General features: G+C 42.3%; 3 protein-coding genes across 3 annotated transcripts in view; 2 read left to right on the top strand and 1 right to left on the bottom strand.

The window, feature by feature from the left end:
- Positions 1 to 10,877: 10,877 nt before the first annotated feature.
- On the top strand, positions 10,878 to 51,574 carry LOC127572554 (atrial natriuretic peptide receptor 1-like). Its single transcript, XM_052019944.1, is given in 31 exon segments — positions 10,878 to 10,995; positions 11,412 to 11,517; positions 17,006 to 17,138; positions 17,755 to 17,878; positions 21,646 to 21,750; positions 23,001 to 23,103; positions 24,062 to 24,201; positions 24,665 to 24,737; positions 26,325 to 26,438; positions 27,108 to 27,138; positions 28,705 to 28,791; positions 30,229 to 30,372; positions 31,841 to 31,962; positions 32,697 to 32,838; positions 33,561 to 33,613; positions 35,055 to 35,066; positions 35,098 to 35,115; positions 36,287 to 36,315; positions 36,317 to 36,361; positions 37,080 to 37,199; positions 39,514 to 39,597; positions 39,599 to 39,608; positions 40,398 to 40,437; positions 40,439 to 40,483; positions 44,520 to 44,659; positions 46,581 to 46,601; positions 46,604 to 46,651; positions 46,654 to 46,731; positions 48,219 to 48,317; positions 49,141 to 49,232; positions 50,673 to 51,574. Coding segments are annotated over 31 exon segments (2,640 nt in total). The 5' UTR covers positions 10,878 to 10,911; the 3' UTR covers positions 50,871 to 51,574.
- Positions 51,575 to 61,698: 10,124 nt separating this feature from the next.
- LOC127572553 (transmembrane protein 215-like) lies at positions 61,699 to 62,322 on the bottom strand. Its single transcript, XM_052019943.1, has one exon. The coding sequence runs from the start codon at positions 62,320 to 62,322 to the stop codon at positions 61,699 to 61,701; it is 624 nt and encodes a 207-aa protein (XP_051875903.1).
- Positions 62,323 to 107,613: 45,291 nt separating this feature from the next.
- The window catches only part of ndufb6 (NADH:ubiquinone oxidoreductase subunit B), a 10,239-nt gene continuing 4,054 nt past the window's right edge, over positions 107,614 to 113,798 (top strand). Inside the window, exons 1-2 of the mRNA XM_052020003.1 lie at positions 107,614 to 107,898; positions 111,618 to 111,710. Coding sequence (XP_051875963.1) covers positions 107,716 to 107,898; positions 111,618 to 111,710 — 276 coding nt within the window. The 5' untranslated portion in view covers positions 107,614 to 107,715. The remainder of the gene's footprint in view (positions 107,899 to 111,617; positions 111,711 to 113,798) is intronic.

The raw sequence follows: 113,798 nt of genomic DNA, 5'->3' as shown, positions 1-113,798 counted from the left end.
TCTGACCAAACGGATGTGTGGCATTCAGCAACAGTGAAGTTACTGGGCATGCTGCTTACCTCATCAGATTAAAGAATTCCCACAGACCAAACAAAGTAGAAAGTAAGTATGTAATTCATTGCTTGATCATTTTACAGGAAGTAAAATAAGGATTTTGGATAAACCTTGTACTGTGGTAAAAGCAAATATTAGACATTTTAATGATTGGAGAACTATGGAATTTTCACCTGTACTGGAAAAAGACATTGCTTATAAAATTTAGTTCTTTTGGGTCAAAGTACTTAACAGCTGATTTTTGTGAGGCAGCATTGTTAATGGTGCACATGGTCCATAGTCATCACTAGGCACCAACCCTTGGACCATGCTATGGTTGCCATGAGATCTGAAGTCCCAGCATTTCAGTGTGGCTAAGTGCAGTATGGGGGCTGTGTCAGTATAAAGAGCCTGCTGCACTCAGAGAGTGGCTTTGATCCATGTGGCAGCTGCTGTTTTTATGCAGTGCAAGCCAGATTTCAAGCTGTCTCCATAGAGTCGGTGGGGTAGCTCAAGCCAACATCAGGATAGGACTTGATATAGATATCCCTTCATAAACAGTTGGATTATATGTCCCTTTTTAACGATGGGAATAGTGCTTCAGAGGTTGAACTTGTATCACCAATTTTGCATGAATTGGATCTCAAGACTTACACAAAGTAGCAGGAGTAGGTTACTCATGATAACAACTTCTGCACTTAACTGCATGCATGTGTAGACACCAGAGGTTGCTGGTTTTGCGTGAACATAATGCCAAGAACTGTTGGGTTTCTTGTTACGGTTGAAAATTTGAGTTGTGTTCTTTGTTAAAAGTGGTGTCCAGTCAACTTGTGGATAAATTGGAAGAGTCCCAGCAAAATTAAATTAGAAAGATGGCTGCTGGAATCATTACTAGAGATCTGCTGCCAAACAAAATTAAAACCCAACCCAGCCACAGCCACTCTGCGCCTCACCCACACCTGAGTGCTTAGCTTCTTTTGTTTGAGGCTTGAACTGACATACTTTTGGGCCTGGTACATCAGTGAAGGTGCACATTGATACTTAGGAATCTAAAAGCAAAATTGCATATTTTTCCTCCTGCCTCACGAGGCAACCTGATCTAGTGAATAACTTCTGTCACATAAGTGACAGACAATGACCACTTCAATCCAAAGTCTACCCAATGATATTCATTATTACCACCCTCACGTTCTCAATTGTGAGCATCCTTGGGGGTCACATATTGACGACAAAATATAGGACCAGTCACAAAAACGCTGTGGTTATAAGTAGGTCAGAAGCTGTGAATGACTCTCCTCCTGAAGCTACCCATCCACAGGCATTTCAAGTACATTTTACAAAGTGCAGTAGAGTTGAACACTTTAGTTTTTCCAACAATTCCTCCCAAACCCAGTGACGAGTGCAACAGTGGCATGAAGAATAGCACCATCAACAGGTATGATTTTTGTCACTATATTTGTCACTTTCCATCTTGCTCTCACCTGTTCACATGGACCATCTCTGACCCTTGCCTTCCTTACCTTCTCTGTCCACCCCAGGCAATGAGTTAACCTATATCTACAACAGGGCCACAGGCTCCCACTGCTATTTCAGCTTCACCTCTACTCGCCGTGTTTCCTGTAAGGATTCCATTCTTCCAGTTTCTGCTTTAAAAGTATCCTTTTCCTTCACCATAGTTGACAGGGCCCTTGACTGCATTTGTTGCATTTCATACATTACTCCCAAATAGAGCAAGGACAGGATCCTCCTTGTCCTCTCCCACCAATCTCCACATTTAACAGATAATCTCTCTAATCATCTCTACTTTTAATGTGTTACCAGTGACTGCTCTGGTTCATTGCCATCTGCAGCAACACCCGCTCCCCATCCCTCAACACCTTTCTTTGCAATATCAGAAGATGCAACACCTGCCCTTTTACCTCTTCCCACCATACAGGGGTCCAAACACTCCAGAACAAATAGCTATTCACTGCTTCCAATTTAGTGTACTGCATTTGGTGCTCACCTTGCAGTCTCCTCTACGTTGGGGAAACCAAGGGCAAACCTCTATTCAGTCTGCAGAGTTGACTGAGTTTTCAGCTCCTGTCACCTCAATTCTCCATCCTATTCTAACTGCTATGTCTTTGGCCTCTAACACCAATGAGCATAGTGGGGCTAATGGGCTGAAGTGTATTTCAAATGCAAGGAGTATTTCGAGTAATGCAGATGAACTCTGAGCCTGGATTAGTACATGGACCTACAAGGTTGTAGCCATTACAGAGATTTGCTTGAGAGAAGGGCAGGCCTGGCAGCTCAAAGATTTTGATGTTTCAGAAGGGTAGCGGTTAGCGTGACGCTATTACAGCGCCAGCGATTGGGGTTCGATTCCCGTCGCTGTCTGTAAGGAGTTTGTACGTTCTCCCGTGTCTGCGTGGGTTTCCTCCCACATTACAAAGACGTACGGGTAGGTTAATTTGGGTTTAAAATGGGTGGCGTGGACTCATTGGTCCGGAAGGGCCTGTTACCACGCTGTAAATAAAATCTTGGTATAAAAAAAATCTTAAACAATAGGCATGTAACACAGGTGGGGGAGTTACATGAATGATCAGGGGCAATGTCGGCAGTATTTGGAGAGGACATCCTGGAAGGTGTATCTAGTGAGGCAATATGGGTAGAGCTCAGGAATAAGAAGGTGCAATCAGTCTGATGTGGTTCTACTAAAGGCCTCCCTTTAGCCAGTGGGAGATAGAAGAACAGATATGTAGGCAGGTTATGGAAAGATGTAAAAGCAACAGGGTAGTCGTAGTGGGAGATTTTAACTTCCCCAATATTAACTGGGACAGCCTTGGTGCTAGAGGCGTAGATGGGGCAGAATTTATTAGGTGCATCCAGGAGGGTTTCTTGATACAGTGTGTAGATTGTCCAATCAGGGAAGGAGTCATAATGGACCTTGGATTGGGAATGAGCCGAATGGCTTGTTCTTCCTGATGTTTAACTGGTCCTGCCCTGTAAGTATTCTGACAACGTGTAGAGGAAAGAGTGAGAGGGGTAAAGCCAAAGATCCACAGTGTAGATGAGGAAGCGTGAGCCAAAGGAGCACCGGTAAAAAGGTGGTTTTAGTGTTAATTCTTCCGTGATTCTGGAAAGCAAGAAGCAAGCTCTATAGATTTGAACGGTGGCTATATGTACAATTAAGTGTATACTGACCCACCAAACACAAATCCAACTAGAATCAAGCACCATATTCACTAAAACTGGGCATCATTGACTTGGGTTTGGGCCATTTCAATGCGAAAGAGGTCAGACTGGAACAATTTCAAGGAGTTGCGAGCAAATTTGGCAGATGAAAACATCCTGACTTCTGTATTTCAATGGTTTTCAAGTAGCTGTACGGATTTATAGGATGGCTGGAAAGGTGCTACATAAATGCACATAATCAGGTACATGCGAATCAATAACATGAGTTGACTACAAGTTGTTGCTATATTATTGCGTTTTAACGGATGTGATCTACATTGAAATGATTAACACTCCAATCTGTATTTTAATCAACATGAATGTGCTCTTTACGTGATACTTCATTGCGTGCTATTTTGTTTAGAAATTGACATCAAGACATATATAACAAAAGCTCAACAAGCAACAGACTTTCCAATTTTTCCAGGTTTTGTTGGTTGCCTGATTGGATACTGAATCTTTAAAGATTAGCTCATTGTGATTAAAAGTAATGAATTTTGTGAAGTCAGCCCTGCCAACTTCCGTCGCATCCCCGGAGGTTGGATCACTAGACTCCAGCTTCGACCCACCCACACCCTCCTACTCTCCGACAATGAGCCTACTGTTTCCCTGATAGCGACACGTCAATCAGATATGCCCATTTCACCCACTTCTGCATTCAAATTGCTTTTAAATCTAATAAACGCGTTCGAAGATTTTTAAAACTTTGTTTTATAAAACTCCCCGTGCTTCGTTGCTCTTCTTAAGTTTGTCCTCGACGGTGACCTGGACGTTCACCTTCGATTCATGAGGACGGAGAACCCTGAGGGTGGGACTCGCTGGGAGTAACATCCCCAGTAATAGTCACAAATAGTGCAAAGCAAGATGATTATATTGTCTGCCTTGTGTTTGGATTTCGCAGCTCGCTGTCTTTTCTCTCACCTGTATCTACCTATCACCACCTTGTGCCCACCTTACCTCCCCTCTTTTGTCCACCTATCACTGCTCTGATTTTCCCTCCTGTAGACTGTTCTGAAGGGTCCTGACCCTAAACGTTGACGGCCTGCTTTTCTCCACGGATGCTGCCTGACCTGCTGAGTTCCTCCAGCATCATAATGTTTTTCGTCCTTCCTTTTAATCTGTTTCTTCAGTTTAATTGCACTTCACACCGCAATGAAGGCAGGTCATGTTGCACTGAGCATTTCCCGTTTTAATCAAATGATCAGCTACCAAGGCACATTCTGCTCCAGCCAGCTGAAGGAACCGCGGAGCAATGTACGTGGCTGCCATCTAAAAGTCAGGATCTGCAACTGCCTGTAAAACAACGCCCAGTGCTTTTAAAGCATTATAGATTCAAAAACACTTGCATCATTGGAGAAATCACCTCTAAAATCTGAACAACCACTAAATGATCGTTTCATCGAAAGTCCCATAAGTACTATTGATGCATGACTTTTGAATGAACCGTTGGTGCATCGTATTATTTTAATATGGGCAATTAGAGGAACAGGGAAAGGGGTCATTTGGGGTCAAGGAAACACGTTATCAATGACCCGTGAGGTCATGTTGGCCAAGAGACGAAGATGGGGGAAGATGGAAAAAAAACAAGGAATGTACAAAAAACAATCAAACCTCAAAAACACATGAGGTTAAAAGAAGTTTTTAAAACGCAGTAACAATCTGTTCTTCTCCTGCCTTCCGTTCAATTTAATATCTTACTTATTTCGCGAATGGCCTTGCACCTTATTGTCCACCAGCGCTGCATTTTCTCTAACTGTAACACTTTATTCTGCATTCTGTTATTGTCTTCCCTACCTCAACGCACTGTTCTGATCAAATGATCTGTATGGATAGCATGCAAAACAAAGTTTTTCACTGTACAATGAAACGTTGTTAACTGGTTTCTGGCAAAGTATCTCTGCGATAATTGTCAGCGGTGTGTGAGGTGTGGGCAGAGCACCTGTAAATTTACAAAGTCCACAGAAGTCTCCAAATATTGCTTGCCTGTATCGTCTGCAATAACGCTTGCAGTCTTTTGTGCTTATCTCAAAATGACATTTGACCATGAAATTAATCGGTAAAGTAAATAGAACATCCAGGTTCCCTGTTTTCATCCACGAAAACTACTGAGTCTCGTCATTGCGATGACATCACTCAGGGGGCACTTGGAGTTTATGTGTGGTAAGGAGGACATTGAAGGATACGAGAGTGTGAGAGTGGCAGACAATATGACAGGATTGGAATATTAATTCAGTGGGGCATTTCACGCTGCGCACCGGTTACTTTCAACATCTGAATGTGACTCTGTTAGACTGCAGCGAGAGCCACGGGGATCTTAGTGAACAAAGTTACCTCTTTGACCGATGAGATTTAAAGACTGAGAAAGGAATGGGAATAGAACTGCGGTAGGTTAGTGTCAAACCAAGAACAGAAAGAATGGTAAAAGCGAAACAAATGTTGAACAAATGAGTGGAAAAGTGAAAGAAGGAACAGAACAGAAAATAGTTTTAAAGATCTACCAAGAGCGTGATACATAGAGAATTGAGACTGCAGGTCACTGAAATTAAATCTGATCATTAAAAGGATTCATACAGCGTTACGTGTCAATACCAACTTCCTGCCAGGTGTTAATGGATAACTAACGCTGAAATTCATCAAATTTCGAAAATGGCTGCGATTAACATCAAATCATGAATGGGCAACTCGTGAAGTTCGTATTTCAAGCCGTATCACTCACGCTGCAAGTTCGGCACGAGTGACGCATGAGCGATTAAACACACTGTTATTTTTGAAGAGAAAAAAATAAATACTTCCTGAAGTAAATCAGTTTTTACAGTAAACTTTGAGATTGAACAGCGTACCCGAGTCTAATTCATTGATACAACCTCTAAGAATGCATAGTCTTAAACATACATTAGGGGAAAATGTGTAGAAAGTAAAAGACTTGTACCCTTTCAATTTTCTGAACTGACACTCCAAGTATCGCAAATTAAAAATATCAGCAGTGCATTCAGTGCCGACTGCAGAAAATACAGCGGCTGCTTTGCGCACAGCAAGCTCCCACAAACACATGATTAGAAATGGTGGTTAAAGGATAACTGTTGGCCCCGACATATGGCAGATCTCCCCTGCTCATCTTTAAAACTGCTACTGGATCTTTCGCATTCACCCAGGGGAAAGAAAAGACCTCGATTTAATGTGTCATCTAAAAAGACAAATCCGACAATGCGGTACTTGCCCGCGACTGCACTAAAATGTCAGGCGAGATATCTGGAAACTTGACCCCATGCCACGATCAGAGGCAAGACGTCTACTGATTAATCCAAATTAATTACTGATAACAAACCACTTATAATTTTGATTAAGAACCTTAAATTTTTCCTTAAGCTGCACTCCTCAACCTCAAAATTGTTAACACCTCCCTCAAATTACAGTTCTATCATTCAAAAGCACTTGGCATAATGATCTCCTCTCCAGCAGATGGCAGTACAGAGCTGCGATCCCAATCACAGAGCAAGTGAAGGACTAACTATGTGTGTGGGTCCTGGATGTGTTTGGTTTCAGAGCTTCGTTAGTTTAGCTGGCTTATCTGTAGACCAACCAGAATGTTTAAACTGTGTAAGTGAGTAAGGGACAGCAATAGAGGTATTGCAATGAATTTTCCATTGTGTTTGCAGATAAGTTGACATTTGCTCCATTATCTGACCTTAAAGTTCGTGCTTGTTGGAGGTTAATAACCCCAGTGCTGAAACAACATTACAGGAGTTCCGCAGGGCTAACCATTTTCAGCTGCTTCATCAATGACCTTCCTTCCATCACAAGGTCTAAAGTGGGAGATATTTGCTGATGATTGCCCAATGTTCAATTCTATTTGCAACTCTTCAGAAAAATGAAGCAGCCCATGCCTGCATACAACAAGACCTAGACATCATTCAGGCATGGGCTGATAAGTTGCAAGGAAATATTCACCCGCTCTAACTCCGTTAATAAGTTTGTAGATGACACCACTGTAGCGGGCCGTATCTCAAACAATGCTAAGATGGAGTACAGGAAGGAGACTGGGAGTCTAATAACATGGTGTCAAGACAACAACTTTTCCCTCAATGTCAGCAAAAGGAACTGGTCATTGACTTCAGGAAGTGGGGTGGGGAATATGCCCCCATCTGTATCAATGGTAATGAGGTGGAGATGGTTGAGATCTTCAAGTTCCTATGTGTAAATATCACCAGCAATTTGTCCTAGTCCAGCCACATGGAAGATATGGCCAAAAAAAGCACACCAGCTCCTCTACATCGTCAGAAGGTTAAGGAAATTTGGCAGCTCCCTGATGACTCTTACCAATTTTTATAGATGCACCCCAGAGAGCATCCTATCCGATGCACCATAGCTTGGTACGGTAACTGCTCTGCCCATGACTGCAAAACATGGCGGGGAGTTGTGAATGCAGCTCAGTCCATCACGCAAACCAACCTCCCCTCCATTGACCCCCGTCTACACTTCCTGCTGCCTCAGGAGAGCAGCCAACATAATCAAGGACCCCTCCCACCCCAGACATTCTGTTCTCTCCCCTCTCCCATCAGGCAGAAGATACAAAAGCCTGAAAGCACATACCACCAGGCTCAAGGACGGCTTCTATCGCACTGTTATCAGTCTCCTGAACGGACTTCACATACACTAAAAGGTGAACTCTAACTCTTGATCTCCCAGTCTACCTTGTCGTAACTCTTGCACATTATTTGTCTACTTGCACTGTACTTTCTCTATAACTGCAACACTATATTCTGCATTGTTTTCTTTTTACTACCTCAATGTAATTATGTGTGGTATGATCTGTCTGCATGGCATACAAAACAAAAGCTTTTCACTGTATCTCAGTACAGGTGACAATAATGTGACTAATATACCAATACCACCCCACACACATGCCAGGCAATGATCATCCAAACCATCCTTACCCTTGGGATTCAGTTACATTACTATTGCCAAGTGTCCCACCCTCCATATCTTGCAGGTTAATGTCGAGCAGGAACTTAATTAAACCAGCTACATAAATTGTACCTACAAAATTAGGTCAGAGGCTAGGTCTCCTGTGGTGAATGACTCACTTCCTGATTCCACAAAGCTTTAATGAGGGGGGGAAGATGAAAATCGAAGTGTGGAAGGATGGGATAGAAGATGGAACCAAAGATGTGCAGCAGAAAGTAAACCTAGAGTCGGGGAGGGGGAAGTCTTTGTAACAAGATAGAAAACAGCACAAATAGTAACATTTCAGTATAAACTGGGAACTCAATATTCCAGGTTATTCAAGATTCCAACTGAATAGGCAAAAATGGAAAGGAGGTGGGACAGCTTTGTTCGTTAAGGAAGGTGTCAGAGCCACGTTTAGTTGTAACATTGGAATCAATAGTGACGTGGAATTGGTTTCTGTGGAAATAATGACTGGGAGGGAAAGAAGATGTAGGTGGGAGTAGTCTGTCAGCCCCTAAGGTGCTGTTTCCTTTGTTGTATCAGGAAGCAGCACCCTTGGGGCCTACAGACTATTGAGGAAATATCAAAGGCATGTAAGAAGGGAGCTACAATTATCATGGAGGATTTTAATCTGTACAGTGATGGGACCAATCAGGCTTGCAGGGCTATCATGGAAGAGTAGTTTGTGGAGTGTGTCAGGGATTGTTACAGAACCTACTTTAGGTTTGGTCATGTGTAATGCGATGGGATTAATAAAAGATGTCATGGTTAAGAATCCTCGAGGGATTAGTGATCACAACATGGTAAAATTCCAGATAGAGTTGAGGGTGAACACTTGGGTCTATAACCAATGTCCTCAATATAAATAAGGGCACCAACAATGATAATGAAGGTAGAGTGGACTGGGTAAATAGGCTTAAGGATAGGTCAGTGGATGAGCAATAGCAGATATTTATATGCTCAACAGAAATTTATCCCAACTAGAACGAGGGATCCCAGAAGGAAAATGAACTATCCATGGATAACAAAGGAGGCCAAGGAAAACAGAAAGTGGCAAGGGTTAGTGGTAGACCAGAGGACTGGGAATTTTACAAGAGACTAAAATGTTAATAATGAGGGAGAAAATTGGTTATGAGAGAAAACTGGCAAATAACATCAACACAAATATCAAAGTTTTCTGTGGATTTAGAAAAAGGGAGCTAGAAAGTGTGGGAACCCTAGATAGTGACACTGGGGAATTAATAATGGGAAACAAGAAAATGGCAGATAAATCAATGCTCTGCAATCAATGGTCCCGATTTACTCTTCGCAGTGGGAGAACACTACAAATATCTCTAAGTTATCTGATGGACTGGTTTCAAACAATAGGGAAGAACTTGTAACAATCACTACCATGAGGGACAAGGAAAAACTAATGGGATTAAAGGCAGACAAGTGGCCAGGTCCTGATCTCAAGGTTTTAAAGGAAGTGGCTGCAGAGATGGTGGAGCCTTTGGTTGAAATTTTTCAAGAGTTCCAGGAAGTCACCAGTGAACTGGAAAACTGTAAGTGTGACTCCATAGTTCAAGAAGGGAGGAAGACAAGGAGTGGGCAACTAATAAGTCTGTTAAACATTTGTTGTTGGCAAATCTATAATCAAAGAAGAAATAGAATCATCTGGAGAAGTTTAATGTAATGAAACCAAGTAACATGGTTTTATGAAAGGTAATTCAAGAAATACAGGGTACTGCCCAGGGCGAGGCAGCCCATTTGTTTGGCTCCTTATCCAACACGTGAGTCATTTATTCCCTCAACCACAGCCACTGCAGTGTGTACTATTTACAAATGCACTGCAGTTACTTGCCCAAGCTACTTCAACAGCACCTCTCAAACCCACAACTTCACCACCATGAAGGTCAAAGGCAGCAGGTACATGGGAACAGTACAACCGACAAGTTCACTCCACACTACAGAGCTTCCCAACTTGGAAATATCTCCTTGTTTCTTCATTATCGCTGGGTCTAAATTCTAGAACTCCCTACCCAACAGCAATGTGGGAGTACTTCCCCTTGAAGTACTCCCACATTGCAGTGATTTGAGAAGGCAGTTCTCTGCCATCTTCTCCAGGGTAATTAAGGCTGGACAACAAACACTGGCCTTGCCATTAATGCCTAGATCCTAAAACAAAAATTAGGCTCGAGGCAGGTCATACTCCCCTGTTCTTAAGAGGAGCTGTGATTTGGGATATTATTACCCAGCCCACAGTGAACTATGGAGTCACACTTACATGTCCAACAAGACTATTCCTTTTTTTTCTCTCCACATCCTCCTGGTTTTGGTGGGAAACGTGTAATTGCCCAGTGAAGTCCGTGTCCGCCAAATGAACTGTGGTTATTGGATACTCCCCAAGGCAGAATTTCAATCAAACTCGACATCTGATGGCCCACCCACATCAAGACTTCCCACTCTAAAGGGCGTCTGGGTGAAATGGTTGGATCTTGTGTTCCAAGGGTCGAGATGCAGAGGGTTATCCTGGGGAACTGAACGGGGTGAGGTAATTTCATCCGTTGCTGATCTCCCTCTTCCTCTCGCCCCCATCCCCACCGGTTCCAAGAGGTTCCAGACTTTGACGCATGCTCATCCGAACAGTCTGCGCTGCAGCCCACGGTCAGAGAAATAGCAGCTTTATTTGTTGTTTTTTTAAATGTAAATTGTCCATCACTATCGATTGGAATCATGTGGCTTTGCACAGCGCCGTGGAGGGTTATGTCAACTTTGAAGTCGGATAGATTGTCTTATTTCGTTATTTCCTATTTGCTGGTAGGTTTTATTTAATTAAAGCAATATTCAACGTTACATGTCCTCGAGAACATGATCTATACAATCCCCAGACTCTGCATCTAAAGATGTTTTTTAAAAATATATAAATCAGTCCAGAATGGGTGTGAAATAGATTTATTTATAAATAAAACAGGTGTTAAAAAGTTAGGAAGTTGTAAAATGCACGGATTTCGTTTGTGGAGCCTAATTTGCAAAGATATCGAAATAGCCTGCCATAATAAAACTTTCAACTAAGCAAAAATCAGAACAGATTTCGGCCACTGGTTAGCAAGGAGAGTTCAGTGTGACAGTCCTACTCGCTGGGGAGCTGGCCAGTGGAAGAAGACACGTTAATAACTAAACTGTTTCTGTGCATTTTGTTTACCGTTCTCTCTTTCACTCTCTCTCCTCTCGAGGCCATCCTAACGAAAAGTACCCGGGAGTGGCATGACCTGGACAACACCGAGTATGACTGCTGGCCTTTGGAAAACCCACATGAGTACAACATGATAGACTGCCAGGGTGAGTCCCCATTTTTGTTCTACTAATGCAGGCAATTCAACGGAATGGTGCAGCATTGAAAGAGGCCATTTGGCCCATTGTTCTTGTGCTGATTCCTTTGTTAGAGCCAGTTCATTAATCCCACTGCCCTCTCCCCAAAGCCCTTCAAAAATTCCCCCATTGAACTCTGTTACTGAACCAGCTCTTTACAGGCAATGATTCTGGAACCTGCCACCCAGTGAAATTTCTCTCAATCCCCCTCTCATTATTTTGACAAAACAATGGTGTTTTTTTAAAAATACAAACACAAAACAAGGAACATGCTATGAAACATTAAAACTCGATATTACTCTCTGAAGTATGCACAGAGGGAGACCAATCAGCCCATCGATTCCGTGCTGGCTCCTGGTAGTGCAATACCAGCAGTTCCATCTGCCTGCTCTTTCTCCACAGCCCTATGCATTAATCTATCCCGGGTTTCCATTGCTCCCTTATGGAGGCACTGATTGTTTCTGCTTCCACCTCCTGTCCAGGTAGAGAGTTACATGTCAGAACTAACCTCATAAAAAGTGTTCCCTCCCACCCCCTCTGTATCATTGATCCGTCATTTTAAACTGTGCCCCCAGTAAAGGAATATGCGCAAATATTCTTCCATCTATTTACCCTATCTGAATACATCACACTCTTGTACACCCCCTTCAAACCTTGTTCTTCTCTCTGATGAAAACAGGGATGTACAAGATGATAAGAGGTATGGATCGAGTGGACAGTCAGAGACTTTTTCCCAGGGCCACAATGGCTAACATGAGGGGGCATAATTTTAAGGCGATTGGAGGAAGTTATAAGGGGGATGTCAGGGGTAAGTTTTTTACACAGAGAGTGGTGGGTGTGTGGAATGCACTGCCGGCAGAGGTTGTGGGGGCTGATACATATTAGGGACATTTAAAAGACCCTTGGATAGACACATGAATGATAGAGAAATGGGGGCCTATGAGGGAGGGGAGGGTTAGATAGATCTTAGAGCAGGATAAAATGTTGGCACAACATTGTGGGCCAAAGGGCCTGTACTGTGCTGTTATGTTCTATGTAACCCCAGCTCCCCCAGTCCAAACTTGCAGCTGAAACCCCTCCTCCTTCTGATGAATCTTTCCTGCGCCCTTTCCACATCCTTCCTGAAGCCCCCTAACTGGGTTTGGTCAGAATACCCCAGTGGTAGCCTAACCAGTGTTTTATAATCTCCCTGCTTTTATACTCTATTGCCTCCGTCTGTGAGCTCCAGGATCACATTTGTTTATCCAACCACTCTCTTAACATGCCCTACCACTTCTAAGGCTCCTAAGCTGAACGCTATTGCCTTTTCTTTTATATTGCAACTTGTTGACTTGTCATTTTTTGTTAATCTATAAATGGAAAAATTAGGGATAGTTTGGATCAGGATTGTTGCTGTCTGATAATTTGTCGAGTACCAGGATCTTTTGTTTGACTTCTGTATTGTCAGTATTTTTAAGATAAGTACAATTTTTTTTAACATTCTTTACATTGAATCAATTTCAATGCAAAATTGAGTTTTCAAAGTCAAGGTAAATAAAATATTTTTCCAAATGTAAAAATAATTCTCAGATATCAATAATAATTATGCAGTAAAACTGCTTATAAATAAAACCACCCATGGCCTGAAACCTAAATTAAACCCTAGATGTTGTTTCCTGTGGTTAAGTTTATGAGTTATCCTTGGCACTGTTAATGCACATGAATGAAATAATGGTCTGAGGGTAGTGTAGCGCATTCAGAGACAGTGAGCCAGAGACAAGGAGATGAAAGCTGATTCATGCCTGTTGGTCTTGCCTTCCAGACTGGAGGCTGCTTGTCTGTTTGCTTTCTGTGACAGTCTTTGGATTAAGGTTGGTGTCAAAATGGGGAGGGCTGGGGAGAGAGTGTATAAATTCCACTTCTCTTTCTTGGTAATATTAGAATTTTATTTTTTGCAGTGTAAAATTTCCCCTCCCCATTGATAGACAATTTTACCCCCAGTGACTCTTGTCTCTCTGCTTCTCGCATTTGCTTTCAGAGTAATGCCTATCTTTGTTGATAATGTAAAAGGCAGTTCCTGTGATGGGTAATAATCAATGTATTACAACTCACAGGGTCAAACCCACAGGGTAACATTCAACAGGCTACAGTCCTTTGGATAAAACCCAGGAGTAACAACCCAAGGATTGAACCCTTCATTTAGCAGGGTTACAGTTAGCAGGTAGCAATCTATAGGTTATAAACCACAGGAATTAAGAATGCTGTTGTTGATCAGCTACTAGGAAAATGCAAAGGACAAATTAGGTTGGGATGCGATGCTAGAAATATTGGAGATGGCAATGAGGAACCAATTAATCTGGTGGAAGAAATAAATTGTGAGTGAGGGGAGAGGAAGAGTGTGTTAGAATTAACACCAGGGGTATAAACCCTCTCCTTCGCATGTGGCCATATCAGATTGCACCGTGTGCACTAAATCCCCTCCAGATAATGTGTTTTCTTTGAGACCAGTCAGTCAGGCTGTGATCAGGTTGAGTTTGACACCAATTTAGAAAAATTCCGAGAACAAATGTGGGATTGTCAAAACTGAAAATGACCTGGTGAAATTCAGCTCAACTTTCGCATGATCTGCAGTTTCTTCTCCCAACCCCACCCCTCCCTGTTTGCAAGTGATTGGTTAAACTGTGTTTGAAAATAAGCCAGGGGTTTTGATTAGTAGATTCCTTAACAGCGAGAGGATATTCACCAGGGAAACTGTTAGATGGGTGGAAATGAATGCGTTCAGGATGGTTGTAACACCCAGTGTGAGTCCAAGCCACTGTTCATTCCTCACTGAACGTGGCTAAAATAGAATAACTGGTCATGATCATGCTGCTATTTGTGGGAGCTTGCTATGCACACATTGGCTGCTGCTTACATTACAACGGTGGTACACAACTACACAACTTCATTGGCTATAAAGGGCTTTGCAAAATCCTGAGGTTGTGAAAGGTGCTTTGGAAATGCAATGTGCATAACAGAGTGGAAAAGAGCAGAGGCTACCATCAGGATGCCTAGCACCATCCAAGTCTGCCCCATAGTCAAAGTACAATTGGTCAGAGAGTTTACAGGATAGCATCCATTGTTGAGTTGTCTAAGGAGATAAATGAGTTTGGCAGAACATATCTGAATAAACCTGTTAATTACAAATAATTCCTGGCCCATACCCAACAGTGGGATATAGAATGAGCTACAAGGGTGCTAATCCTTTGGAACTGTCTACCCCTGAAGGGCTGTGGAAGCTCAGTCATTGTCTTTATTCAGAACAGAGTTCGATAGGTGCCCAGGCATTAATGGAATCAAAGGACATGGGGTTAGTGCTGGAAAGTGGCTCTGAGGTAGAAGATCAACCACAATCTTGATGAATGATGGAAGAGGCTAGAAGAGGAGGTGACCAATCCTGCTCCCATTTTCTTCACTTTTATGTTCTCCGGCTCTTAATGTGATCTCTTCCAGCTTTTTGATTGTAGGAATAAAAGGCACAGCAGGAGTCCATCTAAACCTTTAAGAGCGCTTCCCACCCCCCCCTCCCCCCCAATTCAGTTAGACCAAGCCTCCATGTACCTTGGCTTCATGTAACCACCTTGGTTCCACATTTGAAAATTCAGGAAGGTATCTTGGCCAGCATGGACAAGTTGGGCAAGGGGCCCATTTGCATGCTGTATAGTTCCATGATTCTATTACCAGTTTACCCGATCTACAAAAAAATTTATTCAGTAGATTTAACATTTCAAATTCACCCTTCACTCTCAACAGCTGTGAGGGAGGGAGTTCCAGATTTTTGCTGGCCTTTGTGTGAAGAACTGTGCCCCAACATCACCCCTGGATGTCCTGGTTCTGATTATAACATCGTTGGTCCTTTTGATGGACTCCCATTCACCGGGGAAATGGCTTCCCTCTGTACACCCTATCACTCCTTAATATTCTGAACTGCAGGAAATACAATCATGGCTGTGCAATCTTGTAATATATCCCCTTTCAGCCAAATATCATTTGCCTTTTCATACAGGGCAGGGAGTTCCAGGTCTGCATAGGAGAAGACCATTCAACCTTTTCCAGCTCTATGAACGAGATGTCTAATTGGTCCTACTCCTTTGCTTTTTGTCCATTGCACTGCAAATTTATTCCTTTTCAAGTTTTTACCCTTGTATTTGAAAATAAGCTAATAATAAACAATTGCAAGAATTATACTTATCTGTGGAGTGTGTTATCAATCGGTATTTTGATGTTTAATCATGCCTTTCGCTTTGCAATGAACCAGTGTTGCTGCCTAGAAAAAGGTGCCTTAATGAAATGTCCGATCCCATCTCTAAGTATTCATCAGAGGGTGGAAGGACTCCTGAAGTGAAGGCACCAATATGTGGGTAATAGCAATGGTCAAGCCGCAAGCCTGAAGCAGGGGTGGAGACTGAAATGAAGATTGATTCCAGGAGGATCTTTATTCCCTTGCACTGAAGTTCCTCCAGCATCTGTGTCTCGCTCCAGATTCCAGCATCTGCAGTCTCTTGTGTCTCCTGAGCATATTTGTTAGGCTCTTGCAGCTTTTGACTCCTATTCATGATTAAGAGAGAGGGGAAAGAAAATCAGAACACCACAGGTGCTGAAAGGCTGAAAGACAACTGCAAAGTACTGGGGATCCTCAGCAGGTTAAAGGGCAGGGAGGTTAGTCTTGATGTTTGTGTAAGCTTGCTGTGCACAAATTGGCTGCACTGCAACAGTGACCACACTTAAAACCAATACCATTGGTTGTAACACACTTGGCCCGCAGTCATGAAAGAAGGCACAGAAATTTAAATCAAGGTTTTTGTGAGAATTGAGTTGGTCTGTTTCCTGCAGCCAGTTTCTACATGATAAGAAAAGTCATAAGAAATGGGGGTAGACCAACCTGGCCTTCGCACCTGTTCTACCATTCAGCAAGACCACGTCAATCGCCCAGCTCAGCACAGTTTTCCTGCACTAAACTCATAACCCCTGGCTCCCTTCATTATCAAGAATGAACTCCAGGTTCGAGAATTCCAAAGGTTCACTAACCACTACTTCAGGAAATGTCTCCTCAGCTCCATCCTAAGTGGCCTGCCCTTAGTTCTGATAGCCTGCTCTTCTCCTGTGCTGTTTCATTCTTAATGAGAACGGTCCCTGCCCTATACAAGTCTGATCAGGAGAATGATACCTGGCTGAAAGGGATTAAATTATAATCCCCTCAAGCAGCAGGAACATCCTCCCCACATCCAACCTGACGAGACTTTAAGAACCTTATAAACTTCTCCTCTAATTCTCCTAAACTTCAAAACTACTTTATTAGCTGTGAATTGATTTGGAACTTCATGAGATTGTGAAAGGCATTTTATAAATGCAAGATATCCTATAATTAATTTTGAAATTGTTTTTCAAACATGTATCAAGCCCTTAGAAATGATAGCTACCTCTTTTCTTTCATCTGTAGGTTTGGAGATGGCTTGGGTACAGAGACCTTCGGAGAGGGTTCTGAGTGGTGAAGAATTCAATGTGACCTACGCAGTGACAGTGAACAATCATTTTTACCACTGGGCGGTGGAGAGCGGTATTCTCTCACATGGGTGAGTGTTGCATTCTTGCCACTTGTTTGTGCTGACGTTGATGAACGTGTTCACAGGATCCAACAGCTCCAGTTGCGAGCCAGACAGGAAAGGGAATGTAGATCGGCGAGACTTTTAAGCCGACTGGCTTTCATCTGCTACCCCCTGGGATTGCGGGATGAACAAACTGATCCTTTCTGTCAAGTTGTTTGCGACATGCTAATGAAATGTTCAAGAGTGAAGGCTTACAGTAATTCAGGTATTGAATACGTAGGCTCTGTGTTTGAAAGCTGGGAGCTGGAGATAGAACATTACAGCAAGAGAGCTTTGTTGAGGTTGCTGAGCAGTACTGGGAGAGTGTGAGGGGAGCTGACTGTATGCTTTACTGTGGGATACCACGTTCACAAGTGCTGAGTCTTTGAAACAAAGACTTCCATGACCAAGCACTAACACCCCTCACCAGAAAGGATTTAAAAACTTGGCTGTAGAGGCTAACAGAATTCAAAGTCCACGGATAACTTTTCCATATTGTAAGCTTAATTAAGATTTTAAGTTTCCTTTGTGAAAATGAAGTCTGTTGGAAAAAGTCTTCCCGTCTTCTGCAGTTAACTCAAGCAATTTATTTTGCTTTACACAGTGATGCTAAAGAAGCAAAAGCATTCTGTGAAGAGAAAGAGTGTCCCTTGAACTGGAAGGATGCCAATGAAGACAACTGCTGTGTTCATCATGCCAACATACATTCCTGCCCTTTGGCATTCATGGTTAGTGCCTGGTTTCCCACCAAGGGCGAGATACTTTGGGTAGAGATGTACTGAATGCACGTTATTAGTCCTCGCCTTGCACTGAAGAGGGAAGCATACCATCAGTAGAAACATTATAGGTGCTGGAGGAACTCAGCGGGTCAAGCAGCATCCGTGGAGGGAAATGGACAGTCGACATTTTGGGTCGAAACCCTTCGTCTGGACTGGAAAGAAAGGGAGAGAGAGCCAGTATAAAAAAAGGGGGGGGGGAGGGGTGGAGCAAGAGCTGGCGGGTGATGGGCAGATCCAGGTGAGGGGGGGGGGGGGTGATAGGCAGATGAGTGCTGGAATGATATCAAAAGCTGGCAGGTGATAGGTGGAAGTGACAAAGGGCTCAAGCATGACATCATGCAATCGCTGCAGTGGAGAAATGCACCAACCAACCTGTGCATAGCAAGATCTCACAGCTCGTCACTTCCACCTATCAGTTTCCACTTGTTTCCTCTACTATCTTCTGGTCACGTAACTTCCTATTGACTCCTCCTCCAGAAGAGGTACCTTTCTCATTCAGTAGCCTTCACCACCTCCACTTGTGTCACTATCTCTCCTCGTCCACCTTTCACAGACTTTCCCATCTCTTCACTCTGTCTCTCAAACCTTCCCCCAAAACTTATTTGCTTTCTAACTTTTCCCACTTCCAATGAAAGATTAACTCCATTTCTCCATTCCCAGATGCTGTTTGACCTACTGGGTATTTCCTGTATTTTCTGCTTTTATTTCAGATTTCATCTGCAGTTTTTATATATCTGTCCCACAAATTAGGTTGTATGGTTATTAACATATCACTGTTTATGGAATTCTACTTTAGACAAGTTGGCTGATGAATTTCCTATGTGATGGTACTGGCTCTGGATATTACTTCATTGGCTGTCGGATGCATTGAGATGTCTGAAAGTGATGTGAAGCATATTGCAGAAATCCACAACTTTCTCTTTAAATTTTGCTAGTACGAGTTTGGCTATGATCTCTGTGCTCCTCCATTTTCTGTAACCCCAGTGTCATCACTCCACCAGCTGTAGCCATGCCTTCAAGAACTTGTGGCCCAGGGTCTGAAATTCCTTCCTCATTGCAACCTACCTCTTTGACCTCTGGCCATTGAGCACAGATCCTGACATTGAATATTAGTGGCACCTACACCACTTCCAAAACATGGTCCCATTAGGTAACAACATTTGAAAATTAAAAGGCTTTTTTAAAGAGATTACTAATTCTTAACAAGCCCTTGGCAGAATGAGCTTTTATAGAATCGTAGAGCTCTACAGCACAGAAACAGGCCCTTCGGCCCATCTAGTCCATGCCACCTGATTTTCTGCCTAGTCCCATCTACCTGCACCCAGACCATTTCCCTCCAAACCTCTCCCATCCATGTACCCATCCAAACTTCTCTTAAATGTTACAATTGAACCTGCATCTACCACTTCCGCTGGCAGCTCTTTCCACACTCGCACCACCCTCTGAGTGAAGAAGTTTCCCCTCAGATTCCCCTTAAATATGTCACCTTTCACTCTAAACCTGTGTCGTCTAGTTCTAGTCTCACCCAACGAGGGGAAAAAGCCTGCATACGTTCACCCTATCCATAACACTCATAATTTTGTATACCTCTGTAAGATCTCTCCTCATTCTCCTGTACTCCAGGGAATAAAGTCCTAACGTATTCAATCTTTCCCTATAACTCAGGTCCTCAAGTCCTGGCAACATCCCTGTAAATTTTTTCTGCACTCTTTCAAGCTTATTGATAGCTTTCCTGTAGGTAGGTGACCAGACCTGCACACAATACTCTAAATTCGGCCTCACCAACGTCTTGTACAACTTCAACTTAACATCCCAACTCCTGTACTTGTTGCCCTGACTTGCGAAGGCCAAAGCTCTCTTTATGACTTTATCTACCTTGATACCACTTTCAAGGAACTGTGAATCTGTATTCCCAGGTCCCTTTGTTCTACCACACACCTTAGAGCCCTACCATTCACTGTGTAAGTATTAGCCCAGTTTGTCCTCCCAAAGTGCAGCACCTCACACTTGTCTGCATTAAATTCCATCTGCCAGTTTTCAGCTGGTCAAGATCACGCTGCAAGCATTCTTAACCTTCCTCACTGTCTACTACGCCCCCAGTCTTGGTGTCATCTGCAAATTTGCCAATCCAGGTTACCACGTTATCATCCAAATCATTAATATATATGATAAACAGCAATGGACCCAGCACCGATCCCTGTGGCACACCACTAGTCACAGGCCTCCGGTCAGAGAGACAACCACCTACTACCGCCCTCTGGCTTCTCCCACTAAGCCAATGTTGAATCCAATTGGCTACTTCATCCTGAATGCCAAGCGACTTAACCTTCTGGACCAGCTTCCCATATGGAACTTTGTAAAAGGCCTTGCTAAAGTCCATGTAGACAACATCCACTGCCTTTCCTTTATCAACCTTCTTGGTAACCTCCTCAAAGAAAAACTCTAAGATTAGTTAGACATGACCTACCATGCACAAAGCCATGTTGACTATCCCTAATCAGGCCCTGTCTGTCCAAATACTTGTATATCCTGTCCCCTAGAATGCTTTCTATTAATTTACCCACTACTGGTGTCAGGGTCACCAGCTTATAATTTCTCGGCTTATTCTTAGAGCCTTTCTTGAACAATGGAACAACATTAGCTATCCTCCAGTCCTCCAACACCTCACCCATGGCTAAGGACATAATAAATATCTCTGCCAGGGTCCCTGCAATTTCTGCACTAGCCTCCCACAAGGTCCGAGGGAACGCCATGTCAGGCCCTGGGGATTTATCCGCCTTAATTCACCTCAAGACAGCCAGCACCTCCGCTTCCATAATCCAGATACGGTCCATGACATCACTACTCTTTTGCCTCAGTTCTATAGCCTACTTGCCTCAGTTCTATAGCCTACTTGCCTCAGTTCTATAGTCTCAGAGTGAATACGGATACAAAAAATTAATTTAAGATCCCCCTCACCTCTCTCGGCTCCATGCATGGATGACTGCGCCGATCTTCAAGAGGACCAATTTTGTCTCTTGCTACCCTTTTGGTCTTAATATACCTATAGAAACCTTTGGGATTCTCTTTCACCTTGTCTGCCAGAGCAACCTCATGTCCTCTTTTTGCCCTCTTGATTTCTCTCTTGTGTTCACTTGCATTTCTTATACTCCTCAAGCACCTCATTTGATCCTAACTGCCTATAATATATGCACCTCCTTTTTCTTTACCAGGGCCTCAACATCCCTCGATAACCAAGGTTCCCTAAACCTGTTAGCCTTGCCTTTTATTCTAACAGGAAAATACAGATTCTGTACTCTCAAAATTTCACCTTTGAAAGCTTCCCACTTACCAAGCATCTCTTTGCTGGAAAACAGCCTATTGCAATCCACGCCTGTCAGATTTCTTCTGATGCCATCAAAATTGGCCTTACTCCAATTTAGAATCTCAACCAAAGGACCAGTCCTTCTCCATAATTATCTTGAAACTAATGGCATTATGATCACTAGATCCAAAGTGATCCCCTACACACAGTTCTGTCACCTGCCCTGTCTCATTTCCTAAGAGGAGATCCAGTATCACGCCCTCTCTAGTTGGGACCTCTACATATTGATTAAGGAAATTTTCCTGAACTCTATCCCATCCAATCTCTTTACAGTCCCTTTTATTGTTGAGATATTTCAAGAAGTATCCCAAGTTACTGAAACAAATTATTCATTCTCTTTTCATCTCTGAAGGTGAAAGAGGGGATTTGTGGTCCTTGGATCCCAGATGATGGTCAGATAGTAACTCACACTGTGTCAAAAGCAGGAAAAATGAGTCAAATGAATTGGACTGCCAAGGTAAGTTATGAATGTTTAATTAAATGAGTGGGAAAGGAAAGGATCCCTCTGATCATTAGACTGTTTGCATGGATTTATCAGAATGATACCAAGGCTGTGGGCCTTCAGTCACATAGAGAGACTAAGTTTAAACTCCTTTCAATAGATGTGGGTAAGGGTATTGGGACTGATACACTTACAGAAGTGCCACCTTTCAAATGAGATGTATAACTGATTGCAGCATGGTCTGGTACGGCAATTTGAATGCAGAAGAAGATAAGAAGCTGCAGAGAGCTGTGGACTTGGCCCAATACATCACAAGCACATCCCTCCCCACCATCAGTAGTATCTACAGGAGGCACTGCCTCAAGAAGGCAACATCCATCATCAAAGATCCCCTCCATCCAGGCCATGCAGTGTTCTCACAGCTACCACCGGGCAGGAGGTACAGAAGCCTGAAGTCCCACACCACCAGGTTCAAGAACACCTACTTCCCTTAAGCCATTTGGCTCTTGAACCAACCTGCACAACCCTAATCACTACCTCAGTATAGCAACACTATGACCACTTTGCAGTAAAATGGACTTTTTTTGTTCTAAATGTGTTCTTTCTTGTATAACTTTGTATAATTTATGTTTAATTTGTGGATTTTCTTGTGAATGTTATGTCTCTGATGCTGCAGCAAGTAAGTTTTTCATTGCGCCTGTGCATACATGTGCATATGACAATAAACTCAACTTTGACTAATGACGTGTCAGCTCTTATAGGTGAGGGTAAAATATCCCTGGGTATCTAATTATTCTTCTAATAACCAAGGATTATTCCCAGTGTCCTAGGCCCAATATTTATTCCTTGATCAACATTACTAAAACTGATTACCTGGTCATTATCATGTGGCTGTTTATTGGTGCACAGATTAGCTACTGCATTTCTTACATGAGAAGAGTGACAAGACCATATAAAGCAGATTTGCAGCTGTGAAATGTCTGGGAAAAATCTGAGTTTGTCTGGGGTAGGAGATAGAAATGTAGTCAGTCAAAATGTCCACCACTATGGGGATTGCAGTGTACACTGCAAGCCAGTAATAATTTATCAGTTTCTATTATGAGTTTTAACGCACTGTGTTTTTAAAAGGAAAGTTTCGTTCATTATTGCCTTGCTAACTCTGGAGAAATCTAGTTACTTTGTAAGAAATTCAGTTGTCGCGGTGCTGAAGGACGTGTGGGTGTAAGAATGTGCTGATTTTAGTTTCTTGTGTCTCCTGTACGTAGGTGGTCCTTGTCCATCTTGGTGTAACCTCCCTGATAGCTCACATAAAGGTAGGACGAATGCAAGCTGCATTGGAGGCAAAAACCTTGGTGCTACCTGCAAAAGGTAAATCAGAAGAAAACGGACTGTGCATTACCATTAGAGGTTTTAATTAAAAAAAAGCAGGGCCCAAGAAAACCGGAATAATTTTACAGGGACAGTATCATCTCAGAAAAATCCCTCTTGCAAACACGATGTGGCTGGATTTTAACTGTAGGTGTAAGTCAACCCTAATTTGCTTTACACTGCTCTAAGAAACCACCAGCACTGCACAGTCAAAGGTGTGATCTTTCCACTGATGCTTCAAACCCAAGGGCCCACCTACCTTCTCAGTTGCCACACCATTGCTTTAAAGGATAGCGTTCTGATTAATATTTAACCCTCAGCCAATATCACCAAAGCAAATAATCTGGTCATTAGCACATTGCTGTTTATGAGAGCTTGCTGTCCATATATTGGCCATCACCTGGCATACTTTGCAACTTCAAAAGCACCATGGGGCTTCCTGAGAAGGTGAAAGAAGTTGTATCCTTATGAATATGACTCTTTGATATATCTCATGAACCTAGGAGCTCACAATATAAACAATGCACTCTCCACTAACAAAATGCTTTTCCCTAACAAATCTATGGGCAATTTTCATTCTCAGTGACTTTGGTAGATATTTGAAGAGCATTGGTTATTTCATTAGGAATTATAAGAGCCATTGATAAATCCAGTGGGAATTCAGAACCACCAAAAGGTAGAGAGTGGTGGGAATACAGATCTCATTCCAGAAGGATTGGTTGAAGCAGAAAGCAGAGTTGGTTTTAAAGGAGAATTTGGAGAAACATTTGGAAGAAAGGAAAGGAAGGATCTACTGATAGGATGAGATGAAGATGGTGGGAGGAGACTCCTGTGGAGAATGGACTGGATAGTCTGAATGGTCTGTTACTGTGCTGTAACTTCTGTGCAACACCTGATGCTGTTGTTCAGGAATGAGCCATGTTACCATGTATGAATAAGTGTCCCTTTCTGTGTTGAGTCTGTGGAGATGACAATTGCGATGAAGATGAAACATGCTCCACGTGTCCAGCAGACTGTGGTGATTGTACTGCGACCATCAAAATTGCCATAAGTTTCCCCATCTCGCTGGTCTGCACTGGTTTGATCCTCACCATCGCGGTAAGTTTTTCTCTGATGGTCCTCTCAACCTTCTACCCACTTTCGTAATGCAAAATCTAACAATAGTGAATAGTAACCTGGTGTTTGTAGATCGTTAGTCTTGGCTGGGTAATCATTGAGAGGCTGCTTCCTCAGGGCTGGGAGTCTAGAATTGGGGGAGTTGGGGTGGGGGGCTTCATGTCAAGGTGAGGGGTCAGCCATTGAGGAGAACTTTCTTTCACCGGCATGTTGCGATCCTTCAGAATTCCCTCCCTTGTAGGCTGTGGATACTCGGTCACTGATTGTATTCGAGGCTGAGATCAAAAAGTTTTTGGGTACTAAGGAAATCAAGGGATGTGTGGACTGGTCAGGAAGGTGGACTTGAGAAAGTGGATCAGCCATGATCCTATTGAATGGGAAAGCAGGCTCGATGGGCCAAATGGCCTACTCCAGCTCTTATTTCTGTTCTTTTTCTCGATCACAGTGGTTCCAGTACCAAAAGCAAAAGATGTTGTGGGATGAAAGCTGGATAATCGACTTCAATCAAATTAAGCAAGGTAGGTACCACGTTACAAAGCTGACGAGTTATTACTTGAGTCTTTGCTGACAATGATAGTATGTGTTTGAAATTGTCCATGCAAGTTGCACAGAATGCATCGTTGTCTGAATACAAAAGGCGCAGAGATCCACAGACTGCGTGCAGCCTTGATGTGACCATTGATAAGTCGCAATTCAGCTCTTGCAAAGATGTTCTAGGACAAAGACTGGTCTTTGGTCACGGGCACTATATGTAGAAGACTGTTGGCCGCCAGTTGTACTCTCATGCCAACGCTTCATCCCACTGAAGACTGTTGAATGTGCAGAGATGAGCATGACTGCTGGTCATTGGCACTAATGATAAAGGCAAAGTTGTCCCCTTGTATCTGTGAATTACTTTACAAGTCCGCTTCACCAGAATGTTTCGTGCACTCATGTGAAGTCATCAATCAAACAGGCACTGTGTACATTCCCACAGGAGTCTGCATTTTTTTCTTAACTAAAGCTCTGCCCACTGCAGTTATTGTTAACTTATTAAAAAAATGATTTTTAGAACGTGAGTATCCCTGGGAAAGCTGGCATTTGATGTCTCCTTAATTACAGGACAAGGAGAGGGTGAGCCACCTTCTTGTAGTATGTGGCTCTATTATGGTTTTCCATAGCAGTTTGCTATGATAGTGGTTTGACATTTCAGAGGGCAGTAAAGACTCGATCACATCACTGGCGTGACGTATAGACCAGACAGATTACCCTCCCTATCATACTCTTGAAAATGTCCGGGGTTCTTGGAACAGGACTGATCTAACACAAGTCAGTCCTCCATTATATCTTTAACTGTAGTAACTTTTTGAACTTCGGTTAACTTGGTCTCAGTCAAGTTCACCTGCAGGTACTTGCTGTGTAATTCCCAGATACTCCTGGTTCACAGAATCTGCCATGTCATTGTAAGTGCCTTGGAGCAATTTGTTCCCCACTCCACATAATAAATTGTCACAAGTGAAATCTAAGAGTGAAGGTAATTTCAAACCAACAACATCTATATGAAACAGGATTTAAATGGAAGTAGATTTGAGTGTGCCACACTATATATCCACAGTGAAAACTGCACATAGTGGAGTGAATGACCCAGTGAGGAGATAAAGAATTGGTAACAAAGGTGAACACCAACCATAAGTTTAAGGAAGGCTCCCGACTGCCATCTCACTATTCCTTCAATTTCTCCAAGTCTCCCAAGGAAAGAAAGGATTCTTGTGGAAATTAACCTCACCAAATCTCCATGCTTTTTCCCCATTTGGTCAGTGTAGCAGCAGATATAAAATGGAGATTATTTGGATGTAAGAAACATGAGAGAAGGTGCATGTTACTGAGCTCAGACTGAGTGAGAACCTGCTGGGACTGGGTTCATAAACAAAAGTAGACCCCACATAGCACCAGGTCTTCCTTCTGGTCTTGCTCACTCTCTCTTGCTCTCTTCTTTCTTTCAAATGCTGTCCAAGGTTTATGCAACTGAACGATATTTTGCACAGCAGGATAAAACAAGCATTTCAATGGTTCTGTGTCCAGTCCAAGCCATCCTTCCTGATGCCATGTTTCTGACACTTTTGCAGACCATACCATGCTGGGCAGTGCCATCAGCATCCCCAATGGAGCAGTGATTCCAATGCCAGCTGCATCACTACCATCAGCTCTTGTACAGGAGCTCTCAATGCATCAAGGAAGCAGCACTTTACCCAGATAGGGAATATTGTAAGTGAAGCACAATTATGAATGTATCCTTGACTAAAAGGGTAGCCATGAAAGTCTTTGGTTTCCAGTGTGACTCTTAGTTTTACTGACCACTTGTTTTGCTCCATTGTGTAATGAAGCGTCGCCGGTATTAGGAGCGCTGAAATTCAGAAGTACCATCTTTAAGGTCATATGCTAAACCAAGTCCCTTCCTGCCCTTTCAGACAGGTGTTAAAGATCCCTTGTTCACAGTTCCCCTGCCAAAACCTGTTAATGCAGATAATCTGGTTATTGTAATGCCACTGTTTCTGGGAGCCTGCTGCGTGTGGATTGGCTGCTGCATGCCGATTGGCTACTGCAATTCCCACATTATAACTGTGACCACACCTCAAAAAGTACTTCAGTGACTTTAAGGTATTCCAGGAATCCTGGGATCATCAAAGGGGGGGGGAAAAAAAAGAATCATAAGTTGATTTTTAAAAATATTTCAAATAGTTCTACAGCATCAACACTGTCCGTTGACTCATTGCCACCCCTTTGGCTGATCCTGTTTCAATTATCTAGAAAGGAAACCACAGAAACAGGCTATTCAACCCAATTTGGTTTGTGCTGATGTTTATGACACAAGCATCTTTCCACCCTGCTTCATTTTGTTCTCTCAGCAGATCCTTTCCTTGTTTGCACATTGGCTCCAAGGTAACTGGTTTAATCACAGCCACATAACTGACTCCATCTCCTCAGTTAATGCCTAACAGCAGTGAGCCATGTTTCCCAGGTCTGCAGCTGAACAGCTGTAGACCATCATCTCTGGGCTACTGAGGAGAAATCACCTCTTGTGTTTGTGGGGAAAAGTTACTGAATGACCAACATCAAAAGGAATGTCACGTAAAATGAAGACCACACATGCCAGAAATTCTCAGGAGACTGGGCAGCAACTGTGGAAGGAGAGAGAGAGAAAATTACACACGAACACACATTCACATGCACAAGCACACACATGCACAGAAAGAGACACACAAACACGCGCACACACACTCTTATTGTTTCAGACCAATGATCAGAAACAATACCCCAAGTTATGAACTCCCGATTTAGGGACACCCTACATGTGAACAAGCTCCCATGATTTTATTACATTCAAAACTCCGACATACTTACATACGGACAGCAGAACTAGTTTCCTATCTCTCTCCGCTTTTAGTAACTGTTCTTTCTTATTAGTCTTGTGTGCTTTTGATACCATTTGTCACAATACTGTGGGTAACCATATCGAGTGAGTTTTGTGCATTTTCCAACGTGGACAAAATTGACTGATGGATGTCTGTAAAAACAGAACCCATTCACTTTCTGGGGATGGTGTGTATTGGGTTTGAACAGATAAAGGAGGAGAGAAAAAGGAACAGTGAGGAAAGAAGTTCTTTGCTAAGATGGAGCGATTCGATGACAGAAGCAATTGATTAAGCCATGGGTGCAAGGTAAAGTAAGTGGTAGTGGACAAATAAAGCAACAAGGAATGGATCTGTGGAGATGGAAGTGGCAGAAGCAGAATCACCACCGGAAAGGACTGTCTGAAGGGGGGAAAAAAACCTGGGAGCATGGCTTGATGTGAATTTATTGAACATCTAGTCCAGAGGGCTGCAAAGATTTCAATCCATCACCTGTGTAGTCACTGGCATGTCAGGGAGAAGTGAGGGAGGACAATTTGTGTGGAGCCACATATTCCACAAGGAGACTCGACCTCTACATCTTCCTACAGTGTTCAGTTGGAGAGGGTGAGGGCACCCAGAGGAGCGGTTGTTCACTGAGACAAGTTCGGGCAGGTGGAGGGCAGTGGTGCTAGATGTGGACCTCTCGATTTGGGGAAGGTGAGGCAGACCCTCGGGTCAAGTTGTATCATTTGGTTAGCTTCCCAGACTGGATTAATTTTAACTTCTTGGTTGATTCAGAATTCATTCCCTATTTGTGATGCATGGATCAGTCCTTTTATTCCAGTTAGTAACCGTAAATGTTCATCTAAACTGGGACATGATCAATAAATATTAACCCTGCCAATGACACCCACATAGAGTGAATGAGTTAAACATAATTATCTCCCACCCTTTCTTATTATGGATTTGCAAATGTATTGCCTTTAATATATCATCTCAACTTTGTGACAGGCCTCAATGTGAACCTATTTGTCTGAATTGATGACCTCAGAAACTTAACAGTAATTGTACATGAAATGGCAATGCATCACCGTTACTCTTTCTGTCATTACAGTGATGGTCGAACAGTTGCCATCAAGAAGATAAAGAAGAGAACTTTCACCCTTTCAAAATCCATTCGCAAAGAGGTGAAGCATATCCGGTGAGTTGCAAACAGTAAGGTTTCTGCTTTCAGTTGTATTTCATTTGACAGGGTTCAATCACCTGGCCAAAGGCACATAAACGGGTGTTTTTTGTGTAGTGTGCAAGTTCTTTCCGTTCTGCTCACTAACTTGCATTGGATCCCATTTAATCCCCAAATTCAATTGCTCCACCATTAGATGCTGTGTTCTCAGCTGCCTCAACCTGAGGCTCTGGAATTCCTAATCAATGTCTCCATCCGTCTCTTAACTCCTTTTTAGGTTCTTTAGCTCCTGCCTGCTTGACCAAGCCTTGGCCAGCAGCCCAAATATCTCCTCAATTGGTTTGGTGCCAGTTTTGATTACACTCTTGTCCTCTGCTTTGGGATTCTTCTTCCAAGTGAAAAGGGCTTTATAACTGGAAGCAGCAAGAGTGGTTGTGGAGGCTGCACCATTGGGCTGTGCTTCTGGTGCTAACAGAAGACCATGTGACTCTTCTATGCTGAGGTGTTTGGAAGCACCCAGGGCAGGGGCAGAAAGAGTCCTGGGTTGCTCTGAAGGAGAGCTTAAAAGAAAAACTAATGGGTGTCATTGCACTGGGGTTTAAAGGGCAGGTTTTTACTATTTCAGGGCACTCTAGGACAAGCTCCAACCTGCAGCAAAAGGAGGCAGGAGATTGGGGAATTCTTCTTCCAACATCATTAAAACTATAATGGAGGTTCTCCATCCACTGCAATGGTAGAGAATCCCACTAACTAAGAAACTGATGAAGACAGAGCAGTAGACATGGTTTACATGGTCTTTAGTAAGGGTTTTGACAAGGTCCCACATGATAAGCTGGTCTAAAAAGTTAAGGCACAAAGTATCAGAGGTGTGTTGGCAAAATGGATCCAAAATTAGCTTGGTGCTGGGAGGCAAGAGGGCAGTGGCGGATGGATGCTTTTCTGACTGGAAGTCTGTAACAAGTTGTGCACCACAGGGATCGGTGCTGGGACCTTTGTTGTTTGTAATATATATAAGTGACTTGGATGAGAATGTAAGGGGTATGATTAGTAAGTTTGCAGATTACACAAAAATTGGTGGAAGTGTAGATGGGAAAGAAGATTTTATAAAGATACAGTGGGATGTAGATCATCTGGGATGTTGGGCGGAGCAGTGGCAGATGGAACTTAACCAGACAAGTCCAGATGTCCTGGTCAATACTTACCTTTCAACCAACCATTTGAAACAAATGATCTGGTCATTATCACTTGCTGAGTGCATATCAGCTGCCATGCTTCCTACTTTTATAGCAGTGATCACACTTCAAAAGGTATTATATGTATAGCATATTGCAAAGTCCTGAAGTTGTGAAAGGTGCTATTGAAATGCACTTTGCCTTTCACACATACAGTATATGTCTTTGGTAAGCAGAAGCTTAAAGAAAATTTACATTCTGTGCATGTGTTTAAATTTGACAGGGAACTTGATCACCCAAACCTCTGCAAGTTTATCGGTGGCTGCATTGAACTTCCAAACGTGGCAATAATAACAGAATACTGCCCAAAAGGCAGCTTGAACGACGTGTTGCTCAATGAAGACATCCCATTAAACTGGGGCTTCAGGTATGGATTGAACTCGGAACATTACACCACCTTCTGATCATTCTCCCCACTCCAGTTGTCCTCAGGTCCTTGAATTAATGTTGTGCTTGAATAAGCTTTCCAGTGACAAAGATTGACCTCCAGTGTCTTACTCAAGTGGCATGTGTGGACCTTGGCAGTCAATGCGGCTTGACTGTTTGACTTCTGCATTTATCACAACTAAGCCCATTTCTATCTTCATTCAGTGTCCAGTCACCCTCATACCCTCCTCGCACTCCAGAGGCTTGAGCCTAACTTCAGTGCAGTAATGAGGGAGGGCAGGACTATTGAAAGTGCTTCCCCAGAAAACTCCTGGATAGTGGTGGTAATTTCAGTGCGTTATACCCTGCCTCTGAGATTCAATTCTATTGCTATCAATGGAATAAAATTTAGTAGCAGGACAGAACACAGTGACGTGACTATGCAATGTACTTAGGGCTGCCAAATGGGAATGAATTTCAAGGCAAAGAATACTTCAGGTGAGATGTTAAACTGAGTCTTTGTCTGCTCCATCAGAGGAAAATTAAAATTCCACAATTATTTCAAAGAAGAACAGGGTTATTACTGAGGTCCTAGCCATTATTTATCCTTCAAGAAACATAATGTACAATAAGTTATCTGGTATTTAACACAATGCTGTTGTTGGAAGCTTGCTGGCATAAAGTTGCTGCTGTCTCCTTCCTTACAAATGTGACAACACTTCAAGAAGTACCTTATCAATGTGGTTCATTGTAAGGTTAAAAGTGTGAGTGTTCGTTGGTCTTTGGGACAGTGTAGACCTTCATTTGCTCCTTGCTTAGTGCAACAATATTTGTGCAAAATTAGCCTCTCACAACAAAAGTTGTCCTGATATGTACTTTGTAAGCAAACACAGTGACAGTTTCATGAAGGCATTGGATTGAATTGGACGGGTTTTCTCATTTCTTCAGGCAATGTGGTGCCACTGGCAAGGCTACCATTTATTGCCGATTCCTAATTGCCCCTGCACTACTATCTTCCTAGGTCATTGCGGAGGAGTTGTCTCTCCATCACTTACAGGATGGGAGATGACTTAATTAAATGATTTGTGACTGAAGCACAGAGGATACAAATTACATAGAAAGAGTGACCACGATACTGTGAGCATGGAGTCACATACGAACCAGATGGGAAATGCATCGTCCCTTCCCTAAAGGACACTGAATTAGATGAGTTTAACAGCAGCCCAGGAGTTTTATGATCACCTTTACTGCCACTAACTAATTATTATTTGATTAACTGGGTTTCCATTCCTCAACTGCGATGATGAGGCTTCAACTTGTCTCCGGATCATTAGTCCAGGACTCTGGATAATTAGCCCAGTAACTTACTCCACTGTATGCCAGAGCTGAGGGACTATTAATTGATAGAATTGCATTGGAGCCTCTAGTTTCAGCACAATGTTGGGTAACCCTGTGTGCTTTCACTCCAGATTCTCTTTTGCGACTGACATCGCCAGAGGGATGGCCTACCTTCACCAACGTAGGATTTACCACGGCAGGCTAAAGTCCACCAATGCAGTGATTGACGATCGGTGGGTTTGCAAACTTGCAGGTGAGCATTGGTAATTCATTAAGTCAGAAAACAGATGGACAATGGGCTTCCAATGACATGTCAGCTCTGAATATGCTATCATAGAGTTACATGGCACTAATTGTGGCAATGCTTGCACTTTGAAAGAACCATTCAATCAGTCCTGTTCCACTGCTCTTTTCCCATGGCCTGTAAATGTTAATTTTTCAAACATCCTTCAGGAAATTCAATTATCTTCTATATCATAATCTTATAAACTTCTATCAGGAGACGTGATAGAAGTTTATAAGATTATAAGAGGCATAGATAGAGTAGACATGTGGCATCCTTTTCCCAGGGTCGAAATGTCTAATACGAGAGGGCATGCATTTAAGGTGAGAGGGGGAAAGTTCAAAGGAGATGTGCAGGGCAGATGTTTTTTTACACAGTGGTGGGTGCCCAGAATGTGCTGCCAGGGATGGTGGTGGAGGCAGGTACGATAGAGGTGTTAAGAGGCTCTTAAATATGCAGAGAATGGAGGAATATAGACTATGTGCAGGCAGAAGAGATTAGGTGTCATTAGCTTAATTAGTTCGGCACAACATTGTGGGCTGAAGGGCCTGTTCCTGTGCTATACTGTTCTATGTTCTAATGTGCTCTACTGCTTTTTGAGGCATGTTCCAGATCACCACAGTTCCTACTTAAAGAAAACTCTTCATGCTTTGTACCTTAGATCTTTATCATGTGTTCACGAAGTTTCCTGTCTTTTCCACCAGATTTCTGCTTGCCAATTTACAGGAAAGAGGATTTTGCTGATCCCCCTAGTACCTACCGACAGAGGTTGATTCAAGTATACTTACCTCCTGAGGCCCAAATGGCATCAAACTTTGAACCCACCCCTGCTGCAGATGTATACAGGTAACCAGCAGAATAAGTTCCATGGACATTAAGCCATGTCTCAGTGGGTTGCGCTCTTTTGAGTTAGAAGGCTGCAGGTTCAGGTGTAAGTATCCCCAGCAATTTGTCCTGGTCCAGCCATGTGGATGCTATGACCAAGAGGGCACACCAATGCCTCTACTTCCTCAGAAGCTAAGGAAATTCAGCATGTTCCCAATGACCCTCACCAGTTTTCACAGATGCACCATAGAAAGCACCCTGTCCAGATGCATCATAGCTTGGAAAGGCAACTGCTCTACCCGAGACGGCAAGAAATTGCAGAGAGTTGTGGACACAGCTCAGTCCATCACGCAAACCAGTCATGGAGAGGCCAGTCAGTGCGAGGCAATTCCCTCCCCAATTTTCTTCACTTCTAACATCACGTTTGGAAGTTCCACCTGCTCCCAAAGCTCGAGGTGAGATGATGTATGTACTTTCTGCATGGAGACCATGGTCCCAACATAATTGGATCTCCTGTGCCGACTTTGTGCACTGGGAGAAGGGATGTTTGGACCCCATCTTAGCTGGGATGGACCCTATAGCACGTGGAGGTGCCTCCAAACTAAACAAGCTGCACTGAAGAATTGTGTGGTTGCAATGGAGTGGAAACAGGTGAGACTTTGTGTCCCAGATCCATAGCTTTCCACGGTATTTAAGCTTCCTGGACATTATAGTTAAATGAATGTATTTTTTTATTTCTACAGCTATGCCATCATTCTATTGCAAATTGCGACCAGAAGTGACCCTGTGCCGGTAAGTTTAATTTAAAAAGTCAGGCAGACTCCAATGCTACTCTTTGATCAGAACCCTGCAGTGACCTGTTTCATACTTACAGTTGTATAAGAAACATAGGAACAGGGGAAGCCATTAGGCCATACCTGATGTATGTCTTAACTCCCATCTTCCCACCTTGGTTCCATAGCCCTTAACACGCTAACTCAACTGAAATCTCAGTTTTGATGCTTTCAGTTGACTCCCAGCTTCAGCTGCTTGTTGGGTAGGAAAAGTTCCATGTCCTCCTACCCCTTACGTGACCCTTCTCTTATGACTGTGACCCCTTAATTCTGGATATCCCACCAGAGGAAACAGATTCTTCTACCTATCTCGTCAAATCCTCTAACCACCTCATTTAGATTATCTCTTACTCTTCTATAACCTGATGGATACAACCCTTGTCCGTCCAACCTCTCCTCATTACTTAAACTCTTCAACTCCAATATCATTTGGACGTTAATGGTCATTGTTAAGTTTAACAAGCTTTGATTGTCTCAAATATGTTCTTTAAATTCCTTTGGAAAAAGGTAAGTGCAGATAAACTTCACCATAGTTTTACTTTTGATCAAGTTTAATCCATTAGCAAATAGTTCCATTCAGCAATGAGTAAAGTTGAACATGTAACTCGTGAATGTAACCATGGTTACCCGAAGGATGGTGAGTGGAGCAACTGTTGTTAGGAAACACAAGGGAAGATTTTCCTCTGTGGCCAAGAGAGATAGAGGTCATAGAGTTATACAGCATGGAAAACAGGCCCCTTGGCCCAACTCATCCATGCTGACCAAGTTGCCTTCCTGAGCTAGTCCCATTTGCCTGCATTTGGCCATATACCTCTAAACCTGTCCTATCCATGTACCTGTCCAAATGTCTTTTAAAACATGGTGGTGTACTTACCCTCTTTGGAGATGCTTCAATTAATGGGCAAGAAATCCATCCAAAATAGGAGCAGGAGTAGGCCATTTGGCCCTTTGAGCCTGCGCCACCATTCAGTAAGACCGTTGGCTGATCATCTAACTCAACTCCAACTTCTTGCCTGATCCCATATCCATTAATTCCCTCTGCATCCTAAGTCCATCAGCTTCAACCCTGACATATATCCAGTGACTGAGCATCTACAACCCTCCAAGAAAGTGAACTCTCGCCCTTCTGAGTCAGGAAATTACTCTGTATATCCAATTTAAATAGCCCACCCCAATCCTGTGGTCTGGAGTAATGAACACTCCAAGCATGGCTAACTACACCTCTAATCTTGGATCCACATCATTTCCCAGCATTTGTATTATTACCTTCCAGCAAACTTTAATCTCTCAGGATTCTCCTTGGGATCTTTTCTGTAGTTTACGATAATTAAGGCCATCTAGGTCACACTTGTGTGCTTGCTAAACTTTGGCTCTTTTTTGGTTGAAGCCATGCCTCCAGGACAGCAGAATCTCTCAGTAGCATTGATGTATCTCTATGTAGCAACAGTGAGCTGTGGGTGGTGCAGTGCAGCAGCAGACTGACCTCTCCATTGCCCATAGTTCATCAGAATAGCCATTGGATGGGGATTGGATGTTGGGCTTAGCTCAGCATTTCCCTGCAGATTTAGTATTCCTTTCCTGCCTAATTGGTTGTCGCTGGATCCATCTGTCCTTTGGGTCTTTATATCCCTGTTCTTCCTTTCTTCATTTTTTTCAGGAGCTGGGTTTCAATGGAAAGACATTTGTTTAATGCCAGCCTTTAATTGCCCTTACATTTGAGTGGTTTGCTGCCATTTAAGAGGGCATTGGTGAGTCTGAGTTACATACATGCAAGATGAAGTGAGGAGGACAGATTTCCTCCCCTTCAGGGGCACTTATGGACCAAATGAATTTTTAACAACAAATCTGGTAGTTTTGCCACTATTATTGATATCTACTCTTTTAAAAATCGCAGATGAAGGGGTGGTACAGTGGGTGCAGCAGGTAGTGCTGCTGCCTCATAGTGCCAGAGACCTGGGTTCAATCCTGACCTCGGGTGCTGCTGTTATGGAATTGCACATTCTTCCTCTCTGACTGGGGGGGATTTCCTCTGGATGCTCCAGTTTCTTCCCACATCCCAAAGAAGTGCAGCTTGGTAGGTTAACTGGCCACAGTAAACTGCCTGCCGCGTAGGCGAGCGATAGAATCTGGGAGAGTTGATGAGAATGTGGGGGGGGAATGAAATGGGATTAATGTAAGATTAGTAGTGAATGGGTGGTTGGTGGTCAGCCCAGACCCAGTGGACCAAAGTGCCTGTTTCTGTGCTGTATATCTCTATGACTGTTATTAACTGAATTTAAATGCATGGTATCTGGTATGTTGTTCTAGGCCTCTATTAATCCAGCAGTGTAACCACTTTTCCATGCCATACCTTGTGGTGGAACTGGCAATCCCGAATGTCTCCGTTCCCAGGCCACTTGGTCCCTGTTGCTTTGGTGCCCCTACATTTGACATTGTGAAGGGAAGTTCATGCAGCTTTGAAGGAAGACTAGTTGCTCCGCATCCATGGTTGAGGGAAAGGGTCCATGGCCTATTCCAAACTAGGCATCGAGAAAACTGACTTCTAAACAAAAATGATTGTGCTTAAATTAATGTTTAATTTGTGTTCTTGGATTATACTTCAGAGGGGAAGATGGAAATTTGAACGAATGTGGGAGGTGCCCCACCTTTACCAGAATTAATAAGTGGAAAAATCAGAAAATGCTTGTCCTTGTCCCTCCGAATATGTCATGGTAAGCAAGCTAGTACAGGAAAATCCATGGTTAGAGCAAATCCAGGAATTAGAACCCACCCCCCCCCCCCCCCCCAGTTCCCCATCACTGACTTTCATCCCCCTCCTGGTTCCATCCACCCTCTACACACACAGTTTACCCACAGACTTCCCCCCCCCCCCCCCCCCCACCCCCCCCCTCTCCCTTACCTGGTTCTGGTTCCATCTGCCATTCATCTCTCCCCTAATGGTTCCCATTATCAGCTTCTTACTTATCAGAGTCAGCACTGGTAAACCTCCTTCTTCCTGCCTATCTTCCTCCAGCAGCTATCTCCAACCTTCACACACCCTCCTCCCACCTCGTTCCACTCTGCCTCCCAATTTTTCGCCCTCTCTGCCGCTCTGCCCTCCATCTATCATTCACCTGCTGCTGTCTCCCAACTCCACCCCTGTTCCCCCTCCCCTACCTGCCAGTCATCTTGCGCCAATACTCAGTCCACCAATCACCTCGGACTCCTGCCGCACCAATCCCCTCTCCCTCTTTATACTGACCATCTCGCCTCTCCACTCTCAGTCCTGATGCAGGGTTTTGACCTGAAAACGTCGACAATTCCCTTCCTCCACGTGCTGCTCGACCCGCTGAGTTCCCCCAGCAGATTGTTGCTCCAGAATTAGTAAATGGCTTTGCAGGTAAAATGAAGACTTGTTACAAACTTGTTTTCTTCCTTTTCGCTCCTCAGCTGATTAGGAAATGCCGAGCACAGAATCCAACTTACCGCCCCTCGTTTGAACAAGTCAAGAAGTACCTGCACAAGATCAATCCCAATAAAGTCAGCCCTGTGGACATGATGATGACTCTGGTACAGAAGGAAAACTGGAATTAATTGCAAACATCATCATCCTTCATAATTGGAGCTGCAAATACCAAAGTTATATTTCACTTGTCTTGTATTTCTATTATACAGACAGACCATTCAACCCAACTGCTCTGTTCTGGTCTTTATGCTCCACGTGGGCTAATTCCCACTCCTCTTCATCTTGTCCTCTCAACTTATCCTTCTATTTCGTTTCTCCATTCTGTATCTCATGGAGCCCCCGTCCATGCCTCTTTTACTCATTAACTCAGCTGTTCAAACACCCTCCTTATTCTACTCTCAATAAACTTGAAGTCATTCAAAACTCTACTTCCTGTATCACACCAGTCCCCATTTATTCAAAATCCTATACTCACTACTGTACATTGGATCCCAACTAAACCCCACCTGGATTCTAAAATTCTCATCCTTGTTTTCAAATCTCTGTAACCTCCTCCAGCCCATAACCTCTGGGATTGCTGTGCTCCCCCAGGTTTCAGGTTTCATGCTCATCCACATGGAATTATTCATCATTGGCAGCTGTGCCTTCAGCTACCAGGGCCCCAAGCTCAAGAATTATCCTCCCTAAACCTCTCCACCCCTCTCCTGCATTGAGATGCTGCACAAAATCTATTTTTTTACCAGAGGTCATATGATAAATAACTCAACATTTGGTTCAATGTCAATTTTTGTTTGATAATCTTCATAAGAAGTGGTTTGGGGTAATTTTGTTTGTTAAAGCTGCTGTATAAATGAAAATTATGGTTTTTTTACCATCCTCTTAAATGCACTCTTGGCATTTTGCCTCAACTGCACCATTTACTAGTGAGTTCCACATCTGAGGCATTCTCCTGAATAAAGTTTCTAATTTCTTATTGAGGCCTCTTATGGCCTCAGGACATAACAAACATTTACAGCTAATGAGATACTACTGAATGAGCTACCATTGTAATTTAATTGATGAGTTAGGTTGCTCTCCCAGCCTTATATATAGCATTCCTTCAGATCTGTTGGAAATCATTCCCCTAATCGGGAGGTATGCAGTTCAGGCAGGGAAGGTAGGTTGGTTAGCCAAGAAATTGTATCTAATCAACACCTGAGAGACTAGAGAAGTTTTTATTCTTGAGAAACAAAGGACTGCAGATGTTGGGAATCTAAATGAAAAAACATGACGATGCTGGAGGAATTCACGCAAGCCAGGCAGCATCTGTGGAGAAAAGCAGGCTGAGTTCCTCCAGCATAAGGTTTTATTCTTCTTAGACCAGGTAAGGAAAAGATATTTATCAGAGCGGAGCAACTTGGGTAATGTTTTGATGCATTAAATAAGGAAAACTGTCACCTCTTGTGTTAGGTCCTGAATATTTTGATGGACCGGGCACATAGAGCATTCATCTCTCAGAAGGGAGTGAATCTCTGGAATTCTCTGCCCCTGAGGGTGGTCGAGGCCAGATCATTAGACATATGGAGACAGATAAATATTTGAAAGATTGAGGTATTGAGGGTTGTGGGGATCTGGCACAGAAGAGGAGTTGAGGCCAGCATAAGATCAGCCATGATCATTTTGAATGGCGGGCAGGTTTGAGGGCCTGGTGGTCTACTCCTGCTCCTGTTTTCTTATGTTCTTAATTGGGAATGTTAAAATCAGACTCGTCAGTAATCAAATGGCGATTTGAAACGGTGGACAAAATGAGGACACTTCAATTTATCGTGGAAGCAAGAACTGGAGTCCCAAGTTAAAGATTAGTCCCTAATAAATCCAATAAGGAATTCAGGGCAAACCTGCTGATGGAAGATCCCATTAATTGGTGCTGTATTGGCTGCTTCCTTACCTCAAGGGCAAAATGTTGAAGCACTATTGTGAGATGCTATCACTTTGAGCATGTCCTTCTATTCCTTTCTGTCTTCTGTGTTTTACTAATCACCTCAACCACTCCCCATGAGAGAAAGTTCAGCATTCACACCACAATGTGGGTTAACCAATCTGGTTGTGAAAGAGTTGCATAAGTAAATTGGCCTAACCATTTGTAAGCGCTAACTAGGGTAATTGGTTGCACCCTCTGGTAGGAAGTGGCTGATTCTTCATGCACCAGGGAGTGGGGTGATAGGGGGCAGTAGTGAGGCAGAGAGTAGTCCTGACCCATGTTTATAACATGGACATTAATATGGGCCCAACCCTGGACAGCAGAGGTCATCGCTCTGAGCCCATGGTTCAGGCCAGAAATTAGTCCAGGATTCACTTCCAACTGTAATGAAGTTATAAGGTTAGGACTTATCTACTCTACAGGATGGCTTTTAACTGATTTATACATTTGTCCTTAAGATGGAGAAGTACAGCAAACACCTGGAAATATTAGTGGCCGAGAGGACACAGGACTTGGTCCATGAGAAACAGAAAACCGACCGCTTTGCTTTACAGTAAGTCCTTGAGAAAGCCCATTCACATTCTAACACTAATGGAGTTGTCATTATTAAATGTGATTTTAAAAGTTCTTCACAATGTACGATATTCTGAATAAAACAGAATATAGACCAGATTAAAGCTAGAAATTATCAGCAGCAGTTCTGAGCTCAAGTGATGTCCAATGATATCAATGTGTCCTCTCTTTTACCAAGAAGGATTAACTTATAATGCCAATGGACATTAGCATGTTTAGAATGTTAGCCTCTGTCTTGTATGAAAGTCATATACTTCCATGCTTTTCATTTCACTAAACATTTCATGCTTAGAACATAATAGTTATCTTAGGTACTCTATATTTTCGCTACAATATATGAAAATCATGGGTACTTAAGTTGAAAACAGGGTGCAATAATTCACCGAACTCTGCTTAATTATGGAGATACAAGAGACTGCAGATGCTGGAATCTGGAGCAACAACAATCTGCTGGAGGAACTCAGTGGGGTGGGGTGGGGGAAGGAATTGTCGATGTTTCAGGCTGAAACCCTGCCTCAGGACAGTGAGGCAGGGTTTTGACCCGAAACGTTGACAGGTCCTTTCCACCCAGAGATGCTGCTTGACCTGCTGATTTCTTCCAGCAGATTGTTTGTTGCTCGATTAAGATTTGAAGTAACAATTCCAAATGGTGCAGAATGAAGCCTGTGTTAATGGGTCACAGCTTCTAACCTTAGCGGCATCAGAAGAAGAGGACGTGGCTTTGTGTTTATATATTGTTAATGAATGTGTCTAAAATTGTCCATTCCAGGTATGTTGCCAAAGCAGGTAGCTGATGATCTAAGGCAAGGAATCATGCTCAAGCCAGAACTATGCCAGTGCCACAATATTCTTCAGGTAAATATTTGTGTGGTAAGTGTGGCAAATGCAGAAATTGGGGGAGATGGTCAGAAATGAACTTGGTCTTCTTGATGGCCCCAGATTGTAAACAACTGTGCAGGGATATTTACCATTCATTGACGTAGCACAAGAGGGCAAAACTATTGTAAAGTGAGAAGGATTCTATAAAAAGAACCAATGTATCCCATGTGAACTTGAATAGCAAAGAGTCAGCAAGCTGTTAGAGGTACCATCTTCAGTCGGAGGTGGGAAGCATCGTTGTACATTTATATACTTACTGCCATCGTCAGCATCTCTTCCTGCTTGGCAAGCAAGCAATACGGACAATGTCACTGATGTATTAAAGAGTTGTGCGGATGAGATTGATTAGAATGGTTATGTCTCGTGGTTAGGTAGGAGGGATTTGAATTGCTCTTTGTTGGAGATTCAGCAGAGGGGTTGAAGATCATGAGGGATCTGGATTAGGAGGAGAGAAAATTATCCAATTGTTAAAAGATGGGTGATTGGTGAAGGGAAACAAGGCAATAAGAGGAAAATCATTGCAGATGCTGGAAATCTAAAATAAATCTGACAAAGAGTCTTCAACCTGAAACTTTAACTCTGTTTCTCTTCCTACAGGTGCAGCCTGGCCTGCTGAGTATTCCCAACATGTTCTGTTTTTATTATAGAGGAAAAATATTGCTGTGTAATGAGTGATTAGGATTTGGCCAGAGCTGTCTGATAGTGGTTATCACAGGATATTGATGTGAAAGGCCAGTATTTATTAAGCAAAGCCTAATTGCCACATATTTGCAACTAAGTAGCTTGCAAGGTCATTGAAGAGTTGATCTTCTAGTGTAGGTCCAAAGACACAGACCTATCTCAGAGATGCCCTTCTATGAAGGAAGATTAGCCCACCAGATTGGGTTTTTTACTGTCCCTGGTAATTTTATGGGTTTTCTTTACAATATTTCAGACATTTAATTAGTTGAAGTTAAATTCCCCAGCTGCCAGGATAGGGTTTGACTTCCCATAAACCATTCAATTGTACCAAAAGCCATAATGAAACATTAACTCATCCACATATTTCTCACCAGCATGTGATGCTTCCTAATGAATCAACACCTCTGTATTCCACACCAGTGATGGTTAATGCCCAGCAGAGCAGAGAGAAAAATCTGTCCTTGTGATCATTTAAGATACTAAAGTGATATCACAGAGTGAGGATTATAAAATAGAGGACTTGAGCCTTTAGTTAAGACTTTTTATTGTGCATATCGATTGTAAACATGCTTGCCTGGAAATTCATCTCACAATAGTAGTGTTAAATGTACTATATAGCAGCATCAATGCATAGTACTCTGTCAATGGAATAAATATTCAGAACAGAGTATAGTGAAATTCAGTAGAGATTGGGAATTTGGACAGGATAGGTAACTTTGGTGGTGCTGGACTAGCAGATTTTCCAGACTATTGGATTTTACTCCAAGTAATACCTCCAACATACATCAAATACAATTTTTTTAAGATGTTATACAGTGAATAATAAATTTTCCAGTAAACCTGGTAAGTTTCATGTGAGTTTGGGAAACAGAAACAAGAGTTTCAAGTGAAACATGGACTGGGTCCTGGTGAGTTCAAAGTGAGTATGGGAACCAGTGCCCACTGAGTGAAAGGAGTGCTGTAATTGAGGCCCCTGTGTGTCAGAGGGGAGTGGCGGGACCTGGGCCCTGTGTGTCAGAGGGAGTGCAAGGACCTGGGCCCTGTGTGTCAGAGGGAGTGGCGGGACCTAGGCCCTGTGTGTCAGAGGGAGTGCAGGAATCAGCACCTAGTGAGCAAGATGCTGAACTATCTGGATTTCTCAATAGTTGGAGAATGGATTATTGGAGTTTTACTGTACAATGTGCTGTTGCTACTGTACTGAATGTTTAACCAGGGATGAATTACTGGACTTGACACAGATCACTCCTTGGAAAAGTGCTGGACCCAACCACACAAATAAGAAACATATACACTGCTCCTGATCCAGTTTGGCTGTTTCCAACTTTCTACCCTTTCCTCCTTTCTCCTGGAACACTTACTATTATCCAAAGTTCCACTTCTGTGTGTTCATTTAGTGAATGGCCACAGGTTTCTGTCTCTAGGTGTATCACAGATCTGCATGATCCTTTTGCCCCTTTATGCCCTACATTCACTGTGGGAATGGTGAGGAAAAAGTAGTGTGTTCTGCATCTCTTCCACCTTTCCTTACCATTCAAGTCATAGGGCAGATTCCTGTGCATTTGCAATTCATGGGAATTACCCTAGTTAATGAAACAATTCCATAATGTGAAAGATCAATGAGTGCACAGCTTTTTCCTTTCTAGAGTCTGGTATATTCAAGCTTTCTTGACGGATATAACCTCTCAGATCTGGTATTTCCTCTGTAAATCTTTTTCTAAAGTTACAGTTCTTCAATGCTTCTTTTATATAGTAGAGTTCAGAACTGTTCACAGTGTGGTCTAACCAAAGTTCTGTGCACGTTTCATAAAATTGCTCTGCTTTTTATTTCCATCCTACCAAAAATGTGTTCCATGCTTTGAACTGAAACATTAACTCTGCTTCTTCTCCAACAGATGCTGACTGACTTGCTGAGTTTTTTTATTTTATTTCAAATTTCCAGCATCTGTGTTTTTTTTAAACTTTTCAACTTAACTGCTCTGCTGCTTCTGTAATGGCCTTTTTCAGCTTTTTTGCAATTTTTAGTGATTGTTTACTTGTGACTCCGGTTCCCTCTGTTCAAGATCATCTGTGTCTATCTTGAAAGTCTTTTGCCAAATTGGAGCACATTCTGCCAGTTTACTAACATTCTGCCACAGCTTATCACAATCCTCCCCTATACCACTGTCCCCTAATTTGGAGTGGTTTGCAAATTCTTAAAGTGTACTTTTGATTCTTGAGTTCACATCATTCAGACTTTGTGGCAGGGAATTCTGGACCATTAACTATTGATCTTACTTAAACAGCAAATGAAGCATTTGGGAGGATAATTGATTCAATATGCATTTAACAGCACATTTTACCTTGTTGCATTTTCATCTTCCATTATCAGAAGTGATATACTTATATCATTGTGATCTGCTGACACTTAGTGTTTATAGATTTGCAATAAATAAATAGTGTTGACATAAAAGCAGTTTTACTTAATATAGTCATGTGAAAAGGCATTAGAGTGGTATGGATGGTTCTGGTAGCAATTAAAAATAAAAAAAACTATGGAAGTACTGTCATCTCCATAGTACCATTCACAACTTGATGTCCAGAAGCACTTTGTGATGTATAAAATTGCACAAGTCATTTTGCACATAGAAAGGAAACAGCAATGTAATAGTGGACATGCAAGCTGCTCCATTGGTGTTAGCCATGGAATAAATATTGGCCCAGCACTGTGGCTGAACTCCCCTGATCATCTCCAAATGGTGACACTTGTGTCTTCCCAGAAGGCAGATGTGTCCGTCTATTTGGAGGTTTGAAAATCTCCAGGCATTAGAAGAATTATAACTAAGGGTAGTCCTGTGTTCTGTCTTAATGTATGAGATGACAAGTAATCCGTGTGACAAGTGTGGGCATGTGATGTAATACAAGACTAATGTAATTGTTTGCAATGTGATGTACATATGATCTACCAGACATTACTACATGAAAGATTAATACATTTGCATTGAATTTCTTCCTACAGTATTTAAACTGGTGACACTAATTTTGTTTAAAATAAATGGGTTAACACAATACCCGCTGGCCAGCTTTAACACTGTGGAATATCCTATAGGAATATCATTAGATAGAATTTGAAACTGAGCCAAATCAGACATCTTAGAGCAAGTGATCAGAAGCTAAGAGGTAGATTTTAAGGAGTGGCTTGAGGGAAGAGAAGTAGAATCCAGACCTCTGAACATTATCTGCTGAATAATGCCAATCATCTCAATGACTCCATTTTGTACTGACTCCCACATTCTTTCCATCGCTGTATAAAGAAGTTTGTGTCATATTTATATATTCTCCCATTTTCTCATAGTGATATAGAAGGCTTCACACAGCTGTCAAGCATGAGTACGCCATATCAAGTTGTAGAATTGTTAAACAAATTATACACAACCTTTGATGAAATCATAGACAATTATGATGTCTACAAAGTAGAAACTATAGGAGATGCATGTAAGTATAACACGAAGCTTTCTTAATCTAAGTAGTTGACTGCTTACTCTAAAACAGCAGTTGAGATGAAATCTGTCCTCCGTGGCATGCATGTATTGTGGAATTTGGTTGTATGTGCACCTTGTACAGAAATGTCCAAAATCAAGTTCCACTGTGTCAATGAATGTGAGTTTTGGAAGTGGATTACAACTTGCAGCTGCACTTAGTTTTGGTGACCTGTGAACCCCACATGGCTTTCAGCAGGACCTTCAATGGAGTAAGTGTATCATGATGTTCCACGGGAGTGTTCTGAAGTTCAGTGTGACAGTTAACCACATAATTAGATAATGGGTCAGATGGTACCATCGACCAGCCAGTAGTTCCATAGAGAGACATTAGCAAGTTACAGTGCACTGGTCAGTGTGCTGTGGCCTTCCACATCTGCATACTGCAACATGGAATCATGGTGTGCTTAACCTCCCATCTGCGCCGAATCTAAAGTCCGTTTCTGATGGTTCTGAGCTAAGGGACTAGATTTTGAAACTTGAAGTTCTGATGAGGTTTAACAGACTGGATGCATAGATGATGTTTCCCCTGTCTGAGGACCCTAGAATCAGGGGTCACAGTTTCAGAATAAGATGTGGGCCATTTACAATTGAAATGAGGAGGAATTTCTTTACTCAAAGGGTGGTGAATCTTTGGAATTCCCTACCCTAGAGGGTTGTGGAGGCTTGGTCACTGAGTCATTCAAAGTGGAGATTGACAGACATTAAGGAAATCAAAAGATATGGGGAACAGCACAATAAAATGGAACTGAGAAGATAATGACCATGATCTTGGTGAATGGCGAAACACTTGGCACACAGGGTGGTTAAACCTAGATGCTGCAACCATTGAGAGAATGCATAGTGTTGCTGTCCTCAGTACAAGGTCGGGTTGGTAAAATAAGTATGCCATTATTGAAGGATTGTCTTGGAGTCTCTCCAGGAATTAAAGGTTTACCTTCAGTGAGCTGCCAGGGAGAAGGGACTATTGGAAACGAGCTGTATTTTCTTTGAGCGTTTCTAATTATAACTTACAAATATAATGGAATTTTTTTTAAAAAAAGACTATTCTATAATTGTGTGTACTGTTGAAGGCAGGAAGTTGCATACGGACTCCTCCTCCAGCAAGACAGACAAAGCTGGCAGCTCTCTGGTGAAAATTTGGTCGTTTCAGTTTTCAGAAGTGGATTAATGCAGCCCAGTAAATCTGTCCACAATTGATGGTGAATCTGAAACTTGATTTCTTACTAAGAAACTTTCGTAGTTTGTAGTGAGACCTATAAAGCACAGGCTCCAACTTACACCCATGCCAAACCATAATGTTGAATGCATGTGTGACATTTGAGGTAGGGGATAAAGGGGTTGGGGAACGTTTTGGTCTGCATTGACTATGACTTCTCTCCCAAAACTCAAAGCCCTGGTAATTTTCCTAAATTGCTGTAGACTCCAAATAAAATCCTGAGGATTCCTAGGCATGCTTGGTGCTTGTTGTCTTCCCACTGGAGCTCAGTTGTGGCTGGAATGGAACCTAGACTTGTGTTAGGTCTCACAGCAGAGCATCAAGCAGCATTTCTGGGGTTCTTTCCCTCACCTACCTCACCAACTTCCCTCAAATGGCCGAATGTAGGGGGAAGGGTGAGTGGTGTAGTGGGGCCAGCTGAAGAAATGGGATAAAACTCTGATAGGAAATACCCCAGCCCATTCCTGCCAATGTTCCTGTGGCGAAACTTGAGTAGAGATTCCAGTGCAGAATTTTCCCTCAGTTGCTCATGTGAAGCATATAATATCATAGCAGCTGCACATGTATTCACTTCTGAAATTCGCCTCCATTGGATGAGTTTGGAAAACTCCTCTGGTATTACCTCTATATAATTTCACCTTTATTTTTATTGTGGTAGATATGGTGGTTTCAGGAGTGCCAAGGAAAATGGCATTGCCCACGCAAGTCAGATCGCAAGTATGGCCCTGGATTGGTAGCTGTGTGTAACACTTTCAAAATTCCACACAAACCACAGACTAAACTCAAGATTCGGGCCGGAATCCATTCAGGTAATGCATCCCAGGTACCATTGAGCTAGGAAGACACAAGAGTTTGCAGAGGGACATTAAGACAGTGGGCAAAAAAAATGGGCAAGTGATGCTTAATGTGGAAAATTGTGAGGTCATTTACTTTGGTAGGAAGACTAGAAAAGTAAGAAATAAGTAGATAGTGGTGTATAGCATATCAAGATCTTGCCAGTTTATGAAACAAAATAAATTAACATGCAGATACATAAGCATTTGGAAGGTGAATGGTATGTTGGCCTTCATTGCAAAGAGGTTGGAATACAAGAGTAAGGAAGTCTGCTGATCACAACTGGTACCAGGTGTAGTTTTAGTCTCCATAACTAGGAAACCTGGGAAACAGCGCTGCTGTTTCGTGATTGCTTCCTGGGATGAGAGGGATGTGAGCATTGAGTATAGTGTGCTTGCTACCTTTGGAATTTAGATTAATGAAGTGATCTCGCTGACATGCAAGATTTTGCAAAGAATTGGAGGGGGATGCTAAGAGAGCTATCACCCTAGCAGCAGAGTACAGAACCAAGGGTATAATCACAGGATAAGGAGCTGACCAGTTAGAACTAAGGTGATTTCTTTAGAATCCTAGAAATTTAGGGCACAATTAAGCCCAGGCATGGATTTTAAGTTAATTCCATTTCCCAGCTCTTGGTCGATAGCTCTTCAAGTGATTGTCTGGGTGCTTCCTCCCTCCATCACCCTTTTCAACTGTGAGTTCCAAACCCCACGAAATGAAAATAATCTTCATTAACTCTCCTCTAATTTTTCCACCAATGAACAAGTCGATGATCCCTGGTTTCCTCAGGATGTTGTAATTCTCTATCCCAGGGGCAATAGATCCTCAGTCATTGAGTAAATTTAAGGCTGAGATGGAAATTTCTTTGAAAGCTAAGGGACTTGAGAAATCAAACAGATCAAATGGGCGCACGGTAGCATAGCGGTTAGCACGACGCTATTACAGCGCCAGCGATTGGGGTTCGATTCCCGTCACTGTCTGTAAGGAGTTTGTACGTTCTCCTGTGTCTGCGTGGGTTTACTCGGGTGCTCCGGTTTCCTCCCACATTGCAAAGACGTACGGGTAGGTAATTTGGGTTTAAAATGGGCGGCGCGGACTTGTTGGGCCGGAAGGGCCTGTTACCACGCTGTAAATAAAATTTAAAAAAAAATTTAATCATTAAAACAATGTCAAAATGATTCATAATGATTTTCTTTCACATCCAGCCTGATAGGATGGAAAATGAACTTCAAAGTCGGATGTAATTGACCAGCAAAGCCAGCTCAAGGAGCTGTGATTGCTGCTCCTCTTCAGTTAGTCCTGGGTTCAGTAGTTGCAGTGTTTCAAAGACCATTATAAATCCCTTTGACACTGTTTTCAACAATCCATTGTCTTATTTGATTGCACTGTTGTGCCCGTGCCTATCAAGATGTTGGAATGTCACTGAAAGTGGTTCTTGTTCTGGCAATGTTGGTAATTACAGGACCTGTGGTTGCTGGTGTGGTTGGGACAAAGATGCCTCGTTATTGCCTGTTTGGCGACACGGTAAACACTGCTTCAAGGATGGAATCAACAAGTGAAGGTAGACTGCATTCTGTGGCTATTCATTCCCACTTTGCTTGTCAGTTAATCTTTCTGTTATTGATTGTCTCCCCTGTGACATTGGCTACAGCTTCATGGAGATTAGTCAACTGTACATAGTGTTATTAAAAGCTGGCAGTTACCATCACCACAGACTCAACACAGAAAGAGAAAGTTGTTCATACATTGTAACATGTCTCAATTCTGGGCAATAGAATTTGTAGTGTCGTAACTGGGTATTTAACCCATTTAGTCTATGTGAGCCTCTCCTCCATCCTCCTTTGTCCTGTTCAATCACTGTATCCTTCTGTTCCTTCATGTATTTACCAGCTTTCCCTTAACTCCATTTGCCCTTAACTTGTCCTTAACTCTATTTGCCTCAAGCATGCCATGAGTGAGTGAGTTCCACATTCTGCGCTCTCTGGGCAAAGACATTTGTCCCGAATTCCATGCTGGACTGCTGTATCTTGATTGACCCCAGTTTCAGATTCCCCTCCATCCCCTTCCACTCTAAGTATAGTGTCCCTGGATGTGCTTCAGCATAATATGTGTGGACACAGTGATCGTATTTCCAGGTGCTCACTGCAGAAGAATAACGTCATTCAAGTACCACCACGCAGGTGCAAAAAAGTGGACTAAGGGATGGTGGAATGACAGTGGGCATGCATGACTTTGAGGGAAAGGGCTTGGTGAGATGTTGGTGGGGTTGGGTGTTGGGACTAAGTGGATAATTCTTTCAAGATTTAACTCGGGCAATGGTTTGAATGGCCTCCTTCTGTCCCATATTAAACTGGTCTTGAACCGCTTGGTTGCTTATATTTCAGCACTGAAGATACAGTGCAGTTCCAGCACATATAGTCTACTAGAGCAGTTTGGAGGATACATCTTAATATGTCGTGGCACATTTCAAATAAAGGTATGTTAACCTTGTGTTATCTGATGAATTTTAGTGGAACAAATTAACTATGTATTTGTTTATTATTGTTGTATGTATTGAGATGGAGTGAAAAGCTTTTGTTTTGCATGCCATCTGGGCAATTCATGCCATACATAATTGCATCAAAGTAGTAAAGAGAAAACAGAATGCAGAATAAATTGTTGCAGTTACAGAGAATGTGCAGTGCAGGTAGAATAATAAAGTGTAAGGGACACAGTGAGATAGATTGGGAGATCAAGTGTTCATCTTTTAGTGTATGAGAGGTCTATTCAAGAGGCTGGTATCGGTCGCTACTGGGTGGTCAGAAGATCACCAGACCTCTAAGTAGATTTAAGAGAACATTGTTAGTAATTCTTACCATCTTAGAATAGAGATTCAAGAGAGAAGAATGATTATAATGTAATAAATGGATCCGCTGAAACCACTTTGCAAAGAGTCACCATGCTCCGTTGCTATCTTGGGTCTGTATCATAATGAGTTTAGAAAAATCTTATTTTTAATGAATAATGAACATTTGATATGATGGCAAATCATACCTGTGGTCTATGAGTTGATACAAACCAAGAGTTCTGTGCTTGTGTTATTTTTAACCTAGTTGACTGAACATATCTCAGAAACAGTGAATGTTGGGAGGAAGATTAATGACATTATCTTAGAATGGCATTTATCATTTATTGAAAATTCCAATAATATGGCATGCTGGGGACTTTGGTGCTGAATGAGTAGATTTTCTGGACTATTAGATGTTATTCCTATTAATGCTCCAACACTTTAATTCATTTTTTTGTATGTTACACAGTTTTATAATAAATTTCCCAGTGAACCTCTGCGGGGAATGGGACCCTTGTCAGTTTAAAAAGAGCATGGGAAAGATATCCCCAGTGAGTTAGATGGGAGCACAGGAACCAGTGCCCTGGCATTTGAAGGGAGAATGGGAAACACAGCCACGGCAATTCAGAAGGGAATGCAGGATCCAGAGCCCCAGTGAGTGGAAGGAAGCAGGGTAAAAGTTATGTGCTGAACCATCAGAACTTCCAAATCATCGGATAGCAGATTATCAGAGTTCTACTGTATTTCAATAAGAAGGACTGCATAGCTACTGAAGGGAGTCCAACAATACAGGATGGTCACTGATAAGTCCAATCGGTATTCGAAAGTAAGTTCTCTATTTAGAGGGTGATTAGAATGTGGAATTCACTCCCAATGAGAGTGATTGAGGTAAACAGCAAAGATGCATTTAAGAGAAATCTGGAAAAAACACGAGGGGGAGAAAGAATGGAAGGATATGGTGATGGAATAAGACAAAGAGGATATGGAGTAGGCTCATGTGGAGCAAAACACTAGTATGGACTACTTGGGCCGAATGGCCTGTTCTGTGCTGCTCATTTGATGTACTTCTATGCAATCTACCTTTTGCAGGGGAAGGGCAACATGGTGACCTACTGGCTTGAAGGGAAGCAAAGTTCATCGTCGAACACATCAGCAAGTACACCAACGAAGACACCACTGAACAAAGTACAACCAGAAAACATCACTGCCATCCCAGAGTCAGAGAAAGAGATGTACAGTGCCATTCCTGGGTTATTGGACACTGATCTTCAATCCACCTCCTGGTAGCCCACATCCAGTGAGTTTGAGACCACCAAGTAGATGTCATTTAATGTTTTCAGCAATTCAAACCCTCCATAGACTCTTCTTGAGGGGCAGTCCTCACGGGTTCAAATCTCACACCCACACCTCTGGGCCATGAGCAATTACTAACTAGTTAATGAAAGAACAATACAATGGAAGACACTTGTAATATTAGGGACTACATTACAAAACAAAGATTTGTATTTTTATTGTTGTTTTTGTGGCTTCAGATCATCCAAAGTGCTTTACAGATAATGAAGTACTTTTACAGTATGTTTATTGTTGTACTGTAGGAAATATGACAATCAATTTGTGAACAGCAAGCTCCCAATCACAGCAGTATGCTATTACCAGATAATCACTTTTAGTGGTGTTGAGTGGGGGATAAATATTAGCCAAGGTACCAGGGAAAGAACCACTCTGCTCTTCTTTGGGATCACTTAGGAGAGCAGATTGGGTCACCATGTTACACTTCTGCTTTGGCTGAGATGTTTAACATCTCACCCAAAAGATGATCCCTCTGACAGTGTGGCACTCCCTCAGTACTGCATCTGATTTTTGTCCTCCGGTCTCTGGAATGGGATGTGAACTCCACAACCCTCTGACAAAGCAAAAGCTCAGCTCATAACTCTCCCATGCAACTGCTTTGGTGAGGTACATTTCCCGATATCACAATCCCAATGGAAGGCTTGCCCAGGTTATTTACTTAGTGTACACACAGAATGACTGATTTAAAAATTGAATGTAATTTAAGGGCAAGCATCTGGAGTTTCAGAAATAGACCATGAACACTTCTGGTCAATGGCATCATTGAACCATGTAATTGTCCTGCTCGTGTATATGTGTCAGTCATAGACTGAAGAGCCATTTAGTAGTTGAAGATGGAGGTAACATGTTCTGTGTACTTAAGAACATGAGGACATACATAGTAGGAGTAGGTCATTCAGCCATTTTGAGCTTGCTCCATGCCTATAACACCAATAATATTATGGCTGATCTTCAACCTCAACTCTACTTTCAACCCAGTCTACAAACATCTTGATTCCCACAGTGTGCACGAATATATTGCTCCCTCTTGAATGTGCATCAGAACTGTGCTTCCACAGTCCATTGGGGTTGAGAATTTTCATGATTTACAATAACAAGAGCAAAGAAAATGCTGCTTCTCTCAATTTCGAATGGTTAATATCTCACACTGAGACCATTAACCCTAGTCCCTTGATCTGCAGCCAGATGAAAGTGCTCATTGTCCTCTAAACCTGTAGGAATTTAATGCCTTTCGATGTGATTGCCTTTCACTCTTCAAAACTCTGGTCACCCTGTCTCTCATTTTGGATTTTGCCTCAGCTCCGAACCACATCTAGTCAGTCTATTGAAAGAGAGTTCATGTGAGGAAGGAATCCATTTAGGTGCTGGCTAAGTTTAGGTGCTGTGCCATCCTCTGGGGGAAAATGTAGGGAAACTGACATTTAGAAACTGACTTGTATCATCAATACAATTCCTAATTTTGCTCTTCTCTCTGCAAGTTGTTAGGTTCTGAAAAAATCTTTTTTGTGTTTGTTGGGTTGTGACTATTAAGAGTTTGACGAAGCTGCCATTGTTTGGAGCCATGGTTGGTAACACAGAGAGGGATTTTAAAAATTGCATACATTAGAAAGCCAGGTTTCCATTTATTTAGTCTTTTTCACAACTTCAGGACAACACTTCATAGTCCATGAGTGTCAATATAAAGAAATGCAGTTACCAATTTGATTACCAGCAAGATCTCTCAAAGAGCAATTAGATAACCTTAACCAACTTCTGGTGAAATAATGCTTCCGTGATGCTGATTGTGGAATAAATATTGGTTAGGCCATTATTTGTCATTCAAAACATTGCAATAAAGCTTCTTCATTGAATTATTGTCAGTATTTTTTTCATACCTTGACCTCTCCTGTAAACCAGAGCCTGAAATTAATGTCCCTGTCATGTGGAGCAACTCTATAAAGCAAAATATAGATCCAGCACCTTGTATTACAGTCGGTAGCTAGTCTTAGTAAAACCTTCCCAAGTACTAAAAGAAGCAAGAGAGGTATAGCAGGAGTAGGCCATTTGCCCACTTGAGTCTGCTCCACCATTCAGTCAGATCATGGCTGATCTTCTCATCTGCCCAAGTCTCCTAGTCTTGGATTCCCCTTTTATCCAAACGTCTGAAGTAGATAACGTTTGAATCTTTCACTTTTTATTCATGGTTTGGTTGGGGGTATTTCTTTGGTTTTTATGAGTGTTTGGCAAAACTGGTTTTGGTTATTAAAAATCTTCATTCAATGAGCTGCATGAACTTTTGGTCTCTTTCATTCTCTACAAGAGCAACCAAGTCATGGGTTGATGTGACATTGTCTGTAAACTGATTCTGCAAACAACGGTGAAGCTATTTTGTGATTTGAGATCTACTTACTCTGATTTCAGGAGACAACGCTCAATTGTTAGATATCATGATAAAGGCTGGCCTGAAATCTGCTTCTGTTAAGGAGGCAATGGATTTTGTCATTTTTTTGTTACTGGTGCTTTATTCAATCAGATGAAGCAAGTCCACTTTTTCAGTATGCCTGGCAATGGGTTTAGCACAGAAAGTGATCCTGTCTCATTTTGTCTTTTTTTGTTTCTGTCTACTGAGGCAGTTATCTGTGGATATACGAGACTGCAGATGCTGGAATCTGGACCAAAAAACAAACTGCTGGAAGAACTCAGCGGGTCAAGCAGCATCTGTGGAGGCAAAGGGATGGTCGACGTTTCAGGTCAGGTCAGGACAGGTGCAGGGGGAAGATAGCTCGTATAAAAGGCTGCAAAGAGCAGTAGAAACAGTAGTGAGAGAGAGACTTGCACTGCTATCTGTGTGTTTGAATACTGGATGTTGTTTGCAAAACTCTGCTCAGACCCACTGTTCTGGAGCAAAATCTCTCTGATCCAACAGATTTGGTAAACTCTATTTTACATAACTACACACCTTTAGTTTACACCCCATTCCCACTTGCACTTTGATCTTCTGGTTTTTATTTTCATCTCAGACTAGAGACAAATGGAATTGGTCTATATTGTGATGAGTATTTTGGTAACTTATTTTGTAACTTATAGTAATTTTTTGTTTTTGTCTTTGCACTGTACTGCTGTTGCAAAACAACAAATTTCACGTCATATGTCAGTGACAATAAACCTGATTCTGGAAATTATTTACAATGTTCTGAAAGTAAAGCATAGATTCCATGTGGTTACCATTGATTGTCCACACAGACTTTCATTGGTGGAAATAAATTAAAAATACTTTTCCGAGTAGGACTTCAGGGCCGTTTCTTCAGTTTTTAACAATTAAAAACATAAGTAATCCCTGCCCCATATATACGTAGTGACTTAGCATCCATAGTTCTCAAGGGAATGAATTCCAAAGATTCACAACCATGAAAAAGAAACAATTCTGTCTCATCTGTAACTTAAATGATCAACTTCTTCTCCTAAGTCTATGCCTCCTATACTAGACTTCCCCAGTAAGGAAACGTTATCTCAGACTCTACCCTGTCAAGCCCTCTCAGAATCTTGCATGATTCAATAAGTTTACCTCTCATTCTTTTAAAGTCCAGAGAGCATAGACCCACTCTTTTCAATATTTCCTCATCTCAGAAGCTCTGTGGAAACAACCAATAAACAAAGTGCTGAATCTCTGTCCATTTGAGAAAGATTTGCATTCTTTTAACCTTTCACATCCTTGGGATGTCATAAAGAACTTCCAGCCAATGACATACAGTTAAGTGTTGGCGTAGTTGTAACATGGGAAACACAACAGCTAATTTAAACACAACGTGGGAACAACCAGAAATCCCTTTTGGGGATTCTGACTGAGAGATAAATGTTGGCCAAGACACTTCCTAGTTCTACTTTAAAATAATGCTACTATATTTTACAATCACTGAGAGAGCAGATAGCGCTAGAGGGCAGATAGCCCTTATTCTAATATCTCATCTGGATGGAGGTATCCTCTGACAGTGCAGTATTCCCTCAGCATTGCACTGGAGAATCAGGACTTGAACCCAAAACCTTCTGATACAGAGAGAGGAGTGTGACCCCACTGAGCAGTTTTTGAGGTGTCTGTTGTAGTTAATCCATGTCTGACAAACGTACAGGAGGGCTGGGATTTCTGCTGTCTGGGAGGCTATGAGTTTTGTGCCAGGTTTGGGGTTTAGACTTCAAGCTCTCTTTTCCTCAAACAGCCAAAGGCTGTGCTGATGCACCAAAGGTGGTGGTGAATTTCATTGTTCCAGTAAAGCCAAGGAAGTAGAAGAGAAAATATCTTCCAGAAATAGCAAATGTATTTTCTGAAGAAGTTGTGCTCCTGGCTGTGGAAAGGCAAAAATGTTTTTGTTTTTTGAAATATCATGTACTACGTCACAGGACAAGCTACTCACTTGCTGCATTTCCACCTTCCCATCTTTTCATGATTGCTTGTGACGGTCCTGACTTGTTCCCATTACAATAGCTCCCCCTGGTGTGTATGATCAAGTGCCCAATCAGAACCTGGTGGTTTGAATATTAATACTGAAAAACTCTTCCATTTCCTGCAAGTGTGACACACCTCACTTCAATTGGTGGAAACTGGTACCTCCCTCTCCAAAATATGAATGTGTACAGAACTAGCTAAATGGAATTTTACAGTAACTTGGATACTGAACTAATGCCATATTGATATAGTACTCCTAAAAGAAAATGGCCCACTACGTAAACATAATGAAGGTAATGTTTCTAACCATCTTGTATTGAACCAAATATCTAACATCTCCATTGTTTGTTCATACACAGGATGCAAACGTCAATGGGAAGATAAGCATTTATTAGTTATCCCTAATTACCCTTGCAAAGGTGGTGACGAGCAGCCTTCCTCCTGTCCAACACCACCGTGGGGGTACCTTCATTAATGGGCTGTCATCCATTGGTTGAAGGTATAGGCCATCCCAGGTTATGAACACCCTACTTATGGACATCCCTACATATGAGTGAGCTCCCATAATAATATTAAAGTCGAGAGTCCAATGTACATACATAAGTTCGTTCCTACGAATTGCAGAAATAGTTTCTTCTCTCCACTTTTAGTAATTGTTTCTTATCAGTCTTCTGTGCCTTCAATGCTATTCATGATATACTGTGGAGGTACGGTTACCGCATCGAGTGATTTTTGTGTACGTTCTGACTTACGAACGAAATTGATTTATGGGTGTCTGTAAAAACAGAACCCGTTCATTGCCCAGGATTGGCCTGTACACCCACAATGTTGTTGAACAAGAAGTTCTGGGATATTGTCCCAATGATAATGAGGAAGGGCAATATTTTTCCAAGTCACTATAATCTGTAACTTGGAAGGAGATTTTTCGGTATTGGTGTGCCCATACAGCTGCTGCTGCCCTTGTTCCTCCAGATGATGGAGGTCATGAGTTGTGGGGAATGGGGTCTGCTGCTTACACAGATTCCTGCAGTGTATCTAGAGATTGAACCATAAGGCCCAGAGTTGACTTGGCTTGGGTGTACAATCAAAGCTGATGATAAACCTTAGTTGTAACCTGAACTACAGGGAATATTTTCTGCTACGTATTAGTTTAACGAAATTGTCCTGCTTGGGTGTGGGGGGAGAAGTGAATGAGGTGAGAGCTCCAAAGACATGTCCAACCAGAGTTGGCCAACCATTACCGCAAATGGACTATTTTGATCTCGAGTTGTTATTGTCAGAGGTCTGCATTCCAAATGTAATCCTGGTCATTAAGGGAGATATCTAGGGGCAATCAACGTTGTGTGTGCTTACCACTGTCCCACTTCCTATCCAAAATAGGCAATGAGTAACCTGTCACTTTTCCATTTGTTTTGTTGGAGCAATGTATTTTTATATCATTGGCAGATGTTCATCTCAGAACAACAATCCCAGTCCCTTTTCATTGTAACAGGGTTGGTACCTCAGCCTGTTATCCTTACCACATGTGCATTTATTCATGGCGAGAGAGTTTCAGGTATGTTCCCTTTAATTGTAGGAAGAGATCTATCATCCATTAGCAAAGGGTCATTTTGGAAGGGAAAACGTTGAGGAATGAGACGAATTGCATTAATCTCTTAAAGAGCCATCACAGGCACAATGGGCCAGATGGCCTCCAGTGTTCTTTGATTGCATAAGGTGGAATAATCCCTTCTTGATAGGATTCTGCAACTTTTGCTAAAATCCCCTTCTTCTCAGTTTGATTTTGTCTCTTTCTGGGGCACATCATTTATTGCATCACCTGACTCAAAATGGAAATGTCACTGAGGGAGGGGAGAGGGGAGAAGGGAGAGGGAATTGGTGCTAATGTCTACATCATCAATTACTTCACCCTGAACGTTCATTTTAAATTGATTTTTATATTCTGGTGTTTTCCAGCTATCAAATCATTCCACCAACAGAAAAAAGGATGGAAGGGTGTCTAAACCTGTTCTTATAGTATAAATAAATTACCCAGATGGTCCACAGTGGAAAACAGGGAGATGTCCACTGGCCTTTATTTAGTACTGACCTGGGCCCATTTTTGCTGACAAAATGCAGGCTACTGTTTATCCAACCATTTACGATTACAGGACCGCTTTACTAAGTGTCCCAAGGTGCTTAATGTGTACTTAATTGGACAAATTTGATACAGAGATACAACGTCTGATAACATATGTACATGAAAACTTAGGAGCAGGAGTCGGCCATGTAGCACCTTGAGTCTGGAGAGAATGCAGAGAAAATTCCACTAGGATGTTGGCTGGATTGGAGGACTTTACTTATAGGGAGAGATTGGGTAGGCTGCGTTTGTTTTCCCTGGAGCGAAGGAGGCTGAGGCATGACCTGATAGAAGTATATAAAATTAAATGAGGCATAGACGAGATAGGTAATCAGAATCTTTTCCAGTTGTAGAGGTATCAAAAATAAGAGGGCATGGGTTTAAGGTGAGAGGAAGGCTTTTTAAGGGGACAAGGGGAAAGGTTCTTTTATACAAAGACTGCTTGATATCTGGAGCTCGCTGCCAGAGGAGGTGGTGAAGTCAAATACAATCCCTACATTTAAGAGGCGTTTAAACAGACAGGTAAGTAGGCAAGGCATGGAAGGATATGGACCTATTGCAGGTAAATGTAATTAGTGTAGGTAGGTCAGTGTGGACGTGGCGGGCTGAAGGGCCTGTTTCTGTGCTGTACAACTTCATGACTCTATGTGCCTGCACCACCATTTAATAAGGTCATGGCTGGTTTGGTTGTAAGCTCACTTCTGCCTATCTATGGTAAGCTTTCACCCTTTGCTAATCAGCAATCTATCCACCTCTGCCTTAAAAATATTCAGGGACTCTACTTCACTGCCCCTTCAGGAAGAGAATTCCAAAGACACCCCGCCCAAAAATGTAGATTTTAACAAGGAACGAGATCGAGAGAGGTGAAGAGTTAAATGAAGGGAATTTTAGTAGCTCTGCAACTGAAGGCAGGGTCTCCACTGGTGGAGTGACAAAAATTGAAAATGTGCAGAATGAGAGAGGAATAAACAGCTGAGAAGGTTGCAAAAAGAGGGAGCTCAAGCTCGGATTTGAAAACAGGGATGGGAATTTTAAATTGGAGGCATTGCTCAATCAAAAGCCATTGTGGGTCAGCAAACATAAGGTGATAGGTGAAAGGGACTTGGTACAAGACCATTGAAGTTTTGGATAAGTTTAAGTTTCTGGAGACTGGAAAGCAAGAGTAGATCAGGAGAGCATTGGAATAGTTGAGTCTAGAGGTGACAAAGGTATGGAAGAAGGCTTTTACTGTGAATGCTCTGGGGCAGAAGCAGACTCAGCAATATTAGGGAATTAGAAAAAGGCAGTCTTAGTGATGGCATTGATACAACGTCTGAAGATCACGGGATTAAGTTTGGCACCAGGTTGTGAACATTGTCCGGTAGTTCGGTTTCAGACAGTTGCCATAGCAGGGAATAGACTTGGTGATCAGGGAACGGTGTTGATGATGTTAAGCAAAGATGATGACTTCAATATTTCTTCTTCTTTGTACTGGATGCTAGTTAATCAGATTATCAATTTAAAGCCTATGAAGGGGTCAAGAGAGTTTGTAGTGAGATGAAGCTGAGTGTTGTCAGTAGAAAGAGATGCTATGTTTTCAGATGATATAACTTAGGGGACATATTGTGGATGAGAAATAGGAGGAGGAAGGGCAAGGACAGATCCATGAAGGATCCCAAAGGTAACAGTGCAGAAGCAGGATGACAGCTCATTGCAGGCTAAACACTGACAGATACAAATGGAACCAAGTGAGAGTGGTCACAGCCAGCTTTGTGACAGGGGACAGGTGGTGTGATCACCCTGTGCAAAGCTGAAGAAGGGTGAGGCGGGATGGAGTGTTACTGCCACTGTCACATGGTACGTCAGTAGCGACTACAAATAGAAGTGTTTCAGGAATATGGAAGGGGGCAGAAACCTGACTGGAGGGATTCAAACACAGAGTTCCATGAAAGATAAACACAGATGTAGAAGGGGACAGTGTGCTCCAGGACCTTGGAAGGAAAGGGGAAGTTGGAGATGGGGTGGGACGTCAAAGTTTGATGTTTCCTAAAGAGGGACGATGATGAGGGATTCAAAGGAAAGGGGCAGAACAGAACCACTAATGGCATCAGGTAACTCGAGGTCAGGATGGGAAGTTGGGTGGCCAGCAGTTTATTAGGAATAGGCTCAAGGGAGCAGGCGGTAGTCAGATGAGTGGGAGAAGACCTAATGGGAGATCGGAGAGAAACAGGAGAAAGATGTAGATTTGGGGCTGGGTCTAGGGGGAGTGGTGGCGTGGGGAAGCAGTGGCTTGGGGAAGCAACAGAGGCAAAGAGGTTCATGATCTGCTCCCACTTGTAGAAAATGAGAGTGGAGGAAACAGGGGGTTAAAAGGATAGTTTGCAGGGAAGGGAATGAGCTAGGATCACCTTTGCATTACAAAATGTTCCTGGAATAGTAAGTGGCTTTGGCAGAGCAGAGCAGGTCCTGATAGTGTTTATCTGGTCCAGCCAGGTTGATGGTGAATGGATAAACCAGCCATCTGCTATATATGGGAGCGGAGATGAAGGCTATTACAGGGGGAACAAAGCAGATGAGAGGAAGTGATAGTTCTAGTGCAAAATAGGGATGGACCTGGAGGCCTGGTTAAAGCAGATCAATGCGGAAATGTGGTGACTGGAAGGTCAAAGGTCAGATGGTCAAGATTTTGAAAGTTCAGGCACAAACATATGGGAAGAGGAAGGGGGATATGAGTGAAGAACAACCCGAGAAAATTATTAAAACATTCTCCTCCCTTCTCCATTCCATAATGAAATAAACCCATTGAGGTAGATAGTTGTCTTTTGTCACTGGCACTGTACAGATTCCATACTATCAGTCAGCCCCTGTACTCCCTTCCCAATAGTCAGTCCATTGACTAGTACACATATAGCACTGGCAACTAAATGGGAGTTTCTGCTCCTTAAAGGGTTTTTTTTCATAATAATAATAATAAAACTTGCTGAGGACAATTCAAGTGAGAGAGACAAGAGATATTCAAGTGATGCTGGAAGAGCAATTTGTTGAACATAATACTGTTTAACCCCAAACACTAGCCTTCTCTGAATGGTACGCTTCAGCATTTAAAATGGAAACACAGAATGCTCAACATGTTCATAAGTCAGGCAGCATGTGTGGAATGAGATACAGGGTTAATGTTTCAAGTCAATGACTTTTCATTGTTTTGGTTTAGCTGTTTACCAGCACTCCCTGATCTCCCTTAAATGATAGATCAAAACTAGTAAGGTCTCCCTTCCCATCACAAGTTGGAAACTATCTATATCCCTTAGTGAGAGTAAAAAATAATGAAACAATTAGATAAATAAAAAAACTGATTTTTTTATGACAGAGTTCTTCATTACAATGATGACTACAGTTCAATAGGATTTCAGTGGCTTTAAAGTGCTTTTGGATCTCTCCGGAGGGATATGAAAGGTTCTACAGAAATATATGTCTTTGTTGATGGTTTGGGTGGTCATAAATTTCAGCCTCAATGCGCATTGTAAGGCAGAATATCTATTGACCACAGCATGTTAGCCAATGAGTGGGAGGTGGAGTGAGTGACCTAACACCACTCATTGGCAAACAGCTAACAGAGAACTCAGAAAGTAGGGTCCTTTTAAAGAGCAGAGGAAGCAGAACTTATGACAGAACATCACTAACAAAAGCAGGGCAATTTCTCCAGACAAATGCAGTGAATGGAGGACATTTAGATACAAATACTGTACATGAAATCAATCTCAGCCAGCTGCACCAGAGTGGTCATCCTGCTTGTTTGACAATGAGTTACCCAGTCATCTCTCCTTTACAAATTCTCTCTCCTAATATACCTCAGGCAAAGGTCCCAACGTACATGCAGAATTTGTCTTAAAACTTGAGCATTAGAGAGGAATAAAAGGAGACAGTTAATTGTCAATAAAGAGCATCAGAAAGCAAAGGTTAAGAGTCTGCTGATGCAATCAGGGAGCTTGCCAACACACATTGTGCACATCAAGATTTGACAACATTTACAACTGGATTGCCCTAGTGCCCACTAGGGTAATGTAATTATATTCACAATAGTTATGATTCACAGTACATGCCTTTTTAATCTAATTGACTCAAAATCCTGCTGTCAGCGCGTCGATAAGACCACTCATAGACCCAAGGCTAAGCAGTGGAATATATTTGGGAGGAGTTGCTATTCGACTGGCGGGGCTGCACTTCGGATTTGTTCGGCGCCTGGTGCCTCACACTACGGTCTCGTAGTCCCAGCAAAGTCTAACGTGACGGGCTTCCCCGGGGCTGGGATAGCAGCAATAGTACCTCCCATAGGGTATACTGTCCCGGGGAGAGTAGATCACACTGTCCCGGGTCGAGTACACACTCGTGTAGAAGGAGCTGTCCCGGTTCGAGCAGGGGCGGTCCAACACGCAGTAGTTGAAGACATCGGACGGGTAGTAGGTCTCCAGGTACTTTCTGGCCGCTTCTTGGTCGCTCTTCCTGATCAAGCTCTTGGAGTCCGCGCCGAAGCCCCCCTCCTCCACGTCCGGGGTGTGGGACCTGGTGGAGTTCTTGGACGCATCCTGCCAACTGCCCCCGGCGCTCGGCCCGTCCAACAGCTGCTCCTCTGCGCCTCTTTTGCGGATGAGATCTCTGCATCTGGGCCACTTGGTGCAGCCGTCCGTTTTCTTGGCCAGAAGGATGGCAGCCAGTCCTGGCAGGAAGATGGCAGGGCCGATGGCAATGAGAGGGATGTCCCCCAGAGTCTCTCCCCTGACTCCGGACACGGTGAACATGAAACCAAAGACCAGAAAGACGCTGACCAAAGCCACCACCAGCCCAGTCCTGGGGTTGATGTTATCAGCTCTCATGGTGTGGTGTCAACTTTGGTCCTTAATCCAGGAATCTTTAAACCTGGGAGACTATACTGTCGGGTAGACACTTCTTTTATCGTCCCTCTGATAAAAGATGCACCCTCTGGGCTTCGGTTCCAACCTGTCCCGTCTGTGACACTGAGCTCTCCAAGCCTCGCCTCTCTTCGGAGTACCAGGGGTGGAAAGAAAATATCACTGGCCAGAAACTCGAGAAGGGTAATTAGAAACCCTCCCCATCCTTATCGGTGCATCAGAGAGCTCGGGCGGGCATGCAAACAGTTGGACAAACCGTACTATCTTTTCATCCGCCTCCTTTTGTATTGCATTTTGTCTAAATGCCCATATCTATTTGCTGTACTCTGTATAACTATGGAGTGTGATTGCATTATATAACCACAGAAAGATTTTTTATATTTATTTATAGTATATGTATCAAATATCTTTTATATTTATTCACTTTAAATATATCAGAAAACTCCCCAGACACTGGACAGATAGAGAGATGGGTACCCTGTTTTGCTTAACTTTGGTTAAACGCTTGTCCATTTGTACATCTTTACGTCTATGTGTTATTCATGAAACACATTCTGTATTTACCTGGGCTTTGGTAACTTTCTTAGTGAATCTGAGGATGTTACAAATCTGCTGTATTTTGTGTCGCGGTTAATATATGTTATTTGCAGTGACGGTCATTAATTTATACGATTGTTCCCACCTGCTGGTAGCCATGCTGGTGTCTGCAGTGTTAGTTATGCACAATGTTACCGCTGTGCTGTTGCAGAAGTAGTTACTGAGTTACCAGTAATGACGATGCTTGACAGAGTCTCCTCCTGGGATGTCATTATGCAATCTCTCAATGCAGAAAACAAACCGACAACTTGCCAAAGTATTCAATGTCTCGGTTCCCCTTTTAAGCGCTTCCTCAACTCGGATCTGGCTTCTCCCGGGTTGAGGAATGCGAGTAAGCGTCTAGGCAAAGGAACTTTTCTAATATCTGAAGCACTTCCGTATGAAACCATAGCCGGGGAACGAGAGGCACTGGCACCTCCTATATATAGCGTTTGGACGATGGCTTCTGGTATTTCGCTGCCAGTCATCCCGAGCTACCGCAGGCTGCTGAACAGCGCGGGGACTTGTCCTGCTGAAGTGGTCAGAGGTGACAGGATTTCTTGCATTTCTATTTAACCCGGCACAGCATCTCAAATCCCCACCCTTCCTTAACCACCTCCCGCCCACAGAGAGGGTTCAAAAGTCTTGCAGTTCTAAGGCACCTGTTGGTCCTTCAGGAGTTGCTAAATAGAGCCAATTAATTATATGTCTGTAATAACAACAGAAAATGCTAGGGAAAAACTCAGGTAGACAGGGTTGTAAAGAAGGCTTTTGACATCCTGGCATTCATAAATCTAAGTATTGAGTATATGAGTTGGGATGTTATGGTGAGGTTGTATAAGACATTGGTGAGGCCAAATTTGGAGTATTGTGTGCAGTTCTGGCCACCTAACTATAGGAAGGATATCAGTAAGATTGAAAGTGTGCAGAGACGATTTACTAGAATGTTGCCGGGTCTTCAGGAGTTGAGTTACAGGGAAAGATTGAACAGGTTAGGACTTTATTCCTTGGAGCGTAGAAAAACGAGGGGAGATTTGATAGAGGTTTACAAAATTATGAGGGGTATAGACAAAGTAAATGCAAGTAGGCTCTTTCCACCTAGATTAGGAGAGATAAGTACAAGAGGACATGGTTTTAGGGTGAAAGGGGAAAGATTTAGGGGGAACATTAGGGGGAATTTCTTCACTCAGAGAGTGGTGGGAGTGTGCAACGAGCTGCCATCTGACGTGGTAAATGCGGGCTCACTTAAGTTTTAAGAATAAATTGGATAGATACACGGATGGGAGAGGTCTGGAGGGTTATGGACTGGGTGCAGGTCAATGGGACTAACGGAATAAAGTTTTGGCCCAGACTAGAAGGGCCGAATGGCCTGTTTTCTGTGCTGTAGTCTTCTATGGTTCTAGGTCCGGCAACATCTGTGGAAAGATAGACAGTTAACATATGGGGTCTGGTCAAACTGAGAAAGGGAGAAATAAGATAGTGCAGGGAGCAGAAAAGGTGGGGGAGGGCAGTAGGTGGGACAAAGGAATTTAGAGTCACAGAGTCATACAGCAGGGAATCAGGCCCTTCGGCCCAACCCGTCCAACTATCTGTGTTGCCCAGCCAACAAGTCCCATTTGCCTGTGTTTGGCCCATAGCCCTCTAAACCTTTCCTATCCATGTACTTATCTAGATGATTTTTAAATGTTGCTAATGTGCCCGCCTCAACCACTATTTCTGGCAGCTCTTTCCAAATACGCACCACCCTTTGCGTGAAGAAGCTGCCCCTGATGTCCCTTTTAAATCCGTCACCTCTGATCTTAAACCTATGCCTTTTGTTTTTAGCACCCCCCTCCCTGGGAAAAAGACTACATGCTTTCACCTTGTCTATGCCCCTCATGATCTTATATACCTTTATCAGGTCACGCCTCAATCTCTTACATTCCAGGGAATAAAGTCCTAGTCTACGCAACCTCTCCTTGTAACTCAGGCCCCCAGGTCCAGGCAACATCCTGGTAAATCTTTTCTGCACCCTTTCTAGTTTAATAACATCTTTCCTAGAACAGGGTGACCAAAACTGTACACAGTACCCCAAGTGTGGCCTCCCCAATGTCTTATATAATGGCAACATAACTTCCCAACTCATATACTCAATGCCAGCAACTTCTCTGATAGGATAAAATAATATGGCTGTTAGTTAAGTTCCTTTGACTGTGTAATGTGTTGCTGATATTGTAACTGCACCTGGAACATTGTGTGCAGTTCTGATCACCATACTATAGGAAGGGTGTGATTAAACTGGAAAGGATGCAGGAAAGAATCTCAAGGATATTGCCGGGACTGGTGGCCTTGAATTATAAGGAGAGGCTGGATAGGCTGGGACTGTTTTCCCCATAGTGTAGGAGGCTGACTTTATAGAGGTATATAAAATCATGAGGGGCGTAGATAAGGTGAACGGTCACAGACTTTTTCCCAGGGTAGAGGAGTCTAAAACAGGCAGGCATAGGTTTAAGGTGAGAGGGGAAAGATTTAAAGGGGACCTGAGGGACACGTTTTTCATACAGAGAGTGTATGGAATGAGCTGCCAGAGGAAGTGGTAGAGGCATGTACAATCACAAAGTTTAAAAGACATTTAGACAGGTACATGGATAGGAAAGGTTCAGAGGGATATGGGCCAAATGCAGGCAAATGGGAATGGCTCAGGATGCACCTTGGTCAGCATGGACGAGTTGGACATGCCCAGAGAGCCAGACTGTACAAATGAAAGAAAAATGGGATGGCAGGCAAAAGTGGCCAGATCGGATACAAACTGAAAGAATGAGTTATCTAAAGTTGGGAAAGAAAGATGGAAAAAAATCCCTTTGTCCCCCCATTGCCCCCAGCTCCCCACCCCCACCCCCCACCCCACCCCTTCTCTGCTACCTAGGTTAACATGCTTCTCTCTTTCTCAATTCTGATGAAGGGTCCTAGATCTGAAACATTAACTGTTTCTCTCTTCACAGGTGCTGCCTGACCTGCTGAGTTTTTCCAACATTTTCTGTTTTCAGGTTTGTTTTTGATTTTCACTTCATTTCCAGCATTGTGATATATGAAATGCAGCAGCTCCCATAATGACAGGGTGAAAGCGAGCAGATAAACTGTTTCAGAGTTGTGGAGTGAGAGGGGACACCGGGAAGAACATCCCTGCTGTTCAGAACATGGCCATGGGATCTCTTACACCCACTTGGTAAGGTTGATGAGGCTTCAATTTAATATTTCATTCAAAAGATGATATCTCTGATGGTCTCGCAGTTATTTTTGTCATGCGCTGGTAATTTACCAGCACAGTGGAGAATTCCAAAACTTTTTACTGGACAAGTACATAATTTGGGATTGAAATAAGCCAGGGAAATGAGATCTTGGATAAAGTAAAAAACAAACTGTTGGAAGAACTCAGGAGGTCAGGCAGCATCTGTGGAAACAAAGGGATAGTCAATGTTTCGGGTCAAGACTGCGTTAGGAATCTCGACCTGAAACAGGCAGAGTCCTGATGCAGGGTCTCGACCTAAAACATCGACTCTCCGTCTGCCTCCACAGATGCTGCCTGACCTGCTGGGTTCCTCCAGCAGTTTGTGTCTTGCTCTAGATTCTAGCATCTGCAGTCTCTTGTGTCTCTTGGATAAAGCAGCCCAGTTGTTGGGCATGCTATCCATCACCTTCCACTAGCATAGTTGCCATAAGTAGTTTCTACAAAATTCCCTGTAGCAATTGGCCAAGGCACCTCTTAAACCCTCAACCTCAACTGCCTAGAGGGTCAAGGACTGCAGATGCATGGGAATACCATCACCTCCAAGCTGCCCACCATCCTGACAGATGATGGGGGTACACTCAACCCTTATCGTAGATGCAAAGTGCCTGATATGAGTTTCAATTATGGGCATTGGATGCTTGTTATAGATCTTTACCACAATGGCAGGAAGGGCAGTTCCTTCGCAAATGACATTTGCCTCATTCAGTTTCTGGGTGCCTATTTTATACTTGTGCATTGTGCTTGGTTCCAGCACAGTTCTGCACCACTTCACCTTTCTGAGATTTTGATTGCTATTGCTACTAATTACTGACAACTGCAGAGATACAAAAAGGGCCTGCCTGCTGCTCCAATTATCGTGGTCCATATTTGGGGACACTTTCTGTCACTAACCCGGCTTCTTCAGAGAGTCAGCTGATATTGAGGCTAATGGATCATTATTGAATTCAGCCTCCTTGTTTAGCCTGCAGCAGGTCGCAGAAACAATGCAGACATATCCTGAACAGGTCAGTGATAACTGGATTGCTAACAAGGATGTTATAGGTCTGCCATGGAATACAACAGCTTCCTTTGACAGGTTGTTTCATGCACTTGTTACAGACTCTGCAATCTCAGCAGTTCTCAAATTCAGGCCTCCTCAGCATGCTCAATTTTCATTGTTTCACCACTGGCAGCCTTCACCTGCCTGATCCCTAAGCACTGAAATTCCCTCCCTTACACTCTCCACCTCTCTAGCTTTCTTTCTTCCTTTTACGAGGTTGCTAATACTTTCATCTTTGACCAAGTCTTTAGCCATCTGTCCTAATACCTCCTTATGTGGCTGAGGGTCATACTGTATTTGATAATTTGTGAAAGACCTTGGGGTGTGTTACTATTTTAAAGGCGCTATATAAATACAAGGTGGTGTTGTTACCGATGTTTGGATAATGCATAAACTAAAGCTAGGTCAAAATGAATCAAACAATATATGTTTAAAACCTTGGTGAAGGTGGAAATTTGTTCCATTACTGAGCACTAAAACAGATTATCCAGTCACTTGTTGTTTGTGGGAACTTCTAATGTGCAAGTTGACTGTTGCACTACCTGCATTACAACAGGGTAGTACTTCAGAAAGTGGTGCATTGGTTATAAAGTGCTTTGGGATACCGAGAGGTTATGAAAGGCATTTTGGAAATGCAACAACAACCTTGCACTCAACATCAGCAAGACCAAGGAATTGATTGTGGACTTCAGGAAGGGGAAGTCAGGAGACCACACACCAGTCCTCATTGAGGGGTCAGCGGTGGAAAGGGTGAGTGGCTTTAAGTTCCTGATGTTAACATCTCAGAGGATCTATCTTGGGCCCAACACATTGATGCAATCACAAAGAAGGCACGCCAGTGGCTCTACTTCGTTAGGAGTTTGAGGAGATTTGGTATGTCACCAAAGACTCTTGCAAATTTCTACAGATGTACGGTGGAGAGCATTCTGACTGGTTCCATCACTGCCTCTAGAAGGCGGCATCCATCATTAAGGACCCTCAGCACCCGGGACATGTCCTCTTCACGTTACTACCATCAGGGAGGAGGTACAGGAGCCTGAAGACCCACACTCAGCATTTCAGGAACAGCCTCTTCCCTACTGCCATCAGATTTCTGAACAGTCCATGAACCCATGAACACTACCTCGTTCTTCCTCTTTTGCACTAGTTATTTATTTTTGTAACATAGTACTTTTATATCTTTATGTCTTGCACTGTATTGCTGCCAAAAAACAACAAATTTCATGACATTTGTCAGTGATAATAAACCTGATTCTGATTCTGAAATCCATCTTCTTATCTCCCTTCTTGTCAGTACAGTAATTAAAGTTAGGGGACCCCCTCCTCCAGTGACCTGCACTCCTTTCCAAATTCTATGGATTCCACAACTACATCCGCAATGGAATTTTGTTTTGCAAGACCTTCAAGCTGATATCCCCAATAGCGTCATAGAGAGATACAGCACAGAAACACGCCTTTCAGCCCATCTGGTTCGTACTGACCATCAACCACCCATTTACACTAATATTACACTAATCCCACTTTGTTCTCCCTGTCAGGCCTACTCCCACGGACACCTCCCAACCTGCACATGCAGGCATCTCCCAGTCTCCACCCAGCTAACAGGATTCACCTGCCACTCGTTCCAGGCTCGTCACCTGCAGCCTATTTAACCCCAGTTCTCACCCACAGCCTGTGTTCACTCACTGAATTGGCTGGTCCCAACCAGTTGCTCCTAGTTTTACTCGCCTTGTTGCCTGTGGTGTTTAGTTTCTATTCTTTCCTGTTTGGGGGACCCTTGTGGCTTGTTATTTTGTGGTCTATTATTACAGTCATCATTCACCGTTAAATTGTTTCTCCTGCTCTGCCTTTGGGTCAAGTCTCATCTACAGCTGTGACACTCTCCAATTCCCAACAACTCTCCCCAGATTCTACCACTCATCTACAAACTAAGGGCAATTATAGTAGTCAATTAACCTCCCAATGAGCACATGCTACTGTGCCATCCCAATATAGGAAGGCATGAGGAAGGCCAATTAACAGGCAAAGAACTCAATGAGGCTGGGTGATAGCATTCTGTTCTATGATTCAGAAGGTTGTGCATTCAAATCCCACTCCAGAGACTTAAACACCAAAATTTTGGCTGATGCTCCAACATTCCATGGTGTGCATGGTGCTGGTCGGTTTGCTATCTTTTGGATGAGACATTAAACTGAGGCTCCATTTTTCTCTCTCAAGTGAATGTAAGTGCCCCACAGAAGTATTTGAAGAAGAAAAGTTATTTATTTAATTGTCCAATCAACGTCACAAAATGCATTGTAGAAATCAGGAATGACAAAAATGGGTTTCATAGCTGACCATTCAGCCCACTTGGCTTTAACCTGTGGAAAAAGAGCTACACAGCCTAACCCCACACTCCAGGAGTGGGGTTGTAACACTAAAGGTCACAGCATGAAACATGAAGATTTCTGCTTCTTTCCTGCAAAATGTTGACCAGAGCTGGACACAGTACTCAAGCTGTGATCAAACAACAGTTATGTGTACGGTTTTAGCATAAACTCCTTGCCCTTGTATTTTAAGAAAGGAAAGAATTCTGTCTGCCTTTTCAACCAATTTATTGACCTGTCTTGGACCTGTAGATGTAAAGTCTATTTCCTTCTATTCATTGTCTCCCCTTGCCCTCTCCAAATGCATTACGTCACACTTCCCTGGTTTGAATTCTATTTGCACCCAATTGACCATGCTATATCTATCTGCAATCCAAAGCTTTTCTCCTCGTGTTCAACCACATAGCTGATCTTTGCATTATTTGCAAATTTATTTATAATGTCCTCTACATTTAGGTCAAAAGAATTAATTTTATTACATAATGTAATGGACCAAGTAATGAACAGAATCCTGAAGTCCCACACCACCAGGTTCAGGAACAGCTACTTTCTTACAACCATCAGGTTCTTGAACTGGTCTGCACAACCCTAACCCTACCTCAGCAATGGAACACTACGACCACCCCTTGCACTACCATGGACTTGTCTCTGATTGTCTCCTTGTGTTTTTTTTGCACTATGGTCTTGATTTTGCACAATCTTTTTTTAAACATGGTATAATATAATTTTATGTACAATTTATATTGTTTTTTTTACAGTCTTGTTTTTTTCTCTCTTCACTGTTTTGTATAATTTATATATTGTGTGTTGTTTGTGCCTGTGATGCTGCTGCAAGTATGTTTTTCATTGTACCTGTACCTCACTGTACTTGTGCACATGACGACAAACTCAACTTGACTTGAGACCAATGGAACTACACTGATAATATCCCTGCGGTTACCAAAAAAGCCCATCAACCATTATCCTTTGCTTTCAGGCACTAACCCAACATTAGATCTAATTTACCATATTCCCTTAGATCCCATGAACTTTTAGCTTTTTTGACCAACCTATCACATGGGACTTTGTCAAACTCTTTGCTAAAATCCTCAGACTCCATCAAACACACTGCCCTCATTGACCCTCTTTGGCATCTCTTCAAAAAATCTAATCACATTAGTCAATCTTGACCTTCTCTTAACAAATCAGTCCTTGATTAATTTGTGCCTTTATAAATGAAGGTTGATAATGTTATTGGTTTATTATTGTCACATGTACTGAAATACATCAAGGTAATACAAAAGGAAAACAATGCAGAATGAAGTGTTACAGTTACAGAGAAAGTGCAGGTAGACAAATAAAATGCAAGGGTCACAACAAGGTAGATTGGGAAATCAAGAGTTCTCCTTTTGGTGTGTGAGAGGTCCATTCAAGAGTCTGATTACAACAGGATAGAAGCTGTCCTTGAGCCTGGTGGTATGTGCTCAAGCTTGTATATCTTCTGCCCAACAGGAGAGGGAAGAGGAGAGAATGACTGGGGTGGGAGGAGTCCTTGATTATGTTGGCTGCTTTCCTGAGTCAATGTGAAGTATAGACAGAGTCAATGGAGGGCAGCTAGTGTGAAGGTTTACTGTTACAAACCAGCAACAGAAGAAACACACTGAGTCATGATTCAGTGTTTAAAAACTACTTTATTAATAGCTACTTATGATAATAAGAAAAATAAAAGTAAAAATGTTAGAAGTAAAAATGTTAAACCTTAAACATTAACCCCAAGACTAAACTCGTAGTGTGTGTGTGTGGCAAATCCCCAAACTCCAAGTCCAGGAATGGCTCTTAAAGTTCCAGTCAGTAGGCCATAAAGTGAAACATGAGCAAAGGCTTCTCCAACAACCACTGTTGTCTGAAGATAAGACGTAGATGTAGAGAAAAAATAGAGTAATTACGAAATCCAAATGTTCCACGATGGAACCCAAACAACACCTCAGTGTTTACTCGGTAGTGATTTCCTCACCCCGCAAGGGATCCAAATCGTGGCCGTCCACACAAATACCTGTTTCCCTCCACAGGTTAATGACAAAGTGGACTCCACCGGATTACTTCAAATAATTTGTACGTGGATCATAATGACAGACACAGTTATTGTTTCTCATCCATCGATAGAGAAACTAGCAGGCTGGTGTCTCTGTCTCTCCTAATTGACTCTGACTGACTTCTTCAACAACGTCCTCTATCTTCTGTTGACGTAAGCAACACACACACACACACACACACACACACACACACACACACACACACACACACACACACACACACACACACACACACACACACACACACACACACCTTAAAGGGACATTCATCAATAGTAACCTAGTCCGTAACATTACCTTGTCCCTCAGAATACATTCCAATAACTTGCCAGCCACTGAAGTTGAACTGCAACTACTCTGTTTATTTCTTCCTCCATGTTTAGACACTGGTACAACAATAGCCATCCCCCATCTCTCCAGCTTCATTCCTTTGGAGAGAGGCAGAGCCTTTACAATGTCCACCCTCTTTCTTTAACAACCTGGGATATATTTTCAGGCCTGGTGATTTATTTATATTCAGAGATGCTAAATCTATTAACATTTCCTCCAGTTATCACCCAATATTTCAGTCTTCCTCCTTAAACGTCATCCCTCTCCGTTGTGAAGACAGCCACGAAATATTCTTGTTGTGCAGAAATCGACTGCTGCACTTCCTACATTATTCATATTGGTTTATTATTGTCACTTGTACTAAGGTACAGTAAAAAAAAACTTGTCTTGCAAACCATTTGTACAGACCAATTCATTACACAGTGCATTGAGGTAGTACAGGGTAAAAACAATAACACAATACAGAGTAAAGTGTCACAGCTACAGAGGAAGTGCAGTGCAGGTATCAAGGTCATAACAAGGTAGATTGTGAAGTCAAGAGTCCATCTCATTGTATAAGGGAACCGTTCAATAGTCTTATCAGAGTGGGATAGAAGGTGTCCTTGAGCCTGGTGGTACGTGCCCTCAGGCTCCTGTATCTTCTGCCTGATGGGAGAGGGGAGAAGAGAGAATGACCTGAGTGGGTGGGGTCTTTGACTATGCTGGCCGCTTCACCAAGGCAGCAAGATGTATAGACAGAGTCCAAGGAGGGGAGGCTGGTTTCCGTGATGTGTTGGGCTGTGTCCACAACTCTCTGCAGTTTCTTGCAGTCCTGGGCAGAACAGTTGCCGTACCAAGCCGTGATGCATCCAGATAGGATGCTTTCTATGGTGCATCAATAAATGTTGGTGAGTGTCAAAGGGGACATGCCAAATTTCTTTAGCTTCCTGAAGAAGTAGAGGCACTGGTGAGCTTTCTTGGCCCTACCTTAACAACAGTGAACACACCTCACAGGCTGCCAAGTGCTTTGGCTTGAGGGAAAGCAAGTCTTTCTTTTTTAATGGCATGGCTTAATCACCATTTCCTTGTCCCATTTCCTGCCTTGCAGTTGGACAAATTAACTGTGTGGTCCATGGGCAAGAGGGGAGACTTAGCAATGGTCTCCCACATTCAGGGATATGAGATAACTTGCATTGCCACAACATGGGGAGACCAAAGGCTTCCTTTGGAGTAATAGTGGGTAAGTGGTGGGGTTGGGGTGGTGAACAGCATCCTGCCCTCTACTCATAATGCCAATTGAAGGCTTTACTGGGTGCAGAACTATCCTGCACTTCTTCAGAATAGTTCTGTAGGACCTCTTACATTCAGTTGAGAGAGTAGATGGTGCCACAAGTTAACATCTTATCCAAGGGAAGATATTCCCAATGTTTTATGCACTCGGGTCTTTGGAGCAGGACTTAAACTTGCAATGTTCTAACTCTGAAACACGATTACTACCCATTAGACCCAGCCGATACATGAGTCCCATGTTATTCCTTATCACCACCTTAACCTCCAGCTAGCACTGCCCCTTAGATGTTAAAATCAGGTATAATTTATCTCCCTTATTAGATATTGGGCTTAAACTAGAAACACATTCACATTTGAAAATTCAAACACGTTATCATGGCAAGGCAGAATAAACCATGAGTTAATTGCCAAAGATCATGAAAAAATTGAGAACAGGTGATGGAACAGAGAACAGACTTTTATTTATGAATCATAGCCTTAAACAAAATATAACAGGGTGTTCAGAAATGAGAAAAATTATTTTTGTTATTTTGAACAAATAGCCCTTCATTCGTGGGGAACCAGAAAGTGGACACTCATCGATGTTGATATTCCTCTGGGATAGTTCCCTACTGCCAAAGCTCTACTTCACTTCCTTTGATCGGGATCTCCTGCAAACCCCACAGGCATGTGTTAAGATCAGTTAAGTCCGACAGGTTGAGAGATGAAAAGACTGGATTGGATTTCTGTGTTGAGTTAGCCAGCTGTGCCATCTGAGCGATAAAATGTGTTCTCGCTCAGTTGCAGTTACTTTAATGACACATGGGCTGCCAAGAGAAATGAATCAAGAGTTTGCAGGAGCCCTTTCCAGTTCCTGAAATCAGAAGAGTTAGTGGGCATTTCTTGAATCAATCTTCTTTTCACAGCTTTTCCAGAAAGCACCACATGGCAGATGGAAGGCAGAGCAAAAACTAGCCAAGGAATTCCATTCACGGAATATTTTCAAGTTTTTATTGAGTTTTGCAGAGTTGTTAATTTATTACTTGCCTCTGTTCATCCATGTTTTCAGAAAGGCACTGGTTAGAGTTCATACTGAAGATGCAGGAGGACATGCAGAAGTGTTCTGACTCATCCAGTTGCAAAAATCATTTCTGCTCTCATTCCCAACAACAACAAATTGCATTTCTAGAGCACCCATACTAGTAAAAATCCTAAGGGTTCTTCAGAACAACATCAAACAAAATACTAAGGGAGATAGTACAGCAGATGAGCAAATCCTTGCTGAATTAAACAGCCCATTCTTGGAGCCCCACCCCCCATACCCCATTTAGTTTAAAGCGCTGTCTATGACCCTATTTATGTGATTTGCCAGGTCACTGATCTAGCACGGTTCAGGTGAAGCCCATCCCAATGGAACAGCTCTTTCCTTCCTCAACACTGATACCAGTGTTCCATGAATTGGAACGCATTTTTACTACTCGACGCCTTGAGCCATGCATTTATCTCTCTGATCCTATTTACCCTTTGCCAAGTTGCAAGTGGCTCAGGTAATAACTGAAGATAATCACCCCTGTGGCTCTGTTCTTCAATTTTGCCTCAGACTCTTCATAATCCCTCAGCAGAACCTCCTTCCTAGTCCTACCTCTGTCGTTAGTGCCTATGTAGACCACCACTATCCTCCCCCTCCCACTCCAAGTTTTTCTCCAGCCAAGGAGAGATGTCCTTAACTCCAGCAACAGGCAGCCAACACAACCTTCAGCAGAGAACAGTGTCCTCAAAATATACTATCTCCTATAACTATTATGTTCCTTTTTCCTTCCTCCACTTGAATGGCTCCCTGTGCTATGGACAGTCTGTATATCCTCCCTGCAGTCTGAACCCTTATCCACATAGAGAGCAAGAACCTCATACCTGTAGGACAAGGGTAAGAGCTGAGTCTTCTCCGAAACTATTCTCTGGATTGTTCTACCTGCCGTTTCTGCAGTCACACCATTCTGTCACTGACCATTTGCCAATTTAGAAATAATAAGCCCAAAGGGTGTGACTGCCTCTTGGAATACCGTGTCTAGGTAATTCTCCCTCTCCCCGATGCATTACAGTGTTGGAGCTTGGAATCCAGCTCATCAACCCTGAGCCAAATTTCCTCGAGCAGCCACACTTGCTACCATTATGGCTCCCACGTGTTGCAACTACAACACATGACCTACCCAGCCACCTATTCTAATTAATTAGTTGTATTTATTAGTTTAATTAGTTTGTATTAGATTTCACCACTTTAAACATGCTACCTTCCCACACTATTGTGCCCTGATTTAAATTTCTTGACCAATCAGAACAAAAAGAGAAAAATAAAAGAAAAAGTACCCACCAATCATCTACCTGTTGTCCTGTGACGTCCCACTGACAATCTGGAAGGGACTGTGAGCAGTTTGCTGGGGCCAGGGCACTCTGAGCAGGTCAGTGTGTCCAGTGTTTTTTTTAATTTCCTTTCTGCCTCTACGTCTTGGGCTTTGATCTCCTCTTTGCCTGTTCCTGTCTGCTTTGAAGGTAAAGTAAATGCATTCATCAATACATATAGGCAGTAAGAATTCAATTTTCTTTGCGGATTGGAAAATCTGGATGGTAGTTGTGCTCGGATGTTTGTGCAGTTGGAATGAAGTTATCTTTCTCCAAGAGTGGGCAAACAAGTGGTTCTCAAGCTCTGTCGGGTCTGCTGTGAAACAAGTCACAAGGAAATGCCTGGGATAACAAAAAAGAGATTGCATTTATATTATACCTTTCATCTCTTCAAGACACAGTAAAGTGCTTCACGATCTTTGAATACTTTAAATTTGCAAATTGGTTTATTATTGCCACATGTACTGCGGCACAGTGGAAAACTTTGTTTTGCATACCATCCATACAGATCATTTCAACACATCAGTGCATTGAGATAGTACAAGGGAAAACAATAACCGAATGCAGAATAAAGTATTACAGCTGCAGGGAAAGTGCAGTGCAGACAGACAATAAAATGCAAGGCCATGACGAGGTAGACTGTGAGGTCAAGCTTCCATTTTATTATACTGGAGGACCGATTAATAGTCTTTTAACAGTGGGATAGAAGCTGTTCTTGAGTCTGGTGGTATGTGCTTTCAGGCCTTTTCATCTTCTGCCTCTCTTGCATGCATGCAGCACCACCGAACAAGCATCAATACAATGAATGCCCACAAAGACACACAGGAGGGAACAGCTATGTCGGCACAACATTGTGGGCTGAAGGGCCTGTTCTGTGCTGTACTGTTCTATGTTCTATAATCATATCCTACAGCACTGGAGGAAGCCATTTGGGCCATCGCCCTGTGCTGGGTTTTTGAAAGAACCATGCATCAGACATCCCAATCCCAATACCCTCCTTTTTTTTTCATGCATTTGTCCAATTGCCCATTGAATCTGCTTCTATTACTGTTTCAGACAATGCTATCCTAACCACGTGTGTGTGTGTAAAGATATATATAAAATATGATTTGCCACTTTAATTTTGGCAATTATTTTAAATTTTAGTTAATTGGTTACTGACCTTGCTGCCAATGCAACTGTTTCTTCCAAGGTACTCTACCAATGACCCACTCAATGAAGCATGAGTGGATTTGTATGCGACTCTGTGCAGAAGTACTTTAGCTATTGTTCACCATCACCTTTGATGTTTGTAAGTGTGGGTTCCAGTCACAAGCTAGGGAAAGATGCTTCCAAAATGAATCCAGTACAAGTGAAGCACCCTTGGAGGTGCCACCAGGGACATAAGTGCTCCCTGGCTGAAAGCCACAACTGAAACACCATCTTGAGATATTCTGGCATCTCAACAATTAAATGGCTGACGTGTGACAAACAGAATCGAATCCACTCAGCTTAGATCAAAAGTTTGCGTTGAATGTCATGGCTGTATCCATTGCCTCTTTAAGGTGAACTGTATTTAATTTCAAATTAATGTGCATGGTCTTAATCTATTAACCAGCAACTTCAGTCTGTTCATAAGCCTTTCTGACACTGTGCACCTGTTTTCATTTGGAAGTATTCTTGTTAATACAACTTTCAATATTTAAGTGTTTAATTATTTGTTTCTGATGCATACTATACACCCAGTAGTATATAACACACTGATTATAAACTCCTTGCTCCACTCTCCCCACCTCCAATCTTTTTTCCCCATACTTCCTTGTTAATCTCCTGAAGGTGTTGATCCTTCCTAACCAACAAGAGCAAAATACTGCAGAAGCTCGGCAGGTCGGGCAGCAGCTGTGGAGAGAGGAACATTGGCTCCATGTTTCAAGCTGGTCACCTTGCGTTAGAACCAACTATAAAGTCCACATCTTCAGTGGTTATCCCTCAGGTGTGCACCAGAACAGCAGATATTTTACACAATTACTACTAAACTTAACCAAGGTTCAGATCCAGAGACAGGTACTTTCTGGAAGTAGTCACTGGATGGTGATCAGAAACGTTTGTGTCTTCCACTGCCTATGCCCTCCTGTTAGTTGGGCCAATGATAGAGCCCAGATCAACAACAATGCATGTTTCTGTGGCACCTTTCACAACTTCAAGTCATCTGAAAGCAATGAAAAATGTTGTCAAGTACGCCTATTATTATAATGTAGCCCAATGTGTGCACAGCAAGCTTCCACAAACAACAATGTGATGATAACCAGATTTTTTTTAGTGTCAGGATAGAGGGATAGGCATTAGGCCAAGACACTGGGGGCAACTCCTTTGCTCTTCTTTGAAATAGTACAATCGGATCATTTTATCCAACAAATAGAGCCTCAGTTTAACATCTCATTTAAAAGAGGGAGCTTTTGACAATGCAGCAGTCCCACAGTATTACCCTGGGGTACCAGGCAGAGAACAGTGGTTAACCTGACCTAGAAGCATTTGATGCCAGGGTGTAAATGGAAGGATATTCCATTGCCCAACACTGGTAGCCTTCATTCACATTGCACTTGCAGTCCCTTTTCCTTACTTAAAAAATGGAGAGCACACTTCACCCTCACAGAAATTCATTCAAACCTTTCAAATTCCATGCATAATAGAAGATTTTTTATAATCCAATAGAAGTTATTTGCAAATTGAGTGGCTATAGGTATGTTCTGTGAGTATACATGGATTACAAATTATGACCAACTGTTTACAGAACAGAAATGGGCTATTTGGCTCACCTAGTCCATGCCAATGTTTATGGTCCAACACCAAACTCCTTCCACCCCTCTTCATTTCTATCCCTCTCTTCCTCGTGTTTATCCAGCTTCTCCTTAAATCCATCTCTGTTTGCCTCAATCAGTCTGAGCGGGGCAAGTTTCACATTCTTACCACTCTTTGGGGAGGGAAACTTTTCTCCCGATGTTTCTATTCATGGAATCATAAAAACATACAGCACAGAAACAGGCCATTTCAGCCCATCTTGTCCATGCCAACTGTAATGCCTATCTAACACTAATCCCATTTACCTGCATTAACTCTGTATCTCCTTTACATCTCTCCTATCCAGGTACCTGTCCAATCTTTACTGATAGAATATCTCTTTCTTTTAAATGTTGTAATTGTATCTGCTGCCATTAACTCCTCTAGCAACTCATTCCAGATGTTCACCATCCAGTATGCAAGACGTTTTTCAATGTACCTCAGTACAAGTGACAATAATATACCAATACCAAATACCATCTGCTGTGTGAAAAATATACCTCTCAGATCTCCTTTAAATTTCTCTTCTCTCACTTTAAACCTATGCCCTCTAATTCTAGACTCCTCTGACCTGTGAAAAAGAGTCTGACTATAGGTCCTCCCCAGGTTATGAATCCCTGACTTTTGTACAGCATGTGCACATGAATGAACATTTGGGAGACTGGTGGGTTGGATTTACCAGCTGCTGTGGAGCTTCAGGCATCTTCTGTCATGTAAGAACTGGGTTCCAGGGCACATTTCTGACTTGCAAACTGTTTGGGTTTTGAACACAGGAACAGAATCCTGGAATAACTTGGAAGTGACCTGCACCTATCCTATCTATGCCCGTCATAATTTTATAAACCTCTATAAGGTCACCCCTCAGCCTCCTACTTTCCAGTGAGAATAAAACTAGTCAATTCAATCTCTTCTGATAACTACGGTTCCTCATTCCAAGCAACATCCAGCTGAATCTCTTCTGCACTCTCTATGGCTACCATATCCATTATAAAAGGAATTCAGAAGCAAAGTACTTAAAGCTGTATTAAAATGATGCTAGAAATTAGATATTCTATCTATCAGCGAAGATCAAACAGGCTGGGGGAGAAAAAACAGAAAATGCTGGAAATACTCAACAGGTCAGGCAGCATCTATGGAGAAAGAGCAACAATTTGCATGTTTCAGATCCATGACTTTTCATCTGAACTAGGTAAAGTTAGAAGATGAGCATGTTGTAAATCTGCTTATTTGGACACTGAGTTCTCTAGAAATGAGAAAACAAAGGGATAACCTCGTTGAGATCTTTAAAATCAAGAAATCCTATTGGATTTAATCATGACTACTTTATAGTTCTGGCCTTGTTTGTCAATGCAAACATCGTCTTTTCACTATTCCTGTAGAAATGATCTTTAGTACTTTTCTCACTGTTTCATGTGGCTGTATGAATCTGCTGTACTACTTCTAGTGATTTTGTATTCAATTTATAGTATAACTTAAAAAAAAGAAGCATAACACAAAATGAAGCCATTTGGCCCACCATGTCTGTGTCAGTCAAAAAGGAACCAACCAACCAACCCAATCCCACCATCCAGCACTGGTAATGTAACATGGGAGGCCACAGCTCTTTAAGTTCACATTCAAGTATGTTTTGAATGTGAAGGTTTCTTCCACTACAGTCTTTCCAGGCAGTGAATATCACACCCCTACCTCCCTATGCATAATTCTTTCCCCCCTCATCACTCTTCTAATCCTATTTATTACTTTAAATCTATGCCCCTGGATGTTTGACCCTTTAGGCAAGGGAAATGTATCTTTCCAATTTATTCTATCCAGGATACACACCTTAATTCAGTCTCCCCTTGGCCTCCTCTTTTCCAAAAAAAACAATCCCAATCTTTCCAATCTTTCTTCACAGCTAAAGCTTTCCAGTCCTGGCAGAATCCTTATAGATTTCTTCTACACTCTCTCCAGTGCAATGGTGTGTTTTTTTTGTAATGTGGTGACCACAACTGTAAGCAGTACTCAAGCTGTGGCCTAACTAACATTGTATACACTTCAAGCACAACCATCCAGCTCTTGTATTCTGTGCCCTGACCAAATAAAGGAAGGCACCCTATATGCCTTTTTCAACCATTTTATTGACCTGCCCTGATATCTTTAAGGATCTCTGGACATGTACTCTTTAAGTCTGTGTTCCTCCTTTGCTGAATCTCCTCAAATGCATCATCTCAAACTTCTCTTGATTAAATGCCATTTGCACCTTTTCTGCTCAAACAACAGGACCACGTATATATCTCCACAGTCTAAAGTTCTCCCTCATTTGTTGAATGCACAGCCAATTTTCGTATAATTTGCAAACTTCTTCATCGTGCCCCTTGCATTGAAGTTTAAATCATCAAAGGCAAGTGCTAAGTCCAGTGGACCTCCACTGATAACAGCCTTCCAACCAGCAAACGCCCTTTGTATCCAGCTAATGAACCAATTTTGGAGCAAATTTGCCACACTGATAGAGTCATAGAGAGAGACAACATGGAAAAGCAGGCCCTTTGGCCCACTGAATTTGTGCTGTCCATCAACTACCCATTTACACTACTCCCACATTAATTCCCATATTTTTGCAAATTTTCCCCACAGTCCTATCAATGCCTCCCAAATTCTGCCACTAGTGGTAATTTACAATAGCCAATTAACCTTCCAGCCTGCACATCTTTCGGATGTGGGAGGAAACCAGAGCATCCAGAGGAAATCCACACAGTCGCAGAAAGAATGTTCAAAATCCACACAGTCAGCACCTGAGGTTGGGATTGAACCTGGATGTTGAACCGTGAGGCAGCAGCTCTACTGTGCTGCCCTTGAATCCCATGAGCATTTGTTTCTGACCAGCCTGTCATGTGAGCTCCTGTCAAAAGCATCACTGAAATCCAAGTAGGCTACATCAAACACACTGTCCTCGTCGAGTGTCCTTGTTACTGGCTCCATATATTCCATCCAACTACTCAGACGTGATCTTGTTTTAACAAATCCATTCTGACTGTCATTAATTAATATGGGTCTTTTTAATTATAAGTTAAGCTGCCCTCAAAATTGATCCTAATACTGAAGTTAAAATAACTGGTCTGTAATTATTGATTTTCCTCCTCCCTCTCTTTAAACAACAGTACAACACTGGCAATGCTCCTTTTTCTCTGGCACCGCTCCTGTAACCAGGGAGCATTTAAAAATGATGGCCACACCGTCTGCAGTTGCCTCCTTTTCTTCTGTGATGTATTTCCTCTGGGCCTGGTGACTTATCCACACTCAATTTGCCAACCCCCAATACCTACCTTTATCCAATATTTTACTTTCGTCTTCCTCTAATACAATATCAACATCATCCCCCTCCTCTGTTGCCCCCAATCCTCCTGTTCTACCACAAAATTTATACACCTATTTACCTCATTTCTGTCCCTATTGGAATATTCCACCTCACACATAAGAAAATCACAATAATAGAAACAAAAGCAGGTTTCTTGAACCTGCTTCCGCACTTTCACCCCAATTCCTACCTGCCCTTAGTGTCTAAGTATCAATTAATCTCAACACATGGGTGTCTACAGCTACTTGGGATGCTCAGTCCCAAAGAGTTATAATCCAGCTGCCTAAAGGGATTTCTACTCGTCTCTGACCTAAATAGCTGATTGCTTATCCTGAGAACATGCCTGAGGAAACAGCCTCCAAGCATCTACCCTGTCAATGTCTCTCAGAATCCTCATAAAGATCATCCCTTATTACTTGAGCCTTTCCTCACCGGGCAAACCCTCATCCCAAAAGCCAACTTGGTGAATCTTTTGAGTCACTGACCCCAATGCAAGTACAACATTGTATAGTGGGCCAGATCTCATAGGAGTTGCCCTATGACTTGTGATGACTTCCTCCCCCATCCCTATCAGCTACTGTGCTGCACTAGCCCCATGGCTACACTAATCGTTTGTGCCCACACATTTCCAATGTCCTGTTGGCAATACTGCTATGGACCTTCTGTGAAGCAACTAGGCCATTAGCAGGGGAAACCATGACATCACTCCCAGACCATCTAATAGTTTGTGCTGAGCAAGGGTTTTTCACTGTTTCCAAATATCTCTGATCAGAAATTAAAAACTCAAAAATTATTAATTGGTATTAAAAATAATACCTACTTGGAAGCACAACTAACTGGTGTAACTTAATTTAAAACTTTAATTTGAAATGAATTAAATTTGAGAAAAAACCTACTTATCTTTTCATTGAAGGCCAGCAACTCGTTTAAAGTGAATGGGACTGCCTGAAATGCGCCAATCATGGCTGACATAAAGTTGAGGGGCCAGATGCAAGGTGCATCCCAGCGAATAGCTCAGCAAGTTACAGGATGCCCTGATAAGTGCAGGGGTGGAGTCAGAGGTCAGATCCTTCCCCACAACTGACTTCCAGTGCATTCTGTACATCCACATGCATTGTGCAGGAGCAGAAGGGGCTCATGAATGCACAGCATTTCATTGTTTTGACACCACTGGTTCACCATCAGCACAATCCATTTCCCCATTACAGTGAAGTTCATCTGCTATTTACACACTCGTCTATCATCAATGCCTTCCCAGCATTTTGTCCCAGAACTCTTCTGCATTAACTACACAAATCCATCCACCTCTAGTGAAGATCACATGTAGGATATCTTATTCATGAAATCCTACTAATTTTTTTGAACCATAGAATCATTAAAACAGGAAGAAGCATTTCACCCTTTGAGCCTGTTCCAGGATGACTGAGTTGGTCGTGGAGTCGTACAGTATGGAAAAAGGCCATTTGGCCCACCAAATCCATGTTGACCCACCAAATCCATATTGACCAGTGGGCACATATCTGTATTAATCCCATCTTCAGCACTTAGCCAATAGTCTTCTATGCCTAGGAGACACAAGAGACTGCAGACACTCGAATTTGGAGCAATATACAATTGGCTGGAGGAACTCAGCGGGTTGAGCAGCATCTGTTGGGGGGGGGGGAATGAATTGTCAACATTTCAGGTCGAAACCTTGCATCAGGACTTTGTTACCTTCTAGGCCTAGTGATTTGTGCTAACTTAGACATTTATTAAATGCTGTCAGCGACTCTGCTTACACCATTCTCTCCAGTAGTGTATTCGAAGTACTCGCCACTCTGTGGGTGAAAAGGTCCCCTCTAAATCTCTTACCCTTTACCCTTAAGCTATGTCCTCTAGTTTTATTCACATCTGATAAAGGGAAAGTTTCCTGTAGTCTACATCTATACCCCTCATAATTTTATATACTTCAATCATGTGCCCTCTTAACCTTTTCTGCTGAAGGGATAGAACTAGCCCCTCCAGTTGTACAATCATATTGTCAAATAATGCTAAAAATGGCCAAATGTCCCTTTAAGGAAAACATTTATTGTTTAGTTAATATTTATACATACTTCAAGCTGGACTATTTCAAAAGGAAATAACTTGTGGTGTCTCCAGCTGTCTGGCTTAGCTAGTTAGCATGTGTGGAGTCCAAGTGTTGTGCTGTGATACTTCCTGAAAGGATCAGGTTATACAGCATGCCAACTATAAGTCTTTAAATGCATGCACAAGTCCCAGCATTCAGTGTGAACCTTTCCCACTGCACAGAACAGAGGGTTGCTGTGGTTACATTTCAGTTTATTTTTTACTCTGTATAGTGACTACAAGGCCAAATTTCTGGCGTAAGGGGAGAGGGATCTTGCACAGGGGAGGGAAGCAAAAGGGTGTAATCATATTTATATCATGGATCATCAGTGAGCAATGCTGTCAGCCCATATCAAAGATGTGGAAATCATTAAAGTGCTTTTCCTGTGCTTGTCAATTTTAATTGGTTCTGTAACAGCTCCTGTTTGAAGTGTCAGTGAAATAGCTGAAAAGGAATCAGGCTTACTTCTCACTTCTGTTTCACTGGTGGCTGTGGCAACAGTTTCCTCAACAGGCTTTGCTGAACATCTCTCTCCACTCCTTAAAATTTGCCTCTTTTAATGAGCTATTGGTCACTTTCCTGAAGTGAGGCCTCTGAGAGGTCTCTTTAAAGAACCAGCAGAAGTTCGATGGGACCAGTGACCTTCTTTGCTCTCTCATTCTACAAGAGCTGATACCAAGGCTGTGCAAATTAACGTCACAGGAATCACAGAGCTGTCAGCTGCTTATCCATTGGAAAGGTCACTAAACCAAAACACTAAGAACGTAAGAAACAGAAGCAGGAGTAGGCCATTTGGCCCTTTGTGCCTGTTCTGCCATTCAATAAGATCATGAGCACCACTGTCTTGTACTCGCCTCATATGCCTTAAGCCCCTTAATAACCAAAAATCCATTGAACTCCATCTTGAGTATGATCAGTGTTTGAGCCCTCGTAGCACTCTTGAGCAGAGAATCCCAAAGATTCACCATTTGCTGGGTGAAGAAATTTCTTTTTTATCTCTGTCCTGAATGGCTGACTCCTTAAGTTGAGGCTCTAGACTCTAGACACCTCAACTCCACCCCTAGCTCCTTGAGTTTTATATGTTTGAAAATTATTTCTGTTTCTCTCTCCATGCACCACCTGAGCATGTTCAACCTATTTTAGTTTTGTTTTATTCCCCTTTGTTTGGTGGGGGTTGGGGGGTGGGTGGAAGAGAAGGGATATGGAAGTTGATATGGAAAAATAACACTCTGTAGGAGAAGGGGATCAGACTGAAGGGGATCTAATGGGAGAGGCAAGCCATCCTGCCCTTTGGCAAAATGAAGAGCAGAGATTGGGGTTTCATCTGTATCCTTAACCCCAGCTGGCCTAAGTGACTATAGACCCATGGCCAGTGTGGTTGTCACTCACCTGGCCTCTGTCATCCTAGATGTGATGTGCAATAACTGTCAACCTTTGCCAGTGACGGCCACGTTTCAAGAATGTATTATTAAAATACCTAGAGATGGTTATTGAAGTCATATCAATTTCATTGCATTTATATTGCAAGTTTTACATCATTAAAATGAAGTACTATTGCTATAATGTAAGCAACATGGTAGCCAATTTACACATAGCAAGATCCCATAAAGAGGAACGTGGTAAAGACCAGGTCAATCATTTAAGTGCTGGTTAAGGACTAAATATTGGCCAAGCCACTAGGGATCTTCTTTAGAAGAGCATTGTGAGATATTTTACACGTATCAGAAAAAACAGACAGAGCCATGGTTTAAACATCTCAGCTGCAGTGGCAGTCTAGATTATGGTGGTTAGGCTTCTGGTGTGGAATTAGAACCCACTATTTTCTGACTCCGAGACAGACTACCTATCCACTGAGCCACGCTGGTACAAAGCCTCAATTGCGAGTGACAATGCATTTCCAATAAAGGTTACATATTCAATTTATCTGCACACTGCCTTGGATCAAATTGCCTGACTGCTGTTCAGTAAAAGATGATGAACACACAGGAATGATTGCAAGACAGTCATCCTATTGAGAGACTCTGATGACATCGTAAGTCATGAGAGCAACCTCTGTGATCTTACCCCTGGCATTATTACAATGTGATCAATTATTACCATCATTCCTGGAATCGTATTATTTATGATTTGTACCCTTGCATTTCCATGGTCAAGGAATAGTATGGAGCTTCCAATTTTACAATGCTGCCCTCATTGAGTGTGTCGTGGTGAGGTGTGTACGGGGAATGGCATAGTTTTCTCTGCACAGAAACAGAATTATCTTAAGTCAAAAGAAGACTTGCATTTCCATGATGCCTTTCTTGTAACCTCAATGTCCCAGGTGATTATATGAATGGCATCATCTATTTAATTTTAGCATTAAGTGGCTTGTGGCCAAACATTATAAAATTCCATCTATAATGAAAGTTAACCTAACACTTACAATCATCTCTGCATTAACAGCATACAAACTTACAGGATCACATGCTAATCAAGTACGTGTATTTATCATCCTATTGCCATGTTTTTTGTAAATCAGAAAAGCACTTAAATTAGCTTAGACCAAAGAAACAAGTGCAATTCTATAGTGCCATTTTTGTCACCTCAAGTTGTCTCAGGCATTTAATTAGTTTTCAAGTAGAGGAAATGTGACAACCATTGCTATAATGATCAGACAATCTGTTTTAGTGATTGTTGGTAGAAGGATGAATATTGGTCAAGACACCAGAGAGGATTCCCTTTTCTTCAAGACAGCACAATGAGCTTTTTTATATCTAACAGAGAGAACAGACGAGGACTACGGTTTAATATCTTATTCAAAAGGCAGCACATTTGATAGTACTTTCTTTGTACTGCACTGAAGTCTGAACTTTTACACTGAATTTTTAGGATTGAGGTTTGAATCCACAACCTCTGAATTAGACAGTTAACCACTGAGCTAAAGTTGGGACCAGCAACAATTACCTGTCAGAAGCAAGCAGATCTGTCAAGGCTGGATAACCAGACAGCCTGCTCCCACTTTATTTCCCTGCATGGGTAGCACTGAATAAACAATACAGTATGCTCCCAGTTGAACCAAATTTAAGAAGAATACTGAGTGTAGATATTACTATATAGTGCATGTGGATTGCTGAGTAAAGTATTTCCTCTCTTGGTATCTGAATTGCCAATTCAACAACTGTTGACTGCTTTGTACATTGAACTTCTCATGCTTTGCGACTTCAGCATTATTAGTCAGTGGTAAGAACACAAATTGCTCAGTGTGGAAATCTGAGTTAGAGTGATCCAAATTCATAAGCCTCTGGAGTACCAGTTTTGAGAAGCCCATTGTAGCCTTGAAGCAAAATGTGATGATGTTGTGGATAGGTGTAATTGGAAATGTCTTTGACTTTTTAAACAAAGCTATTTTTGCACCCTTCTCACATTCAAAACAACTGAATCCATTATTCTTTTTATTACAGGATACTTGTGAAGCAGGCACAATAAATATGCTTATAAAATACAGAAACAACAAATGTCATTTAAAGCAGCCCAGTTTCCCTGTCATCATATGGGACAAAGCTCTCCAAGACTAAGTTTCTCCAAGAGGTCTCCCTAGTGTTTCAAAAAATGTAATCAAGTCCACATCAAATTGTGGTCTTATAGAAATTGTATTATTAGACATTCAATGCTCTTACTGATAAATTTATCAGCTCTCGGATTCTGCGTTTGATCCTAATCTTTTGAGTGCTGTATGTATGGTGTTTGCATGTTCTCTCTGTGATTACAAGGGTTTCCTCCTACGTCCCAAACAGGTGCCATTAGGTTAAGTGGCTACTATAAATGATCCCTTAATGTGGATTAACAGCAAAAAGAATAAAAAGGGAGGTTGATGAGCATTGTGAAAGAGAATGGGTAACAGGGATACAGGGAAGTAAGGGAGAAAGGGAATGGGACTCTGGAAGCTGGTAAAGACCTGATTGGGCTCTATCTCAGTTTATGCTTGTGCATTATTATAAGTATAAGATGAGATGAATAATACTGTTCAAAGGCTTCTACTGGAAACAAGAGTGAAATTATTATTATCGTCAACAGTTACACAAATATAATGATGCCTAGGATTTTAATAATTATATACACACTTAAGGTTATATTTAAGATACCCTGAAGGCAATTGGATGACCAAACCTTTTACAGTCCTGTAGAATCTGTCTTAACATCTCCCTTAATATTTTTTTTTCTCTAGTGCAGTCAAGCCTTATAAAACAGTCACCTCATCTCGTTGTTCAGTGCATGAATTTCAGTGTAAACAAGAGGACTGTCCTGCATATTATTAAAACTTTATCTTGACTGAGATGTCAAATCAATTGTTCAGTTGGAATTCAGTAACATAAACTTTCGTTTATAAAGTGTGTTTAATATACTCAGGTATCTCAAGGGGCTTCACAGGAGAGTTATCAAGTAAAATTTGACATTGAGCCACACATTGGCAACTGCAGGACAGCTGACCAAAAGCTTGGAGAGATGCCGGTTTTAAAGAGCAGCTTAAGAGAAGGAGAAATGGGAAGGTTCAGGGAGTGAATTTCAAAGCCTAGGGCTTTGGCAATTGAAGGTATGGCTGTAAGCGGTGGAACGATTACATTCAGGGATGTTCAGAAGGCCATAACTAGAGATCACAGATCTCAGAAGTCTGTGTTACAGGGGCAACATCTTACTCATTACTTGCCCATGTCCCTTAACAATGACCCCAAGGGTGCTGGCTATAGATCCGTGGCTTTGAGAATGGATAGAACATTAACCACTGAGTCCCTGACTAACAGTTGTTGCGGCTACTTCATTCCAACACTGACTGTCTTTTTCAACATGGATGAGGTTTAAGAAGCTAAAATGCCCTTCTTGCCCTTCTAAAAAGCTGACACTTCCAGCCCTCTAACAACAAATCCTTCAGCAGGCATAAGCCTAGAATTAATATATTAAAGAAATCAATATGAATCCACCTCTTACAGTGTAACTTCTCATTTGTCCCTCTGGGTCAGGAGCTTGCCTTCACAGTAAAATTGCAATCAATGGGTCCAGTGACAATTAATAGTTGCACTGGAGAGGCTCCATGTTGAGCTAAGAAATAAAATGGTGCCTGATGCCATGGTGAATCCCTTTGTAATGGTAACATCATATCAGGTTGGTGGAAGAAGATCAAATTCAACAGGAGGAGCATGCTAGACTAAGAAGAGCAGTGGAGGAAGTCTGAGGCAAATTCCATGGACCCCTGTTTGCATGTATATCTAGTGTTGGTGGTTCACTCTGGATCAGAAGATATATACTATGAGCCTCTGTTAGGACCTCTATCCTGCATCAGGAGCACACAGAGGCCCTGGCTAAGCAGCAGATGGAGTGAACCACCTCACAAACTACCCCTCATCGGCCACTCCCTGCCCCATCCACAGCAGAGTCCACGGTTCCCACACTGGTCTCATCAGTCACCTCAGAACCCATAAAACCAGAATGAAAGTAGGCATAAATTCCATGCCTATCATTCCACTCCAGTAAGTAAACTGGCAATCCAGTTTATAGGAACATAAGATCATGATGCAGTCCCTCAAACCTATTCCATGGCTGACTTGTGCCCCTATCCATCCAACAGTCTTGGCTTCATATCAATCAATGCTATTGGTTAATAGAAAAGGACATTAAGATTCTACAGTTATCAAAGTGCCATAACTTAACCCTGAACTAAACATTCACACTCATCTCATCTCCATTTTGAGGACCATCCAATTGCACAACTCGGTTGGTATTAGAATTTTGTTAAGGTTATGGCTAGGTTGAGAGACGTGCTGTAAGTAGAATTGTTGACCCCTTTTATGGATATTCTCACTACGTCAGAGGGTTTGAGTTTGCAAGCAGCAGAACAATTTGTGTTTGCATTCTCATCTCCTGACTCCTTGTTCCACTGGTAACAGTCATTTTTGTTTAGCTTGGGGATTTCTGTTGCTTTTATCCAGTTTTAGGGATCCATTTTCTATCCCCTATGGGGTTATGTTGAGGTTTTGAATTCAAGCATTTGCCAAAATTCCAGGAGTGGATATATATGTAGTTGAAAGAACAACCTTGCTTAAGATTGAGATGAGAATCCTAACAGAGGGTATTTTAGTTGAGTGTGAGGGGTAGGGTATGGGTTTGGGTTTATGTTAGGATTAGGATCAGTATGAGGGTGAAGATTTGGGTAAGGCTTTGGGATGTGGTGAGGATGGAAGTTTGCTATGAAAGGACTGAGAGGCCACCATTGCTAAATAACTTAACACCTTCACACAAATAGTTCAGGGAAACACATACCCCAGGTCCTCCTGTTCCTGGAAGAAATACAAGTAGACATTTGCTTTGGAGTCAATACAACTGAATGTTAGGAGAGGAGTATAACCTGCACACAATTAGTGTAACCAACCATGGGCAAATTTAGTGAACTATTTATCTGACAACCAAATTAACAGTACAATCTTTAAAGTTGTCATCATGCTTATTTCAAATGTGACACTTTTGTGATTGTGTCACTCAAATCTCGAGTTTGGATCTGGTGGTTACCTAACTGCTGAATATGGGAGGCAGGTAACTGGTACAAACAGACTTATAAAGCCTTTTCTGTACTGTCTGTAAGAGGTACTGATGGTGTACAGTTTAACATCACACTTCACAGTCACTAATCTGGGAACAAAATCTGCAATATAACTGCAGCATTAGCAACTGGTCAGATAAATTGCAAATGACATTTAATATTGAGAGCTGTAAGCCAATACAGAGTGATACCTATAATAGCAACAATGATCACAAAGTGAAAGGTATAACATTAAATAAGGTGAATCAGCAAAAGTGGATCTGAGCATAATGGTTGTTGGTGCTCAGAAAGAGGTATCACATTGTGCAGGATTAGTTACAACAGCAAATAAACCTTAAGTGTCAAAGTAGATGTGTGATTGATTCTTAAAAATGCTGGTAAAATCAGCATCCAGAACACAAAGAGAAAAGTCTTTATTGACAACCCCGCATCTAGCAATGAGCTGGAGGTGGGACAGGAAGCAAATGTTCTCTTCTCCTCAAAAAAAAGTCTATTCAAAAAGAGGGGATGCAGAAACTGTAGCAAGTTCTTCCAGTAAAAGCAGAATAATTTCTCTGGAAAACTGAAGTGAGAGGAGTATTGTTAAATACAAATTATATGCACATAATCAATCTTGGTCATTTACAGCTGTGTGGTCACCAGTCTTAACTCACATGGGAATTGCCAATTATCTCTGCTCTGGCTGACTATAATGTTGTCACTATATGCTACCTTTTAAAGAAGGAAAGACGATACAACATTTTTTTGAAAGCTCGATGCTCAACAACACATATTACACCCAATTAGGTACTTTTTAATTGCAGTCTCTTGCTCTAGCATAGGTATTGCCAGAGACAATTTTAAATGTAGCGTGAAGTCCCAGCAACAGCAAAATGTTAATTACCATTGATGTTGATTGAGGTACCAGTAATGGCCCAGGATGCCAGGAACAACACCTCTGCTCTTCTGCGAAAAAGTTCAGTGGATCATTTACATTCATGCAAGATGCCAACGGGAGCCTCAATTCAAATTTCTCATGTGAAAGATGACATTTCCAATGATGTTTTGCTGCACCAGGGAGTAACAGCCTCAATTTTGTGCTTTGGGGTAGGACTTAAAGCACAATCTTATGACTCAAAGATAAGAGCCATCTGACTTGGATAACAGGGCCACCTCATTGCAGTTCGTCCAGAGTGTTCTGCACTGTGATATTTGTGCTCATTAAAGCATTGGTTATTAGGAAGACCTTGAAGAATTTGAGTGATGTATCCAGTTTAGGCTGGTGCACAGATGATTTTTCATTTGAAGCTGATCAGTAGGCAGGCTGGCTGCACAACATGGAAGAACACCTTAAGCACAACTCCTGATGAACTTCAGCATAAAGTATATGCTTTTATAATTACACATTTTACCCATCTTGAACAACACATGCTGTTTGAATTGCAGTCTGAACCTCTTCCATCAGGAACAATTACTTTAGGTAAGTACTTTGGCTCACTTGGTACCACGCTTGACTTTGTGTAGGCTGGTTGTAAGTTCAGTTCCCACTCCAGAGACTAGAGTATGAAAAACGTTCTGGCCCAACCACATTGAAGCTATGGCCAAGAAAGCACACCAGCACCTCTACTTCCTCAGAAGACTAAAGAAATTTGGCGCGTTGGCCCACACCAATTTTTATAGATGCACCACAGAAAACATCTATCTGGATGCATCACGGTTTGATATGGCAACTGCTCTGCCTAAGACTGCAAGAACTTGCAGAGAGTTGTGAACACAGCCCAGTCTATCACAAAAACCAGCCTACCCTCCATTGACTCTGTCTACACTTCCCACTGCCTCAGGAAAGCAGTCAGCATAATCAAAGACCCTACATACCCTGGTTATTCTCTCTCCTCTGGATGGATGGCATGGAAAACAAAGTTTTTCACTGTATCTCGGTACATGTGACAATGATAAACCAATGACCAAAATCCAGACCGATATTCTCTGTGCCGCAATAATGGGCTTCTGCATTGTCTAAAATATACCCTTATAGCGGCGAGGATAAACTGAGGCCCTGCGTGTTTTTTTTTTCAGGTGGATATAAAATATTCCATGGTGTTATTTGGAAGAAAAAGAGAATTATTCATTGCTTAACTAAAATCTGGTCATTTTAATGTTGCTCTTAATTGGAGTTTTCTGTGCACTCTTTGGTTGCTATGCTTTCTACTTTACAATAGCAGCCACATTTCAGAAGTATCTTGAACATAATTAAATTTTCCAATGCTATCCTCCCTCACACTCACCTGTCCAGCTAGTTACCTTCTCCGTTTGTTCATCTCTCCCATCCCCTTCCCCCACTTGGTTCCATCTGTCCATCATCCCCTCCCCATCTGATTCTACCTATCACCAATCAGCCTCTATCGCACCCCTTTTGTACTGCTATGTACTGGCAATCTACCCTCTTCCTTCAGTGTCGTGATTCAGGGTCTCAACCCGAAATGTCGACTTGCGCCTTTTGCCTCCATAGACGCTGCTTGACCCACTGAGTTCTTCCAGTGTTCTGTTTTTTTTTCTAGATTCCGGCATCTGCAGTCTCATTGGCTGGGGAATCCTGAAAGGCACTATAGGAATGCAAATCTTTCTTTCATCACCAGACACTGCACAAATGGAAAAGCACCACATGGTTGTAACTATCAGGAAAGAGCAAACAAGCTGGGGATCTTTTATTTAAAAAAGAGGAAGCTGAGAGGTGACCATTGGAAGGGATTTTATAGGGTAAACAAGGAGCAGAAAGTCAGAACCATCTATGTAAAATCATAATTAATAAATCCCATGGGGAATTCAGGAGAAAATTCTTTACCCAGAGACTAGTGAGATTGTGGAATTAAATCCCACAATGAATATTTGAGGATTATAGCAGAGGTGCATTTAAGAGGAAGCTGGATAAACTCTTGAGGGAGAGAAGAATAGGACATGCTGATGATGTGAGATGAACAGGGGTGAGAGGAGTGTCACTGAAGCATTAATACCAGCATGGACCAATAGGGCTGAATGGCCTGTTCTGTGATGTAAAGTTTTGTCTTTGAGCTGAAGCATCACTTCAGACTGAAAATTATAGGCTTCAAAATGATGCCTTACTTTTGCTTTAACCATGGGCTGGAATCTGAATCTCCAGTGGCACTCTCCAATCTCCTGTAAGAGAAAGGGTGGAAAATAAATATGGATACCAGTGAAATGATCATGTAAATGGAAATTTTTAAAAGATATTCATTCATTCACATAACATGGGTACCGATGGCAAGACTAACATTTCATGTCCTCCCCTAATAGCCGTTAAGTTGAGCATCTTGCTAGGCTGTTTCAAAGGGCATAAAGTATAGGCATGGAGTCACAAACTGACAAGACTAAATAAGGAGAGCATCTTTCCTTCTCAAAAGGGAATTAGCAAACAATCTGTTTTTACAATATTCCTGTAATCTCCATCAGAATAAGGGGACATCCATTTAGAACTGTGAGAAGGAATTTCTTTAGCCAAAGGGTGGTGAATCTGTGGAATTCATTGCCGTGAAGGGCAAGTCATTGGGTATATTCAAGGTAGAGATTGATAGGTTCTTGATTGGTAAAGGAGTTAAGGGTTATGGGGAGAAGGCAGCAGAATGGGGTTGAAAAAAAAATCAGCAGAGCAGACTCAATGGGCCAAATGGCCTAATTCTGCTCCTATATCTTATGGTTTTATTACCAGTCCTAGTTTTTTTTAATTCCAGTTATTTAATTAACTGAAATTGAACACCCCAGCTGTCTCAGTGGGATTTGAACTCATCTCCGAATCATCACTTCAAGTACCAGCCAAGTAACTTTGCCTCTAGGCAACCATATCTGTGCTATTGGTCTGATCTATTGTCAAAGCGGAAGGTCGGAAAACCCATTCAAAATCTGGGGCATATTATCCTTGTGTAGGTAGAAATTTTTTGATTGTAGGCCTTTGTAACCCATGAGAAAGTCTCCAATCTAGTTTTAGATAAATATTTATCTTTGCCGTACTAATTTAAGCTCTGAAAATAGAACTAAAAATGTCCGGTAGGAAAATTAGTTCTTAATTAAGTGCCACTCCAGGCGCCACTAGCTATTGGCTCTGTGACGAATGATGTGTGATTTCATTGCATGCACAGTTCAATCAAACAAATTCATTACTTTAAAGGCAATGACAGTCAACTTGTTCAGAAGCCATTTTATACCAGTAAGGGGGATGATAATAATACAACTGATTAGCATAAATAAGAAGATCCAGTCTAATGCAATGATTAATTTCTTGCATAATTCAACCGCATGACCAACTCTTGCCTAATGAAAAGATTATTTACATCAAAATTTGAATACCTGTCTCCAGGCTCCTGCCTAATTAAAAATCTGGGAGGAATATGAAAGGCCTATTTCATTTCCAGTTCCAAGTGACTGCAATGGAAATCCATTAATGGAATCCATAGATATAGATCAAGCTAATTGTTCTCTGAAGAGCACAATGAACGGTAGAAGATGAGCTACAGTTTTAATAGTTACACAGAAATAAACAAGGACACTTGTTGCTGGGAATATGGCAAATCAAAGCAGTATGAGCAAGCATTCACTGCGGTTGCATTTTTGCCTCTGAGTCATAAGACTATGGTTTATTTTCCCCCTCCAGAGATCTGAGCACTAAAATGTAGGCTGAGAATCCAGTGGGGTACTGAGACAGAGAGGCTTTGTGAGAGGCACCCTGTTTTAGCTGAGATGTTAACCCAGGGTTCCATCTGCTTTCAAGTGGAAGATTCCGTGGCACAATTTTGAAGAACAGATGAGCTACAACTTTACACATCTATTATGCAAACTATTCAGTGGAAGTCACCTGATCAAACATTATGCTGAATTTGTGGTGCCATTTTCCAAGTAACTTTGTTACAATTGAGGTAAAAAATAATCATGTGTTTTTCAGAATAAATCCAGAATCACCTTCTGTTATGAAAGGAGTGCTGTGATAGACTTTTCTGTGATAATCACATAGCAATTGCCATTGGTGGCCTTGCCCTTGGCTACCAAGATGTAGGAATTCTCTCCATAAACATCTTTGCCTCTATCTCTTTTTCCTCCATTAAATTACTCAGAAAAAATCTATTTTGGATACCCAGATCTTCCATCTCATTGATTCGAATGGCCAGATCTGGTTGCATGCTCTCAATTGCCATCGATGGTCTTCCCACACCCATACATACCTGCTCTGGATGCAGAAAGCCTACCTTGCTAACTGAAAGCATCCTAGACTCCAGCAGTGTTGGTCAAGCAATGGCAGATGCTTATTCAGAAGATGAAAAATGTCCTAACCCTGAAACGCCCTGAATTCTTTGACAACTAATAAAGTCCTGCCTGTAGCTTTGCCACCTATAAAAGCTGTGAAATATTTTAAACGTCACTGTCTCCAATGTTCATAGGCATTTAAGAACTATTAAGAATTAATGTAATAATTTTAAAATGTCTTAATTTATTTAAATATAGTCGTAAAATAGATTAAAAAACTAAATACATGTGAGTAAAGTAAAACATTAAACTAAATCAAAACTATTTTTAAAAGGCAATTAACCTTCCACTTATTTAACTGGAAGGAGGTCATGGATCCTGTGAAGGGTCTAAGTTGGCACAGGATCCAAGAGGCAATTCAAGAAAACTCAGGAAGACCCTGCACTGGACTCCACATGGATGCAAACTGACAGCAAGTGTGGGACATCTGCATTTGTGTGTAAGTCCCAGATTTGCTTCCATTCAAATGGGGAAATGCTGGCTGTTCAATTATGAACCTCTGGCATCTACCATCATGATCTGAGCCATCACTGGTGCACTTGGCAGAGGAGAGACCACACTGGTACTTTCATCAAAGTGAACTTTTGTCAAAATGTATGCTTGCAAGATAACAAACATGCTAGAGGACCAGTCCCTCAATACAAGGAACATGACCTGAAGCAAGAGTTAAAATGAACCAGGAAAATGCAAGTCATTGCACAGCTGGCAACACTCTTGGTTTAACACATGATCCATTAGAAAAACCTTCCTGCAGCTGAGACTCTGCTGGGCTCCAAAGAGCAATTTCAGCCAGCTTCAATCAAGATAGAAGGAAACACAGCACAAGATGTATTATTTGTAATATAAATAGGAATGCTTTACTTTTAGAAGTTCCTTTAATCTCATTTTTTCATAGAATCAGAGTAGGTCTTTCAACTAACATCCTGTCTGCTTTCTCACTTGGATATAGAAGATCATACAGTATATCTTCAAAGAAGAGTGAAGAAGTTCTGTCCACTGCCCATAAATCAACATCACAAAAAGAGACAATTTGGTTATTATTATATTTGCGGGAGTTTGCTGTGTACATATTGGCTTTCCGATTTTCCACATTACAGGAGTGACTTCATTTCAGAAGTACAGTATTTCATTGGCTATACTACACAATGGGGCATTGTGAAAGGTGCTACAGAAACACAGCTTGCTTTTACTAACACAATATTGATGTAATATTTTGTTGAGACATCCTGTCAATCCCATTCCTCAGCTTGTCTGTTCTTTACCTTTAGTCCTGGAAAGTTTTCTCTTTTCCTTTATTTTTCATTTCTCATCGACTCATGGTGTCATAGAGAGAGACAGCAATTAAAACGTGCCCTTTGGCCCATTGAATCCATGCTGATGCTTAACACTATTCTGACCCTAACCCATTTTCTTCTCATATTCCCATCAACTCCCTTCTGTCCTTCACCCCCACATATTCTAAAAAATCACCTACACGCAAGGAGTAACTTACAGCAGCCAGTTAACCTACCAATCCTCCTGTCTTTGGGATGTGGAAGGAAACTGGAGAACCTGGGGGAAACCCACACAGTCACAGGGAGAAGGTGCAAACTCCACACCGGCAGCACCCAAGGTCAGAATCCAACCTGGGTCACTGAAGCTGTGAGGCAGCAGCTCTGCTCTCCGCATCATTGTGCCACTCTTTGAAAGTTCCTATTGGATCCACTTCCACTGCCTTTTGCTGCAGCACATTCCAAATCATCACACATTGTTGCATTCAAAAATAATGATCAGCTCCCCTCTGGTCCTCTCGTCATTTATCTTTAAATCTGTCTCCTCCAGAGCAAGAAATAGTACAGTTTTACAAGAGAGAATACAAGAAGATTTAAAATCTTCATTTAAAAATTTTAAATTAAAAAAAATTAAATAAAAGATTTAAAATGTTCACTGTATGTTCTGTAATTGCATGAAGTATTCAGCTGTAGCTTTAACCATGGGACCAAGTGAAATTTTACCAAGCATTGCATTCCAGGGAATTCAAAAGCTGGAATAGTAAAACATTCTGTGAGTAGAAAGTGGAGCACATGGCATCCATTTCACAGCCCAAAGACACATGAAATACATCTGACCCGCTATCAGTCCTGGCAGCTTTTCAGAAGGTCTGGTTGCTCACAGTATTTTTCCCTACCCTGGGAAAAATACTATTGAGATGTTTCCTCTAGTGAATATATCTTGAACGAGGGAAGGTCATTACAAGACTAGGGGGCTGGTCATGTATCGGAATTTCTTCTTGCAAAGTGTGGTGAATCTCCAGAGGGGTTTGAAGGCTAGATCGTTGAAGGTTTTTAAAAAGGATTTTGAAAAATCAGGGAATTAAAGGCTGTCAGGAACTGATACAGAAGAGCAGCTGAGACCTAGGGCAGACCAAAAACTCAACTGGACTAGCCACATAAATACCCTGACTGGGGTAGAACGGGTGAGAGGCTGGGTATTCTAGAGTGAGTAACCCACTTCCTGACAACTCCAAAACTTTCTGTGCCTACAGATCCCCTTTAGGTTGCACACTATGCTAACTTGATATTGTCATTCCTTCATTATCGCTAGATCTAGATCCTGAAACTATCTGCCCAACAGCACTGTGGAAGTAACTTCACCAGCAGGACTGCAGTTTACATACTGTACATACTAACACACTAATTGGGAGCAGGAGTGGGCCATAGGGTCCCTCAAGTGTATTCAGGAGTTCAAGTTCATTGTCATGGGCAGATATACGCAGTGTATAAATGCCAGAAAATTAGCTTTTTGTAGCAGCAGCACAGTACATTACAAACATCAGTTAACAAACTTAAATTAACATAAATTAAACATAATTTGTATGACAAAATAAACATAACAATAATGACATCAGTGCAAACTGAGAGAGAGAGATAAAAGGTAATATAGTTCAAGGTAGTGTTCGGGGTTTTCAGGTCAGTTCAAGAACCTGATGGCAGTGGGGAAGAAGCTGTTGTTGAACCTTGAAGTGCGGGTCTTCAGGCTCCTATACCTCCTGCCTGATGGCAGCATCGAGAAGAAGTCATTGTCCAGATGGCGAGAGTCCCTGAGGAGAGGCTTTACAATTAGTTTGTTTCTAGCCCAACATCGAAGGAGTCATTCCTGAACTTGGTACTGGTGAATGAGGCAGGCCAAGTAGAGTAAATATCAGTAGAGGAGCATTTAGGAAAGGGTGATCAAAATATCGTGAGATTTAGAAAGGATCTGGAAATGGAAATGGATACTCTAAGGTAAAAGTAGTCAATTGAGGAAGGTCAACTCAACATGATGTGAACAGATTATACCTAGGTAAACTGGAAACAAAGACTCACAGGTAAACAGCAATTGAACAGTGAGAGATCTTGAAGGAAAACATGGTTCAGGTACAGGCAAGGTACATTCCAATGAGAAAGGTGGGGCAATTATAGCAAAGCTCTGGGGATGATCAAAGACGTAGAGAGTAAAATAATGGCAGATGTCAGGTCAATAACACAAATGAGAACTAGATTGATTACAAATAGTTCAGTAAGGAAGTGAATGGAAGTGAGAGTGGCAAAGAGGGATCTTGAGAAAACTGACAGCACATACAAAATGGAATCGATAAGCATGTGTACAAGAAAAGCACTGTGAGAGGAGAGGTGGGACCAACCAGAGAGGAAATCTACTTGCAGACATAGAGGGCATGGGCGAGGTACTAAATCAGTACTTTGAACAAAGTAGGGGAATGCTGCTGGAGTCTTAGCAAAGGAAGACGTGGTTGAGAATCTAAATGAGTTAAAAATTGATTAAAACAAAAGGAGAACCTTGAAAGGCTATCTGTACTCACAGTGGATAAATCACCTGGTTCAGATGGTCAGCATCCCAGGTTGCTGAGGGAAGAAAAGGAACAGTAACATAAACTATAGGATACAATTCTTAAAGGGGTACAGGGACAGAGAGATTTGGGGATGTGCCTGTAGAAGTTGTTGAAAGTGGCAGGGCAGGTTGAGGAAGTGTTTAAAAAAGCACACAGAATCCTGACTTTATATATTAAATAACATACAAGAGCATGGAGGTCATGATGATCTGCTACAATTCAGCCGGACGTTTGTGTCTAGGTCTGGGTACCATGTTTGAGGAAAGATGTGAAGGCCTAAGATAGGGTGCAGAAGAAAGTTAAGAGAATGATTCCAGGGATGAGGGACTTTAGTTATGTGGATAGACTGGAACAGAAGAAATTGCATGGGGATCTGATAGGGCTACTTAAAATCATGAAGGGTCAAGTCAAGTCAAGTTTATTGACATGCACAAGTACATGTCTGCACAGGTGCAATGAAAAACTTACTTGCAGCAGCATCACAGGCACATAGCATTAGAGGCACAACATTCAAAAGAAAAAAATAAACATAAATTATACAAGAATTGTACAAGAAAGAACATAATTAGAACAAAAAAAAATAAAGTTCATTGTCGTGCAAAGTGGTTAAAATAGTCATAGTGTTACTATAGTGAAGTAGTGATTAGGATTGTGCAGGTTGGTTCAAGAACCATATGGATGAAGGGAAGTAATTGTTCTTGAACCCAGTAATTAACCTAGATAATGTAGATAGAAAAAGACTATTCCCATTGGCAAAGGGGTCAGATTCAGAGGACAAAGAGTGAACGTGATTGATAAAAGAACCAAGAGTGACATGAGGCAAAACCTTTACACAGTAAGGGAATAGGGTCTGGAATGCAGTCAACGGGGTGGTAGAGGCAGATCCAATCATGGCATTGAAAAGGGAACTGAATAATTACTTGAAAAGAAAATATTGGGGAGTGGGTGGGGGAGTGAGACCAGCTGGATTGCCTTTGTGTAAAACCAGGGGAACCCAATTCTATGGTTACTGACACTCCTGCCACTGGAAACAGTTTCTCCATCTGTACTCCACCAATCATTATTTTGTGAACCGATTTTAAATCAGAGTAATTGGTCATTCTTGCCACATCTCCTTTGTGGGACAGGTATTTTTCTTACAGAAGGCAAGGGTACCCATGGGGCCCAGAGTGAGGGCTGACGATAATGAGACAAATGTCCCCATGTATTTTTTAATTATTTGTTCAGAGCGTGTCGGCATTGCTGGAAACGTCAGTATTCATTGTTCATCCCTCATTGCCCCAGAACTGAAGAGGCAGTTTAGAATCAACCACACTAATGCATTTGGAGTCACACACAGTCCAGACCAGGTATGGATGGCAAATCTCCTTCCCTGAAGGACATTAATGAACCAGAAAAGTTTTTTTAAAATAACAATCCAGTGGTTTCATTTTTACCGTTATCAACCTTTTTTTTAAAGTAAAGATTTATTTAATTATTTGAACTTAAATTTTCCAGCTGCAATGATGGAATTTGAACTCACGTCCCTGGATCAATATTTCAGAATCCTGGCTCCTGCTCCAAAGCACGGATGCCACTTCTGGAGGCTGAACAACCACAGGGAGTTCACCTCTATTAAGTCATCCCTGCACGTCCTCCTCCCAGCCACATGTCCATCTTACTGTTGGTGGAGTAATGGAAAGTTCTGTCCTACGCAGAGAGGAAAACTCAGGCAGGCTCAACCTGTTCTGCCAGTTTTCAGGAAGATGTCCCAAAGCCGGAGTGAAGTTGCTCACTGACTTAATTAGGGAGCCCAGCGCCTGCTCCAGTCAGCACTCAGACCTTCTGAAAAGTTGTCAGGGCTGATGGTGGGTCAGGTGTACTTCATGTGTCTTTGGGCTGTGAAACGGATGCTACTTTCTATTCACAGTCTGTTTCACTATCCCAGTTTTTGAATTCCCTGAATGCAGTGCTTGAATGATTAAGGCTGCAGCTTAATCCTACAATCCATTGTTTTATTTGTTATTTCAGCTGTGCCTTCAACTGGAGAGGTCCCAAGTTCCTGAATTCTCTCCCCGAACCTCTTCACCTCCCTGGTCTGCTCTCCTCCTCTTTACCTCTCAACTTTTCTCAGTGGTTCCCTGTCAATTTTTATTTGATAATGCTGCGGTGAAGCGCTTTGGGACATTGTGCTGTGATTTAAAGGCCCCATGCTAATGCGAATATAAAAATATAAATGTTGTTGTCATGTCACCGTACCCTCGTGCTGAAAAAGAATCTGTCTGGAGTTGCTTCAGTAGCTAATTAAATGCTACTGAAATATTTGATCAGATGTTGCTGAGAGTGTTGCAAATAAAGCAGGAGCCGAAACAGCTGCGATTGGAATGAACAACGCCTGATATGCAAATGTTTGCTATGTTTACCTACTGGATGTCATTTTTAATGTAAATGATATGCATAAGCAAAACCCAAACCATTGTACTGCTCGCACAAGCACCCATCTGATTAGCACAACTAATAAGTCACAACCTTATTTGCTTGGACTTCCTTATTCCAGAGAGAGCACCCAAAGAGTTACAGTGATAAAGGGAGATGAAAGCAATGCAGAAATAGAAATAAAAAGGAGAGATTTGCATTCCCGTCACATCACCTGTAGCACTTTTCAATGTCCTCACTACATAGGAAACACAGCGGATCTCTTGTACACAGCAAAGGGCAATTAATCTGTTTTAGTGAGGGTCTAGACTCCATAAGAACCCACCTGCTCTTCTTTGGGAAAGTGCTACAGGATCTTTTATGTCCTGAGAGGGCAGATAGGGCGTCGATTTACAAGATGATGAGGGGTTTTGATGGAGGAGAACCGTTCCCTCCGACATGAGGCCATGGAACAAGCACTTGTATTGCTAGCTGAAGAAATTGTCCCTTGGCTTGTACTCATTCAGCACAGAAGGAGGTTATTTGCCCCTCTCCAATTAGTCCCACTCCTCTGCCCTACCCAAGAGCCCTGCATTTTTTTCTAATTCAGCTATTTATCCAGTTCCTTTTTGGAAGCTACTATTGGAACTATTTTCATCATCCTCATGCAGCACATTTCCTGAAAGACCTCTCATTTTCTCCAGTTAGTTTCTTTTGCCAATCACATTGAGTTTGGGTCCTGTGGTTACTGAATCTCTTGCCACAGTTTCTTGCTTTTAGAGGTCTCATCACTTAAAGCACCGCTGTTATGAAGCAGAGAAATATGGCCTAATTAATCCAGTACTGAGAGAGTGCTAAACTATTAGAGGTGCCATTCTTCTGTTTATCTCATGGCACTGTGTCAAACAGGCATTATTTCTGATGCCCTGGGGAATATTTATTTAATCAATCATTACTCATCAATCATTATTTAGTCTAATATTTAATCAATCAACAATTCTAAATTAAATTGTTTGGTCTCTATCATGTTGTTTGTGGGATCTTGCTGTGTGCAGATTGGCTGCTGTATTTCCTACTGTACAACAGTGCCTACACATTAGGATACTTTATTGGCTTAAGGATCCTGTGATAGGTGCTATGGAAATGTAAGTCTTTCTTTCCAAGAGTCATTGCAGAAGAACATTTCTCAATAAAAGTACAGTTTTAAAATTACAGTGTTTCAAATAATTCCACTCAGGCTATGAAAGCCCAGAGAAAGGAATCAAAGGTTATTATGAATGGGGGGTGGGGGGGGGAGGTGGTGGAGGAGGCTTGTGTAAAACACAAACTTTAACATGGACCATATGGTTTTATTCTGTGCTGTGTAACCTAGCAGCACACATTATATAATATTGTCCCAGGGATAGATACAGTTATATGATGCCCTCTTGAGGCCAATATTTATTATCGTCAGATAGCCACAAAATATATATCTCTACTACGGTACACAATTCCCCTACTCTTCTTTTTCTGCAGTCATATTTTCTCCAGTGGTGAGCACATTTCAAAGCTAACAATTTGGCATTTGCAGGTTAGGGCCACAGCAGAGGCATTCACATTGCAGATGTGGGGTTATTTTTGACCACAGATCTTGATAGTATCATCCAGCAAGTAAACCAATTTCCCTGTAAAGTTAGCTTTGGAAAATAGAGTTGCCTCTTCCATCTTCTCTATTGTGATTTAATTGAAGGGGTGATGGAGCAATGCAATAAAACTTCTCTCTTTTTAGGGCATGGTGAAGGCAGCCAGCACTTCCCAGCAGCCTCCACACTTTTGCCGTTATCCAAACCCAAACCCACCAACCATGTTCATATCCTGAGGTAATTTAGGCCTTGGACAGGGAGAAATGTAGAGTTTGAAGAGGTGGGATGTAGGCTTTAAAGAGAGGAAAATGAAGAATTTGGAGAGACTGAGTGTAGTGTTTGGAGAGGTGGAGATGTGAAGCTGGAGAGAGGGAGATGTAGGTTTAGAGATATCAAGAGATACAGTTTGGAGAAAGGGTGATGTAAACTTTGGAGCAAAGGAGGAATATGATCTGAATGGAGGGAGATAACAATTTGGAGAGAAGAAGATGTAGCATTTGAAGAAAAACATAGGGTTTTCGTGTGAGAGAAGTGTAAGGTTTTGAGAGGGGTGGATGCAGGTTTTTTGGAAAAGCATTGACATTGGGTTTGAGGAACCGGTGGTAGTGAATGGAAATAATTCATGTGTGGTTTTGACTGAACAGCACATCTAGATACAGAATAAGTTCCCTTTATTTTGTCAGTTTAAGGGGAATTTTGCACACAACCTTGTGCCCAATAGGCAGGGGTTTCAGATCTTCTAAACTTATTTCACATGCACCCTAATTGCAGCCATTTGGTCTGGCTGGATTTGAAACCAGGTGCTATTACTAAGTACTGACACTAACGTACAGCACTCTTCCATCGAGGATGCATAACAGTATGCTTTTGCTTTTCATTGTTAATCCCTTGTTCGACAGTTTGACTTCTGAGTCTAAAAGTTCAAGGCTCAAGTCACACCTCTGTGGCATAAATGCAAAATTTAGGCTGACAATCACTGAAGAAGCGCTGATGAGCTGGAGGTACCAGTTCTGGATGAGACGTTAATCCTAGTTTCATCATATGCTCTCTCAGGTGAATGTAAATGAGTTCAGGGTAATATTCAAAACAGAGTAATTGAATAATCCATACTGTGAATGATATTCTTTGTTTGAGCAACAACGTCAAATCAGATATCCAGCCATTATTAGACTGATATTCGTGGGAGCCTGAGGTGAACCAATTGGCTTCTCTGCTCTTCCTTTACCACTTTGTCCATTACCCGCAAAGTATTTTGTGAGAAGCACCATAGAAATGACACTTATTATTCTTTTGATAAATAATTAAAATAATTAGTAATGATGAAAGGCTATTTGATTGGCAATCAATAATCATCCATTGGTGACCCCATTGAGACTAAATGTGCCAGTTCTGGCTGCTGTAAAGTTGGGTGGCCAAGGCGATGGGTGAGGGGGTAGATGTAAGGGTGGTAATTGCATCACAAGGGTGCACATATTAAGCAACATGTCATGAGAAAATATGGAGACTGGGAGGTTATTTGATGAGCACATCCAACCAGAAATGCCAACCATGGCCAGAGGTAATAAGAAACATTGCAGGGTTACTAAAAACATACAGAAGTGAAAATATGCACTGAAACCATGAAAGCAAGAAAGCGTCAAATAGTGTGCATGATCATTCCACACATGTGGGAGAGGAGAATGAATTTTGCCTTTGCTGACCAGGCCAGTGTTTATTCCACAACTCTAATCAAGTTGCTTGCTAGATTCAGAAAATGGTTAAGAATCAATCACAGTACCACAGGTCTGGGTCATAGAAAGCCCAAACTAGTAATGGTGGCAGATCTCCTTCACTGAAGGACACTGATGAACCAGAAATAAAACAGAAAATGTTGGAAATTTTCAGCAGACAATGCTGCATAGATGGAGAGGGAAGTTGTGTTAACATTTTAGGTGGATGAGTTTTCAATAGAGTTCATTAACTTGATTTTTTTAAAAATAACAAATGACTAGTTCTGCAATCACCACTGCTAAATCACTCCTAGACCTGGAACTCAACACCTCCCGTTGCAGCTGGATTCTTGACTTCTTGACCAACAGACTGCAATCAGTAAGAATAGGCAGCAACACCTCCAGCACAATTATTCTCAACATTGGTGCCCCACAAGGCTGCGTCCTCAGCCCCCTACTCTAGTCCCTATACACTCATGACTGCGTGGCCAGATTCTGCACTAACTCGATCTACAAGTTTGCAGATGACACCACCGTAGTAGGTCGAATCTCAAATAATGATGAGTCAGAGTACAGGAAGGAGATAGCTTAGTGGCATGGTGTCATGACAACAACCTTTCTCTCAATGTCAGCAAAACAAAAGAGCTGGTCATTGGGTGGTGGTGCACATGCTAGGTTTACATCAATGGTGCGAGGTTGAGAGGGTTGAGAACTTCAAGTTCCTAGGAGTGAACATCACCAATAGCCTGTCCTGGTCCAACCACATAGATGCCAAGGCCAAAAAATCACACCAGCGCCTCTACTTCCTCAGGAGGCTAAAGAAATTTGGCATGTCCCCTTTGACACTCACCAACTTTTATAGATGCACCGCAGGAAGTATACTATCCTATCCCAATGCATCATGGCTTGGTATGGCAACTGCTCTGCCAGGAGTGCAAGAAACCTCAGAGTCGTGGACACAGATCAGCACATCACAGAAATCAGCCTCCCCTCCATTTATCGCTGTCTCGGTTAAGCAGCTGACATAATCAAAGTCCCCACCCACCTTGGACATTTTCTTTTCTCCCCTCCCCACCCCCCATAATGAGCAGAAGATACAAAAGCCTGAAAGCATGTACCACCAGCCTTAAGGACAGTTTCTATCCTGCTGTTAGGTACAATAAGATGGACTCTTGAACTCACAATCTACCTCGTTATGAACATGCACCTTATTGTCTGCACTTTCTCTGTAACTGTAACATTTTATTCTGCATTCTGTTATTATTTTCCCTTGTACGACCTCAATACACTGATGGGATGAAATGCTTTGTATGGATGGCATGCAAAACAAAGTTTTTCACTGTATCTTGGTACATATGACAATAATGAACCAATTTAGTAATTTATCAATTTAATGTTATTTATTTTTTAATTATGCACATTTAAATTCTCCAGCTGAATTTCAAACTCATTCCTCTAAATCAACAGCCAGGGTTCAACAACAGCTTCTTTCCCCACTGCCATCAGGTTCTGGAACCCATCTGAAAAACACTAACACTACGTCAGACTATAGTTTTTTTTCTCAACTTGCACTAACGTAGTTATGTTTATTTCAGTTTATTTTTGTCATGTAAGTTATGTATAATTTATGTTAATTTAAATATATGTTAACTTATATTTGTCACGGTTGTAATGTACTGTGCTGCTGCTGCAAGAAACTAACTTTCATGAACTTGAACTTGGATATTAGTAGGGTTACTTAACCACTGTTGGGATCTGGCTCCATCTTAGAATTTCTTCTGGCAGTTCCTTATAACTAAATATACAGGTACAAAGGCCAGTATATCCCAGAAAGGTTTTCTGTGTGCGAGTGTGAGGAAACACACTGACTGTGTGGTCCTTTAATAACAAGGGTCCAGCAGGGGGCGATTGCACAGAACTTCATCTACCCAGCAGGGGGAGTGCGTTCTGTCCTCCTCCCGGCCGGCAGAGGGCGTGCGCTCTGTCCTCCTCCCGGCCGGCAGAGGGCGTGCGCTCTGTCCTCCTCCCGGCCGGCAGAGGGCGTGCGCTCTGTCCTCCTCCCGGCCGGCAGAGGGCGTGCGCTCTGTCCTCCTCCCGGCCGGCAGAGGGCGTGCGCTCTGTCCTCCTCCCGGCCGGCAGAGGGAGTGCGCTCTGTCCTCCTCCCGGCCGGCAGAGGGCGTGCGCTCTGTCCTCCTCCCGGCCGGCAGGGGGCATCAGAGAGCCCACCGGAGGTGGGGGGGGCGCGGTGCCGTGACGCCATCACCAGGCGCCGGGTGGCCCGGAGAGTCGGTGTCGCGCTGTCCCGGTGACCGCGGCCTGTTTGCTGCTCCGGCGCCGGGGGTTGGAGGCCGAGATGCCGCTGGGTTACACGCCCGAGGAGAAGGCGCGGTTCGAGCAGCTGGTGAAGTTGCGGCGCCAATGGCTGAAGGACCAGGAGCTGAGCCCGCGGGAACCCGTCCTTCCCCACGACAGCAAAGGGCCCGTGAGCGGGTTCTGGGAGCGCTTCCTGCAGCCGCGCAGCCTCTGGCGGCTCTACGTGAGTGTCCGGGGGGGGGGGGGGGCAAACCCGGGTCCGGGCCCGGGCCCCATCCCCGGCTCCGGGCTGCGGCTTCTGACTGGTCATGACCTTCGTGTGAAGTTGGCCCAGGGCTGACTGGGCTGCAGCACCTTTCATTCTCTCCTTGGCCCGGGTGTTGAAAGTGTGTTAGCGGTACATTCGTCTCTCTTAACCAAATGTCAAAACTAACATTCTTTGCACATTTGATCCCGCGACTATTTCATAAATAAGAATTAGACATGGGAATAGGCCCTTAGCGTCTACTCAGCCATTCATCAAGATCATTGCTGATCTTCCACCTCGGCTCTATTTTGCTGCCCAGTCTCCATATTCCTTGTTTCACTTAATATCAAGAAATCTATCGATCTCTGTTCACTGACTGAATCTCCACAGCCACATGTCTTAGAAAATTCCAAAGATTCGTCACCCTATTAGTGAAGAAATTTCTCTTCATATCAGTCCAAAATGGCCAATCCCTTACTCTGTAATCCCTGGTTGTAGACTCATCAGCAGAGGAACCATTCATCCTGCACCTATCCTGTCAAACCTTATGAGAAATTTGTGTGTGTCAGTATGATCACTTCATTCTTCTAAACTCTGAAGAATACATCCTCATCTACTTAATCTGTCCTCATACGGCAAACCTACTATCCCAGGAACCAGTGCTGTGAATCTTTGTTGCACTTCTTCTTTTGTAGTAAGGAGGTCAAAAACTGTATACAGTACTCCAGGTGTAATCTCACCAAGGCTCTCTAAAACAGCATAAATATTTCCTCTGCTGAGGCATCTACAACCAGGGATTACAGAATAAGGGATTGGCCATTCCTGTGTTTAACGCCTCTTGTAATAAAGGTCAATGTACTACTTGCCTTATGAATTGCTTGCTGCACCTGATTTTTGCTTGCTTATGTGCATGGGTCTGCCTTTTTTTTAAATAAAAAAAAAGAAAGTGTACTTGGGAGACCCAGCAATTCAGATTCATTGGTGTGTGTAAAAGCCCAAACTTGTAATTTTTTATCATACATTTTTCAGCATATGGGTGTTACTAGTGAGGCCAGCATTTCTTGCCCATCTCCAATTGCCCTTGATATGGCAGTGGCGGGCCACCTTCATGAATTGCAGCCCTTTGGGTGAAGGTACTCCCACACTGCTGTTGGATGGGGAGTTCCACAATGTAGACTCGGAGATGTTGAAGGAGTGGTGATATATTTCCAAATCAGGATAGTGTGCAACTTGGAGTGGACCACGGAAATAGTCGTGATGCAATGCACCAGCTGCCCTTGTCCATTTTATGGATGATGTGCACTGTTGCCACATTATGCCAGTGATGGATGTGATACCAATGAAGTAGGCTGTTTTGACTTGAATGGTGTGAGTTTCTTGAGTGTTGTGGAGCTGCATTCGACCAGGCAAGTGGGGAGTATTCTATCATAATTCTGCCTTATAGCTGGTGGAAGGGCTTGGCGGTGTCAGGAGGTGATTCACTTATCATGGGATATTCAGCATCTGACCTCTTGTAGCCACAATTTATATGTGGCTGGTCCAATTGAGTGTCTAGTTGATCACTATGTTGATGTGGGGGAACTCCAGTGGTGATGCCATTGAATGTCAAGGGTGGATTGTTAGACTTTGTCATATTGGGCAAGGTCATTGTCTGGCACTTCTGTCACATGTGTTACTTGCCACTTATCAGCCTATGCCTGAATATCATCAAGGTCTTGCTGCATGTAGACATGGTCTGCTTCGTTTGCTGAGATATTACGAATGGAATTTAACATTGTGTTATCAGCAGCGAACATCCTCACTTCTGACTCTACGATGGGAGGTATGTCAGTGATGAAGCAGCTAAAGATGGTTGGGTCCAGGACTCCCACAGTGATGTCCTTGAGTTGAGATGAATAATTTCCAACAACCACAATCATCTTCCTTTGTGCAAGGTATGACTCCAACCACTGGAGTGTTTTCACTCTAATTCCCATTGACTTCAGTTTTACCAGGGCTCCTTGATGCCGCACTTGAAGTGCTAACTGGATGTCATAAGCAGTTATTCTCACCTCATTTCTGGAATTCAGCTCTTTGGTCCATGTGCCTTTGTGGCCAGCAAGAATGTTTCAGCAAATCCTGTTTGAATAGGTTCATGTTCCATATTCACAAGTTTAGGGATAGTTGCCAGCCAATGTGGGGAGATATTACTGTGCCTGTTCATTACCTCTGAACTGCTGTTGATACTTCTCCCATTTCTTGAAATCTCTTCCTTGAGGATATTGATCCCTGTAACAAGGACTGTTCATGAGCAGCAATTGTCTACAATTTATTTAACTGTGAACAGTGAGAAATAACAGTCTACCATACAGATAGTAACAATTTCATATTCAATGCAGTTCTCAACCAATGTTTTCACCTGAACATTTTCCAGTCGGGATTGAGTGCCAATTTTAATTTACTTTTGTATAATTACAGCCTGTCCACAGGTAAAATATTTAATAGATCAAAGCCTAGTTTTTATTTTCATTGGGTGTAGATTACCAGAATTTGAGCAGCGAGTTGCTCTTGGTTCCTCCACCTATGAAGAGTAAGACATAATAGGCTGGATTGTACTCTGTTCTATCTGCCTCCGTGGTTGGACCTGCAGCCGCTTTTGCCCCTCAGCTGCACTAACCTTCTCTGGCTGCAGAGCTGCCTGGGACCTCATTTAAAATAGAAATAAACAGAGAAAAATAAAAATAAAGAAAATTAAGCTCAAGGTTGGTGACCCCATTAAAATAAATGAAACTAATTAAATGTGCCATTTGCGGCTGCTGTAAAGTTGAGGGGCCAGTTATGAAGTACATTGGCCCTTTGGCTCAGAAAGTTAACAGATGACCCTGGACTTGTTGGTAAATCCAGGGGCAGAATGGGAGGTCAAGTATGCTGGCACGTGGCACCCAAGGCATTCTGTGTTGGAGTACACAGCCACAGGTCGCTAATGGTTCTCTATGGAACTGCCGACTAATTATCAGCACAACCTGGACAGTGTCTCAAAGCATACACCATTGTGGCTTCCATTTCCAGTTAGTTTTAACACAAAGAAAGGCTTTCATCTCTGTTGCTTTTTGAGATCTCAGGCTATTCAAAAGGGCTTCACAGCTTATGAAGTAACTTTGAAGTGACTGTGGCCCTGTCTGTTCCTTCAGGCAGATGTAAAATGTCTGGACTTTGCAAAAATGATCAAGAGTGTTTTTCCAGTGTCCCTGGGCCTACTTATCCCTCAACCAACATCACACAAAGAAATCTGGGCGTTTCCACATTGCTGTTGTGGAAGCTTGCTACAAATAACTTGGTTGTCACATTTTCTATATTACAGCAGGAACTACACTTCAGCTGTAAATCACTTTCAGTGTGAAAGGCACTATAAGACTATTTACATCGACTGAAAGACAAACTACTGCAGATGCTGGTCAGTCTGATCTGCTGAGAATTTCCAGAATTTTCAGATCAGTATCACAATGGGAAAACTCCCTTCTTTATCTGCAGAACACAACATAATTCAGCAACAGATCTTCAGCAAAGTGACGTCAAATTTAAGTGAGGACAAACCATAAGCATGCACCCTGTCTCATTGATGGATTTGGTAGTGAAATTGCTGAAAAGTCATGTCTAACTTCTGCTGTACTGCCATCTTTGTATATGTTAACATGTTTTTCTTTTATATGTTTCAGACTTACAAGGCATGTAATGCAGGTTGGTGGACGCTGAGTCGGTTACTGATTCCTGCTTGGGTTGTTCATTACTACGTGAAATACCATCTTGAGGTGAGTATAAATACAGGAAGTCCCCGGGTTACGAATGAGTTCTGTTTTTGAGACTGCTCGTAACCTGATTTTGTGTGTAACTCGGAACAGTGTCCGCGCGTGCGCACTTGGCCCGGGGATCGCGGCCGCGCATGGCCCCGACTGCACATGCTCACTTGGCCCAGGGTTGGGCCAAAGAAGATGTACTGCTGCCGTGGTAGGATCGGGGGCCGGGCCTGCTTACCAACTGACCACAAAGGTCGGTTCGTAAGTACAGATGTTCGGGGACTTCCTGTATAAAGACTTGCAATGCAGACCTCTTAATTATTGGCAAATATGTATAATCATTAAAAGACTTGCATTTCTATAGCATTTGTCAAGTGCTTTATGCCCAGTGAAGTTCTTGTTAAATGGTTGTAATGTAGGAAATGCAGCAGCCAATCTATGCACAGCAAGATCTCACAAATGAAGTAATATCAAGTCAATTGCTATTTAGCCATAGAACCATAGAGCACAACACAGGCCCTTCGGCCCACAATGTTGCGCCAACTTTAAGCCTCGCCTAAGACTATCTAACCCCTTCCTCCCACATATCCCCCTATTTTAAATTCTTCCATATGCTTATCTAACAATCTCTTGAATTTGACCAATGTACCTGTCTCCTCCACCACCCCAGGCAGTGCGTTCCATGCCCCAACCACTCTCTGGGTAAAAAACCTCCCTCTGATATCTCCCTTGAACTTCCCACCCATTACTTTAAAGCCATGCCCTCTTGTACTGAGCATTGATGCCCTGGGAAGAGGCACTGGCTGTCTACTCTATCTATTCCTCTCAATATTTTGTATACCTCTGTCATGTCTCCCCTCATCCTCCTCCTCTCCAAAGAGTAAAGCCCTAGATCTCTTAGTCTCTCGTCATAATCTATACTCTCCAAACCAGGCAGCATCCTGGTAAATCTCGTCTGCACCCTTTCCAACACTTCCACATCCTTCCTATAATGAGGCAACCAGAACTGGACACAGTACTCCAAGTGTGGTCTAACCAGAGTTTTGTAGAGCTGCGTCATCACCTCGTGGCTCTTAAACTCGATCCCATGACTTATGAAAGCTAACATCCCATAAGCTTTCTTAACTACCCTATCCACCTGTGAGGCAACTTTCAGGGATCTGTGGATATGAATCCCCAGATCCCTCTGCTCCTCCACACTACCCAGAATCCTGTCATGAACTTTGTACTCCACCTTGGAGTTTGTCCTTCCAAAGTGTACCACATCACACTTCTCCGGATTGAACTCAACCTGCCACTTCTCAGCCCAGCTCTGCATCCTATCAATATCCCTCTGCAATCTTCGACAGTCCTCCACACTATCCACAACACCACTGACCTTTGTGTCATCTGCAAACTTGCCAACCCACCCTTCTACCCCCTCATCCAAGTCATTAATAAAAATCACGGAAAGTAGAGGTCCCAGAACCAATCCTTGTGGGACACTGCTAGTCACAGCCCTCCAATCTGAATGTACTCCCTCCACCACAACCCTCTGCTTTCTACAGGCAAGCAAATTCTGAATCTACACGGCCAAGCCTCCCTGGATCCCATGCCCTCTGACCTTCTGAAGAAGCCTACCATGTGGAACCTTGTCAAAAGCCTTACTAAAATCCATGTAGACCACATCTACTGCACTACCCTCATCAATCTGCCTGGTCACCTCCTCAAAGAATCCTATCAGGCTTGTGAGACATGATCTGCCCTTCACAAAGCCATGCTGGCTGTCCCTAATCAGACCATGATTCTCTAAATGCTCATAGATCCTATCTCTTAGAATCCTTTCCAACAGCTTGCCTGACACAGACGTACATCAAAGGCTCAATGGTCTATAATTCCCTGGACTATCCCTACTACCTTTTTTGAATAAGGGGACAATATTTGCAACTCTCCAATCCTCCAGTACCATTCCCATGGACAATGGGGACTCAAAGATCCTGGCCAATGGTTCAGCAATCTCCTCCCTCGCCTCGCGGAGCAACTTGGGGAATATTCCGTCAGGCCCCAGGGACTTATCTGTCCTAATATTTTCTAACAGCTCCAACACATCCTCTCTCTTGATAT

Source organism: Pristis pectinata, chromosome 7, assembly GCF_009764475.1.
Source record: "Pristis pectinata isolate sPriPec2 chromosome 7, sPriPec2.1.pri, whole genome shotgun sequence".
Classification (NCBI taxonomy): domain Eukaryota; kingdom Metazoa; phylum Chordata; class Chondrichthyes; order Rhinopristiformes; family Pristidae; genus Pristis; species Pristis pectinata.
Note: the sequence above shows the minus strand (reverse complement) of the source record. Positions and strands in the feature narration are given on the sequence as shown.

Coding starts and splice junctions, on each gene's coding strand:
- LOC127572553 (XM_052019943.1), bottom strand. CDS start 62,322: ATGAGAGCTGATAACATCAACCCCAGGACTGGGCTGGTGGTGGCTTTG.